A 139515-nucleotide genomic window follows, 5' to 3' on the forward strand; every position below is an offset into this window, starting at 1 on the left:
ACATCTCTCCTGTCTTCTCCTTAACAGAAGGCCTTGCCATCTGCTGCCACCATAGCCTGGGAAGCCCCTCAGTGCAAGGGGTGACAAATCAGCCATCTCTCTGCTCTCAGCAGGGACTCTTCCGCACCCACAGGCTCCAGGAACGATTTTGTGCTGTTTCCTGCCCAGGAGGCTAGAGGTCCACGATCATTTCCCTGTCTCCCACACACACATACCGCAGGGCCAGAACAGGCACCACCAGGCTGGTGGTCACTATGCTGCCACACACAGCTCTCTGTCCTCTCTTTCCCCAGGGTCAAAGCCTTCCTTTCCCAACTGGCTTACCCTCCTCACCTCTCTGCTCTGCATGTGGCATCAGCCGCCCCTCCCCCAGCACAAGGGGAGAGCTTTTTTCTCGGCAGCTCTGCCTGGTACAGCCCTGTGCATCTTTCCACCTCATCAACTTTTCATCTCTTTGCAAACGGAATCAAGAAGTCTCTCCCTCCTCCCTGCCTCTCTCTCCTTCTCCTTTGTTATTAGCTTCATGAGTGGGGATGTTAATGTATTCACTAGAGAATGTCTTCACACCGCTGTTTCCTGTAATTACAGTCCCTTCCCTCCCACTGTCCCAGCCCATCTGACTGTAAAGTGCTTGGAGGAGGGACAGAGTGGAGAAAAGACGCAACACAGGCTGAGGCTGAGTAGTGTCATGTTAACATTCAACAAAGTAAAACCAACAATTACCTCTGCAGTAGCTCATTAACAGCTGGTAACACATGGAGGTCAATGCACCAGAGATTAAAAAAAAAATGTGATTGATACAATTGGGGACCCCTCCACTAGAGGATGGGGAACTGTACCCATATTACCAACAACAGTCACCCCAAGAAATGCAAGCAGCCACATCCGTCTTCCTTCAGTGGGTAGACCCACTATACTTGTCATGTAGATCGGCGACGTTGTCACTGGAGACCCGGATCCAGCCATCCTCCCTGACATGGTAGAGGCTGACGGAACCTCCTGAGTAGGCATCTCTGTAGGTGGCTTGGTAGATGGCTCGACGGGCCAGATCATAGGCCTCCTCCACCTCCAGATCATAGGAGTAACCCCGATCCATGACCCCATAAGCATATACAGAGCCAGAGCCTACAGAGAAGGTGGCCCCCGAGATCCGGTTTCCTTCGCTGTCCACGTAGTAGAGGCCTGGAAAGAGAGATGAGGTTAGTAAGAAAACAATGAGCACCTCTTCGGACATCTAATTTATCTTTAAAGGCAACAGTTCTCCTTTCCTCTTAAGACCCAGGGAGACCAACAGAAATTCAAGAAAACAGCACTTCTATGAAATTACTAAAAAAAAAGTGAAGAAATAAAATTAAATATGAAGACTTCAGGATTCTACACATTCCACTCCATCTCACCTCACATTACAGTTACTGCCTTGTCTGTCTTTCTCTGTACAACCAAAAACCTAGTATAATTCAAATGACTTCTGTTTCAAGCACAGAACTTCAGGCACTGTGGGAGATAATGTTTGAGACAATCCTAACCCTCCAGAGTTCAGACTATCTGGGAATATTATCTGGACAAGTATGCTATCTCTTCTATCACACAGTAAGAGAATAAAGCCTAGAATTCTAAGTCATATTGTAAAGAACCTACACTGTCCAACATGGTAGCCACTAGCCGCATGTGATTCAACACTTGAAATGAAGCTAGTACCTACCACATGCTGGAGTGATAGTCTTTTGGATATACCAGGTTAAATGAAATATATTATTAAAATTACTTTTCCTTTTCAATTTAAAAAACATGGCTACAACATTTAAGATTACATGTATGGCTCACATTATATTTCTATTGGACAGTGCTGGTATAGACTAAACAGTTGGCCAGGCCAACCGCCTTTTTTTTTTTATTAAAAAAAATTTATTTTCTTTTTTCTGACCATATCGTGCAGCTTGTGAGATCTTAGCTCCCCAAACCCAGGCCCTCTCGGCAGTGAAAGTGCACAATCCTAACCACTGGACCATGAAGGAATTTCCCCAACTGCCTATTTTTATAGTTTTTTTTGGAACACACCCACAACCATTTGTGTATATAGTGTCTAGGGCTGCTTTTATGCTAAAACCAAGCTATGTAGTTGAGACAAAGATTACAGGCCTAGAAACCTAGAATATTTACTTACATTTGATCCTTTATGAAAAAGTTAGCCAACCTCTGGTATAACAAAAAGTTAGACACAGACTTAATAAAATTTTTATCACTTTGATCTGCCCCCTGGACCTCTCCAGCTGGATGCCTTTGTCACCAAATTCATATTTAAATTTCCTGTCCTCAAATACTTCCAGTGGTTCTCCCTTACAGACCGAACTCACCAATCCACTTCCTTCTGTATTTTCAAATTCTGTCAATGCATCACTAATATTTTTCCTATTCAGTGGGTCTCAACAATAACTATGCATCAGCATCATCTAAGGAAGTCTTTTTTTTTATTTTGCCAGGGCATGCAGCTCCCAGGACCTTAGTTCTCCAACCAGGGACTGAACCTGGGCCCCTGGCAGTGAAAGTGCCAAGTTCTAACCACTGGACCGCCAGGGAACTCCAGGTATTTTTTAAAAGATGCCAAGGACTTAACCCAGGTATTCTGTTTAAATTAGTCTAGGTGGGGGACAAGCACAGAGCTAGATTCTTAAGTTCTTTAGGTGATCACGATATAAGCCAGAAAAGTACGGCCCTTATCAGTTTCCAGGTTCCGATGGTTGTAACGTGGAGCCCCTCCGCAGGCCCACTGTCACTACCTTGCCAAGCCGGTGCACCATCTAGTTCCAATTTCCCTTTCTGGCTCTCTGGCTAACAACTCTGCTTCACACATCTTCACCTCCAATTACACTAGACTTCCAGTTACTCCCCACAAGACCTCATGCTTCTTCCCTCTCTTTTGTTCATTTCTTCACATCCAGGAAAATGAGACCTACCTAAGAAGCCCTCCCCCAGCTTCTCCCATCAGAAGCAATTCTTCCCACCTCCTTAAATTCTTTCAGCATTTTACTGGTTCTCTTTAAAGTGGTATTCATCTCATTCAGCCTCACATGAAGTAATCTGGGATCCTTTCTGAGTGTGCTTGAGGCCAGGGGCTGACTCATCCTGAATGGGACAACTTGTCAGGAAGGCGTCTCTGAGACAGGACAATTTAGGTTAAGCTCTGGCTTCCTGGGTTTTCCTTGCTGGCCAGCTTTTGTACTCTTTTACACTGTTTTCCACCACCTGGGACCAATCCAATAGCTAATGGTTCAAAACAACATTTCCAAAATGTCTCCCTAGACCACACAAGAGGTATGGAGCTGTTCTTTCACACTTTTCAAAGAGAAATGTCTCAATTTCCAAAGTAACAAACTGAGCTCCTCTCTCACAGGCACTTTTAAGTCTCTCCTCATCCATCCTCTACTGAGGGGTGAACTAATATTCTCCAAAGCAAATGAAAAAGTGGTGGGTATTCTACAGTTGATCAATAGAGAAAAACTAGGCATTTAGAAAGGTAAATGAGGGAATTCCCTGGCAGTCCAATGGTTAGGCCTCCACACTTTCACTGCAGAGGGCACAGGTTCAATCCCTGGTCAGGAAACTAAGATCCCACAAGCCACAAGGTTAGGGGGAAAAAAAAAAGCAAGCAGGTAAATGAATGAAGCAAAAACAAGAGGAGGAAAGAGTAACTATTTTCAAGCCCAAAGGGGAAAATTACACAGAATGTGACCCGCTGCATACCAGCTTGACTAAAGAGACATTCAAAACTGGCTGAGGAGGAACTGCTATCAGATACAAGTCTGAATTTCCTGGCAAGGATTTTATATACCAGGAAGAAAAGTAGGTTAAGGAATTCTTTTCAGAGACAACGGGACCGAGGTGATTATATCAAGCAAGGAAAAGAGATGGGCCTAAAGGGCCCCTTCTAGGCCAAAGACTCTCTACAGGAAAAAAAGGAAGAGAAATGACTAACTTTTGAGTAATTACTTGGTTTTGTTGTCCAATATGGTAGCCACCAGCCATATGTGGCTGCTGAGCCCTTGAAATAAGGATGACACGTCCCTAAATATTTTAGTTATTATGGATTAAAACAATTGTTAAAATTAATTTCACCCATTTCTTTTCATTTTTAAAATATATCTATTAGAAAAAAGTAAAATCACATGTTACATGTGTAGCTCACATTTAATTTTTTAATTTTTTTTCTTTATATCTAGCTCACATTACTTCTATTAAATTGCACTGATTAGAGTTTTTATGTCTATTACCCAATTCTTAAATACAACTCTTTGCACGTCTTATCATTTTACAGGAGAGACTAGAAGGAAAAACAGTTTATGTGCCAGACACTGCATATTTGACATGTATTGCCTCATGGAACCTATATAAGATGATGAAACAGGCTGAGAAAATAAACAACCTGCCCTAAATCACATGGATAATCAATGACACAGCTAATCTACCTCTGTGCCCTTTCCGACACTACATCGCTTCCTTGAACAAAGAGAAGGACTGAGAACTAATCAACACACCCTTAGCATTGACATATGCTCTTTCATCCATCTGTTCATGCAACCTCTCTGTAATGGCAGCCCAAGAGTCACATGGTTGCAGCTTAACTTACCAGGGCCTCTCTTATCCCAGCCACAGATCATGGTGCCCATGGACAGCCCCATGCCTTTATACTGATACACCATGTTGGCAAGCAGCTTGGAGGCAGCTGCTACGGAGATGCGCTCCTTGTTTCGAAGCTCATAGATTCGACATTGCCGAGCCAATAGCCGCTCCCAGAAGCTGCAGTCCGCTGCACCCCCAGCCATGGTGCCCAGCAGGTAGGGGTTGATCTCTATCACCTTCTTTACTGTCTGGGAGGCAATGTAGGCACCAGCTGTGGCCCGGGAATCTGCTGCAACAATGACTCCGTGGCGAAACTGTTACGATTAGAGAAAACACAAGCCAGGGGCCACATCAGACCACAAAAACATCACCCTGACATTTCCTTGTGCATCGATACAACCCCAGAACATCTCTGTCGCTGCTGTTTTATACTTCACAACGTATTTTCCCACTTATATGTCACTGGAGCTTCACATCAATAGCTTCAGGTGAGATTACCTTCACTTGCTGGCTGAGGAAACAGGCTCAATGAGATCGAATGACTTACTCAAGATCACAGAGCCAGTTATTACAAAGGTAGGCCAGGAATCTCAATTGTCTGGCTCCTATTAGAGTGCTTCCTCCCACCAACTTTCCTCCTCAAGCCATAACGTTTCAGTTACCCTGACCTATCCGGGCCACTGTTTCCAAAACCTTTGGTGGTCACAACAGCCTTCCCTCTGCCAGAGTTCACTGTCGTTGCGGCGCCTCTTTCCCGGACAGGAGCAGCCTGGGGTCGCCTGGGAATCAATCCAAATAGCCTCGAAATCCTTCTCCCACTTACCCTCATTATTCCCCAGCCCCACCGCCACCCCGCTCCCGCCAGAGCAAGAACCGAGGCCTCCCGGGACAATGAGACAGCGAAACTGCCGGGGTCGGGGCGAGAGGCCCGAGCCTCCGCCTGGGCTTCGCGGCCGCGGCAGCGGCCACGGCGGGTTCTGGACCCGCTGGGAAGCGTGGAAGGGCGCAGGCGGGCAGGAGTCAGCCGGGCGCGGCGGCTGTGTCTGCACCTTGAAGGCCAGGGTGGTGGTTCCATGAAGCATTTCAATTCTCGGCTCCTCTGGGACACCCCAGCTGGGCGCGGCCAGGCTCAGCCCATCGCTGGGACTGCCTGGACCCAGGTCCAGCAGATCCGCACGACCCCCGAGTCCAAAAAACCCGCGCCGGTTCACCGGTAGCGGCCTCTCCAACACGCTGACCAGCGCCATGTCTAGTAAGGGCAAGGGAACTGCTTGCCAGAACGCCTAGCAAAGAGCGACCGGGCAACGCCTCGCCGTCACAGCTTCACTCCCTATTAAATCTATCCCAGGGAGGAGCCATTTCAAGTCCTGGCAACCACGCCTCCAAACACAAGAGCCAGACGCGAGTAATTATTTTCACCAAGGAGGAAAAAAATAAATGGCTTCACTCCCCTTAAATTATAAAGGGGTGTGGCTGACATCTTGACTTTGGCCACGTAACCAACACAGGATTAGATTAACCTCAAATTCATAGGAAGAAAACGCAAACGTCAGGTTAAGGGAGGGAAGTGGGGCCGGCCATCTTTGAGAAGGGCGTGACTGGATGAAAATCTGTTCTAAACCGGTAGCAGTAAATCGGCCCCGCCCCGCCCGGTGTCCAAGCAACATTTAACATCTATACCTTTTCAGCAGTCTGTTAATGAGACTGAAGTTGCCATTTTTTTTAAGGGCACTCTCTAATACTGGGTAAAATATGATCTACTCTGAGGCTATTTTCCTATGAAGTTTCTAAAACCACGGTAGTTTGAGCTAGAAAGCGCAACAAACATGAGTGCTATGCCTCTTGTTTTTTGATAGCATCAATCGCCACAATAGCCAGGTTCTCTAACAGCAACCAATTTTTAAGATTCAGTATTGTCTTTACTCCCACCCCCTGGTGGAAATTCTAATAAGTAATGAATTGCCCAAAAGGCAGATAGAAGAATAAAGAAGGAAAAGCAAAGGGCCCAGTTAATTCACAGACTGGATTCGCAATTCAGCTCCTGAATAACTGAGTCAATAGTAATTTACCATTTCAGAGCCTGGAGGAGAGTTGAGGCTCCAGAAAGATGTACCAAGAGGTTTCCTGACTTAATCTTGCTAAGACAAGCCCTTATTCAAGAACGTGCTGTATTTCATTGTCTCTCCCTCTCTCCACCCACCTTCATTTTTCAGCCCTTTTGGGAACTATAACAAGCAAAGAAGTGGGCAAATGTATGAAATGTTGCCTCCTGCTTTACGTTTCTATGAAGTCAATGTCTAGTCTTCCTTGTTGGATTCCAGCAGCAACATCCCTCAATATCTAAATCCCTCACTCCTCTGATGCCCAACTCAGCCCTCCTCTTCCCAGCAGACTCTGCATGTGCTGTATTTTTAATGCTGAAATTTGGCAACTCTTTCCAAACGCAACCATCGGAATAAAGAATGTAATGAAGCAGAAGATCTTTACGTGGGTCTCACACTTGGATGGTGTGGAAAGTGCAGAGTGCCTCTGTTTATTGAGCGTATAATATTTTGTAGTCACTCCTGCAAAGCAACTAATCCTCCTTCTGACTTCTCTCAGTGGTTCTTTTCCTCTGCTACTAGTGGTGTCTGTACTTTTCTTAAGGCATTTTTATATCTTAACCTGGTTATAAATATACATTTATCTCCCACTGGATTGTGAGTGTTTAAAGACAGGTATTTCTCTGGAATTCCCTGGTGGTCCAGTGGTTAGGTCTTGGTGCATTCACTGTCAGGGCCCTGGGTTTGATCCCTGGTCAGAGAGCTAAGATCCCACAAGCCAAGCTGTGTGGCAAGGGGAAAAAAAAAAAATCTGTAAAGACAGGTATTTCTCTGTGCCCACTATATGCTTAATACATGTTTTTCAAATGAACACATGAAAGGATGACAATATTGTTCTAGGCACAGAGGCTTGAAGCCCTGGCTCATATTTGACAGCTCCTGTTCCTGTCTTCCACATCCAATAGATGCCAAATCCTGTTCATTCCCCCTTCATAGTGCTGCTCACATCCTTCTTCATTGCAATTGATCTTGCCTTTGGCTTCTTATCTTCTCAATCCTGAATTACTGAAATATTCTCCTAATTTTTCTGGGCCCAAACTATGTTTCTAATTAATTCTACACAGTACCAGGTTGATTTTCTTAAAACATCATCTTGATCTTATCATTTACTTGCTTAATAATGGTCTGTAAGGTTCAGCTCCTCAGTATGACATTCAAAGCCTTCCAGAATCTGTTCCCATTTTACCTTATATTAGTTCTCTGCTCCAAGGTCCCATTCAGAGAGACCTCAAAGAAGAGAGGTACAAATGATCAGTGCTGCAATGGGTGGAAATATAAACTGATACATACCATGGAGAATAGTATGGAGTTCCCCCCACACACACACAAATTAAAAATAGACCTACCTACCACATGATCTAGTAATCTCATGTCTGGGTACTTATCCAAAGGAAATGAAATCACTATCTCATAGAGATAGCTGCAATCCCATGTTCACATTATTCACAATTACCAGTATATGAAAACAATATCCATCATCAATGTATGAATGCATAAAGTGTTATATAAGTGGTAGAGTATTATTCAGCCATAAAAAACAATGAGATCCTGCCATTTGTGATGAGATGGATGAAACTTGAAGGCATTATGCTAAGTGAAAGAAGTCAGGCAGAGAAAGACAAATAATGTATGAGCTTACTTAAATGTAGGATCTAACAAAGCCAAAAGTTATGACCAACCTAGATAGCATATTCAAAAGCAGAGACATTACTTTGCCGACTAAGGTCCGTCTAGTCAAGGCTATGGTTTTTCCAGTAGTCATGTATGGATGTGAGAGTTGGACTGTGAAGAAGGCTGAACGCCAAAGAATTGATGCTTTTGAACTGTGGTGTTGGAGAAGACTCTTGAGAGTCCCTTGGACTGCAAGGAGATCCAACCAGTCCATTCTGAAGGAGATCAGCCCTGGGATTTCTTTGGAAGGAATGATGCTAAAGCTGAAACTTCAGTACTTTGGCCACCTCATGCGAAGAGTTGATTCAGTGGAAAAGACTCCGATGCCTGGAGGGATTGGGGGCAGGAGGAGAGGGGCCGACAGAGGATGAGATGGCTGGATGGCATCACTGACTCAATGGACATGAGTCTGAGTGAACTCCGGAAGTTGGTGATGGACAGGGAGGCCTGGCATGCTGCAATTCATGGGGTCGCAAAGAGTCGGACATGACTGAGCAACTGAACTGACCTGAACAAAGCCAAACTCTTAGAAACAGTAGATTGGTGGTTGTCAGAGGCTCAGAGTTGATGAAAATGGGGAGATGTTGGTCAAAAGTGGACGAACTTCCAGTTATAAGAGGAATAAGTTCTGGAAATCAAATTCACAGCACAGTAACTCTAGTTAACTATATTCTTTTGTATACTTGAAAGTTGCTGAGAGTAGACCTTAAATGTTCTTACCATAACAACGAAAATGATAATTAGGTGAGGTGAAGGATTTGTTAACTATCCATATTGCAGTAAATGTTTTGCGATACACACATACACAGACACATACACAGAAGTATCAAATCATCATATTGTACACACTAAACTTAAATAATGTTATATGTCAATTATATCTCAATAGGGTTTCCCTGATGGTCCAGTGGTTGTCTGCCTGCCAAAGCAGGGGACAAAGGTTCGAGTCCTGGTCTGGGAGGATCCCATATGCTGTGGGGCAGCTACTGAGTGCCACACTCTGGAGCCCAAGAGCTGCACCTACTGAGCCCACATGGTACAGCTACTAAAGTCTGTGTGCCCTAGAGTCCATGCTCTGCAACAAAGAGAAGCCACCACTGGCCACAACTAGAGAAAGCCCATGTGCAGCAATGAAGACCCAGTGCAAACAAAAATAAATTAATTATATCTCAGTAAAGCAGGTGTTGGAGAAGAAAACAATGATAAGTGCTATAGTTCACAGGTGAGAAAGGTGGTCAGTATAGATTGGGGTGAGTTTGGGGGTCAAGGAAGGCTCTATCAAGGAGGTCTGGATTCATTTCCTTAAATACCACTTAGATCCCATTGCTTCTCAAATTCAGAGCCTCTTTTCTCTCGGCCCGTACCTGGGTAGAGTTTTCAGAATGGGTGATATGTAAGCCAGACTTGGGAGGATAAAATTCAAAAAGATGAAGGGGAGGTGGGGTGGGAGATGTGCTGGCAATAACATGAAAAGAGGTTGTGGTGGATGGATTAGGATTGGGTCACAGGGGGCCTTAAATGCCAACCTGGGGTGGATTTGATCTTACAGCCCTTTAAGTTTTCTTAGTAGAGGAGACACGGGATTTGAGTGATACCTTAGGAAATCACGTCAGCTTGGAGGATGAGGTTAGAGGGGGAGCTGTAATATTTAGAAAAATATACTCCGTATGGTTCTAGAAGTAGATGTAGCTTGTCACTCCGCCCCAATCTAGTTTCTCTTTCTGAAGGGCCAGACTCAGTATGATGGTATCAAAGTCCGTTGTTTCTCCTGCCTTGAAACTGCAAACCAATCTCTTGCCATTGTGAACTGTGGGGCAGAAAGGGGACCAACAGATCCTTTCAGCTGCCTGCTCAGAATTTCAGCACCAGTCAGAGAAGCTGTACTGCCAGAGAGCTGTCCGGTGTGCCACGACTGTCTGCAGATGGAAGGTCATGCTCACACCAAAGCAGAGAAGAAAAAGACCTCCAGGTTTCAGTCCCCCTTTCCTGGCCCCACGGAGCTCTGTCATTCTGAAGGTATCTGGGCGCCCCGTACAAGGCTCTCTTGCTCTCCTTTCTATTGTTTTTGTCCCGGTCCATTTCGTTTTCCCCACGTTGCTCATGAGGTGAACCAGTAAGCTCAGTGTCATTGCTCCCTGACCCCATGCCCCTGAAGAGTGAACCCCGCATCAGGGACTCCTGCCCCAGGGGGTCCATGGCAGTCTATTCTGTTTTGTTTTGGTTTGGGGCCATGTCCTGTGACCTGTGGGATCTCAGCTCTGTGACCAGGGATCGAACCCAGGCCATAGCAGTGAAAGCCTGGCATCCCAGGGAACCCTGTCTGACTGTGCCATTACACTGACTAGTCTGTACCTTTCCCTAGGCTGGGGGCCCTTTCAGGACAGGGACAGGGCTTCATTTATCTCTGTGCCCAGTGCCCCCCACAGGAAAAACAAGAGGAACCCAGCTCTGCTCCTTTCACTGGTGCCCCCTTTCCTTTGCAGTTACCCAGCCCCCACCCAACTCCAGGTGCTTGGAGGATGACAGACAGGTGACTCCTCCGGTGACGCTCAGGTGTGTCATGGGCAGCGTCTCCCCAGCGCTGAAGACTCCACTGGCCTCATCCTGTCCCCGCCTCAGCAGTCCTCCGAGGGGGAGGGCGCTGCTCTGTCAGCCAGTCCCAAAGCCTGGTTTGGGTTTTGGGAGAAGCCACACACCTTCCTGTATGGTTCTGGCTGCAGCCCAGCTTCTCCTTACCATCTCTTTTCCTCCACCCAACCCAGCTCACAGATCCCTACCTTGCTCCTTCCAACCTTCGCCGGACCCCAGGGATGGCTCTGGAAGATGTGTGCAAGTGGCAGGCCCCTGACACCCAGGAAACCTCCCCTCACCTGCCTCAGGCTGGCAGCTGGGCTGTGCCCCGAGGCTGGGACCCTCAAGCCTTCCTGCAGACGCACGGCCCCAGGCTGGCCCATGGTACCACCACCCTGGCCTTCCGCTTCCGTCATGGAGTCATCGCTGCGGCTGACACCCGGTCCTCCTGTGGCAACTACGTGGCGTGTCCAGCCTCACGCAAGGTCATCCCTGTGCACCAGCATCTCCTGGGCACCACCTCTGGCACCTCTGCTGACTGTGTCACGTGGTACCGGGTGCTGCAGCGGGAGCTGCGACTGTGGGCACTGAGGGAGGGTCAGCTGCCCAGCGTGGCCGGTGCTGCCAAACTTTTATCAGTCATGATGTCGCGCTACCGGGGGCTGGATCTGTGTGTGGCCACGGCCCTGTGTGGCTGGGACCGCTCTGGCCCTGCCCTCTTCTATGTCTACAGCGATGGCACCTTCTTGCAGGGGGATATCTTTTCAGTGGGCTCTGGGTCTCCCTACGCCTATGGTGTGCTAGATCGCAGCTACCGCTACGACATGAGCACCCAGGAAGCCTATGCCCTGGCCCGCCGCGCCGTGGCCCATGCCACCCGCCGTGATGCCTACTCTGGGGGTTCCGTGGACCTCTTCCACGTGCGAGAGAGTGGATGGGAGTATGTGTCCTGCCATGATGCCTGGGTGCTGTACTCGGAACTGCAGAAGCTTCCAGAGCCAGAGAAGGAACGGGAGGAGGAGGCCACCCCCGACAGAGCTGACGAAGGCAGAGAACCGTCTGTGGGGCTGGCACCTGGGGACTTGAAGGTGCCCACAGACAGGCTGTGAGCAGCAGCAGGATCTGGGGGGCCCAGCCCAGGGTGAGAGATGGGGCCGCAGGGGAAGCATCGGGGTCCTACTCTCCTGGGTTGCTGGCTTCATTTGTTCCAAGTTTCTATCCCTTTCTCTTCTCAGAGCTATTGACCTCTCTGTCCGACTTGTTCCTGTTGGCACCCAATAGATTGATCTAGCCTCCTTCTCAGCACCGAGTCCATCTTTCAGCAAATACTGTGTACCGGCTGCACGCCAGATGCTGTGCTAAGAGCTAGACCCTCTTTTCTTGCCATCTTCCTTTCTGCTTTCCACCATCCTATCCCCAGTCTCTCTTCTTCCTCTCGTTTTAGTCCTCAGCTCAGCTTCAGAGTCTTTGCCACTTTCTCACCTGGATGGGGGGGACGGTGGGAGGGGAATGAGGGGGGATAGTAGCCCCGGAGACCCAGGCTGGAAGGGGCGGGGACAGTGCAGCATGAACATCTGGGGGTAAGTGATGGGCTCCCACCACTGCTTTCCTCCTCTGCCGCCATCCCCCACTTGACCCTAATGAGTGTGATGATGACTCCTTTACTGAACACAGTTTTCATGACTAACTGTTTAAGGTTAATGTGATCCTCACTTGACAGAAGAGGAAACAGGTTCAGAGATGTGTGACTTGCCCGAGGTGACGCAGTCAGTGCAGAGATGAGCCTGGGATCCAGGCCATCCACTCCAGGGCTGTGCTCCTTCCGAACAGCTTCTCTCCCAGGGCCTCTTCCTGCACCCGGGGAGTGATGCGGGGGAGAGAGCAGCTGGGCCGGGCCCCTTCCTGCTGGCCAGGGAAGAAGGAACCTGGAGGAGCCCGAGGGTCTGGAGGGCTGAGCCCAAGAAGCATCCCCTGTTGAGCCCTCTCTGTCCTTTCTTGCCAAGGCCTGAGTCATCGGCACCCCGCAACCCCAACCAGTGCGCTCTGGCTTCTGAGCCTGTCGTGGCTGCTGCCAGACTTCTCCTGCCATCCCTTTGCCTTCTCCCGCCATCCCTTTGCCTTCTCCCCAGCCTCTCCTTCCAGTAGCTCCCTCTGGGCATGAAGAAAAGAGGGAGATGGCTGTGCCAAGGGGAACTGCTGGGTTAGCACGTCCTCTCCCGTCCCTCCTGTCTGCTTGCTGCGCCCCTGTGAGCCCTGACTTGGTGATCAGGCTGACAACTCCAGGAGGGATGCCACCCTGCCCCCTTCCCCAGGCCAAGTGGAGGGGAAGGCATGGTCAACCTAGGAGGTGGGACCCGAAGGAAGGTTCCTGAACCTTCTTTCTTTGTCCTACTCCCACTGCTTCCAGTCCCAAGATGAACAGCATCTCTTCTTCCTCTTGGACCCCCTCCTCCCAGCCTCTGGCCCAGTCCTGAGCCCGGACCCTGCACTTAAGGCTAAGAATTCCACCAGGCAGGAGCTGGGCCAGACAGAGGAGCCCTAGTAAGCTCTGGCTTTCAGGAGATGATGGGGGAGAAGGGAGGAAAGCTGAGGGAGCCCCAGGAAGGAAAGCAGTAGAAGAAGGAAGGAAATAAGGGGGGGTTGCTGCAGAAAGATGCCCAGTACAGGAGAACAAGCCTTTGAGTGGGGGTCTGGGAATCTGGCTGGTGGCCTCTATGCAATCTTTCATCCTTCACCCTCCCCTCAGCCTCAGGTGAGGAGGTGCAGGACTCTGGGAATGATAACTATAGGTCAAGGATCCTTAGGCTAGTTTTCTCCTGGAGGAACACAGGAGGAAGGGCAGTTTTTGCCCAGGGTTCGAGTGTTTGATTGACTCAGATATAAGAAGGTGCACCTCCACGTGTGGAGATGAGTGTGGGTCTGTGACATCGTAAGTGAGTGATCCTGGATAAGTGGTGGTTCCCATGTGCAGAGACAGGAAACGGGCTACAAGAGAAAGAGCCCCGTCTGAGTAAGGAGAATGGCCAATTATCAGGGAGAAAGGCCTTATTATTTTTGGGGGGAGAAAAAGTCCAGAGTAGAGAGGAGGTGGGGCAGGGCTCACCCCAGGGGTTCACTACTTCTGCAGCCTCACTGCCCTCCCCGGCCCCCGTAAACACCCCCCCCGGGGCGCCCACCCAAGGAGTGAGAAAAGGCCGGAATGGAGGGCAGGCTAGCCTGCCGTTGCCACCTGAACCAACCCCCAGGCTAGCTGGGAACCACATGCAGCTCCCCACCGCCCCCCTTCCCACACTCTGACCCCCTCCCCTTCCCATTAATCAGGGAAGGAGGACTGAACCCAGATAGGGAGGGCTCTCTTCTTGCATCTCCTCCCGTCAGCTTTCCGTTCTCTCTCTTCTCTTTTCCTTCCCTGGTCCTGCCCTCTTCACTTCCTTTGACAAATTCTCTTTCCAATGGTGAGATATTTAAGACCAGAGATAAACCTAAGGGTCTAGCTGAAAAGTCTGTTTCCCTACATTGTTTTCCTGGCAGCTGAATGAGTTGGGAAGGACCTCAGAAGGGTGTTAGGGAGGGCTGGCAGAGCCTCCACCCTGCTTCAAGGCCCGTACCCCACTTCAATGCACCACTCACTAGCCAGGGGCAGCCCATGCATCACTCCCTCCTCTTCTCCCCTTATTCCTAAAGGTTTGATTCAGACATCAGGGGAGACCATGGGAGTCAGTCTAGCCCTGAACCGGCAGACCTGTCCTGACGCCCTGCTTGCGGTGCTGCCCTCCTAAGCATCTCCCTCTGGGGCAGACAGACTGCTCTCATACAGGCCTTCAGGCAGGCAGGGCCCAGTTTCCAGCCTTCAGCAGAGTCAATGACGATGCCATGCTTGCACCATAGGCCTAGTTTGGAGGAACCCATCGACATCACAGCTTCCTGGGAGAAGATACTATAACTGTTTCACTGAACGAATCTGTTCTCAGAAACAGTGTCCAAGAAATGGAGGCCTATACTAACCTATTTGATCCCTCCCTCCCTCCATCCTTCCCTTCATTGTTTGTTTTCAGGCTGAAGCCAAAGGCCTCTTCAAGCAGAGCTGCTGTACAAAGGATCTGACAGGATGGAGGTGGCCCGTCGGAGCGAGGTCTTTGTCCTCCCTGGTGGCCTTAACCACATAGCATGTAAGGCACAAGAAGGCATCTTCCCATTGGAGCAGACTCCCCTGACTACCCGCACCTCGCATTTGGAAGGGAAGGTCACAAGGACCTGTCCTGACCTATCTACTCCCCAGGAGCTCTTGCTGGACTTACGAGACCTGGGCCAGGTCTAATGTTTGTTCCTGGGTGGACCCCTTCTCTACTCAAGGAGCTCACAGTGAGAGACGCTGGCCACCCGCTGGGCTCCCGTCCCAGCTGACTTTGGTTCAACCCCTAAAACAGCCTGCCTTCCTGGGGTCCCTCTCTCCCCTCCTCTGTGCCCATGAAGAACAAGACCACAGACCGGGAAGAATGAAGAGTGGAGGCAGCAGGTCCACTGTGACTGTACCACCTTACCCCGACCCAGCATTTTCCAGCTGGGACCACAGGCCCCAGCAGGCACTGGCTTGCTCCCCTCTGCTGTCCCCCGCCCACTGTCCTAGTCTAGAACCCCTCTTCCTCTCTCCTTAGTCTCGTTATAGCTCTTCCTTCTCTCCACAGTCTCCCTCCTGCTCTCCCCTCTGGCCAAGCCCCATGTCTTAATTTCCTTGGACACTTTGAGACCAACAGAGAACCCAGAGGTGGTGGGAGCAGGGGAACGAGTCATTATCTCCTTAGTCCCAGAATGGAATCAACCCAAACTCTCCTCTGTGAAAGGGACTTGAAGCAGACTGTCCCCCAAAGGAGAAAGGAGAATGAGCCGAGGGGGTGGGCTTAGGCCTCTCTTCCAACCCTTCAGCACAGTGACACGCTCGGAGACACCTGAGTGTGGAAAGGAAAGCAGGGCTCCAGCTTTACAAAATAAAGTGTTTGTTTATTATGAAATTAGAGATGGAGGCCCCTCCCCTTCCGCCCTTTTTCCCCTTCCCCAGCAACCTCCCTCTTTCCTTCCCCTCCCCCAGGGGCTGGGAAGCATACAAGACAATGCCCAGAGCCAGGATGCCCAAGGCCGGTTGACAGCTGGGCAGAGCTCCAGGGAGGCGGCCACAGTGGGGGGCTGGAGCTCTCGCCCTGGGAGGTGGACTGGCTCCCTCTCTCTGCTGGAGGCCAGTGGAGCCAGGATGAGGCCATGAGTGATGGATGGAACCATGCGGGCAGGTCTGTAAAGACAGGAGAGCCAGAGTGAGAGGCGGTGAGTGGGGGAGGGCTTTGGGCCAGCCTGGTGCTCCACGAGGTCTAGGGACACTGACCTGGGGCAGAACATCCCCTGCAGGAGGGTGGGCAGCAGTGGCTGGACGTTTCTCTTGCTTTTGGGATGGACAACAGAAAAAACCAAAAAGCCCATCACAGGGACCCACAGAGAATGTGGGCAGATGTGGGCAGGAGACAGACAGAGAGCGTGTGTGCACAAGGGAGACACATAGAGCCCTGGGTGACAGAGTCAGAATGGAGCAGACCAAACAGAGCCACGAGAGAGTGAAATCACAGTGAGAGAGGCGGGAGGTTCAGAGTCGGAGCCGCACAACCCAGACCCAGACAGGGAGCGTGTCGGAGACAGACAGATCCCTGGAGAGAGACGAACAGACGACTGGGCAGGAGGGACGTAAGGAGGCAGTAGCCTCGGGGAGGTGGGGAGGAGGGACACGCAGACTGGGGAAGCCTGGGGCCCCCTGGGCTGCTGCCGCCTGCCTGGACCCGGGGGGCTCACGCAGAGGGCCTACGCTGCCGCCCCGCTTCGGTGGGGGAAGCGGGGGCAGGGCCAGGCCTGTCTCAGGGGGCTGGGGGCTCCTTGGCCCCGTAGAGCTCGGCCAGGGTGCGAAAGAGCGGCCCCCAGTCGTCCAGCGGCTCAGCCGGGCCCGGGGCGCCGCCGATCTCGCTGCCGGAGCCCAGGGAGCTGAGGGAGCCGCAGGAAGAGCCGCGGCCCTCGTAGCCGTACACCTGCACGGAGTCGTAGGGCGGCACGCTGGGGTCCTCGTCCGCCTCGCGCAGCCGCAGCGCCAGCAGCTGCGCCACGTCGGCGGGGCCGGGGGGCCGGGGCTGGCGCGGTGCCCGCGCCCAGGGCAGCACATCGCGGCGCGCGGGTGGGCCAGGCGCCGGTGGGGCCGCCCCGTCAGGGTTCTGCAGGGCGCTGATGTCGAAGGCCTCCGTGTCCTCCTCACCGCCGCCCTCGTCGTCGTAGGTGATGATGTTCTCGCGCACGTCCTCCTCCTCGAGCACCATCAGGGCTTCTTGCTTCTGGCGCCGCAGAGCCACGAAGAGCACCACCAGGGCTGGGGGAGAGGCGCACAAGTTCCATTTGGAACGGCCCAGGGGTGGCAAGCCCTAGCTTTGACCTTTGGCAAAACGCTTTTGAATCCTGACTTCAACCCTTTACTTGCTGTATGACCGCGGAGAGTTGCTTAACTTCTCTGAACCTCTTTGGCCCTTGGATTGCTTGTGTGGAAAAGAGGGGAAACATATTTACCCCTTAAGATTGTTGAAAGGATGAAATACCAAGTGATGTGCCCAGCACCACATATGGCCCAGAGTTGGGGCTCAGTAAATAGTTTTTATGGCTCATGACTGTCGTTAGCTTGGCAGGTCAGGGATATGAGGCCAGAGTGTTTCTCTTGGGTGTATCAGGAAGTGGGAAAACCCAGACATGAGGGTTCCTTCATGACCTAGGGTGCACTTCCCTATGTCCAAGGTCCTGCTTCTCTCCACACCCCCTGCAGGCCTGGACCTCACATCTAGGACCCCATCTATGGCTTCACTCACCCAGCAGCGTGCCCACGCAGGTGACGATGGCAAGCAGAGCCCCGGTGCTGAGCCCAGCAGGTGAGAGCTGAGCCTCGGGCCTGCAGGACGCCACGGAGCCATCAGGCCGGCAGCGGCACACACTGACAGTTACTGTGGCTGTACTGCTCAGTACTGGCTGCCCCCAGTCCCACAGTTCTATGGGAACCAAGTAGGGGGCCTGGCGAGGTGGAGCGGGGCGAGAGGGCAGCAGCAGGCTAGCGGAGCCATCTGTAGGAGAGACAGGTCTTTGGGCACCTCCTGGGATACCTTCCCACTAAGGTCAGTGCAGCCCATGGAGACAGAGCTGTCTGTGGGGAAGGTTTGCAAAGAGCAAAAGCACAGCCACCTTCTTTATTTATTTTGGCCACACTGCGTGGCTGGCAGGATCTCAGTTCCCCAGCCAGGGACTGAACCCAGGCCCCTGCAGTGAAAGCCCTGAATCCCAGAATCCTTTGGCATCAATGGTAAAGAACCTGTCTGCCAATGCAGGAGACACAAGAGATGTGGGTTTGCTCCCTGAGTCGGGAAGAGCCCCTGGAGTGGGAAATGGCAGCCCACTCCAGTATTCTTGCCTGGAGAATCCCATGGACAGAGGAGCCTGGCAGGCTACAGTCCATGGGGTCACAGAGTCAGATACAACTGAACACATACACACACACCCCGCCCCCCGCTCCACAGGCCATCAAGGAACTCCCCACACTGCATGTACGTTCTGTAGGGTGGAGCCCCAGGTAGGTGGGTAGAGTTAGGGATGGTGGAGGAGGGGAGGGAAGCAGCTAAGGGCACAGCTGTAGGAGGCTACCCACCTCGGTTGTCCCGGACAGTGAAGTTGGCATCCGGGCCCAGAGGGCCATGAAAGGAGACATGGCTATTGTTGCCAACTTCATCTCTGTCCAGGGCTCGGATGACCTGAATCAGCTGAGAGGAAGAAGAGAAACCTTGTATGGAGTGGGCAACAGGAGGTCTCGAGGTCCCGACCTGCCTGCCTCAGTGGCTTACCTGGCCGGGGGCTGCAGAATCGCACACAAACGTGTCATATGGCTCAGCCAGCTGGGGAGCGTTGTCATTCTCATCCAGGGTCTGGATGGCCACTTGCACCCGGGAGGCCTGTGCAGAGCTGTCTGAAGCCAGAACACGAACACGTGCACCCCATGCAAGCACACACATCACAGTTACACACAGTACATATGGTGTGTGAATGTCACATCCAGAACATGGCACACATGTGGGACACATGAGCTATGCCTGCGATATGCAGGTAGCATCAGTGTTGTGAGGTGAATGGAACAAGTGCATGTAACATCCATGTGGCACCCAAGAATATGCGGAATACACACCCCATATCATTCAACAGGAGCGTAGCACTCGTGACGTATATGAACAAGCACCCACACGCAGGGCACTCGCACCGTCAAGGAAGGGTAGACAGATGACGCATAGCAGACACGAAAGATGCCACACACTCATACCATGCAGTCGATGTACTTGCTGTTTAAAGCGAACACAACACACACAGAGGGAATGTTCCATATGCACAGTGAATGTCGCATCACCACCCCCAGGATGCAGAGAACGCATTTTCATGCACGAAAACAGTGGGACAGACATACACACTCATGCACACACACACACACACACACACACACACACACACACACACACACACGGCCCATCAGAGGTCTGGGAGGCTGTGGCATAGCAATGAGTATCACTTAGGATTGACCTTGGGGAGGGAGGAGCTACCTGATTCTCAGGCACAGAGCCAGGCCAGCCTGGGTACCGCAGCCATAGACAGGCCCCCTCATCATTGGGTGGCCCCCATCATTACCCTGCCTTGCTCCTCACTGCCAATGGCATCCAAGAGAAAATGCAAAGTATGTATCCCTGCCCTCCCCAGCGCTCATCTCCCCTAGGCCAAATCTCTCCCCTAGGCTAAAGTTCCTTTAGTCTTTCCCCCACGTTGAGGGAGAGCTGGTTGGCTCTTGGGAAGGGGATGAGGTCACAGCCTAGGCAGAGGAGTGGACTGCCTGGCTAAAGGGTCTGGGAGATGGGACAGGGCTGGGGTCCATCTTTCACTGCAGTAAGGGCTCAGGGTCTGCTAGTCAGTATTGGGATTTGTGGGCGTGGGGAGCAGGATTTGGCAGGAGGTAAGAAGACAGTGGGGCTGCCGTCTATGGGGTCGCACAGAGTCAGACACGACTGAAGCGACTTAGCCGCAGCAGCAGCAGCGAGAAAACAGTGAAGGAAATACACACACACACACACACACACAGGGCTATGTAAACAGATGGCCAAAGCACACACAGGGATGTTCACATGGACAGACATGCACGCACTGTCACACAGCTGCACAGTCATAAACATAAACCTATCCACATATAGTTCAACACATATGGTGGAGGAGATAACAGCTGAGACTGCAACCTGACTGAGGCCCCACCACTTAATGTCTGCGTGACCTCAGGAAGTTACTTAACTTCTCTTTGTCTGAGTTTCCTCCTTTTAAAATGGGGGGAAAAAATCATACATCCCTCATAAAGTTGTGGTGATGATGAAGTGAATGCATCTACATTCGGTACTTAGAACAGTGTCTGATACACAGTAAGTAGTAAATTATTACTACCTGTCCACAAACACTCACATACACAAAACAATGTATACAAACAGCTACTTGTGTCTATCACTGTGCTGTGCTTAGTTGCTCAGTCGTGTCTGACTCTTTGTGACCCCATGGACTGTAGCTCACCAGGCTCCTCTGTCCAGGGGTTTTCTCAAGGCTAGAATACTGGAGTGGGTTGCCATGCCCTCCTCCAGGGGATCTTCCCAACCCAGGAATGGAACCGGGGTCTGCTGCATTGCAGGCAGACTCTTTACTAGCTGAGCTACCAAGTTTCACTACACATATCCAATTACATATATGCACAAATAATATAACTCTATACACTCAACTACATACACATATATATGCAACTACAGACATATACTCACAAGCATATGTGTAGGTATGTACATGTATTTTTCACACACATGGAAGTGTGCACCCACATGTACACACACACATAGCACTTTAGCTCTTCATTGATGTGGTGTAAGTATGTATGCACACAGGGACAACTCCCATAGACAGGATGTGGACAGCAAACGTGGGAGATGCTGAAGCATGAGCAGGCACAGCAAGGACAGGTTCACAGAAGGAGGGGAGGCCTCCCTGTCCCCGCGGGCCATGGCTGCCCAGAGGCAGCTGAACCATGCTGCTGATGACTGGTGACCGACACGGACGGTGCAGGGAGCTGGCCCCTCTCCCCTCCCGTGGGGGCTTCCCACAAAGCTTCCCAGGGAGAGGCTGCTGGCACTCCCTGGTCAGCTCCCAGAGGAGGGCCCAGCTCCTCCCTGTTCCCACTTCAGCCTGAAGCAGAGACTGGGCAAGGCAGGGTCTCCCAGGGTACATGCTGGGGTTCTTAGAGATTGAGAGCTATTTGAGGTTAGATTTATTTTGACTTGGGGAAAGTCAGGTATGGGAACAAATTAAAGGTGAGGGGAATGCTTAAGCCAACCCACCGTGCCCAGTCCAGCCCAGGAGATCAGGAAGCCTGCCTGGTGGTAAGGGTCCAGGCTGGGCACCTAGTCGTTATACCCTGGGTGAGGGTGTGTGGCACTAACACCCCCCTCACCCCATCCCCAGGGCTGGCCCCTCTGCCAGGAGGCTACCGCCTCCTCCCGGCCCTCTTGGAGGCCCAGGACTCCTCACCAAGCTCTGTGGCCAGCACTGTGAGGTTGTGCCAGACACGAGCCTCTCGGTCCAGGGGCACTGCTGTGCGGATGGTGCCGTCTTCAGGCTCGATGGAGAAGCAGCGCTCCAGGTCCGAGTGCGGGAGGATGGAGTATCTGGGGAGATGGAGCCAGGTGCGGGGCTGAGCTGGGGCAGGGCCGAGCCAGCGGTCACCCCTCCCTCCCACCTGTTCACCTTGCTGGGCCTCCTGGCTCATCTGGGCAAAGGGCCTGCATGAGCTGACCAGGCAGCACCTGCCCTGTGCACCTGGAGCCATAATTCATGTTAGGGTCCGCTCAAAAGACAAATGTCTCTGGGCAGTCACCAATATTAAACACCTATCCTATGACATGGGGTGCTGAGTTTCATGGGCGTGTGGAAAGAGAGACAGAGGTGACATGGGACAAACACTGCCTGTCTTTCTGACTCCTGGGCTCTGTTCTGAGGACCAAGGACCTGAGTTCTAGCTCTGCTCTGTCTCAGACTAGCTGTGTGGCCTTGGGCAAATCTTTTAACCCGTTCCCTTAACTATCAAAGGAGAATGACACTGGCCCCTCCCTCAGTGCTGTGACAGGGATGCTGGGCAGCAGGCTGGGCAGGTGGAAAGAGCGGGTCTTCTTAAGGCTGACAAGTTCGGATTGGAATTCCCGCGTTGCTGCTTACTGAAAGTGTGACCTGGGGCATTTGAACGCAACCTCTCAGGGCTGAGCCTCTAAAGCAGCTGGAGCCGAGAAGACTCCTACCCTTATCTTCAATCCTCCTCTCACAGGTTGTTGTGAAAATGAAATGTTATCAAGTGAGTAAAATGTGAGGTGCTGAGGGAGTGATCAATAGCCACAGCCACAGCCATCAGCTGATCTGGTGCACTCATCAGATGAAATGCCATATCTGCTCTCACGGCCACTGGGAGGCGCCACTGCCATCCACGCAGGCCTGCAGTGGGGAAGACTTCTGCCAGGAGGGGAGTGTGATGGGCAGGAAAGGCGGGGGTGGGGGGGGTCCTTGGGTGGGAATAGCCTGCGGCTGGGCCCTTTCCCTGAGGCCCGGCACTGCCCCTGCCGGCTCACCTGATGGGGCTGGCTGGGGAGTCCAGGTCCGCGGCTGACACTTGGCCCACCAGGGTCCCAGGAGCCTTGTTCTCAGGCACTGCCAGGTGGTAGGCAGCCTGGGAGAAGGCAGGTGGCTCCGGAGCGTCCTGCACAGCCACGCGCACTGAGGCCACATCCTTGAAGGGTCCTCGCCGCAGATAGGCTGGGTCAATGAGCGTATTGGTGGCCTCCACGCGGAAAGAGTAGGCGCGACGGGTCTCAAAGTCTAGGGGCTATGGTGAGGGAGATGGAGTTGCTGAGGCAGGTGCAGGCCTCAGGGAGGTGGGCACAAGAGGGGTAGTGGCCTCGGTGGTCAGGGTGGTGGGGGGCAGATTACTTGGTCAGAACTCCAGGTCTGCCCCTAGTTCCATCAAAGACTTGCCCTGTGCGAAGTCCTGAGCCAGTCACTCCCCCATTCTGAGCCCCAGACTCTCATCTGAAGGATGAGGAGAGGACCACAATCTCTGAGCTCCAACACAGAGATTCCCAGTCTGCTCTAGCCTGGTGAGGAGCCTGTCCTGTGGGGCAGGAGGTGGGTGTGAGTGGGTCTGAAGCACTCACCTTGCGGACAGTGAGGAGCCCATCTCGACCCTGGGAGTCTGTGCTGATGCTGAAGGCCTCCGACCCCTCCCCGTCAAGGATGCTGTATGCCATGAGGGCGTTGTCCCCCAGGTCTGGGTCCTGGGCCCGTAACCGACCCACCAGGGTGCCCGGCCCAGCGGTCTCCACCACAGAGAACTGGTACAGGCCTTGGGGTGGATGGAGGGAGATGCTCTTAGAGAGGCCCCCAGCCCTCCTCCCTCCCCCAGCACGTCCTTCTCCCAGGCCTGGCTGGGGGAAGGGGTAGGGGGAGGCTTCTCCAGGGGCAACAGGGGTGGAGTGGGGTAGGGTGGTCAAAGGATGGCTCAGGCGGAGTGGGGTAGGGTGGTCAAAGGATGGCTCAGGCGGCGGCACTGGCCCCTTACTCTGAGGGAACTTGGGGGGGTTGTCGTTGACATCGCTGAGGGTGACCGTCACCGTGGTGCTGCCCGACAGCCCCCCCATGTGGCCGCCCATGTCCTTGGCTTGAATCACCACTAAGAACTCCTCCTGCGTCTCCCGGTCCATGTTGGGGATGGCAGTCCGCACCACTCCTAGGGAGAGATGATGGGTCAGGGTTGCCTGATCCCACAGCTGCCTCACCCAGCTCCCGAGCTCTAGCCTCACCAGTCTGGGGGTCCACAGAGAAGAAGGGCAGTCCATCCAACACAGTGTACACCAACTTGGCGCTGTTCCCATAGCTGGGGTCATCGGCATCGTGAGCAGTCACTTGGATCACTGATGTCCCTGCAGGGGTTTCCGGCACCCCACTCAGCCAGGACAGAGCCAAGTGGGGAAGAAGAGCAGATGAGTGGGACCCAGACACGAGCAGGGCTGAATTGAAGGAGATGGGTTCTGGGGCAGAAAGCAGTGGGAAAAGGGGAGGGCACTCCAGGATGTCCAGACCTAGGGTACTCACCCACATTGGACATCTCGGGCACTGTGGCATGGTAGGGCCCGAGGGGAAAGATGGGTGGGTTGTCGTTGATGTCTTGCACCTTGATAATGAACTCTGATGGGGGCTCCAGGGGTCGGTTGGAGGCTCGGTCCACGGCTTGGGCCAGTAGCACGTACTGTGCCTTCTCCTCCCGGTCCAGGCTCTTGGTGACGTGGATATTGCCTGTGGCCTCATCAATCACAAATACGGTGCCTGCGCCCTCTCCGCTCAGCAGGTACTTGGTGCGGCCCTCGCCCCTGTCCACATCTGAGTGCAGCTGCAGGGGTCAGGGAAAGACAGCAGCAGGTTCCAAGAATGGTGACAGAAAGTTAAAGAGTCTACATCTAGGACTGGGGACAGTGTTGGGAATCCTCAGGGACCAAGGTCATTGCAGAAGTGATGAAGTTGCAGAGGAGAGCCTTGAGAGTCAGGGGAGATGCGGGAGGGGCTGAGCCTTACCTTGCCAATAAGGACAGGCTCTGGTCCAGCGTACTCCTCAATGACAAAAAATTGGTTCCACACCCAGCTCCTTCGGGTCCGAAGCAGTGATGGTTCTGGGCCCCCCCGGGACCCTGCCCAAGCCCGGGCTGGGGCTGCCAGGCGCCCCATGCAGCCCCAGCCACCCAGCCAAGCCAGCAGGAGCCTCACCAGGCCCCACATGTTTGGGCTCCAGCCAAGGCTCTGTTCACTACTCCTGGGTACTGAGGCATGAGCTGGCTGGGGCAGAGGGGCAGAGGCGTTGGGGCTACCCCATGGATCCACACCTGTAGGATAGGCAGCTGTTCAGGGTCGAGGAAACCCTTACCATCTCCTCCCAAAGTTAGACGCTCCAAATATCAGACCTCCAAGGAACCAGACACCCCACTGCCCAGAACCCAGAATGAGAACGAGAGCAGTCTGATCTTTCCCTCCAGCCAGGCTCTCTGCCTGTATTCACCTCCAGCCCTCCAAGCTGATAAATCTTTGGCCAGTCAACTCTGAATAGGGAAGCTTGGGAAGAAAATAGGAGAGGGACGCTGGGAGGGCTTAGAACTGCAAATCTGGCCCCTGAACTCCCAGGGTGAGTGTGCAGCTAGGTGCTGGAGGAGATGGGGGCTACCATGGAAAGGGCTTAAAAATCCAGGAACTGGGATTCATGGAGGTGTGGTCTCAGGGTGCCGAGGGTCAGGCTGAAATGATAAGGAGGGCTGCCTCAGACAGGGTTGAGAACCTGTGAAAGTCTGTCCTCCACAGGAACCCCTCCTCTCCAGAATCTGCTCCCTGGCACACTGCTAGCTGAAGTCCTTGAAGGGGGACCGGGCTCACAGACAGAGTGAGAGGGGGGAGCTGAAAAAAGGCGAGCGGTAGAAGCCAGGAGACTGGGGAGGCAGACCCAGAGGCTAGAGACACAGCGAGGTGCAGGGTGAGAACAAGACTCAGGGACTGTCCGCAGAGACATAAAGAATGGCAGCAAGAAACAGGAGGAAAGAGATCAAAGGAGGTAGTCTGGGTGTCTGAAAGGCAGAGAGGAGTCCTGGGTACCAGGCTCCAGAATGGGTGGCAGGGCGGCCAGCACTGTGATAAGCAGGAAGGGGCGGCTTCAACTGCGGGGGTCAGACCAGGCCGCCCCAGCTCAGAACTTCATTCTGGGAGAGGGGGCAGCTGGGAGGGGATGCGGGAAGGAAGGTAGAGAGAGGACCCTTCCCACCGCTGTCTCCCCCTTCTCCTCCTAGGGGGGACCCCTCAAGTGGCTGTGGCTGCGCCCCTCCTCCCCCAGAGCAGACACACACCTGACAGTCCTTTCCTTCCCGAGGGAAGAGGGAAGCCGGGGACCTGGGAAGGAGGCGGGACGAAGAGAAGGTAGGGGACAGAGGAGTGGGAAACAGGATAGCGGGGAGGGAAGAGGAGAGGAGGGGAGAGGGAAGGATCGGGGAGAGGAAGGAAAGCGGGAAAAGGAAGACAGGAAAGGAGAGAAAGGTGAAGGAAGAAAAAGGCAAAGAGGAAGAGGAGATGGAGCAAGACAGGCAAGAGGGAGAGAGAAGGGTTGGGGAGATAGGGAAGGGGCAGAAAAAGCAAACAGGCAGAAGAGGAGGCAGGATGAAGAGAAATCGAGGGAGAGGAAAATGGGAAAAAGAGGAAAAGAGGTGCGAGGGAAGAAGGGAAAGCGGTAGAGCGCGGGAGAAGGGAGCCGGCAGTGGCTCCCAGCCGCGGAGCGCACCGCTCACCGCTCTGAAGACACCCGCAGGCTGCGGGCCCCCTGCTGCCCCTTCGCGGATTCCCGACCGTGGGCTCCAGGACAGGCGCCCTTACCTGGTAGTGCCTAGGGGCCCAGCTTGGCGGGGAGCGCTCCCGCCCGCCCCCGTCGCCGGGTCCCGGGGGCGCAGCCCCGAGCCGATCGGAGCGGGCGCCGCGGCTCCGCTGCAGGTCTGAGCGGCCCCGGCGAGAACAAGGGAGCGAGACGGAGGGGGCGGGGGAAGGAGGCTCCGCCTGAGGAGGAGCGAGGCGGCTCCGCGCCGCGCGGGAGAGGAGAGCCCAGCCTCCGACCCTCCCCGGCCAGCCCGGGCCGCGCGGCGAGGGTGGGGGCGGCGCCTGGTGCCCGCCCCCTCGGCGCTGCTGGCCGCCGGGCGCATACAGATGCGGCGCCCCTCCCGGGCCGGGCCCGCAGCGCCCTGAGGGGCACTCGGGTGGGAGTGCGTCCAGGCCGTTTCCGAAGAGCTAGCGGGGAGGGCGCATCGGGGGGCGCGAAGAGGCCCGCAGCCGGACGAAGGGTGAGCGCACGGTGAGCCCGGGAACCTGGAACCCACTGCGGAGGCCCGGCTCGCCGCTCCCGGACCGGCCTTGGGAACTGCGGGGACCTCGGCCGTGAGGCGGCGGCATTTTGGGAACCTATGCAGGGCAGGGTAGCGGGACGGCTGGGGGCCTTAAGCACGGCTGACGGGTCCAGGGAGTCCGCGGGCTGGGCCCAGGGAACAAACAGGTCAGGGACCGAGGCAAGACATCCGCGGGAGGGCACGGAGCCTTTTTGGGAAGCTCGTTTACAGAAGCCTACTGAGCGAGCTGCCGCCGCCCCCTGGTGGCAGTTATGGGAAGACCTTGAAGGTGGTGAGCAGGTGACCAACGGCCTCTAGCAACAGGACAGGACCGTCATCTTCCCAGGGGGTCTTCCTCACTGTGGGGAGGGGGTAAGCCGCACAGCTGTGGTGTGGTCAGAGCCGAGGCAGGGATGGAGGCGGGGTGGGGAGTCCCCTCTACGGGAAGGAGCAGCCTAACTGTATGGAATGCAAGTGATGCTGGCTGCACTTAACAGGAGACAGCCTCCACTTCAATTTGGCTCTCACCCAGGCCCTGGCCAAGGAAAGCCACTCAATCACACACTAGTTAAAACTAAGTCAGATTTTTTATTATTTTCCATAGACCACATCATTTAATAATAAAAAAAATAAAAATAAAAATTGAACAAAAGGAAAAGGTGGATATAAAGTGGAACCGATGGGCAGGAGCCAAGGGCTGCAGGACAGAAGAGACTGGGAACTGCAGGGGCCCTGGGACTCAGGAGGAGATGCTGATTCAGCTCATAGGTGACCCAGTCCTGGCCCCGGCTGTTCCCAAAAGGGGGGTTCGAGTACCAGTGGTGGTGAGTGGGATGGAGGAAAAAACAAGGGAGATTTGGGGCTCCTGGCTGTTCCCCACTTCTCAGCCAATACCTCCCTCCCTAACTTAGCTCTTCCCTCTCACAGACTTCACTGGAAATGACAGGAGAGGGCTGAGTCCCAAGAGATAGATTATGGAGGTGGGGTAGGGGTGGGAAGGTGGCCACTGCTCCATTTGGTATTTGGGGACAGGTGGCAGCCAGACTTCAGCACTGGGCAAATGGTGTCAACGACCCTGGTTCCAGGGTGGTGGAGATTGTACCTATCCCTCTGTGGCCTTGAACCCACCCTGGGGCAGGGCGGCCCATGCCTGCAGCTCTCCCTAGTGCCTTCCCGGCTAGCGGCGCCCGCCCCGGTCCCGCACAGGTGTGCTCCTGCTCCGGCTTCTGCTGTGGCGCTTGGCGTCTCTGCGGTCCCGCTCCCTGCCTCGCTCCCGCTCCCTGTCCCGCTCCCGGTCTCGATCCCCCCGGTCCCGCTCCCGGTCCCTCTCTCTCTCCCTGTCCCTCTCTCGGCTGTGTTCTCGCCGCTTCTCTCGCTCTAGCTGCCGGGTCCGTTCCCGCTCGGCCTCCTTCTCCCTCTCCTTCTGCTCTTCTTCTTCTTGCTCCTTTCGCCGCTTCTCCCGCTCCTTGGCCCGTTCAGCCCGCTCTGCCTCCTTCTGAACAATCTGTAGCAGGCAGGGAAGGCAGAGAACAGGCATCTCAACTCCGTTCACACCAGTCCCACCTGGTCCCCCTGGCTCCTGGACCCTGCACTCCTAGCTCAGGATCACCGTCTGCCTTGCTGTTATGCAGGAAGGGGGAGGGCCCAGCAGTCACACCTGTCCTTGTCTCAGAGCCCCAAGCCCTCCCAGTTTTCACCTGTTGCAGCCATGACAGGTAGCAGCACCACCCATGCCTGGCCTCTAGTATTTCCCAGCTACTTAAGAGGTGAAAAAATTCTCTATTTTCTTCAGTGGAGTAGCATAAGCCTAAAATTCCCAAAAGGCCTATCAAGAAAAAAGCCCCATTAAAAAAGCTAAAATCCCTAGAAAGGAAAAAGCAGAAAAATGGCCGAGTTTATAAAACACAAATTTTTCAGCCAACTAAAATCAACTTCCAAGAAGTGTGGCTGGCACACTCAGTTTGGATACACAGACAAAGTTCCAATCTCCATGTTTACCTTCTACCTTTTTGGGTCTGGCTTCTCTAGGGCACAATCAACTGGGTCTTGAAACTACCTCTTTCCATGATGCTTAGCCTCTGCCTTATTATCCTAAGCCAATAGGATACCTAGGCCTACTCTCTCCCGCCGTCACATGACTCTGCCCTCCGTGCCCCCTAGCCTGATGCATCTCTGAGCAAGGCGGGAAGGCAGGCACTCACCTGGCTGTCAGTCAGTGGGAGCCAATAGATGCAGGGAGCTGCCTTGGTCTTGCGGAAAAGGTCGTCCAGCAGCTTGGCAGGTGGTTCCTCCTGAGCTTTCTCTGAGGTGGAAGAAGTGGTTCAGACTTGACGCACTTGAGCCTGTGGCCCATCCCATTTGGGTCCCTTTCCCACTTACAGGTGGGTACTGTGCCCCTGCAGCTAAGTACCTTTCTTCTCACTCTTCTTTTCTTTAGACTTTGCGCGTTCCTTCCGGCGGCGATCACGGGACCGGGACCGGGAACGGGGCCCTTCTCGAACTTTGTCCCGATCCCACTCGCGCTCGGATCGAGTCCGCTCCCGCCGCTCCATTTCCCGTTCCCGTTCTGCCCACTGCTCCCGTACCGCCCGCTCCTGCTCCCGCTGCTCTGCCCTGGGGTGCTGTGGTGGCTGGGTTGGGGGTGGGGGCGGGGGGTGTAGTGGCCGTGGCATCCCCGGCTCCTCTGTCTTAGTTTCAGAGGGACGGTCCACCAAGAGGCCTCGGTGATAGTCCAGCTGCGGGCAGAGGAGGAAAAAGGGTGGAGACAACATCACACAGCTGAAGGAGCCCAGGTGTTGGCGAACAGACTCACGGCTCAACTCAGGGAACCAAAGTGGAGGAAGGAGGACCCTCAGAGACCACCGGTTTAGCCAGGGTCTCAGCTGGAGTCTCGCAGATGAGGGCCTCCCTTGCCCCTCCCCTCTTTCCTCTCCCTTGGTTTCTTACCTCATCTTGCTCAGCATAGTCAGCACAAAGGAATTTGGGGTTGGACTGGGGCCATTTGACCCCATGTAGAGCTGTGCGGGTGGCAACTGCTTCCTCTACTGTCGAGTACTGACGGAGGAAGGGAGAGGCAGAAGGTCACAACGGGCCTTCCCTCCCTCCCACTTGCCATAAGGCCTCAAACCTGCCCACGTTGGTCACAAAAGGAGATACAGGGCACAACCTAGAGAACCGGCTTCTTCCCCTCACCGTTACAAAGCAGTGAGATTTGATCTTGTCAATCCAAAAAGCCTCTTCTACCAGAGTTCCTGTACGTCCCAACAACTCCTTCAGTTGGCCTAAAGTGAAGGGACGAACCTGCCAATGAGAATGAAACTTCAGGGTCTCGAAGAAGGCAAGAAATATGCTCAGGTCAGGCTCTCTACAAACTCGAGACAACCCTGCAAGGTGATACTTTTTTCTCATTTTTCATATGACACACGTTGTGAGGTTAAGTAACTCACTCAGAGTCACCGAGTGAGTAACCAGCAGATGCAGGAGCTGAACCTAAGAAACATGAGTCCACAGCTCTGACTCTACGTCAAGGTGCACCGCTGGAAACGATGACTTACCAAATTGGAGATGTGGACGATGTTACTGATCTTGCCCCGGGGTGGGGAGGGCACCTGAGCAGTCCGGACTGGGTCATCAATCGTAATGGAAACTCCTGACTTCTGCTGGCTAATGGAACGTCGAGTTAAGGTATCTCCTAAAGTCACTATCAAATAGAGCACATGAATTGTTTTCAGCAGGGAGCAATGCTGGCTTTCGCCTTCAGCAGGACTTTTAAATTCTCTACCGGTAGTCACTCTTCCATCTAAATGTGCTGAGCACCTGCACTGTGCAAGGTACAGTCCAGGGTGATCTCCTCATTATGGGGACGCAAAGATTAAACAGATTCGAACCTAGCCCTCAAGTAGCTTGGTAACAAGACAGATGTGTAAAATACTACAACACAAGGCAGAAGACATTCGAGGCTGTAAGAGATCCACATCAGGTGCTCTGGGAACTCAGGGAGCCACACGTTTCACTCAGCGCTGCACCCACCTTTCTTGACTTCATGTTCCACAGGGGGGGGGCAAGGCCACCTCTACTGAGACCTGGGGAGGTACAGGGGCTTCGGCTTCAGGCTCCTTCTCTTCTTCCTCCTCTTCCCTCTGCCCATTCTCCTGGCCCTCAGCAGGTACCACCTGTAAGGTATCAGATTAACAGAGGGATTCTTCAACACCAAACCGGCATATTATTTCCTGCCTCTGGTTTCTTGGGGAGAGATGGTGGTAGTCAGCCTCAAGTGTTCTTTCCACTGGGGGAAAGATTTCATTATTAGGGTCACCTCCACCAGGTCCTGGGACTGGTAAGACCTTAACTCATCCATGAGGAAAACTAAGGCATGAATTGGCAAATTTTTTTCTGTATAGAACAAGACAGTAAACATTATAGAATTTGTGAGCCATACAGTTCCAACTACTCAATTCTTGATATTATAGCACGGAAGCAGCCATAGAGAAAAGTATATGAACTGGTGTTAACTGTTCTAACGGAACTTCATTACAGACAACAGGTTAGATTTTGTATTCTGCTGACCCCTACAAAGGTCAATTAAGCCAACCCCCTGCACAGATTTCCCTTCTAGAGCTCCACCTTAGCAACTCACTCTGCATTCAGGCCCCCCTCCCCCAAAGTGGGGCACAGGAGCCTTACCTGAGTGACAGTCCGGCATATTTTCAGCCCCTTGTCATGGGTCCCATCATCACCATTACGCTCTGTCTCATCCTCAGAGATTCGGGAGTCGTCAGCATGAAGATCCACAATAGCCTCCTGCCCCGCCAGGGGTTTGATGTCGGGGATGAGGCTCTGGGACACAGATACCCCCCACCCCGTTACACTGGGCCCATGTCTACTCCTACCGCATGTCTCATCCTCCCTTCCCCGGCCCCTCCCACCTCACCTTGAGTGATTCGGTGGTGATACTGATGGAGGGTTTCTTCTGGGTGGCGGCTGTGCTGGCTCCCCAACGCCGCTTCCGACTAGGCTGGCCCCCCTCTGTGTCACTGTTTCCAGCTGGCACCCCCTTGGTAGCTGCTGTCCCCAAGAAACAGGACCCCACAGTTAGATGGTCCCAGGCTCTCTGCTGGTTCACACCACAACACCCACAGATAGCCTTCAACTGGAATTTTAGTGAAAGGTTAACTTAAGGATATTACTTTTGGGGACTGGCGAAATCGTATTTCAGAGTAAATAGAAAGCCTGGAGCCACTTCCTGAAAGATTAAAACTACTCATCTCTGAAGGCAAAAAGGGAGAAGTAACTAGGCTGGTGAGCATTTAAACTTTTACTGGTAGAAAAACCTAAAGCACTGGGTGGGGAAGACATACTGAGGATGACATGAGAATGAGAAGACTGTATGATAATAAAATTCAAGTTAGTTTTAGATCATGACATGACCTGGTTATGCTTTAGATAGTATTAACACTAACAGATTGATATTTAAGTCATAAAGATCTATTAAATATTACACTTTTGTCAACTTAAAAGAGTTCCTCACTGAAAAATGCTCAAGTTGTTGCTGTTTGAGGTGTGGGAATGTAAGGACTATACATAAGTAATGGTGAGACACTTCACAGTGTATCTCATTAGGGTTAAGAAAGAAATGGGGGGAAGATGACAAGAATTGTTTATGAAGTTCTGAATTATAAACTGGAGCCTTAACTATGCCATAGATTTGCTGGGTAGAGTTGCTGGGATGGGAAGGGGTAACCCAAGAATGCCATTCAGAGAGAACGGAAGTCTATTTCTCTATGAACTCTGAGTTTTACGGTACTCTGGACCTGTATCAGGGATTTGGGGCTAGACTTACAGACAACGGAGATCTTCCTCTTGAATGATTTGGGCAGCAAGCTCTGTATAGAGAAGAAAGGGGGGGGAAAAAAAAAGAGAAAGAGACACACCCCACAGAGAGGTGGAAAGGAGGTTAGATGGGGCAGTCTTAGCACAGGTTCCAAAGACACAGAGAGATAGAGACACAGAGACAGACAGACCAAAACAGAAGCGGCAAACGGCAAAAACGAAGCAGAATCAATGCAAGTTAGAGAAAAAAATAAAACCAAACATCACAGCAGGGAAAAGTCATCTAGTCCATACCACACCCATGTATTAGCTTAACCAGAAATAAGCTGGAAGAAGAATTTCAGTGGCCTCCCAGCCCCTTAAAAGCACTGGTCATGCCCTCTTCCACTGGTGTCTATGGATGGAGAGGATGCGAGACCCAACAAGCTATGCCCAAAACCGAGTTATTTAGTCTTTCTAAGGTATTCCTTGCTAACTGGATCAAAATATGAGTAAACAAGGAAAACCAACTTTGGGATGGCAACTGTGACGATATAACCCTCCTCCTTTACTCAATGCCCAGCCTGACATCCACTGACAGTGGCTCTGAGCAGCTTGGATAGCAGACTGTTAAAACTGCCTGGATCGCTGCCACACTGTGGAAAAGGGCAGCACCAGACTCACTGGAGAGGAGCCTCTGAAGCCAAGTGCTGGCAGAAAGAATTTAAAGGTGTCTTTGGTAAAGACAAGATTTTATGAAGGGCAGACAGTACCCAGCAAGAGTCTCAGACTTTCCGACCACTGTACAGAGCTCTAGCAGAGCCCTACTACGTCGTCTCCAAACAGGGCTTATGCCTTAGGGGCTCTGTCAATGACCAGAAACTTCCAAACTTGCTTTTGAGCAAGTTTCTGCCCCCAAACACTCAGTGGAAGACTGTGGACAGAGCAAAAAGAGGAAGAAAGAGCAAAAAGGGGAATAGAGCATTTTCAGATTTAGGTGCTTATTTCTGGAAAAACTAAGACCTACCACCCTTCTAAAGGGTAGGGCAGGAGCCCTCTTGATGAAATCCCTTTCCCCCATCCACCCCCCAGCCCCATTTGTGTTGTCTAACCAAGTCTCCTTGGTCTCCTTTAAGGGCCAGCCTGACCCCTAGCCAGGCCGCTCTTGATGGGTAAGTTAGTGAGAAAAAAAAAAGTCTTAATTAAAACAGGTAGAACATGAACCAAATAAATAAATCCAATAAAGAAATCAGAATAAAGATAAAGAAAAAAAATAAAAATAAAAGATTAAAAAAAGAGGAGAAAGAAGAAAATAAAGAGGAAAATAAACTAGGAATATGACAAATGTTCCAGGTACCATCTCACACCTGGGATCTTCAGTTCAGCCAATCGCACCTCACTGTGTACTGTATCTAGTCAACCGCCGGTCCAATCAGAATGAGCCCTCCCTGCTAGGCGCTCTGCATTTGGTGGGGGGTTGGGTTGGCAAAAAAGGTGGGCGCACGGCGTGGTGGTCGGCACGGCACTGCCAGAGTCCTCCCAGGGGCGCACGGGGGCGGGAGGGAAACGTGTGGGGGGACGCTGCCCAGTTTCCATGATGTCAAGACAGTTCACTGGCGGTGGCCAGGCTCAGCGAGGGGTACAGGGGGAACAGGGGCAGAGACATCAGTTCTGGCCCTGTAGGGGCATCATCCTGTAGTCCCTGATGAGATGGCCTGTGAGTAGCAGGAATGGTCCTGGCCTTTTATCGTGAGAGGCAGGCAGGACCCTATGTCCACCAGTGGCAAGCTGCAGCAACACCACCACCCAGTGCTTGGAATCCAGGTGATGACTCCAGAGTCCCTTTCTCCTCTGCCTGTAACTGGGGAGGGGGTCCTCTCACCGAGTGGGTTCATGAAGCCTCTGTTGAAGGCAGCCTGGGGGTAGTAGGTGGACAGCCCCAGGACCTGGCACACATTCAGCAGCAAGGTCAGAATACTTTTCTTCTGAGTGGTGTGTGGCATCTCCTCAGGGACTCCAGCTGAGACAGTGGTTCCAGTCAGGTGGATGGATGAGCCCCTGCCTCCAGGGATGGAGGAGAAGTTGGAGCAACCAACATGCTGCCCTTCACCATGGACAACAGGGACCAAAGGAAAGTCCATCTGATGAGCAAATGATGATACATGGCTGGGCTGTCATCAGCATTAAATCCCTGGGCTCAGACCCTAGACTTCTCTGCAGGGTTCCTAGTCGTCACAGCTTAAGCCGAGAGCCCCACTTGGTATTTTACAGCTGGCACTGTGATCACAAACATTGACTCTTTAGGAGGTCTTGGTGCCCTAGTTGGGGATCCCAACAGTCTGCAGCAAACAAGGCAACCCACAGTCCTCAAAAGGGCAAGGGCGTGTGGGCAGGCGCCCCAGCACTGACACAAGCTCTTCTTGGGGTGTCCCAAAGAGGGAGATGATGCAAGTCCACCCCTTTCCAAATGCTTTTTGCTTTCTTAATACAAGTCTCTCCAGAACAGTGCTCTTCTTGGCCCCCTGATGTAAGCAAGGCAGGGAGGCAAAAGGGGGCCCATCACAGGATCCCATACACATGCCCCCCTCTGGCCAAGACACCTGGATAGTAGACTCGGCTGACTGGGCAGCTCAGTAGCAGCGGTTGGGTCCAGAGGAAGAGGCGGCATCAGCGATTGGCCAGTTGGGCAGGGTTATATTTTACGGGCGGATTACCGTACATGAGGTACTTGGACAAAGTTTTACGGGGAAGAAGGACCTTGTAATAAATAATATTCTGCACATCAAATCACTTTCACCGGCCCCCACCCCCGCAACACACACCAAAGAAAGGCTACACACACAACAGTCCCTCCCACCCTGTTACTCTAGTCCCAAACCCAGCTAATTCTTTCTCCAATTACTTTAAGAGTCAAGAAGACTTCGCTGGCTCTGATGGGAGGAGCCCCCTGAATTGGGTGCAGGACACAAGATAACATATATGCCCAAAAAGTAAGTTGAGGCGTCACAAAAATAGCCAAGGGGCCTCTGGGATCACCCCAGGAGCTGGCTTCTAAGTAGCTTCATCTTTCAACAAGACCACTGGGGGGCAGATCAGCAACAAAAATTCCTCAGCATGGTGGTCAGCGGAGATCCACCAAAGCCCACTAGATGGCGCTGAGCTCCAACATGTTTTAAAAAGGAGGGAAAGCTAGGGGGCTACCACAGGGAGAAGCTAGAGACGGCAGCAGGGAAAGCTAAGCCTGGGTCTTAGATAAAGGGCCATTAACCGACTTTCTGGGTGGTAACAAAGTTCCCCAACTGCACTACTTCCCCAGCAAGGAAAGGGGGATGAAGGAGCCCTGTCCCATCACACGGGGTCTCCCTGGCTAAACCAGCGAATTCTCCCTTGGCCCTGTCCTGATCCAAATCTTTGCCTAGTCCCTTTTTTAAGCTATCCCACTGTGGAAGAGGGATCACTGGAATGTTCTACTCTTTCCCCTAGGTCCACTCCTGCCCACCCAGCCCAGTAGGTGGCTTGGGTATTTACCTCTTTCTTCTCCTCATCCTCAGCACTGCCCTCTGGGCGGTCATCATTGCTGACTTGGTCTGCAATAGGCATGGGGGGTTCTGGAACCTCATTTTCAGCTCTGTTTTCACTTGTGTCCATGGTCACTTCCTCCTTCTCCTCACTGTCATATGGGGATTGGTTGGGGGGCAGGAAAGAACCAAGGGGAAGAGAGAACAAGATGTTAGGTTTTGGGTCAAGGAAACCTCCATGCCTCTGTACTTGGGTGGGATTGGGAGGGCTGCTTTTCAGATCAAACTAGAGACTTTGCCCCCAAAGGAAAAGCAGACAACCTCTCTCCTAGGGGAAAGAGTACAGATCACAACAACCACATCCTCCCACTGCCCAGACAGGATAAAGCTGTGATGTGTGAGGTCAGGACTCCAATGCTCTTAGGTACTTCACAAGAGCACTCTTCTCATATGAAGAGGAGCAACATCCCTCTCTGAAAAGTCCCTCAAAAGTGACTGTTATTTGCCCACAACCCCAGGGCATCCCCAGCCCGTGGTCACGGGCACTCTTATTTAACCAAACTGCATGAGAAACTAAGGGAAGCCCAAGTCCTTAAAAAGATGAAAAAGAGCAGCCAAGGCTCTAGCAAATGACCCCAACTTTGTTGTTTAATCAACTGCTTAGGGTAAAAGCCTAATGACCCACAGATCTGGAGACACCAGGAATGGAGAAATGGTCGGGTGGGGGCTATAGGGAGAGTAGGGCTGGTGAGGGTTCAAGCTTCAAGGACTCTCTCTAATCAAAAAGGAAAAATTAACACTGCCAAACTATGAAAGCTCAGAGAAGAACCAGGCCACTTTTACCTGCTCAGAGGTGTAGGAATTGTTCTTACATTCGGCTTTCGCCCAGTTTCTCCCACTCCCTTATTCCAACTTCCAAGAGATAAAGAGAGCAGGCCTCCCAGTCAGGACACACCCTCCCCCACACCACGCATCCTTCCCCCCGGTGCCCCCCCGCAACACTGAACCCACTCCCCCACCTCTCCAAATCACACAAGTAGGGTCCCACTGCAGGCAATGAATCTCAGAGGTTCACTTCAGATAAACTAGCTTCCCAACTTCTTTTTTCTGTCTTCATCCCTAACTTGTATCTCTAATCTCACCCCCACTACCCCCCAAACACTGGGGTGGGGAGGGGAGGGCAGGGAACAAATCAAGATGAACAGGGTCCCCTCTCTAAGTCTCAAGAGAGGGGAAGCCAAGCCTCCATAGGCTGATAACCAGCACCAGAAAATTCGGCATTCTCGACAGGCTGCCTGACACTCAGAGGTCAGAACAGCCTCCCCAGAGCATGGGAGGGATGCACGGGAAGGGTGGGGGGTGGGGGGGGAGGAGAAAATCGGAACTGTGCCCCCAGCTAATAGGCTCCCACAGAAACACGAGATTCAACTGCCTGAATCTAAAGAAAAGGCTCATCCAAAAAATACCTATTTCCCACACAGAGAGGGCAAGTGAGGCCAATTAGAAATCAGGCAGGAAGGACAAAGGGGGAAAGCAGAATGACTGAAAACAAACCAAAACGAAAGACGGAATGAAAGCCATGGGGAAGAGAAGGGAGATGAGGAGGGCTAGAGCGGTAGGGAAAAAGGATACATGGAAATGTGAAGCTCTCACCCTTCTTTGCTTTCTGATAACATGATTTTTTTTCTCCCCCTGGAAGTGCTGTTTATCCCTTTCTGGAATGGAAGAAATAACAAAAACCAAACAAAAAAATCCTAAAAAATTAAAAAAAACAAAACAGAACACCTTCCTTGTCCCAAGATCCCACCACCTCCTCCCCAGCCACCCGATCCAGAGAGAGAAAATCGAGATGCAGCAACTGGGATCCAAAAAATGGTAAATGGAAGGAGAGGTGGTGGTGGTGAGGGGAGGCTAAAATAGATCTGGATTTTAAGAGATAAGCGTTAAGTCCTCACGGCAAACCCCGAATTCGGCTGGATTGATCTCTCTGGAGGAGGAGGAGGAGGAGGGCCAGGCTGCTGGTAGTGGCTGGCTCTATTGTACTGGCGGAGTGGTGGCGATCAGCCGGAGACATGCAGGGGAGCCATCTTGCCACTTACCCAGCAGCCCGTGTGTGCGGATGGGGGAGGGCCCTGCTGCAGCAGGGGAGGGGAAAGGAGAAGAGGGAGGGCGCTGAGTGAGCAAGGTTCTTATCCTCTGGCAAGCTACTCGGAGCTCACTGCTGGCTCAATAGGCCTGGCCCTTTCCCTTCTTTTCTCAGGTTACAACAGCTAACGAGGCCTAACCCCAAAGGGAAAGGGTGCTCTCTCCTTGTCTTCCTGGGGGGCGGGGGAGGGGGCTGGGTGGAGAGGACAAAGTTACAGCTGTTTGCTTGGAAGATTCCAGAGAATAGAGAGAAAGGAAACAGCAGAACTGGGAGTGAAAAAATGGTAAGAAGGAAGATAACAAGGCCAAAGTTGAATAGAGACAGAGGGGAGGGTCATGAGCAATATTTTAGGTGTCCATCTTCCTCTATCCCAGAAGCCAGGCATGGAACATTGAAAACTGATCAGCTGGCTCAAGGTGGGAAGGTGGGATAAGATCTGGCACTATCTAATCACTATATAGTAACTGGCTGCTTACGGCAGCAATGACCACGTGTTACTACTTCAGGGAGATGAAAGGAAAGGATAAGCAGAGGTGCTTTCTGAATTATCAGTAAAGGAGGGGAGAGGTATCTCTAAAGAGAAGACAGACAACTTTGTTTCACAGAGTCTTTAATAAGGTCACCCTGCCCCAGGAGCCAAAAAGAAGAAGATAAACAGGGCAAGGGGACCTTGCCTAAAGCATGAAGGCCGCTTCTTGGAGCAAGGGCTCCAAAGTGAGGGCTCTGGAGTACATAAGGGAAGTCAGAGAACTGTTACTGGGAACGGGGTGGGGTGTGTGCAGATCTGTTGGGCAAAAAGTGATTGGGAACTTAACAGAAATGATTAATCATGGGCATCTCCGAACTACTGTAACATGTGACGCTGTCTCTACCCATTCAGAAAGGCGCTCAGTAGACGCTCAGAATGCTCATCTGTTGGCTACAAAAGCGCTCCTTGTGTAGCTGAGTCGCAGTCAAGGTTACCATTAGGACAAACTTCTGGATTCCTAACCCAAAGCTTACTATTATCTCTAATTCGTGATACCAGAGCTGTTAGCTAGGAATAAAATTTCCTCCCTGCTGCTTAAAATCTTAAATGTACACACCAACTGCATGCTAGAGCACTCATGTTTATACATCACACTACAGTTCCTTTTCACTTAGTGGTCCCTGTCGGCTCTGAGAGTCTGGAGTCAAATGGCCTAGGGCTCAATCCAGGACCCAGCCCCACCTCACACAAGTAGCACACAGTGATACTGAGTTTCTGATCCTCTCTGTGTATCAAGTTTCTTTATCTGTAAAGTTGGGGTAATAACAATATCTATCTCATCTAACAGTGTGATAAGGATTTGCTCTTAGGAACCTGGTTTGGAAGACACCCCAAGTCAAGGCAAGGATATGCATAAAACGCATGTATGTTTAACAGGCCGCTATCTCATCTGAGATTACCTATGGAGCTTTTCAGAGTGTCCTCAGAGTGCAGACTGCTCTTTCTATGATGTAAAGGCAATAACTGGTTTGTTGCTTCCACTAATGCCCTCGCCACTGTCTAGTGCCCTCTGGTTACTTGCCCCTTACCCTGCAGAGTTCCTCAGGGTCAGGGACACCTAGCCTGGAGCCTAACACAAAGAAATGTTCAGTAAATATTTCCAAATTAGGTTGTCATTGTGGGTCCACATAAGATACTTTAATAAATGATTGCTGCATTAAAAGTTTCCTTAATATTTTTTAGACAGAATTCCCATAAAGACCATTACCCAACAGAGGAACATTACCTTCAAACATCCTCAAATACATGTTCCCTGTCCATCAATTGTCCTAAAATACTTTCAGCTGCCAATACGCCTTTCCAAAAGTGGTTTCCTTGGAGGAAGAATTTTAATAGCAATTCTATGTCATTTTTTTCAAGAATAAGAATTTTACGATGCTATCCTTGGCCTTCATGAGACATGAATTTGTGCCATCTATTTCCTCATGATCAAACCTATGGGATCTAAGAATTACCAAAACTTTTCTAAGAGGCAACTTTGAAACTGTCCCAAAAAAGGGGACTCAATCTACTTGCAGGACTAGTCCCAAAGTCTTCTTAGCTATGTGTCAGAGCCCCACGCAGCATTTCTTGGTAGTCCCTTTTAGACAAAAGGCATCTCCTTTTCCACTATTTAAGTTCTTACACAAATGTTTCTGATACCTTTGAAAAGAAAGTGTAACTGCATGGGGATTGGGGATGGGTGATGTTGTTGTTAGTCCATAAGGCACGTTTGACTCTTTTGCATCCCATGAACTGGAGTCCGGCAGACTCCTCTATCCATGGGATTTCTCAGGCAAGAATACTGGAGAGGGTTGCCATTTCCTTTTCCAGGGTATCTTTCCCGACCCAGAGATGGAAACTGTCTCTTGCAGTGGCAGGCGGATTCTTTACCAGTGAGCCACCAGGGTGATACCTACTCATAATTAAACAGCAAACAAAGCATTTGCAGCCCAGAAGAAAAGGACAGAACTAGTTGAGGGCTAATAACATCGTATTAGAATTTGTATCTGAACATGAATGAGATTCAAAGAAACTAATGGAAAAGGAAAATTTCTACAGACATTTATGTTTGAACTTACTGAAAATTTCTATAGACATTTATGTTTGAACTTTATTGTAGAAAATTCACAAAGAGCTGAGGACTGATATGAAATTTAAATAATAGTGGGATTTGACTACCTTTGGTAGTGAGATTTAAATACAGAATACCCTCAGGAGCATACTAGTTCCAAGATAACCAAGGAGAGTATGGTTTAAGAGGGTATGTCCTTAGATACCAACTTCTCAGTGAGTGAACTCTATTGATAACAATAAATTCTACTTTTTAAAAATTATGCATCATTAGGCATACTGGCACTGTAGGTCCCCTAGAGAGTATCAATTACACTGTCATATTGGTTTAAAGGACCATTTCCTTCCTGCTATTCAGGCAAAAGGACAACTAAACACAGTGTCAAGGGCCCAACAATTCTACTGCCTGCAAGGTTTGTATATACAGGAAGGTTTTATTTAGAAAATTGGGGTTTGAATTAACTACTACTGGATGATACAGTTGTCCACACAAAGTTTTTCCTTTCCTTTTTTCCTCTATTTTTTTTTAATGTAAAAAAGAGAGTACCCTTTTTTCCTGTATATGAGTAAATTTTTGTTCTAGCTATAGCAGGCAAGGCCGAATTTTGGAACAGGGCTCAAATGAACCAGGACTGAGGGCTCACAAATTCCTGCCCCAAGAAATGAAAAAGATACCTTACCTCATAAATCTAGAATCCCTCAGGGAACAATCAGAATCACAATGGATTTAACCAACCACAGCAAAAAAAAATTTAGGTCATCTCTTCCCAGTGGTGAGAGATCCTTGAAGTAAAGTCTAATTTTTCTTTTTAACACTTTACTGAATCAATGGGCCCTAGCTCTATTTTTTAAAAGTCATGTGACTTCTTGTTGAGACAGAGAGGAAAACCAAGGTTAAGCCACAAATGGTCTTTTTCATTTAGCACTCCCTGTTGTTTCATCTCACTTTTAAAATTGGCCAGGCTCCAGAGATCACCAGGCTAAACACTAGCACTCAAAGAGGGGTGAAAGACCAGGAGTGTTGTGAATCAATTCAGCAGGGCCTCCAGAAATGTAGCCAAACTTCTCAAAGACTCATTTACCAAATCCAATGCCAGAATATCCTATGGGTTTTGGGCATGTAATTCTGTTAGGTTGTCAAATAGGCCATCTGAAAGGCAGACGGAAGGAAAGCAAGTAACCAGGGATGTGTATGAGCCACTCTTGAGCTCAGACTGCATTTCTAATCTATGGGCTGCTCCACAGAAATCTGCCTGGGCAATAATGGGCAATCTCAGGATTTGCCCAAGGTGCCATTTGCTATCTCCTTGCCAGAATCAATATGACTAGATGACCTCAGTCTTAAAATACAGGTCAAAGCCACCTTTACCTAAGGAGAAAAACTCTGTATGAGACTCCAAGGTTCATTTGCCCTGGACCTACATGCAAAAACCCAGAAATAAGGTGCTTTAAAACAGCAGACAGTGCCACTCTGTTGCCAGGATCTCAGAGACCTACAGGATTTTATGGTAAGCAAGGAGCCTTTCATAAAATTACTTGCTTCTCATGGTGCACAGGAAACAATTCCTCAGACCCAATTAGTAAGCAGGTTTTCAACACATACTTTGAAACTGCCATTACAGAAAAGACATATTGTACTTCCATGGGAGGGAGGAGGGAAAGGCAGGTATTATCTCTGATTGATGGATAGAAAAGGGAAGGTATCACCCCATTTCCTCATCGATGGTGTAGCTGGGAAATCCTGAACACCTTCAGAATTCGCTGGGTTTTCACTTTAAGGTCCTAGAAGAAAAACCCCTTTCCAAAGAATAATGTACCCATTCCAAAAGGGAAAAAACGAAACCTTTTTTCAAAGGCAATAGAGTAAACTTTTAGCTTTCAAACCAAAAATGTAATGGCCACAAGATGGCAGCAGAGACAACAATATTAGTATAGGCAACAGCGAGGGTATATCCTAAGGCAAAAGCTATATAACAAAGATTACATAACTACTGTTAAAAGACTCAAAAAAAAATGAGATAATAAATCAATCATGTCACTGCCCGCCACCCTCCAAAATCAAAGGCAAAAGGTAGTCTGAAGTTCTAAGAAGAATTTACATTACTAGACATCTACATAAAAACGAAAATCATATTGCTAGTATTAGCGTTAAAGCAATCATGGAACAAAGTTAGGCCAACTGTCTACTCAGGACATTTTCTGACGTTGAAAAGGTAAGCAATCTTATTTCCACAATGCTTTGTCATTTCCCATGAGACTTCAAAGGCAAGAATTTTGGTTCAATGGCATCTTAATTTGTAATACATATACTCAACAAATGAATGACAATTCTCAATTACTAATTTAATTTGATATGAATATTTTCTAAAGCTAGATTTATAAGGAATACATTCACATTAATTGCATAAATGGTAAAATCAATCCAAGGGTCTCAGAAGGGATAAGTTTCTGACTTGATATGGACTTCATATTTTGCTGTACTGTATACTGTGAGAAGTAACTAGGATAGACTGTGGCTAATAAAATGGTGGCTAATAACCAGAGAAAACACAAAAACTAAAAAACAGCACCCTTCTGGGTTTTTTTTAGATCCTCAACATCCTTTATTAAACTGTGTTCCCAGGCTCACAAGCAGCTGGCAAATGTGAGTTAAAATACCTGAATCAATTCCTGCTTTCTCCTTAAAGGAATTGACTGTTTTGGTCAGATGATCCCAGAAAATGGGTTTTCTTTTACTCCCACCACTGCTTTTCAGACTACATTAAGAGTTCTGGTGGCAGCTCTCAAGACAGTATAACTGAAGTCTAGCCTTAGTCCAGATACAGCTCTGCCTTTGTGTTTTATAATGCAACGAAGATTTAGCCAAAGAACCCCAGGGAGCCAGGAACTATCCTACAAACCGGGAGAGTTATATCCCAGCTGAGAGGTATCACTTACACAGTGTGATGAATCCTTTCTGATTCTGGTAGGTGAGAGGTCGGAGTCTCTGAGGTTTGGGGCTGTGTGGCAGCCGGTGGCTCTGCCTCTTCAGCTTCACACTTCTTTGGGCTCCCCTGTCAGGACAAACACAGCAAAACAAACATAGCCAACATACTTAAGTCTGCTTGATTCCTTTTCTTTAACATGGAGCTGATAAAAGGCAGAGCACGACATATATAGTACCAGCTCCAGACACGGCCCTATTATTTATTTAATTTTAAAAAGTGGAATGGAATACTGCTTACAGAATTTCTATGCTAGCAAACATTTTATTAGAATTCTTCTTTCAGAGAACTGAGAAGAGGCTTCCTTTTGGGCAGAAAGAACTGATCCCAAGAGAGCTGAAGATGAGAACCCTTGATGCTCAGCCTCATAGAGAACTTCCATTAACCAGGAATTGGGAAATACAAGTAGAATCTAACAGGTATCCCCTTCTACATTTCTACTGAGCTTTATCCAGACTGCATTTTCAGTTTTTTAGCTAAGACAGAAGGGAAAATCATGCCTAATCCTCTGTTTTCCTTTAGAGAGGGGGCATAATACCCTACCCGATCAGGCTGTAACCTCTGGGTCACATGCTTTTCAGCTGGCTCAGGTTGGCTCACACGCCTCACTTGGACAGAGGATGGGGTGGAAGTCCTCTCCTTTGGCTCAAGGACCTGCAGTTGTGGCAATGGTGGGGCTGCAACCTCCTGACCAGAAGAGGGATCTTTGGTTTCAGTGTAGCTGGTGGTGTTGTCCCTAGAGACTCCAGGGCTCAGAGACTAAAGAAATAAAACACATTAGCCAAATTATTTTATTTGGTATGTATTCGGTAGATCACTGAGTTTTCCAGCTTAATACTTTGGATCTTTTTATCCCTAGATTTGACTTAGTGATTTCCCTATTTCCTAGATTATCCAAAAATTTATTAACTCCCAGTTAGGTGCTGGGTACTGGGATATACACATAAAAAGGTATGACCATACCCTCAAGAAGTTCATTGCCTAGTGAAAAATGGGTAGACAGATTGACCTTTCTTTACAATCAACAGGAATCAAACTGAAAAAGAACCAGTGAGTTGAAAACGAGACTGCAAAATGAAAAGTAATCACTGAACTGGGAACTAAAGGAACCTTTTTCTATTCCTGCTGGAAATTATAAGCTCTGTAGGGGCTGAAAACAGTGCAGTACAGACAGAACATCTCCCACACTTACTTTTCTGCTGTTGCTCGATGCTGACCGGGAACGAGAACGAGAACGGGAACGTGACCTGGACTCTGACGTTGACCTGGAGCCCACCTTGGATCCATCGCGAGGGTTGGCATGAACACGTGCCCCAGATGCATCTCTCTGCTTGGATCTTGGAGGTGAGTGAGACTGAGAGCCTGAACTGTCAGGAGAGCGAGATCTTGATCTAGAACTGGAGGATGAAGATGAGGAGGATCGGCTAGAGGAGGAGTCAGCTGACTGTTTCAATCTGTGGCTTGGAAGAAGGACATGAGAAGCCCTCCTGCCTTCTTTCTGTTCCAAAGATTCCTCAGTGATCCCTTTAGGCAGCGTGAATTCCTCAATTTTTAGAGGGAGTGGTTGAGTGGATTTTTCTGATTCAGTTTCAAGACCTTTCTGGGCTGAGGATTCAGCTTGTGTGCTTTTCTGAACTAGAGGCAGGACACTCTCCTCTGGCACTTTCTCAACTGGAGGTTCAACTTTGGTGTCTGCAGGATCTGACAAAGGAGACAAACTTCCCACCAACTGCACAGTATGCTGAGATAGTAATAGTTCCCTGGCCTCAGCATCTGTATTAGGAGGAGATAACTGAATGAGGACAGGAGGAGCTGGGCCTTCCATGGGCTCTATTTCTTCTTCACTCTGGAGCTGTGTATTAGGTGGTGGAGAAGATGCTTCCTTGGTAAGTAAAGGCGGGGGAGTCTCCTCCTCACTGGCAGTTAGTTCTGGTTGTAGCACAACCGGGGCCTTCGCCACATCTTCAGTCAATCGAGGAGGGGAAGGAGACTTGGATATTTCCTCCAAGCCTTTTGAAAATTTTATTTCTCTTTCTTCTTCTTCAAGAGAAGCTGTTTTCATCTCTTTCTCCTGCTGATGTCTGGCTAGATGACTTCTTCGGGCCTCTTCCTGGGACCTTGTAACTCTCCCTCCTCTCTCTAACCCCTCCTGTTCCTGGGATCTTATAGTTTGGGGTCTCTCATCTGTCACCTCCTCCACTTTTACTATGGGTATCTCTTCTCCCTCTTCCTTAAATTGTTTCAGGACTGGTGCATCTCTAGATTTTTGTCCCTCATCATCATCTTCCTCCTCTTCCTCCTCTTCTTCCTCTTCCTCCTCCTCTTCTTCTTCCTCCTCTGTTTTCAAATTTCGATCTGCTCTGACCCTCAGATTTCTAGAAGGTGTTTCTTGATCCTCTTCCTCCTCTGCAGCCTGGCTACACTCGGAGAGTTTAGCTGCTCTTGCCTGAAAGAAAAGATATTCAACAGTTCAAGGTATATTTGCTCACTATCAACAGAAGAGAAAAAGTATCTCACAAGATACACATATGATGGAGACACTCATGATATATGCTTTCAGCAACACAGAAAGCAAATGTGGCAACAGACATGTGTGACTGATATGGACTTCATGGGAATCAAAACAAGTACAATGATGAAACTGCTAGGGCTTCATTTGTTAACTTCAAGCTTCAAAATAAATGTGAAGTGAACATCTAGAAAGTGTGGGGAGGCGGGCCTGACGTATTTTCAGTAAATGTGATTATTTTGATCTTTTGGATATATTTAATTTGTCCCCATTATTTCTTTTTCCAAGGTTGTAATTAACCATACATATACTTTTGTATTCTGTTCACTTAACACCATATCATACAGCTTTAAGGTTTTAATTAGATAATGAATTGTCTGTTTTTTAATAATGTGCTGCCTTACAAATACAGATCAGCCTGCTAACTTTCACAATTAAGTTTTAATTTTTATATATTCATTCAGAAATCTGAAGGCCAAAGCAGATATAAATTAGGAAACACAAAATGAGAAAAATGTTAAGCAAAGAAGGTGACTATACAGAAAGATAGAGAAAAATCAACTCTTAAAATAAGTTGAGGAAAAAGAGGAGGAGGATATATCCAAAGCATTTCGCAAAGAAGTGAAGGATGCTTTCAGAGACAACAGGGTTACCTGTCTGACTCTGGATGATCGTCTTTCTCCTTTCCTTGGTTTCTCCTCATCAGATTCACCTTTCTCTTCAGAAATAGAGGTGCTTTTTCCTATCAAATGAAAGAAAACCAACTCAGACTTAAAAACACAAACATTCATATAATACTGCTTTCTAAAATCAATCAATCAAAGCATATGAGCTGGTCAACACACATCTATATTAATTTCCCCGATCTCTATGTGGAAGAAAAGACCACATGAAGCCCTAAAAGGTCAGGACATGTTGATAATTCCTGCTATGCATATCTGGAATGTTTTACTATCTCAAAGCCAATTCACATATTACAAGTAATTCAAACAAATGTAAAATAACTACCAGGGGCTTCAAACTGTCTATCACAAAGTACATTTATTTCTGTTAAATGTTCTGTCACTGAATCAAAGCTAAAGACTTCATTGTGCTCAGTTTGATTTTTTTGGACTGCCTATTGCCACTAGTTTTGCCCAAAACCTCATGATTAATACACTGGTTTGTACAACAATAATCTCATGATTACTTAAGAGAAATGATTTTCAGGGCACTAAGGTTCCTAAAAACTTCTTCAAGCCAACTGGACAGGGCTCTGGAAATAGGCCTTCTCTCAATTATGTTTTATATATGGAACTCAAGGTAAGATTATTTTAAAGAAAAACAAGTTCTACTATTAAAAGAAAGCTTGCAAATCACCAATGTAGGTCATTCCAATTAACAGCTTCAAGTAAAACTGGAAAAAATGTTCACTTACAATCCATGTAAATCACTTAAATAATTTGAGTCTCAGTGTCTTGATAGAAAATGGAAGGGAGGGGCTGGAAGATCTCTACGTTTCCTACCAGTATTAAAATATTACATGGAGTAGAAATGCAAATATTGATGAGAACCAGTTTAGAAAATAGCCTAAAGATAATTACATTCCAGATAGGTACAATGCAGTACAAAAGGTTTAAATGATGCACAAACACCTGTTCTACACTAACAGTATTTAAACTAGTGCAAATAATGGCAGATGGTGTGAGAGAAGAGAAGTTTTCTCTTATTTCTATATTTCAGCAATCTAAAGTGAACTACTCTTGGCTTCTGTAACTAAAAGAAACTTACAAAATGAACTAGAAGACTGCATATACTTTATAAAACTTTATTCTATGATCACTTGATTAATAGGATCTCTGAATATATACCATTTCATATCTAGATTAGAGAATAAAGACTTTTTTGCATACATAGGAAAAAGAAGCTGATTTATTGTAGTTTAACAAGAAATTTTTAAAAAGGCAGAAGGTAGAGGGAGGGATAAACAGGTGGAGCACAGAAGTTTTAAGGCAGTGAAAATACCCTGGTATGACACTCTAATGATGGATACATGTCATTATACATTTGTCCAAACCCACAGAAAGTACATCAAAAGTGAACCCTAAAGCGAGTTACAGACTTCAGTTGATTATTATGTGTCACTGAATATTCACACACTGTAAGAAGTATACCACTCTGGTGTGCAATGTTGATAATGGGCTATACATACGTGGGAGGAGTAGAGGGCACATGAGAAATTTCTGTACCCAGCAATTTTGCTGTGAACCTAAAACTACTCAAAAAAAAAAAAAATTTTTTTTAAAAAAAACAACAAAAACACTATCCAGATACTCAAGAATTAAAAAAAAATTGGAGGGAAGATAAAAATTTTAATATTGCAGATCTCTTAAACTATCTAAAGACAAAGAAAAGAAAATTCTACACCAAAATATCAGTTGCTGCTATTTTAGTTTGTGGGACTTATGGTGATTTAACAATCTGTTTAATGGACTTCTACGAGAAAAGAATCTAAGAAAGAGTGTATATATGTATAACCAACTCATTCTACTGTACACCTAAAATGTAACACAGCATTGTTATTCAACTATACTCCAATTAAAAAAAAAAAAAAAAAAACCCTAGGGAATTCCCTGGTGGTCCAGTGGTTAAGACTCAGCATTTTCACTGCTGGGGCCCAGGTTTGATCCCTGGTCAGGGAACTAATATCCCACAAGCCATGCAGCAGAGCCAAACAAATAAATAAAAGCAGTTGTTTTCTTCTTGTTTTTAAAAAATTTTTCTAAAGAATACATGCTACTTTTTGTAATAAAACAATCATTTTTAAAATTATAAAATCCTATACTCTGGAGGAAAAACCTACAGAAGAGATTCTCCAATATACCTCAAATACTATAAACAGGAAAAATTCACAGGTCTAGCTATCCCAAGTACTTGCTTTTATCATTTCAAATTCTATATAAGAAGCATTCTCTGCTGTTTTATTTCAACTTAAAAAGTGAGCGTTATAAACACATATATGCTGTGAATAAATAAATGTGATTTTTAGGGAGGGGAAGAAAGGTATGCATACAGTTAGCCATAAATGTGCTAAACAGGTCAAATAAAATAGTTTTTTAGAGTTATGATTTTAAAACTAAGTATGTACAAGCAAATAGCCTTTATCTCCATCAATTATAAACTACATACTATTCTATTAGACCATAATGCTATTTTAATATTGTAAAACTGCAGTGAGAGGATTCTAGACTATCCCTTCTCCAGAAGCACTTGCCTAGTAAGTCATCAAAGAGATGTGGGAAAACTGAGAAAAGTTGTTCAGAAAGTTCTGGACATCATTGTTTTGCAAAAAAAAAAAAAAAAAAGAAAAGAAATGACAGCTGGAAGGGACCTTCAGACATGAAAACAAGAACCTAGTAAGCAATACAAACTGTAAGAAAGAGATGAGGCATTTTTTTGAGCTCCTTGTAAGGAACTGATGTGAGGCAAACAAGATTCTGCAAAAGGTGCCATCTATGACGTGCACATGGCCACAAGAGTGTCTCCAGCCTGATGTTACTGATATGTGAAGGAGATGAGCACCTGTAGCAGAGGGTGGAAAATAAGCCAGGGTGAACGTAAGATTTCTAAGATTCCAAGCCAGAAGTCTTCAGGAGAGCAAAGATAATAGAGAATGTATTAAAGTGAACAAAGTTAAAGGGCCAGATAGAAGGGAAGTTTCTTCATCCTGGAAAACAAATCCCTCGGTAGGATCTGCAGGACCCAAGTTAGGTAGCTATAGAGATCATAGCAAAGCCTGTGGCCAAATGGTATCCTTGGGTATGAATAAGAAGCAGAAATTAAGAAAAGGATGCCAAACCTAAATCTGACTCATGTTTGTTGTATAAGTAACTTATCTAACATTTCTGTGGAATCTCAGCATCCAGATTTAACACAAGAAATAGGGATAAGGGCTAAATGCTTTGTAAGCCAAAGGCTGCTTAAAACCCCTTGGGGTCGTTCATACCTTTGCTAATCAATCCATATTCCGACTGCCCATTTTTTAACATTTTAGTATTTTTCCTAATCTTCCAAGTGTGGTCTCTTTTTTAAAAAAATTGACTGACGATAATAAGGACTTCCATAAAACCAGTTATGACCTAGAAGAGAATCCAGGCAACCTCTGATTATAGAGGGCAGAAAATTCTGAAGAACCTGGTGGAGAGGTAAGAAGTCAAGAAGGGGAGCCAGGGAGGAGTTTATAAATCAATCCTTTCTTCCTATTTGGGACTGTGTCTACAGGACATTAATGGGAGGCTGCTGGAGTATAAGACAAGGATCTTGATTAACTGTAACACCGAAAAGCTATTCTTTCACTTAGTCATTTGTCGGGAGCCGAGTTAGGCATTACTGACAAAATGGAGGCACGGTCCCCAGACCCCTCTCCTCATTCCACAGGCACGGTTCCCGGGATGAAGGAGTTAGGCCTTGTAATTCTGCCTTGTCTTTTCCTCTCCTCGGCTGAGTTGACTAAAAAGGAATATTAAGGTGCTTATTGTTCTTGAGAGGACCATGAGAAGGCATCAAGCCTTCTGCAGCATTGCTCTGAAAATAATTCATAAAGTTAATCATTGACATTTGTTCAAGGACTTTTACAAAAAAGTGTTCCAGGATGAGCACATAGGCCGCAGCTTGAGGCCATGGGAGGGATTGATATCTGAAGCCTATTTGCAAGGAGAATGTTTATGGCAAAAGAGTTTACTGAATGTAGGGCTTAGAAATAATTAAAACAGTTAGAGGTTAAAGATTTAAGGAATGTTGTAAAGTTAGCATATTTTATTATAGCTTATAGAAGTTAGGAATTTTTAGAGACACTATAGCTAGAAGCCTTTTTAAGAGATAGTGAGCTCAGGATGTTAGGGGCAAACAGGACTTAGGAAGATAAGTAGTAAACTGAGGAATGTAGCATGACTTACAATGTAATCACAAGTTAACTACAGGACACATAAGAGAAGATAGACAACAGATGATAAGGCTGATTCCCAGAGAATCACTGAAGCAGGAACTCTGAAGAGCAACAATGATTTATGGAGATAATAAATCTGGGAGAGGGGGAACTGAAAATGTCAAACCTCTGGTCTAATGGTTGTGTAAAAGTATAAAAGAGAACCTTAAACTTGGAATAAACAGGGAGTCCATAGAAAATTGAGAGGCTGTCTCATCGCCAACACCGTTCATCTCTTCAGGTTGAATCCCTGCCTGCTGGAGTTGGACTCTGGCAAGTGGTGCCCAGAACAGGGGACACTGAAGAGTAAGTAATTTGAAATTGTAATGCGGGACGGTTAGGACTGTACCTGTGGGTGGCCAGCACACCTCTGCAGTTTAGGCAGGGTGAGGAGGGTACAGAATCAGCAAGAATATTCTCTAGAAGAATGGGTTTCTCTGCATCTAAGAATACACAAATGTTTATTGAAATATTACTTCCTATGTTAGCCCAGAGAGGCGTTAAAGTAAGCACAGCAAGACTGTCTAAATTTCTGTTTCTTTTATACTCTGCATGGGCCAGAAAAGGTTCCTGTAGTTGCTTTTGCTCTGTGGAATATGATTAGAAATGTCCTAGAACCTGTCATGAGGCTGTTAGAAAGCCTACGGGGGAGGCTATAATGGTGGATGGTGGTGGGTCTCCACCTTCTGTGCAGATCATATTTTCTGCCACTGACGAAGAAAAGGAGGGAGACTGTGCTCTACCTCCCAAGGAAGGAGAGGGCTTACAGGACGCTGTGGCTGGGCGCCCTGGCGAGCCCCCTCCCCCTCTACGCAAACCTTTAAAAATTTATCCCCCACTTTCTGATTTAAGACGACCACCGACCACCGCCACCTCCGCTTGTGCCTCCCAGGGCCCAGGAGTTCCCCACTTTGCCTCCAAAGCCTCCCAGAGCATTGCCTAAGGCTGAGAAAGAGGTTTGTTTTTTTGAAACAAAGGAGCTTTTAAAGCAGAGGCATGCACAATATACAGAGCTTGCTCCTTGGAGAAAACCCCCTCAGGGGGGCCTCACCGAGGCTTAAAAAAAAAAAGATTAATCCTAATGGAAAGGATTCTACAAATAAAAAATGTTTCTTGTGGCCAAATGGGGCATTTTTGCCAGCAATGTCCTGCCAAGCAGGTACAAGCCATGCCAATCAACCCCAGGTAGCGCAGGACTGGACCTCAGTTCCACCACCACCACCACCACCACCACCACAATATTAACCCCTGATGTGCTGGTTACTCAGATTCCAACAGTAGTGGCTGGCCCCCTACCTGAGGGCATTGTAGGACTTGTGCTAGGATGTAGCTCGATTTCTTTTTAAGGAGTTTAGGTGGTGCCTGGTGTAGTAGATTCTGCAAATTAATAAAGATCAAAGAATAGCACAGCTTTTGCTTTTAGCTTATTATCAGACAGGAAAAACCTTGACTTCTCAAGCTAGGGGCCCCAGAGGATTTGGATCTAGTGATCTAGCTTTTTGGGTGCAGGAAATTACAGCTTGAACTGTGAACTTCCTGATGTTCAAGCCGGTTTTAGAAAAGGCAGAGGAACCAGAGATCAAATTGCCAACATTCGCTGGATCATCGAAAACGCAAGAGAGTTCCAGAAAAACATCTATTTCTGCTTTATTGACTATGCCAAAGCCTTTGACTGTGTGGATCACAATAAACTGTGGAAAATTCTGAAAGAGATGGGAATACCAGACCACCTGACCTGCCTCTTGAGAAATCTGTATGCAGGTCAGGAAGCAACAGTTAAAACTGGACATGGAACAACAGACTGGTTCCAAATAGGAAAAGGAGTACGTCAAGGCTGTATACTGTCACCCTGCTTATTTAACTTATATGCAGAGTACATCATGAGAAACGCTGGACTGGAAGAAACACAAGCTGGAATCAAGATTGCCGGGAGAAATATCAATAACCTCAGATATGCAGATGACACCACCCTTACGGCACAAAGTGAAGAGGAACTAAAAAGCCTCTTGATGAAAGTGAAAGTGGAGAGTGAAAAAGTTGGCTTAAAGCTCAACATTCAGAAAACGAAGATCATGGCATCCGGTCCCATCACTTCATGGCAAATAGGTGGGGAAACACTGGAAACAGTGTCACACTATTTTTGGGGGCTCCAAAATCACTGCAGATGGTGACTGCAGCCATGAAATTAAAAGACGCTTACTCCTTGGAAGAAAAGTTACGACCAACCTAGACAGCATATTCAAAAGCAGAGACATTACTTTACCAACTAAGGTCCGTCTAGTCATGGCTATGGTTTTTCCTGTGGTCATGTATGGATGTGAGAGTTGGACTGTGAAGAAGGCTGAGCGCCAAAGAATTGATGCTTTTGAACTGTGGTGGTGGAGAAGACTCTTTGAGAGTCTCTTGGACTGCAAGGAGATCCAACCAGTCCATTCTGAAGGAGATCAGCCCTGGGATTTCTTTGGAAGGAATGATGCTAAAGCTGAAACTCCAGTACTTTGGCCACCTCATGCAAAGAGTTGACTCATTGGAAGAGACTCTGATGCTGGGAGGGATTTGGGGCAGGAGAAGGGGACGACAGAGGATGAGATGGCTGGATGGCATCACTGACTCGGTGGACATGAGTCTGAGTGAACTCCGGGAGTTGGTGATGGACAGGGAGGCCTGGCATGCTGCAACTCATCGGGTCACAAAGAGTTGGACATGACTGAGCGACTGAACTGAACTGAACCGAGGCCTTTAAAAGATCTTTTAATTCAAGGGAATACAATGTCAAGGCTGTTAGATACTGGAGCAGACGTCTCTTACATTGCTGGAAAAGACTGGCCCTCGTCCTGGCCAACACGCTTGACCAGTTGCCAGCCTGGTAGGAATAGGATCAGTGCCCTAGGTTGCTAAGAGCTCACAAATTTTGACATGGTCAGATGAGAAGGGGGCACAAGGCACTTTATGTCCATATGTGGTTCCTTCACTACCTTTTTCCTTATGGGGGAGAGATATATTATCTCAGATGGGATGTTTATAGCCCAGATGAAAAGGTTACAAATCAAATGCTGCAAATGAAGTATAATCCTGATAAGGGGCTTGGTAAAGATCAGCAGAAAATTGTTTCACCATTAGAGGTGGTTCCTAACAAGAATAGAGAAGGTCCGGGATATTCAAATTTATCCTAGAGGCTGTTGCCTTACTGCCGACCCTATTACCTGGAAATATGATGATCTGGTATGGGTGGAGCAATGGCCTTCAACAGCTGAAAAGTTACAGGCAGCTGAGGATTTAGTTATGGAACAATTGACAGCTGGCCATATACAGCCTTCTAATAGCCCCTGGAATACTCCTATTTTCGTTATTAAAATCAGGAAAATGGAGACTGTTACAAGATTTGAGAGCTATAAATACAACTATGGAAGACATGGGGGCCCTCCAGCCGGGCCTCCCTTCCCCAGTGGCTGTGCCTTTTCAGTATAATGTGATAGTTAAAGATCTACAGGATTGTTTCTTTACCACTCCCCTAGCTGTCCAACATGGTAAGCAGTTTGCCTTCAGTCTCCCTTCAGCTAATTTTAAACAGCCCTATAGAAGGTTTCAATGGAAGGTTTTGCCTCAGGGAATGAAAAACAGCCCCATGTTGTGTCAGAAATTTGTAGACCAAGTGGTGCAAAATGTTAGAGGAAAGTATGAAGATCTGTATTTGATATATGGATGATATTTTGGCAGCTCATAAGGACAGAACCTTGTTACAACAAATTTTATCTGAATTGATTGAGGCCTTGAATAGCTAGAGTTTAAAGATAGCTCCAAATAAGATACAAGTAAATCCTCCTTTTTCTTATTTAGGGAGGGTATTAAATACCCATACCGTGAGTCATGCCCCTTTGCAGCTGAGAGATGCTTACTAACTTTAAATGATTTCCAGAAATTATTAGGGGATATTAATTGGATATGCCCACATTTAAAACTGACTACTGCAGACTGAAAGCCTTTGATTGCTTAAAAAGTGATCCTAATCGCAGTTCTAAGAGAAAGTTGACTAGTGAGGCAGAGGCTCTTGTTAAAGTGGATGAAGCTTTAAATGATCAGTTAATTAGGATTAATATTACCAGAGGATGGGATTTAATTATTCTCACCACAGAGCATACACCTACAGGATGCTTGTGGAAAGAAGGCCCACTGGCTCCACCTACCAGTGACCCCAAGAAAAACAGTTTTATCTTATCCCAGCTTGGTGACACAATTAATTATAAAAGGTAAAAAAAGAAGTGTGAAACCTTTTGGAAGAGAAGTAACAAGTATAGTGATTCCATTCAATAAAGATCAATTACAATTTCTTTTACAAAATAGTGATGATTGGCAAGTTTCCCTGATAGATTTCGGGGGTCAAATTTTGTTTCATTTACCCTCAAGCCCCCTGTTGCATTTTTTGAAAACACATCCAGTAATTTTTCCGAAGAAATTTTCTATTCAACCTTTGGAAGGGGCAATTTTAGTTTTCACAGATGGTTCCGCTAATGGTAAAGCAGTCACAATTACTGATGGAAAATCCCATTTTCAGGTAACTGAAGAGACATCAGCCCAGAGAGCTGAGTTAAAGGCGGTTATTTGGGCTTTTCAACATTTGAGAGACCGTATCTTCAATCTTTTGACTGACTCCCGATATATTGTAGGGTTGTTTCCTCATATTGAGACTGCTAATATTCTGGAAAATAAAACTACCATCTTCTCCTTGTTATCTGATTTTACTGAAGGAGATTAAACATAGAGATAAAAAATATTTTGTGGGACATATTAGAGCCCATTCCGGCTTGCCCGGCCCTTTGCATGAGGGAAATGCTTTGGCAGATGCATTAACTAAAGTAATTGCTTTAAACTTACATGAAAAGATTGACAAGGCCAAAAATTCTCACAAAATTCATCATCAAAATGCAGCTGGTTTAAGGTATGAATTTCATATCCCTAGGGAAGCAGCTAGACAAATAGTTATGTCCAAATTGTCCAACATTTAATCCATCTCCACCATTAGGAGTAAATCCCCAAGGTCTTAGGCCTAATGCTCTCTGGCAAATGGATGTAACTCATATCCCGGCCTTTGGAAACCTGTCCTTTGTGCTTGTTACCGTAGATACCTTTTCTCATGTTATTACAGCCTCTGCTAGATCAGGTGAAGCAACAAGAGATGTAATTCAGCACTTGTTTCAGTGCTTTTCCCAAATAGGACTCCCTGAACAGATAAAAACAGATAATGCCCCAGCTTATACTTCTGCTTCTTTTAAGAGATGTTGTCAACAATTTTCCATAGTACATTCAACAGGAATACCTTATAATTCCCAAGGCCAAGCCATAGTGGAGAGGGCACACCAGACTTTAAAAAGTCAGACAGCTAAATTAAGACAGAGAAAATTTAAATATTCCTCTCCACATCATGTTTTACACCATGCTTTGTTTGTAACTAATCATTTAAATGTGGACACACAGGGACAGACTGCAATGACGAGACACTGGACTCCTGAAGGGGCTACAACTCGACCTCTGGTTAAGTGAAAAGACCTCCTTACAGGAGAGTGGAAAGGGCCAGATATACTGTTAACTTGTGGGAGAGGGTATGCTTGTGTGTTTCCACAGGATTCTACTTCTCCTGTTTGGATCCCTGAGGTTACTAAAATCTCTGAAGTCCTGGAGTCCGGGACCAAGGAAAGATGGGGAGACCAGAAGCTCGTCGAGTCCAAACCTGAGGGAGCCAAGGAAACGCCAAAGGGAGAGTGACCCTTCACCTGAGGCTTCACTGCTAGTACATCGCTTCAGGCACCTGGCGCTTCAGGAGAGACATGTTGATCGAGTTCAACAGTATTCTGCCCCACCTCATCGCCGTCATCGTACTTAAACAACCACTTCCAGCACGGTACCAACGTAGGGCCAGCTAAAACATCTTGCTCAGTGGGCGGAAGAATTAATAGAAAGGGGGAGATATAAGGCCACTCCTATGATAATGTTTGTGGCTATGCTTGCTGTGTTGGCTTGTCAGGCCCTCCAGCAGAAAAAGTTCATTGAGCCTATTTGCCTAATCCACCTTCTTTCCAGCCTGTTGATTGGATGAATGAGCCCATTCCTGTTTTTGTTAATGATACTCTTTTGGGTGGGGCTTCCATCTATCCTAATAATGTTAAAACAGCATCAGCACTCCCTTCAATTTTTCAGGCGTGTCCATTTATCCACTTATTTGCTTTGCCATACCTTCCTCTCTACAAGTAGCAGCTCCAGTTTTGAATGGATGCGTTAGCACTTCTTTGAAAGGCATGCTCATTGATTCTCCGAGAAGTGATGGCAAGAGAGATTTTTGGTCTTTATAGCTGCTGATGCCGGGGGTGCAAGAAAGACTATTTGAAGCCTTAAAAAAGGCAGCCCCTCATTTAAAGGACTATCCGAGCTGTGCACTCCCCACTTTGGACTCTGATGAACAAGGACTACAGGCCTGGGAAACCATAAGCAGAATTTCTGGCTTTCCTCTTTGGAAAGAATGCATGTACGCCATAATATTCCCATTGCTGCCACCAGGCATTTTCTGACCAACTGGGAGTGCCCCTATCTTTCGAACCAACGATGGGGCTTGATTTATGTAGAGCCTTATAGGTCCACATGGAATAATTCATTTCTCCCTATGCCTTTAGTAATTACTAGGTGGCATGCCAATGGATGGGTTCCTCCTTTAGTGAGCTTTGATGGAACGGGTCCCATGCAGCCTGAGTTATGGAAAGCATTGGCTGCCATGGCACCTGTGATTTTACATAGACCTTTAAATGAACAAAGATATATTGTACGGGCCTGTGTACATTCTCCCTATGCCTTTTTGTGGGCCAGAAATCAGAGTGATTTGGAAGTTTCTGAAGGAAAAACTGTTTACAATGTTATATGTGTGAATTGTTTTATATCAAATTGTGTTGATGGGAATGATTATAATAATTATAAGGCTGTGATGATTGTAAAGCAACCACCATATTTGATGGTTCCTGTAAAATTAGAGGGACAATGGTTTGATGATTATGAATGGAAAGTTTTATATGAAGTTAATGGCTTAATTTCTTGACCTAAGAGATTCATTGCAGCTCTGGTTGTGGGAATAACTGCCTTGATTACCATAATTGCATCAGTTACGGTTTCTGCTGTTGCCCTGTCAAAAGAAGTGCATACGGCCTCGTTTGTCGATCAGCTGTCCAAAAATGTCTCCGTAGCTCTTACTATGCAGGAAATTATAGATAAGAAAATAGAAAATAAGGTCAATGCTTTAGAAGAAACAGTCCTGCTTATAGGGCAAGAAATTACAAATTTAAAAATTAAACTGTCTTTAAGGTGCCATGCTGACTTTAAATGGATGTGCGTTACCCCTCTACAAGTGAATGAGTCCATGCTCTCTTAGGAACGCATTAGAAATCATATTTTATGCATCTGAAATCATTCAGATTTTAGTACTGACATTTCTAAGTTACACCAGGATATTCAGAATATGAAGCAGGCGGAGTCTGACTTTTCCTTTCAATGGCTTTCTAATTCCCTCTTTGAAAATCTGGAGGGGTATCTTTCCCATGGATCCTTTTCTACAATAATGATTAATGCGGCCATGTGCTTATGCCTGTTCTGATTTGTGTAATGGCCCCGTGCCTTTTCAGAATAGTCAGCCGAAATGTCTCTGCTCTATCTACTGAGTTTCATACCTATGCTCTAAAAAATAAAAAAGGGGGAGATGTCGGGAGCCACGTTAGGCATTACTGACAAAATGGAGGCACGGTCCCCAGACCCCTCTCCTCATTCCACAGGCACGGTTCCCGGGATGAAGGAGTTAGGCCTTGTAATTCTGCCTTGTCTTTTCCTCTCCTCGGCTGAGTTGACTAAAAAGGAATATTAAGGTGCTTATTGTTCTTGAGAGGACCATGAGAAGGCATCAAGCCTTCTGCAGCATTGCTCTGAAAATAATTCATAAAGTTAATCATTGACATTTGTTCAAGGACTTTTACAAAAAAGTGTTCCAGGATGAGCACATAAGCCGCAGCTTGAGGCCATGGGAGGGATTGATATCTGAAGCCTATTTGCAAGGAAAATGTTTATGGCAAAGGAGTTTACTGAATGTAGGGCTTAGAAATAATTAAAACAGTTAGAGGTTAAAGATTTAAGGAATGTTGTAAAGTTAGCATATTTTATTATAGCTTATAGAAGTTAGGAATTTTTAGAGACACTATAGCTAGAAGCCTTTTTAAGAGATAGTGAGCTCAGGATGTGGGGGCAAACAGGACTTAGGAAGGTAAGTAGTAAACTGAGGAATGTAGCATGACTTACAATGTAATCACAAGTTAACTACAGGACACATAAGAGAAGGTAGACAACAGATGATAAGGCTGATTCCCAGAGAATCACTGAAGCAGGAACTCTGAAGAGCAACAATGATTTATGGAGATAATAAATCTGGGAGAGGGGGAACTGAAAATGTCAAACCTCTGGCCTAATGCTTTTGTAAAAGTATAAAAGAGAATCTTAAACTTGGAATAAACAGGCAGTCCACAGAAAATTGAGAGGCTGTCTCAACGCCGACACCATTCATCTCTTCAGGTTGAATCCCTGCCTGCTGGAGTTGGACTCCGGCAGTCATTCATAAACTGAGTTCATCAACAGAACTACCAGACTTTTAAAAAACGTTTAAGGTCTCAGGACTTACACTCCTTGAGATTCTTGGGGCAGGGACCAGGAATACATATTCTTAAAAAACAATATCCAAAAAAAAAAAAAAATCCTCAGGTGCCACTGTTGATTAACAACGTATGTTACCAGGAACCTTAAAATCAAAATGTTACGAAACAAGAACCCCAAACATCCAAAGCTAACAAATAAACTGGAATCCTAATAGTTTACTGGCCTATGGCAGAGTGACATTGTATACCTGAAACAAACCTAACTTTTGGGTAAATTCCAGGGATCACTACTGATCCAGCCAAGCATTGCTAGAACTCCAAAGCTACCACTCTACTCAGGACTCTGACCACATTTTATGCCCCATCTATAATGAGGTTCATATTCTAGCCAACATGAGAGGTAGAAAGGTTTATGGACAGGGTACACTGAGGAAGACACAGAGCAACTGTTAGTTGTACCCTACAATTTTAACCCACTCCAGTATTCCTGCCTGGAAAATCCCATAGACGGAGGAGCTTGGCGGACTACCAGTCCATGGGATCACAAGAGGCAAACAAGACTTAGCAACTAAATCACCAAACCACTCTACAACTTACTACATTCATTTCGAATTTTTCACCTCTTTCCTTTCACCTACCCCCTCGTTCCCCTCATCAATTATAGCCACAGGCATAGTCCTTCTGATGACTCAAAGCACTGAATAAACTAACCACCTTCTTCACTCTAAATCTTTATTTACTTTTTAAACCTACATCTATTTCAGGACATTCCTCATTTTCACTTCAGATTACACTTAGGCCAGAGAGTGGTTCTCTCTTTTTCAAAAGAGTTTATCAGATCATTTTCCCATCAACAAGTTTCAATGGTTCCTCCATTACCTTTAAAATTAAATATCACCTTCATTCCTATCCCTGTGCCTCTGTTCCTTCCTAAAAATACCTTCTTTTCTGTGCCAACTCAAATCCTACCTATTTCTAAGGGTCAGCTCAAATACTACACCTCCTTAATAAAGCTCTCTATCATCTTTCTGGTCCTCAGTGAATTTTTCGTCTTTCGAATTCTGACAGTACGTGTGTCTGTACTCCTCGTATGTTACTTAACACATACCATCTTCTATTGTTACCTTTATGTGTGATTGTCTTCTCTCTCCCTAACAGACTGTACAAGGTGCTGACCCCCCATCCCATACTCCAGCATGGAGACATGTATACAGCAGAACTCAATACATAATTTTTTGGCTGATTTTTATTTGAGAAGGAACACTGACAACTAACATGCATTCTAAAAACATTAAAAATATGGAATGATCACTGTCCCCATGACCACTAACATTAATAATTATTCAAAATACTTGTTAGTTTACACATCTGGCTTCCTTTATCTACCTACTATCCACATGTCTTATATACACGTTCTCCTAAAGGTATACTTAGGTAGTTTCTGGAAGACAAAGGCTGAATTTACAGATTTTTGTTTGAGATACTATACAAAAGTGGGTGCTAAATGCTTTCTAAAATGTGAAAAAATTAACCCTGCCTGAACCAATTCCACACATCAGGTTTGAATTCCTTGTAATATGCTCATATAATACTCTGCATTGCCTCTCAGCACACAGCATGACTCTAATTATGTAATAATTTGTTTAATGTCCATCTGCTCACGAGACTGTATGCTTCATTATAGCAGAGACTTGTCTTTTTACTGTATTTCTGTGCCTAGCACATGCCTAGCATATAATAGACACTCAGTAAAAACTTGCTGAATGAATTAATAAACTGCAGATGTCCATTTGGGAGTATGACTGGATGTGGGAAACAGAATATATACAACTGGTGAAAAGATGAAAACGACTTGTGACTCCTGCTAAATTCAGAGGTACAGTAGAGGAAGTTAGAGAGGTATACAGGTGAGAAGAAAAATCAGACTGCCTTATAAAATACTCTAAGAGGTTAACACAACATTGAGGTGAAAGCAGAATTCAAAAAGGACATAATTTCCATGAAAAACAGATGTCAAATAACACTGTCACAAAACTGCCCTGAGACTTTAATGGAAGCTTAGCATGAAAGGAGGTCTACCTACCTCCCCCCACCAACTACACAAGATTGTTAAAACAGCGCAGTGGGGAGGGAGATACGTACTGGGTGAATGTCTGCTGAGCTCCAGCTCTGGTCTCTCCAGGCTGCTCTGAAAGTCAGGAGGCAGCAGGGAAGCCACTCCCTCGGGATGGATCATCTCATCCTCCGACTCAGCTGAAGCTTCTGCAAAGTACAGATTGGGTCGGGGCAGGGAGGGAGTGTAGGGCTCAGCATGTGGGAATATGTAGAGGAGTGAAGGAGGTCAGGCAAAGTCATGGATACAGAGTATATACTAAAGAGAGCACTGTACATAAGAGAAAAACTCCCTGGTTTTTCTAGTCTGTCAAAGGATAGCTTAATTTACGTATAACTCTTCCTGTTGGCAGGAATCCTCTTCTAACAAGATTAAGTCAAATTAAGTGTCTTCTTCCCTGACACAACGTAAAGAGTAACTCACTTGGATCCATAAACTACCAAAGCAAGCAAGTGGCAGTTTCATCCTGACTTATATTCCTGAAACTGCATAGTGAAATAGGCCCATCTACTGGGTGACAGGAGTAAGAAGGAAAGACTCTATATGAGAAGCAACACTCTGGACTTACCTTCAAGTTCTGCAGCTTCTCGAGCTTCACGTTCCAAACGCTGCCTAAGCAGCTCCTGCTGCTTTTCCAGATACTGCTTTATAAAACTGTTCTGGCTCATTTCCTCGCCAATCTGCACAGAAGAAATGGAAAAAGATAGTCTAGAAAAGCAAACCAGGAAAAGGCTAGGAAGAAAATTCCATGAAGCAAAGGATTATATCTGGACCCAAGAAAGATAATACTGGAGGGCCCTTTTCTAAGCTACTCCTAAGCTGAGGACCAAAATATATAGCCCTATGATTCACAAAAGATGGCAAAAAGAGGAACTGCACACATAATCTTTTATTTTAAATATTCAGTTCCCAACCAACCAGTGATGCACAAATAATTTAAAAAGAAATAAATTCCTATAAAACTATGTCTTTTAAACTGAATTTTTAGACAATCTAAACCATATATCTAATTTTTCCTTTTAATAATATAAAAAACTGAAGGGAAAAAAACACTAGTTCATACTAATTCATCTTTAGTTGACACGAAAGATCAATCTCCACTTATTCAGGAAACAGTTAAACATCTCCAAAATTCAATATCAGACTTAAAAAGCCGGAAAGCAAGAGACTAAGAAAAGCGGTGTCAAAAAAAAAAAAAAAGAAAAGCGGTGTCCATTCAGCATATAGACAGAGTTCTAACTCCATCTTCTTTGGGTGAGAAGAAATCTTTGGTGACAATATTTAAAATCCAAGACTCCCACGTCACTCTTTAGCCCTTCAGCTTTTTCTTCACAAGTCCTCCTCTCAAGAACCTTCTTGCTTAGCAAGTCCTAGTATAACTCCAGAAAAGGAAAAATACCTGAATGCTTTTTATGTCATTAGTCTTCTTTCCTAAGGATGGTAAAAGTTTATTTTCATCTAAAATAGAGATAAGTCTCTTGATAGTCATTGGACACTAATCAAGTGTGGGTTGCAAGTATTAGAGAATGTAAGTATTTGTTGCAAAAATCCTATGTAAATAAAAGCACACTTCAAAGACAAAAATGTAATGGGCAAAAGGAATAGAATGGTAAACTGATTAACATGCAGTTTCTTACGTTTGCTAAAATACTTAACTAAACCTCTGTAAGCTAGTTAGATTATGATACTTTCAGCTTAATACCCTAATAACAAGGGAGTAGGAAAGCTCTCTTGTTTTTCCACAGTATCTTGGGATTTCATCTAGTACTGAAGCTGCACACCGTTACACTAACAAAGACCTGGATTTTTCCTTTAAGTGCGTGGCACACTATAATGAGGAAATGGTAAAGCTGAAAAGAATCTTAAGAGACTACATAGTCTAACATTAAAAAAAAAAACTGGGAATGGTTTCTTTCAAAGAAATCTTATGCAGAAACTCAATGCTATTCTAGCTTAGTGGGGAAATGTGAACTGCTGCTCACTTGGAAAGAAATTTCCTATAGGAAGCCTCCAAAAGCATCTCCACAAAATCTCAGCAGTTATAAAACTATCGATCTAGTTCAACCTTTTCTCATCTCGGATACAGGAAAACTGAGGAAATCAAAGTCTCCGAAGGTTAAGTTTCTTGCTGCAAGTAACAATGCTTAGGAATGACTCCATAGTTAATATTAACACTGATAATGGTGGATGATCCCCAAAGGACTGATTTCTTGGAAAATTTATGTCAACACAAGAATTCTTCTTGGATCAGGAGGTATTTTCCTATACTGCCGTGGTGATTGCCTACTTCATATCTACAAGGACATCAACTACTTCTCTCAAATCAATGTCAAATAAATGACTTCAGACCCTTGCACTCCACTTAATCAACTGGAACCACATCTTTCTGCACACACCATTTCAAGAATCAAAAATTGACTTAGAGCTCTTCTGATTCTTGACTTCTCTATTAGAATTCAATTGTCCCAGTAGGAAAACATTTTCAACCCAAGGAACTTAGGAAAATACTGGTGAGAAACCAAGCGCCAAACATACATGTCCTTCCCTGTCTCTGTGCATTCAGAGTCCACCCCGGTAATGAACCTTCTTTCTTACCTGGGAATTTGGCTGGAATGCAGCATGCGGGGTTGAGTGTTTTTGTAAATTTTCTAGCATTAGAGCCTGGTATAGAGAAGGGCAAAAGTCAGAAACCAGGAAAAACAAAAGCAAAAAATACCCCTCCCCCAATCTCTTCATCAAATGCAATGACTAACCATACACACTTAAACTGTACTTTTCCAAGGACCTAAATGCCCTTTACTAATACTGTTCTCATTCATCTTCAGAAGACCCTTAAAGGTAGCCATGGTTACTGCTACCAAACGTACAGATGTAAAATGCAGGCATATTGAGGAAATCTGGCTATGCAATAAAATCTGACAGTACTACAATCGCTACTGTCTTCTGCACTTCTGACTAGTGTTCCTTCTAAATCTGGCCCTTCACTTCAAATACTCAAACCAGGTTCAAACACATGAAACCATTATTTTGTCCTCAGTGAATTATTTGATCAGTTACCCAGGATTAGATCTACTCAAATGAACTTGTATTGTTTCCAAAAGAGTGGCAACTAGATTTACCAAATTTATAAACACACACACACGAAATTGTCAGCTTCAGTATAAGCAACGGTCTGCCAACTTAGCCTTTGAGCCAACCCAGCCCAAAACCGTACTGAGTGAGTGAGTGAGTGAGTGAGTGAAGTCGCTCAGTCGTGTCCGACTCTTTTCGACCCTGTGGACTTTAGCCTACCAGGCTCCTCTGTCTATGGGATTCTCCAGGCAAGAATACTGGAGTGGGTTACCATTTCCTTCTCCAGGGGATGTTCCCGACCCAGGGATCGAACCCCGGGTCTCCCGCATTGGAGGCAGACGCTTTAACCTCTGAGCCACCAGGGAAGCCCCCAAAACCGTACTACTGGTCACGTATCCTAACTAACCCAAATCAAAATCAAGAGATCCTCACCTTCCCTCCATTTACACCAAATAAACACACCACTTCATCCGTCTACCTCTTGGCAATCCCACCCTAATCTACTTAAGCAGATTCAAAATCCCCAATACATACCAGCCCACCTCACCTCTCTCATCAATATTCACCAAACTCTTATCCACCCAAATTGCTTCTGGATGCCCTATAAAATATACACTTCTGCCTAACCAAGTCCCTTCAAATCAAGGCTTCTCTTCATCTCACCTCCTAACCTAGTCAAGCAGACATTTTTGCCCTACCCCAATTCTATTCATTCGGATACCGATAACCAACCCCATCAACCCCTCCGGCCAACTATACCCCTAACTCCAACCCAGCCCAACTCGCCCCCCTCAGGCCAGCAACGCCGGTGGTTGTAGTGGGATTTAACTCCTTCTGCAGCGCATGCGCCGAAACCACAGACACAAACAAGGAGGGGGTGGGGGAACGAGGAAGGAGCTTAAGACACTCCAGGAGAGTAGCGCGCACCCTCCCATTTTGGGCTCGCGCCGCTACCGTTAAGGCGGGAACCGGCGCTATTTCTACTCCAGCGCGAGCCTCGCCAACCACCGTGCGCGCGGATCCGGAGGCTCGCGCTGGCGGCCTGAGCTCGCTCGCGCCGAGCCCGGACACTGCGCCTGCGCCGCGGCAGAGACTCGGCTCTACCGGGTCCGCTTCCCTCCGACACCCCGGCAACGCCGTCTCCTCACCCCTTTGAGCCGCTTGACCAGGGCACTCTTCTGCCCGCTCTTGGCTAGGCCTCGCTGCTCCAGTGCGGCCTTCAGGTCGGTCACCCGCAGCGCCTGAAGAGGCTTCCCGTCCAGAGTCACCTCCTCCAGCTCCGCCATCTTGCGTGAGGTACTCGGGTCCGTCCCGACGGCTTCGGGCATCTTCGGTAATTTCCGCCAACGCCCTTCGAACGTACAGAGTTGGCCCCGCCCACTGCCATAGTCAACCCCTCGATTACCACTCAGAACTCCCCGGGTTCCTCCGGAAGTGCTCGGGTGTTTCCGTCTGCACATCGGCACCAATTGGTTCTTTCCAGCCTCCCAGCCTCTCCCCCCCTCCCGCATCCTGCTTTCAGAGCTCGGTTCTCTTCGTCTTACCGAGGTTTTGAATCGAATCCGTTCGGAAGCTGTCGACTCTGGCCTAGCCATAATCGGAATTATTCGGCTATCTCCGGCCCTAAGGCTGAGGCGCTGTGGAGCTTGGGTGTTTGGGGCGGGTCCGGGACCGGAAGTGCGTGGGCTGCCGGGTTGGCCCTCCTTAGGGTTTTCAGGAAACATGGAAGCGGCCGCGATAGTTGGAGTCTAAACCCTGTTGTGGCGGTCTCCGGGTGCCCTGTGAGAGAAAAGGGGAGGTAAGCGGGGTAGAAGTATCTCCCTTCTCGGGCCGGGCCAGACTCAGTGTTTGCGTGCTACCCTTAGTGTGGCAAGCCTCCAACTCTTCTACGGATACAGCTACCGCCTCCCATCTTCCGAATCTCCGCCACTCCCATCTAGGGCTGTGTTGCTCTTTGGGACCTCGGAATGCCAGATTCCGTGGCCTCCAAAGTGGAAGGTGGCAGCATTGTGTCTTTGGACCTGGCCTACGAACCAGTTCTTGATCATTGAACTTGAACTTGCCATCGAAGCTATGTCGCAAGACTCGGGAAAAGTTCTCCCTTTCTCTGAATAAGAGAATAATATTCCTTTAGGAAGAATTGCTTCTTGTAGGGCCACTGTGAAAAAGCAACCTCCTTGAGCTGTTTTGGTAGTGAACTGATGGTATTTGCTTCTGGGTTCCTTTGTCAGTAGAAACGCTCCAGCTTAGAACAGAAGAAACACAGTAAAATATGTCGTAAACAAGTAGTTTGTTTTCATTGAGATTCAAACTGTGGGATTTGAGAACTATTCAAGCTGGTTGACCTCCCAGTTGCATTAGTGATGCTAAGGCCGGTCATCAACAGGTATTCTATTAAACACGAAGGAAAAGTGTTCATACATGAATTATCACAGCAGTATAACACTTGTTAGGTCCCTAAGCCAGCAAACCAACTAGACCGTTTTCTCAGTCCTTAAAAAACAATTGGCTGCTTTCCCTGTTTTTCTTACTCTGTTATCCATTTTGGACAAGGCACCCTCACTAACTCTGCTCTTCAATTTTTCCTGATGCTTTACAGGAAATAATAAGAAAATAATACAGTTATAAAGTTCTTATTTCAGAGGCTACATGCACATTGCAGAGAAGGCTCTTTCACTGTATGAGATTTTTCTCTCTCTTTTTTTTTTAACCTACTGTTGATAGCTCAGAAAGGATTAATATCTAGGTCCTGACCAGCTGCTTGGTAAATTTTAAAATGTATACCTTTTTTTTCATTTTAGGGAGGATATATTGAACCAGTATTAATCATTGATTTTTTCTTTACTCAACCTAGAACATAGAATTAGGTGGGACAGAATGAACAAGGGATGCTTTGGTTATTTTTAGGTTCTTTGTAGGAATAATGGAGGGAGGCAGTGGTTGGGGGGGGTAATGGGTTTGAAAAAGAGGAAAGTTGGCAGATATGAAATGAAGTTATTCTTGGGTGGTTTCTGTAAGGTAGTTGGATAATAAACAAAGGACCCTGTTGTTTTTCTGTAAACCAAATTGGTGAAAAGTAATAGACACTGGTTGAGTGTGGTAAGTTTCCATGTTGTTGGGAAGCTTTGTTTTCGTTGCTCTACCCAGAGAGTACATAACAGTGCTTTTATGTTTCAGGATGCCACTGGGATCGTCTTCCTCTTCAATGCCGCTTTCCATCCCTTCTCCCTTACCCCCAGTACCAGACAGTATTTCTAACTCTTCTCCTCCCCCAATGTCTTACATCACTTCCCAGGAGATGAAGTGTATTCTTCACTGGTTTGCCAGCTGGTCAGGTCCTCAGCGTGAACGTTTCCTTCAGGACCTGGTAGCTAAGGCAGTACCAGGAAAATTACAGCCATTGCTGGAAAGTCTTGAGCAGCTTAGTGTGTCTGGAGCAAACCGACCACCTTGTATCTTTGAGTGCCAGTTACGTCTTTGGGATCAGTGGTTTCGAGGTTGGGCTGAGCAGGAACGCAATGAATTTGTCAGGCAGCTGGAGGTCAGTGAGCCAGACTTTGTGGCAAAGTTTTACCAAGCAGTGGCTGCTACAGCTGGTAAAGAATGATATTAAAAATCAAAGAAAGAAAAAAGAAGATAGGCAGGGCTAATGCAGCCATGGCCACAGCTTTACTGTGAGAACTTGAAATGTATCACTCAAAGACCTGGAGATGGTGTCCTGATCAGCTGACAGAAACTACCTGACAAGTACAGGCCTGGTGATTCCAACAGCCTGTCAACTGGACTCCTGCTGGAAGTGTTTCCATCTGAGCAAATCCAGATCAGCAGCCTGCTTCCTAGCTTACTTCAAGAATTTAAAGACTTCCTTTGCAACTGTAACTGAAAGGAATCTATACATTATAACTCAAATCCATTACCAGCCCGGCTTGTAGGGTATCAAGTAGAGCATTTGTACAAGGTCATGACCTAGCTGGATTTGCGTGGCCGGTTCACTATCATTACCAAATTCTGGCATAATTTTGTAACATCCCCACTACTAGCTTTCCTCTTGATGATTTAGTAAAATTATGGAAAAATCAGGAGACAGAGATGTTTGTTCCCTTCACCCTGATGTTTGTTTGAATCCAAATAGCAGTGACTTTTTTCCTAAAGTACATGTGGCATCTTTTGAACTGGTAGCAGATGTTCCTATCTTATAAGTTTGCTTTACAACAATATGAAAACAAGTAACATTCTTTATAGGCTGAAGGATTTATTTTTTTATGTCAAAATAAAGAACGAATTTTCAGAACCGTAAGTCTCTACTTTTTTTTTTTTCATTCCAAGGCTAGTGTAATGTTGATATACAGAGAACGAGGCATTCTGAGAAAAGTAGAACGTAAGTATAGACATTAGATCAACTGTCGATCCAGTGTCTCTTACGAAACCATCTCTGCTGTAACCCTTGTCATGCTCCAGGTAGCATCACACCTTGTGATCCCTCCACTGGGCCCCCTGTTGTGCACTGGAGCTCTGGTGAATGATAAAAGGGCAGGAGGTCCCACCTGAAGAGTAGCTTCTTTCTGATAGGCCATGGTTCCCAGTGCATCCACAGGAAAAACAACATTGGGCAGAATCCCATGGACAGACCTTGATGGGTCATGAAAAAATTATGGTCCAAAGTAACCAAAAACTTAGGAACATAGAGGTGATAATGTGGCCTGGAATAATGCCTAGGTGGTGGAGGGTCTTTGTTTTATTTTTATTTCTATTTTTTGAAGTTACTCCTATTTGTGTTTCTTTTCTTTTGCTCCCTCGACACTCTTTCAGACCTTCCCTCACTCAGAACTCCCTCAGACCCTCTCTCAGCTATTTTATTTTTTCCTACCTTTATTTTAATATCTAGATTTCCTTCTAAATGATAAGCGGAACAGGAAATCAATAAAAGGGTTTACACAACCTGAAATGAATGAGACCAAGATCCAAGACTGCCAGGAACTTATATTGTTGGAAGGAGAACTTGGCAGCAAGGGAAATGACTTAGGGGAAGAGCTAGACAATGGTGTCTGGGCAAGGTGCATTGGTCATGCTTAAGGTGATGACAACCTGGTGCTCCAGTTATGAGGACTCTGTTTTCACTGCAGGGGACCCACGTTTGATCCCTGGTCAGGGAACTAAGATCCCACAAGCTAGGCAGCACAGGCAAAAAAGAAAAGGAGACTAGGAGCCATATGTCCTAGAGATGGGTAAACCATTACTGTGGAGGGGAGAGGTGTCCCACAGTAATAGGCCCCATGTTAGGGATCCTTGTTTTCAGAAATACAACTTTGTATAATCACTGGTGGCTCAACAGGAAAGCATCTGCCTGAAAATGCAGGAAATGTGGGTTTGACTCCTAGGCTGGGATGCTCCTGTGGAGGAGGGCATGAGGACCCGCTCCTGTATTGCCTGAAGAATCCCATGGACAGAGGAGCCTGGTGGGCTACAGTTCATGGGATTGCAGAGGGGGCCACGACTGACGCGACAGCACAGCAGCACACAGGTCAGTGTATGAATGAGTGTTTAAGCAACACAATTTCAAATACCTAGATTCTGGAATTTGAAGACTTCTTGGAATGTTACCTTACTTGCTGTTACTTGCTGTATTTTATGGTAAGGGTGGCTCCTTCATAATGGTACTTCTAGAGGTTCCTTCTGGAGAGTCAAGGTCAGAGCCTAGGCAGCATACCAACTGAAGGCCCTTGGCAGCCAGGAGATTTCCACATAGGTGCAGTGAACACCAGACTAGTGGTAAGGGGCTATGGATATAGCACCTAAAAGGACTGATCTTTTTTTTTCTTTCTTCTGGACACTTGGATCTCTTAATGGAAGTATAGTCCCTGAAAGAGTATATGTCATGAAACAGGTGTGCGATGAATGAACGGGAAGGTCTTCAGAGGAGGGTTAGGAAGTGAAGGACTTCAGCATTCTCCTTGGCCCCCTGTATAAATCCTTAGCCGGAAGCATCTCCTTACCTGCCAGTGCCTTCTCTGCTCACTAGAGCCTGTTGTACTGCTTGTCAGTGTTTCTCACTCTTCCTTCCCCAGGGAGTCTCCTGGAGGCCCAACTAATCCTCAAGATAGCTGGAATAACAGGTCTTGGATTGAAAGACTTAGAGTTTGTAAGTAATAGCATTGATAACTGGAGAAGGCAATGGCACCCCACTCCAGTACTCCTGCCTGGAAAATCCCATGGACGAAGGAGCCTGGAAGGCTGCAGTCTATGGGGTCGCTGAAGGTCGGACACGACTGAGCAACTTCACTTTCACTTTTCACTTTCATGCATTGGAGAAGGACATGGCAACCCACTCCAGTGTTCTTGCCTGGAGAATCCCAAGGACGGGGGAGCCTGGTGGGCTGCTGTCTGTGGGCTCACACAGAGTCGGACACGACTGAAGTGACTTAGCAGCAGCAGCAGCAGCAGCATTGGTAACTTCATTAGTCTAACACAACCAGCACGAGCGACAGAAGATCATAGTAGCCAGGTATCTGCAAGGAAATATGTAGCGGGGCATGGTTATAGCCTCAGTTACCTACTCAAGCCCTCCTTCTAAGGAAAATGTTCATTCTAAATCAGAGTCATGGACTCAGTAGGGTACTTAGTAAAAAATGAATGAACATCAATACATAAGCTACAGTGATTTATTGTACAGCGCAATGTATAGAGCCAAAATTGTATAGTAACTTTAAATGGAGTATAATCTATAAAAATATTGAAACATGTTTTCAATGTTGCTCTATGTACACCTGAAACTAAAATAGTATTGTAAAACAACTGTACTCCAATGATTAAAAAAAAAAGATGTACATAAAAACACGTTGTGTGGTACTACCACAAGAACACTTCCAAACTTTTTTGCCAGTGTACTACAGCCAGTCCACTTCTGATACTCATCTGAATAGCCTTTCCTTGAAGGCATGGGGCCCAGGATGATCCCTCCACCTGCACTTTGTACACTGCCCTCTCTATGCATTGATGTAAACAGCAGCAGCCAGTGAGCTCTGCTTCCTTGACGTGGCATCTGAGAGGGATGCCTGGTCTTGTCCCCAGGGAGCAGCTGTGAAGTGAGGTTGGCAAGGAAGCACCAACTCTAAGGATGGTAGATCTCCCCATGGGGATTCGCTGCCCCAGGTGGGAATCCATTTCCCTTCTTTGAGCATTCACTCTGAAGGGCAGGGCAGAGGGTAGAATAGTGTTTGTCCAGATGCCTCAGAAGGAGACTTCTGTCTGGGCCAACTCTGTTTCATTCCGCTTTCTCTAGTCCAGCCACCCCACTGACCAAGGGCTTGAACCTGCAGGGGCCTCCCAGCATGGGGTCTGGGGAGCAGCTTCATTTATCTGGGTGCAGGTAGTGGCAGCCCCGTCTGCTGTGTGTGGGGGATTATAGAGTGACACGAGGATGACGGCCAGTTGTGCAGCCCCTCAGCCCCGCAGCACATGCACATCGGCCAGCACAGGAGAAGCCTGAAGCGCCATTCCCACAGGTGGTCACAGGGCCAGATTCCGGGCCAGGCCCTGAGAGACAGGAAGACAAAGAGGCCTCAGAACAAATGAACCCCCCAAATCCCTCAAGGACAGCCATGCTTACAGTTTCCATTCCACTTTAGCAGCGGATAACCCCCTCCAACCTCTCCACTTCCCCCAAGCTGACTTGAGTCATAAATGCCCTCTGCAATTCTCCCTTATCTCTCACCCAGCCCCACAACAGCACCTCTGCAGTGCTGTGGTTGACCTGGTCCCAGCCCCAGTTTTTTTTTTTCCAAAAATTTCCTGATCTAACCTTTTGGCTGTAGTAGGTCTTCGCTGCTACACAGCTTTCTCTAGTTGCAGCAAGTGAGAGCTACTCTCTAGTTGCTGTGCTCAGGCTTCTCACTGTGGTGGCTTCTCTTCTTTCGAAGCGCAGCCTCTAGGCGCACTGGCCTCAGTAGCTGTGCCTCGCAGGCACTACAGAGCTTTGGCTCAGTAGTTGTGGGGCACTGGCTTAGTTGCTCTGTGCCATGTGGGATCTTCCTGTCCTAGGGTTCAAACCAGTCTCCCTTGCATTGGAAGGTGGATTCTTAACCACTGGACCACCCGGGAAGCCTCAGCCTGAGAGTCTCTGAAGGCAGCAAGTGATTGGGTCAAGCCTAGGACATTGGGCACTGTCATAGGTAGCAGTCATTATCAGTCCTGGAGTAGTCAGACCTCCCAGTGTAAAGACAAAGGGCCCCATGGGAGGAGGTAGCACTTGACTGCTCCCTCTTCCTTCCATGACCCTAAGCTGTTCTCATTCTCACCGCTTCTTCCAAGGAAGCACCCAGTGAGCCTCCTACAGTTCCAAGTGCTTGGTCAGGCTGTGGTGGAAAGCAGCAGTCCCCACTCATCTCACCTTGTCACTTGCTTTGTAGAACAGTTCTCTCTAAGACTGAAAGGAGAGATGGTACATGAGAGGGAAACTTCAGAAGGGTGAGGGAGAGTTGGAAGGAACGGGTTGGTGAGATATCAATGATTCCTTCTGGCTGATGTGTGGGGAGACCTTGCTCTCATTCAGACAGTCCCCCCTTCCATGTCTCAAGGAGCCATCCAGAGAAACCCAGGGCATGGAGCAGTTCATGGAGTGTGGCCTGAGGACACATGACTGCAAAGTGAAGGGGACCGCAGCAGGGTGGACCCACACTCTCACCCCTCTGCCCAACTGGCTCTTCCTAGAACTTGAGGCACCTTCTGTTCCACCCTGAGGAGGTCCTTCCACTTCGTGGGAAGCTGAGTGACCTGCGCCCCCTGCCTCAGCCTGTCTGCTTCTTCCTATTCATCATGCAGCAGTCACCATGACCACGACACTGTGGCTGAGGCTGGAAAATGCAGGGTGCAGTAGACAGTGGTATCAGCAAGGGGCCTGTCTTCTTAGTCTGGCTGGCAGCAGGCAGTGGGGGCTACGATAGATGACTATTCATGGGCCAGGTCAGGTGGGGGCAGAAAGGAGAGGACTAGGGTAATGCAGAGCTCTCCCTGAAAATGGAGGCCTAGGAAACTTGGCAGAGGTGGTACCAAGGGATGGTGTGGGGGGTTTTCAGTGCACATTCAAACTTCATCAGCATGCCCCCAAGTTACCCCAAATAAGCATGATTTTATTTTATTTTTTTTTTTGGCTCTACCATACAACTTGTAGGATTTTAGTTCTCCCACCAGGGATTGAACCCAGGCCCTCAGCAGTGAAAGCCTAGAGGTCTAACCACTGAACCACCGGGGAATTCCTCCAAATAAGCACAATTTAATGAAAACGACTTGTATGCTCCAGTTTCTTTCCCATGACGTCTAAGATTGAGATGCAGAGCCAAGAAAAGGGATTTGATTTGATCCTCCCCTCTTGGTGGCTCTTGGAAGTGTGGGCAACCCACACATACAGGAGAAATCAGTGTTTTGGATCCCTGGCCACCCTTTCTGGATAGGTCAGCAGTGGGGTTCCTGCCCTGACCACAAGGCATAACCATGTAGATGGGTGTCAGGGGTATGGTAGGGAGTGAAATGTCTCATCTAGCTTAGCGGTTGGGCTGGGGAGAGGATGACAGGAAGCTGGGTACCAGGATAGGAGCCAGCTAGTCTGATGAACTGAACGTCGTCTAAGCAGATGGTTAGAACAGGGAGTCTTTCCCCCACTCCCTACCAGTCTCTGATTTAATAAACTGCCAAAGGAGAGGGGTTCAGGAATCTGCCCTGGTAGGAAGCACATTAAGTAATTCTGATGCTGGTGGTGGTGGAGAGGTCTAGAGGTCTTCAGTTCCCCAAATCCAAGAAATCATTCTCACCTTCACCGCCAAGCAAGTCTCTCCTTCATAGCCTGGTTTCAGGAGGCTGTACCTGACAGGAATGAAGCTGTAGGTGAGCTGGAGACGTTTCTGGGTATTCCTGAAGCAGTACTGTATACATGCTCAATCACATGAACTCGACTGTGGTAGTTTGGGGTGTGTGGCTCTCCCCAGACAGCATGGCAGTATTGTGCAGGGTTTGGATTCAGAAGCAGGGGTCCTTGCCTTAGAGGGACTTAGCAAGATGGGCGGTTTTACCTCCACATCCTAGACATCCCATTTCTTTTCTGTGTGGTCTCCCTGCCATAGCCTTCTCTGTCCCTTCAGTCTTCCTGTGCTCTTCAGCGCTCTCTCTCCAGCCTCTGCCCTTGCTATCAGGGCTCAGGATTCCCCTCTCACCTCATCTCCTTCAGTATTCCAAGCTCCCTCTGATACAAGATCTCCACCACGGCAGGTTTGGGTTTGGAGGGGTTGAGGATCCTGGGGACCAGGGAGGGTGAGGGAGGATGAACAGAAGTTTGGGGGAAGTGGGGAGAAAGGAGGCCAGAGAAGGCTCAGACGTCTGTGTCTCATCATGTAGACACCTGTCTGAGGCAGCCCCTCAGGAGGGGTAGACTCCCAGGAGGAGCAGGCCCCAGGAGGAGTAGCCCCCAGGAGGAGTAGCTCCCCCAGAAGGAGAAGATCCCCAGGAGGAGCAGCCCCCAGGAGGAGGAGTCCCCAGGAAGAGCAGTCCCCAGGAGGAGCAGTGGCAGCAGCCACATCTTATAAACGTCTCTCCATAGCCTGCTCTGGATCTAGCCTTCTGTTCCCGTCTTCCCTGCCTCACTTACATCTGGCTTTCTGCTCTTACCATCTCTCTTGAAATCCCCTCCACCAAGCTTGAGTTATTTTTTTTCAAGATTTGAGTGTTGTTGACTAAATCTGTAATTCCTGCTAGGAGATCCAATGTGAACTACAAGGGCCAAGCAGCAGCCCCCACCCTTCCCCCCTGGGGTGCCAGAAGCAGAGCTGGAGAGGGGCAGTGTTAATTCCTGAGGCCTCAACTGACCTTTCCAAAGAGGAGCCTACTTCCTAACTCTCTCCTAACCCTCTTTTATCTCAGCCTAAGTTCCTGTCATTCTGAGTGGACAACTTTGAAACCTCAGAAACAAAAAATCAGGATTACTTCCTTCTTTGTTTCATAGATGCTTGCCTGTTTCACTGGAGTTGGACAAACAAGACTCCTGCACTCCACTAGCTCCCAGGTCAGTACAGGGTGAACTCTAAGCTGTAAGACTTAGGTATCTCCTCCATCTGTGTAGAGCACATGGTGATTGCCATTTAAACACATGTAGGTTGACTAACATCACCTATGAGAGGCTGCTCTGTTAGCTTTGTGAGGCTTCATAGAAGCTGCTTAGAGGCCTGCCCAGAGGAAAAGTATACTCTCAAAAAACATTAATAGAAGATGTTCAAAGATATTCAACATGTGTTAGAGGGCATATTTAGAGGACTTCAGTTCCTCTTCTGAGACACACCTAGTTTTTTTTCTCCAAGTGTCAGAAATCTTGTTTTTATTTTTTTCCCCTGCTCCTGTCCTGGCTGGCCCAGTCTGGGGGAAATCCTCAGGGTCAGGGCTTGTGGGAGGGTTCAAGGTCTCTGCAGCTGTGGAGGTTTTCTGGGCTCCGGCTGCCACAGCTCCTAAAGCTTTGCTGCCCCCTTCTGGCCTTACTGGGATAGGGCGTGCCCTCTCCAGGGAAGGGGTTCATCCTAACTTCTCATAAGCTTGCACAACTTCAGACCTTCTAACACAAGCAGAACAGGAAACTCGTCATGTTCCTTTGGCTGGAATACTTCGTCCTGCCTTTGCCTGGCAAATCCTTCCTCATCTTTCAAGATCCAGCTGAGAAGTTTATTTGCCTGTTGAGACTTTTCTTTAGTTCCCCAGGCAGTGTTCGTTTGCATATCCTCTATTCTCCAAGGGCATTTCCTTCGCATCTTTGAAGTAGTGCTTATTATATTTTCCTGACATTTCTTTTTGTGCTTGTTTCCCTGTCAGACTGTGGGTAAGGGCTGAGGCTGATTCATCTCTGCATCTCAGAAGAAATATGCAGTAGGTACGGAGGGATAATGGAGGTGAGAGAGTGGAGGGTGTGTGCGTGCTTGGTTATTCAGTCATGTCCGAATCTTTGTGTCCCCATGGCCATAGCCTGCCAGGCACCTCTGGCCATGGGATTTTGTTTCAGGCAACAACTGGAGTGGGTTGCCACTTCCTTTTCCAGGGGATCTTTGACCCAGGAATCGAGCCCATGTCTCCTGTTGTCTCCTGCACTGCAAGTGGATTCTTTACCTGCTGAGCCATTGGGTTGAGCCCCTGGGGAAGCCCAAGATGGAGGAAGGAAAGTGTAACGAGGCAAGGAGAGGAGGAGGGCAACAATTCTGTGATTGACCCTTCCTTTGTGCCCAGACATTGTTCCAAGCACTTTAGACTCAGGTAATCCTTTTGACGACCTTATGAGGTAGCTGTTATTATTACCCCATTTTTATAACCGAGGCAACATGGGTAGGTGGTATCCATGGGATTTGAATCCATGTATTTAGGCTCCTGGGCACAGGCTTTAATCCACCATGCAGTAGCTTTTCAGGTGCCCAGTGTGGAGGAGAAATAAAGTGCTGAAAGGCAGAGGATGAGAAAGATAAGGGTGCAGAGAGAGAAAGGGGTAAGGAGAGGATGAAGGTGTTGAGACAGGATGGAGTTGGAGAGGATGAGGATGGAGGTGAGAAAGAGGGCATGGAGGTGGGAAACTAGATGGGAAGGGGACATTGATGGAGGGTGGAGGTGAATGATAGGTTGTGGGGTGTGGGTCATGGGTTGTGCAGAGAAAGTGAGGTTGAGCACAGAAGTCATCCTAGGTAGAGTCATCCATCTGGGTGCTCCGTCCAGTGTGGTCACCTCTCAGTTCCTGCATCCTCTCATCTTAACATGCCTCTCCATCCACCTTAGCAAGCCCTCCCCACTCCCACTCAGGGTCAGACCCAGGCCTTATCACTAGAAACTGCAGTACCTATGAAATAACTGAATCAAACATCCCACTCTCTGATATGATCTCCTTTCCTTATGGTTTGTTTGCTCAAGCTGGCTTACTGCCGCTGTTCTAAAGCTCACTGAAGAACCATGGCCCTTCTTGTCTCTTCACCCTTTCTTATTCGCCTTAGGTTCCAGATTCAAAACAAAATCCCTCCCCTTCCCTGTCTGTCCCATCCACCCTGCCTCCCTGGGTGACCCCCATGACCAGATAAACCCAACATCTGTCTTGTCCACACTTGCTCCCAAGTAGGTAAGGACCCCGAAGGAAGTCCCTCCAGAGGACAGACTGTTGTCACCTAAAATTGTCATCCTTGACTTCAACTGGCCACTCCCAAGATCAGAGATCTCAGCTCCCACTTCCACTGTCAGCAACTGGGATTTCATACCTTCAAGCCTCTTTCTTGAAGCTTCCTACTAAGTCACTTGCAATCACCTCTTTTTTCGTAGTGAAAACAGAAGCACTGAGAGGGGAACAACCTCAGCGGACTCCAGACCTGTTTGGGTCCGTGTCTGCTGCTGTGTTTCTCTTCTTTCACCTTAGAAGAGAGGAAATGTCTTCTTCCTTTGGAAGGTGGTTCCTCCCCGGGATGTTCTGCATCCCCTCAGAGCGTGATCTGGTCTCAGCTCTTCTCTGACCTCACCTCTCCCCGTGAGTCTAGTCTGTTTCCAACCCCAGCCTCTGTCAATGAGTGGGAAGATCCTGCTTGGGGAACTCCTGCCTCTGCTGGGAGCCCTCAGTTTTTGCCGCAGTGATTCCTACTCACCTTTGAGGTGTCTGCTTACATGTTGCTTCCTCAAAAGCCTTTTCTGACCCTCACTTTTAAATCAGATTCTCTTATAAGCATCTGTCACAATCATACTTTATTTCTGTCCCATAGCACTGCCTGCAATTTAGAACCATCTATTTATTGGGGGGAGGGTATGTTTGTCTGTCCCCTTTGTGAATCTGTAAACCCCACAAGAGCAGGGACAGTCCTTGCTTATCCAGTAGCTCCTAAAACAAGCAAAATGCCCAGAGGGTTGTAAGTATTGTTTGAGCAAATGAATGAATGAGAGTGATGAGAGAGAAGGGAGGTAGGAAGGTAGATGGAGAGTGAGGGGAAAGGATGGTGATGAGGACAGGGTGCAAAAGGGCTGGGGGTGAAGGGGAGAAGAGGAGGGAGAGGACAGGCAGAAGGGGTCCTCATACTGGGTCTGGTTAAGGCTTCCAGACCCTGAGTAGGCTTCCCTGGAGCTCTGTCTCTTGGCCCTGCTGCCCGTAAGGTTTGAAGGCAGAGCCAGTGGGCGGGACTAGACTTTATCTTGGGGTGCAGCCCTAACCTCAGATGGTGACAGAGCTGGAGCCGGCAGGGGTTTTGCAAACCGTCCCGATTGCAGCAGGCCAGCAGTCTCACTCGGGACGGCGGGTGGGGCCTGAGCTTATCTCCCGAGCGCAGTCCTAACCTCAGATGGTGACCAAGCGGGAGCTACAGGCGTTTTGCAAACCGTCCCGATTGCAGCAGGGCTGGATGGTCTGGCCAGGGGTGACAGTGCTAGGTGTGGGGAGCAATCGGGTTTTGGACAGTTTGGGGCTTCAGGGTGAAGCTTGGCTTGTGGGGTGTGGGGGATCCATGCTATGTAGAGCTTGCCTCTACCTAACTCAGATCTGGGTTTCTGAAAGAGAAGGGGAGGTTCCAGCTCTGCATGGGGGGGTCTCTCCCTAGTAGGAAGCCTTCCTTCTCCCAAGTCCTAGAACTCTTCTGTTGCTCCATGAAGTCAGAACTTATGGCCGGGTACAGCCATTTTCCTCTGAAAATACCCATCATTTCTCCATGGGGTAGCCTCAGGGAGTTTCTGATGGGCCTCCTCAGTGAACTTCTCATTGGTGCTTTTCTGGGGCCAAGCCAGGTCTGCTCATGGGGGCAGCTGACAGGCCAGCTTGGAGTCCTGTCCAGGTTGGATCCTTCCCACTGGGGACCAGCCCCAGCTGAGTCCTGTAAGGAAAGATCTACCCACTGGTAGTGACAGGAAGTGACCGTCCCGGAGGAGTGCACAGGCCCTGGCTACTGTTGCCTCAGCATCTCCCATATGGCCCCCTCCATCCCATGGTCCCCTCACTGGCTTGGGGCAGGGTAGGGTAGGGGGTGGAGGTGAAGAGGCCCCTTTCCACCCCTACAACCCCAACCGGGATCTTGCAACACTGGGATGGGGGCCCTGGGGGCCCCGGCATGTGGCAATCTGTGGGGGGTGGGGTGAGGAGGTGTGCACCAAGCAGGGGGAGCAGCTTTCACAAGCAGCTGCCACCGCCACCTCGGACTGACCTTGGTAGGCTCACCTTGGACAACTTCCTGCCTCTTGGTGGTATGTCCAACATCCTCCCTTCTCCCCCTTCCCTGGGGCCTAAGATCTGGGCTGTCAGCTCAGGACTCTTACAGTGGTCCCAGTTTTGTTCATGAAGGAAAAGTGGGCCAAACTGTGGACTGTAAAGCCAAGGGAACACAAGTGTGTGTGCTGTGGACCTTGATTTGCTGGTTTTCAAAGTTCCCATGCCCTTGTCCCAGGACCTTGTACCTTCCCCAGGCAAGGGGGAGACTAACCACCCTTCCCGGGGGTGCCTTCTTTCTGCCACCTCTGGAGGCAGGCACCTCTGTGGTGGGGTGGTGGGGGAAGAGGGGCTCGGGGTGCAGGGAGCCTGCTGCTTTGGAGGGGATGAAGACTGTCCTGGAGGGAGGGTGGTGCAGTTCTGGCTTACTCTTCTTCCACGCTTCTATTCAGTCAGCCTCACCAGCTCTCCTTGCTTCTTCCGGATCAGGACACCTCACAGCCTTGGCATTTGCTCTCCCCCTGTTCCCCTCCCACCCTGTTTACCACAATTGCCTCCTCTAGGACATTTTTAAGGTTTCAATTTCAGTGTTACCTCCTCCTGCTGTGATGCTTGCTGTAGGAGTTGTAAGTTCCAGCAGCAGCAGAGAGCCATCACTCTCCCAGGCTGTGAGGCAGCTGCAGAGAGTCCTTGTCCTGTTCCCAGGCGTTAGGGGCTAAGTACCTGATTTCACTCTCCTGCGGCCCACAATCTCCTACACTGCCTGAACACAACAGGTGGAGGGATTATTCAGCTAAGAGTTGGACTTATCTTGGTCACTACAGTGTCCTCAGAAACTTGCAAGGGCCTGGTATGAGAAAGATGCTCAACAAATACTTGTGGACTAATTTACCAAACCAGTTGAAAAACCTCATTCCGAAAGTGTGACTTCTGGCTACCTGTCTTCTCCCCAGGATACGATCTGTCACAGAGGATTGCAGTGTGCCCATCACTCTGCGTCAGGCAGGGCCAAGGTATGTGCTTCTCTCACCTGGGGCTGTGGTTCTCCTCCAGACCCCGTGGCGGGCACCCGCGCCAGGGAGCCCCGGGTGCTGGGGGCTGGGAGGAGACATGATTCAGAACTGTGGGAAAGAAATTGGACAGATACTGAAGCAACCCATGTCCCATCACCCAGAACCTTGAACATCAGTCCAGGGGCAGTGGTCTTGAGCTGAGAGGAGGAAATCCGGAGGTTGAGTCACTTACCATGCTCTGTACAAACCCCCCTTATGCAACCCATCCCCCTGGGCTGAAAGGAAGGTGTGGGATTCTCCCAGGCATCCATTGAGATGGGTGCCTCCTTCTTCCCAACTCAGGTAGAATAAACCATCTAGTGAGGTTCACATCTGTCTGTCCAAATCGGACCTGGGGCTAGGGGATCCAGGGCACAGATGTAGGGGAGATGGTGCCTGAGAGGCATGGAGGCAAAGGCAGGAAAGAGGCTGAGTCCTGGGTGAGGTAGGCACGGTGCACGCAGATGTCTGCAATGTGGAGGCTCTGACCCGGGGATGTGGAGGTAGGGGGGAAGAGAGAGGACTGGGAGGATCTACACCCCAGACTCTCTCCTTCTCAGAAGGTTATTCCTTGATGTCTAGCACTGCATGTCTGATCTCAGCAGTGGCCTGTAAGTCATTGGTGACCTAGGAGAGATTGTAACCAGCCTGTATAATCTCTCATGTCTCTGATTCTATCCGACAATCCTTGATCACTGACTGAACGGGACCTGTGTGCCCTGCACTGTTCCATATGCCTCCAAGGGGAGGGTGTGAGTGCAAAGTAGAGAGACAGGTGCATGTATGGAGCCAGCAAAGGGCCTAGGTGAGCTTCCGGAGAATGCCTCCTATCCCTCCGGCCCTCAACTATCTATCAAATGTGGCTCACACTATCTTCTTGTCTGAGGGCAAAGCCTACCAGATGATCTCTTGAGGTTGCTTCCAGCCCCTTTGAGATCTGTGATTTATGGAGCTAATTTTGGCTCTGCCTCTAACCTATCTCATGACTCTATGAGTGAGTCCCTTCCCTCTCTGAAGCCTCGGTTTCCTCACCTGCAGAATGAGAAGTTTAGATGAGATCTCTGAGGTCCTTTCAGTTGTAGCAAAAGGAAACAATAACAACTATTCGTGCTCACCGTGTGTTAGGCACTGTCTATGAACATACAGCATTACTACTCCCATTTTGCAGATGTGGAAACTGAGGTACAGAAGGAAGTAACTGGCATGAGGTCACACAACTAGCAAGTAGCAGAGGGAAATTCAAACTGAGGCTGTCAAGCACTGTCATATTATGCCTCTCAGGCTAGAGTTCTATGGAAAAACTGCTTTCTACATGGGGTTCATTGCACAGGGAGGTTGTCATCCTCCTCATTATCAATTTTATTGTATACGAACAGGTCTTGAGGCCTTTCCCAACTGATTCGTCCCCCAAACACTCAGATTCTTTAAGGAACCTACACCCCGAGAAATGGAGGACAAAGGTGGGCACGGGTGGGTTGGAAGCATGGGGGTCTGTCAGTCTGGTAGACTGAAGTTTGGGAACTGGGGAGAAGGGATTGAGTCTCAGATCAATTGTTGCTGTGCTGATGTGCTCAGTTGTGGCCGACTCTCTGCGACCCCATGGACTGTAGCCTGCCAGGTTCCTCTGTCCATGGAATTTTCCAGGCAAGAATACTGGAGTGGGTTTCCATTTCCTTCTCCTCAGATCAATTGCTGAGTGACCATAAATACATCAGAGCCATCTGGAATTTTCCCTTGGTCTCCTGGGGCAGGAAGTCCCAGAGCTACACCTCAAGGTGAGAGAGAATAGGCTAGGGTCGGCAGGCCTGGGCAGGAGGGCCTGGAGATATGGAGATCTCCCTGCAAACCACAGAGCTCTGCTAAGGGAATGTCCAGAGGTCACTCCAGGTCCTTTAGGGTGGGAGTAGAGTGGGCCGGATCCAGGGAGAGAAGAGCAGAGGGACAGATACCAGGCCTGGCTGTGTGGTATGCTGGGGGACAGCTATGGGCAGCTTGTCTGCTGAATTTCCCAAGTGTTTATTTGGGCCTGGAATCGAGAGGTATACAGACCTAGCCTCGTGCATTCCCTGCCCTCAGAGCCTCCATCACACACACCCCCACACACCCACACACCCACACCGGCCCAGGCCCAGTGCACAGCCCCAGGACCAAGTCATATGCAGTTTTATTCAGCCACAGAATCGTCATGCCGGGCCTGCCCTCCTCCTTGCCCCCTGCTGCCACTTGTCCATAGTCTCTCTCTGGCTGGGCCTGAGAGGGGCTCTGGGGCCCCAACGAGGGCGGGTGTCCGAAAGGTCAGGCTGAGCTTGGGAGCTGGGGCCCACAGTCTGCCAGGTGGGCTCAGCTGCAGCCGCCCACGCCCTTGATGAGGTTAGCGGCCTCAGGGATCTGGCGGAAGAGGCCGCGCAGCGTGTCCAGCTCCTGGGTCAGCTGCTCCACGCGGCTGCGCAGGCGCTCGTTCTCGGCCATGTACTCCAGCACCTTCTGCTGTGTCTCCAGGATGCGCCGCTTGGCCTTGTCCCGGCTCTTGCGCACCGCGATGTTGTTCCGCTCCCGCCGCAGCCGGTACTCCAGGCTGTCTTTGTTCACCGCCTTCTTGCCCTTGTGTGAGGGGCCCGCTGGGGAGGGCGCCTTGAGGAGCGGGCTGCAGGGGGGCGCGGCAGCGGCCAAAGGGGCCTGGAGGGGGAGGCACGGAGGGAAAGGAGTGAGGGTGTGGGGCAGGAATCCCACCAGCCGGAACACGCGAGGGGCGTCCGAGGGACGTGGGATTCAGGGCTAGCTCCTGGCCCCGTCAGGACGACCACTGCCCTGCCAGGACCCGCTGCTTGGACCCATACTGCCTTTCATGTCCCTCACACGCTCTGAGGCCATTTTCCTTCCATCTGTCTTGAGTCTCCAGTTCTACCCTCAGCAGGCATTTCCTCTTCTAGAAGCAGGAGGCAGCACAGAAATGAGAGGAGGGGGCTGGTGGGCAGCAGAGAAGCTGGAGGGGGATGCCCTTAGATCAAGGCAGGCCAGCTGGTCACAGAGACTGCAGGACACATGGGTTCCAGCCAAACAGTGGGGCTTCAGGTGGGAGTGAATTCACAGAGAGGCCAAGAGAGGTCATGGCTAGGTGTAGAGCACAGAGGGCTTGGGTGGGTAGATTTCACACAGCAACACCACACATGGACCCCGAGCACACGGCCTCCCTCCAGCCCCTGGGTGGCAGGGAGGAAAACTGAGCTGTTCTTACCTTGAGGACGCGCAATGGCTGGCTGGGTGATGCCAGGCCTGGGGGCAGGTGCATGGCTGTCTGTCCACAGTGTGCCACTTGGTACTGCAGAGGGTTGTAGCCGCTGCGGCTGGCCCCCCGGCTGCCCTCAGGCCCCCTAGGCTCCTCCTTCACGGCCACGGCCCTGGGGTCGTAGCTCCCTGGGCTGCTGTAGATGCCAGGCCCCAAGGCCTTCCTGTCGGGGCCGAAGGTATGTGGGGGATAGGTGAAGGGCCGTGGGTCAGCCGGCAGGTAGTGGGGGAAGGCAGGGGTCCCGGGGCCCTTAAGGCCTCGGGCCTCAGGGGCCGGCTTCACGGCGAAGAGGTCGGAGAGGAGCTGTTCTTCCCCAGACTCGATGTAGGCAGACAGGTCGATGGAGGCCTCATGCTCACACATGTCCCCCAGCTCCCCAGGCCCCGCGCGGGCCCCTGAGAACTCCAGTGGCTGCTGGCCAGCGCGGGGCTCGCACTCGTAGTAGGTCCCGTGGGACATGGCCGGCCCGCCCCCTCGGCTCCCCGCCCCTGGCCGCCCCGCTCCTGGGGCACCCTCCGGGATGCTCGGCTGTCTGTCTCCCCCTGCCCTAGATCTGCCCTCTGCGATCTCCGCCGTCACCCACTCCCGTGTGGTCTCTCTCCTCCCTCCTCTGCTGTTTCCTTTTCCTTCCTCTGTAGTCAATGCCTCTTTTCTCTTCCCTTTTTTCCCCTCTCTCCCTGGGGTGACTCAGGGAGGGGCAGGGCGCACCCCAGAGGGAGGGATGTAAGCCTTAGAGAATCGGAGCCTCTGGCCTATTTAGCAGATGGGGGCTACTCTGGTCAGGCCCCAAGCCAGGGTTCTAAGATGCCCGGGAGCCAATGCTTCTGGGAATGTCTCCCCCTCCCAGTCAAGTCCGGGGGGTGGTTCCAGAATTCTCGTTGAGGGCAACACCTCACTCTGAGTGTCCTTCTTCCTCTGACTTCCAAATGTCCTGTGCAGAATGAGTGCCCAATCAGAAGGAAGAGAGGAACCCTCTTCCAGTGCCGACCCCCAGCCTGATCCGAGCTCCTCCCTGGACACACCTCCTACTCAGCCCCCCCGCCGGCCCGCCCCCGCCCCCGCAACAGTGTTGGGCTCCACCTACCCCCAGAGCCACCCTGTTCCTTTTGTAGTCCCACCTCTCCAAACCACTCTCCTGGGTGCAGGCCAGGGGTGTTGTCTGAGGGGTTTAGGAAGCAGTGATGGGCTTCCCAGATGGCTCAGCGATAAAGAATCTGCCTGCAGTGCTACAGATGCAGGAGATGCAGGTTCGATCCCTGGATTGGGAAGAACCCTTGGAGGAGGAAATGGCAACCCACACCAGTATTCTTGTCTGGAGAATCCCATGGACAGAGGAGCCTGGTGGGCTACAATCCATAGGGTCACAGAATCAGATATGGCTGAAGCGACTGAGCACAGCACACACACAGGAAGTAGTGATAAGTCTGGGACCAAGCCATACACTAGGATCTGCTTCTGGAGCAGAGCAGGCTCTTCTGCTAAGTTTTGCACGGGGTCTGTGCAATAGCCCAAGCCTTCACATGTTTCCAGCCCGGGCTACCTCTAGCAACCTGGCGCTGTCCCTGACTGCCCTGTCTTGGCAGGGCTGGTCAGGGCTTGGGCTTCATGCCCCAGACCCTGGCGGCCTCAGCAACAGCTGCGCTCCTCTGGTGGCTCCAGCGCCTGGCCTGTGCTGCCAGAGCCTCGGGCTGGCGCTCTGCCCTGTACAGGTCCTGAGGGCTCTGCCCGTTTCCTGTGGCCGGGCCGCAGGGCTCAGGAGCTCGCTGCAGCTTGGTTTGCTCTTTTTCCTTCTGCATGGCCGTTCTCTGACCTCGATGCGTGTCTCTTGGGTACACTTCCTCTTGTGAGGCTTGACAAAAGCCTTCTCTTTTGTCATCACCTCTTCCTGGGGCTCTGTTTCAGGGTCTCAGGGAGAAGCCCACGGCTGGCTGTCTGCACTTTTGGTCTCAGACCGGGCCCCCTCTCCCTTCCCTTTTCTCTTTTCTCTGGGAACTCCCTACTCCCTCCTGTCAGAGACACTGGCTTTTACCTGTCACATTTCATCTGCAAAAGGGACTATGCTGTTGTTTAGTTGCTAAGTTGTGTCTGACTCTTGCGATCCCATGGACTGTAGCCCACCAGGTTACTCTCTCCATGGGATTTCCCAGGCAAGAATACTGGAGTGGGTTGCCATTCCCTTCTCCAGGGGATCTTCCTGACCAAGGGGTTGAACCTGAGTATTGGCAGTTCAATACGGCAGGCAAATTCTTTACCATTGATCCACCTAGGTACAGTGAAAAGGAAAGGACACATAGAAATGTGTCACTGATTCTTTTGTTACCAGCAAGTGCTGTGAGTGCCCTGTGGAGGCCAAAGTTTTTTTAAATTGGGCACAAGGGCCAGACCTCAGTGGTGCAAATATAGAGGGCCTGTGTACCATATTGGTGTTCAGGTGTGTCTGATTCTTTGTGACCCCATGGACTGCAGCACACCAGGCTCCCCTGTCCTTCACTACCTCCTGGAGTTTGCTCAAATTCATGTCCAGTGAGTCAGTGATGCTATCTAACCATCTCATCCTCTGCTACTCCCTTCTCCTTTTGCCTTCAATCTTTCCCAGCATTAGGCTCTTTTCAAATGAGTCAGCTCTTCACGTCAGGTGGCCAAAGTATTGGAGCTTCAGCATTAGTCCTTCCAATGAATATTCAGAGTTGATTTCTTTTAGAATTGACTGGTTTGATCTCCTTGCAGTCCAAGGAGCTCTCAAGAGTCTTCTCCAGCACCACAATTTGAAAGCATCAATTCTTTGGCTCTCAGCCTTCTTTATGTTCCAACTCTCGCATCTGTACATGACTACTGAAAAAACCATAGCTTTGATTATACAGATCTTTGACAGCAAAGTGATATCTCTGCTTTTTAATATGCTGTTTAGGTTTGTCATAGCTTTCTTTCCAAGGAACATCTTTTAATTACATGGCTGCAGTCACTGTCCCCAGTGATTTTGGAGCCCAGGAAAATAAAATCTGTCACTGGAATCTTAAAAAATGATACAAATCAATTTATTTACAAAACAGACTCCCAGACATAGAAAACTTACAGTTACCAAAGGGGAAGGTTGGGGGACAACTTGGGAGTTTGGGATTAACATATATACACTGCTGCTGCTAAGTTGCTTCAGTTGTGTCCGACTCCATGCCACCCCATAGACGGCAGCCCACCAGGCTCCTCCGTCCATGCGATTTTCCAGGCAAGAACACTGGAGTGGGCTGCCATTTCCTTCTCCAATGCATGAAAGTGAAAAGTGAAAGTGAAGTTGCTCAGTTGTGTCCAACTTAGCGACCCCATGGACTGCAGCCCACCAGGCTCCTCTGTCCATGGGATTTTCCAGGCAAGAGTACTGGAGTGGGGTGCCATTGCCTTCTCCGATATACACACTACTATATATAAATGAAGGCCATTTGAGCAGGTGAGATTTTCACAAGACTATTATCAGAAGGCTAAAGGTTTTTGAAAGGTTCTGGTTAGAAGATCTATCTTTTCATTTTAAAGTTCCCAGTGGTAGAAAACCTCTGAGATTAAAAAACAAAAAAAAGTTGAGAGATTCAGTTTGAGTCAGAGTTACCAGCCTAGGCATCTGCTTTTATATATATTCTTTTTTCAGATTCTTTTCCATTATAGGTTATAAGATACTGAGTATAGTTCCCTGTGCTATACAGTAGGCCTTTGTTTTTCTATTTTATATATAGTAGTAGTGTGTATAGGAGGAGAAGGCAATGGCACCCCACTCCAGTACTCTTGCCTGGAAAATCCCATGGATGGAGGAGCCTGGTGGGCTATAGTCCATGGGGTCACTGAGAGTCGGACAGAACTGAGCGGCTTCACTTTCACTTTTCACTCTCATGCATTGGAGAAGGAAATGGCAACCCACTCCAGTGTTCTTGCCTTGAGAATCCCAGGGACGGGGGAGCCTGGTGGGCTGCCGTCTGTGGGGTCGCAGAGTCGGACACGACTGAAGCAACTTAGCAGCAGCAGCAGTGTGTATATATATAAAACAGAAAAACAAAAGCCTACTGTATAGCACAGGGAACTATACTCAGTATCTTATAACCTATAATGGAAAAGAATCTGAAGAAAGAATATATATAAAAGCAGATGCCTAGGCTGTTAACTCTGACTCAAACAGAATCTCTCAACTTTGTTTTTTTTGTTTTTTAATCTCAGTGGTTTCCTACCACTGGGAACTTTAAAATGAAAAGATAGATCTTCTAACTAAAACCTTTCAAAAACCTTTAGGCTTCTGATAATAGTCTTGTGAAAATCTCACCTGCTCAAATGGCCTTCATTTGAAGACACTGGAGCTGTAAGTAAATCTCACTTTCAGGAACTTGTTTTTAGGTTAACGATAAAGGAATTCACACTCATTAAAGTACCTTTGTCCCAGCATCAAAAAGCTGCATGTAACAGAATCGCTGAGTCTGTCATCTTTCCCTCAGTCCAGCTGCCTGCCTAGAGCACCAGTGCCTGCTACTGACGGATGGACAGCCACCATCCACCTCCACAGCAGCTGGAACGAGACAAGAGCCCGGACTTCATGGGGCAGCCTAAGCCCGGGGCCCCTTTCCAGGGCACCACACTGGTGGCAACGTGAGGGCTCAGCCCTCCTCTGCTAGCAATTGTTGGTACATTGCTAATTTCCTGGTCTGACTCATCCTAGGAGGCAAATACTGGCCCATGTTCATTGAAGGAAGAGCTTGGCTGGCTGTGTGAGGCTCAGCGTCTCCAGTAAGCACACATCTGTCTTGTAGGGTGTCGCTTCTTCACCTGTGTCTCTAAAGAGAAGACACGTCCTCTGTGAGACTAGTTTTCACGCTCAGAAGCGTTTAGATTCCCTGACAGTCCGGCATGGATCTAAACTCTGGTCAGGGTAGAAACCCACAGGTTCTTCCACAGGGCCTCTGATGGCCATGCCGCATCTCCCTCCTCCTTCATCAAGATGAAACAGTCCCCACCAGACCCTTCAGAGTCATGGGACTTGAGCTTTTCTGAGTCCTGGATTCAGGAGGCGGGTCACAGATGCAAAATCAGCAAAGTTTTTCTGGTTTTGAGAAACCAAACACAGACATCTAGGGATGTTCATCAGCGTGGGACAGTGCTTGAAAGAGAAGGCAGAAATGAAGTAAGAACCTGGAGGAGAGAAGCAAGACATCATCCTGAGGGGAATGACTAAAGGTCTGAAGAAAAGAACTTCTCCCAGGCACTGCGTGGCATGGCATTCGGGCAGAATCTCCTTTCTCACACTGATTTAGTGATAAAATATGGAGTGGACCCATAGGGAGAGCAGACGCCTCAAGAAATAGATGGATAATTGGCTCTGTTTGCATGCTTGCTGCTGTAAAAAAAATAATAAAATCTGTCACTGTTTCCACTTTTTCCCCTTCTATTTGCCATGAAATGATGGGACCAGTTGCCATAATCTGTTTTTTTAATGTTTTAAGCCATCTTTTTCACTCTCTTTCACCCTTATCAACTATGTACCACATTGAATGCTAAAATAAGATGTGAAGATGTAGGGCTCCCTGCAAGTCAGGCAATTACCCCTCTAGTTAGAGTGCCCCCCGTTTCTGTGCATAGCTTGAGGCATTTCTCCAAAAGCTCTGACCTAGCATGAGGAATCTGCTAGTATCCAGGAGACAGATCTCCAGTCCCTGAAGGGGAGATTTCTACTTTCTCTTCATTTCAGAGGATCCTGTGGCAAACACTATCAGCCGGGAACTGCTTCAGTTTTGCAGCAGTGCCTCAGTTAACCACCAGGTGGTAATATTGATCCAAAATTCAGGACTTGAGTGGCTTCTGTGCTCAGGAATCAGGTGAACAGTAGAGGGCAGGCTCCCACAGCCCTGGCAAGGGCAAGACGCCCTAAATGAGGAAAAGGAAACATGGCCGAGATGGGGGTTTGGCAGGGCAGTTGCAGGGAGAGTGGGCAGAGAGAGAGGACTAGGGCCAGGCCCTTGTCTCAGTGAGGAGGAATTCTACCCCTTCACCCCCACGATGAAATAGTCACGATGGTTAGGGCGTTGCATTTTCTGGTGGTACGCTTTTTCAATCATTGAAACACGTTTCCTTGCAGACCATTTCCATGCAGACCTGTGAATTAAATAGGCAAGTAAGCAAGACAGATGGTATTTTTATCTCTGCTTTGTAAAAGGAAAAGGAGGCTGAGAGGCTGAGCTGCCCAAGGTCATGCGAGGATGCAGCTTTGACCTGGGTAGGAGGGCGGGAAAGGCAATGGTCTAGTTCTAGAACCCGCCCCGCCCCCGGGAAGAAGGGATAGGGAAAGGCCAAGCTCAGTGATTCAGAAAGCTTCTTTGCCCTCATCCGGGCACCCTGGGGGAGAGGGAGACTGCGTCTGGCGGGCGAGCCGGCCCTAGAGGAAGCGGGGAGGTGTGCTAGAGGAAGCGGGGAGGTGTGCAAATAGGCCGGCCGGAAATAAGAAAGCTCGGGAGCTCAGCCTGGGGGGTAGATAAGCAGTCTCGGCCCCTCACCTCCCGGACTGACGCCACCGTGTTTCCCAGTAACCGGGGCGCTCTGGACGTCTCTCGCCTGGGAAGGGGAGGCGCTGGACGGGAAGCGGGTGGGGAGGGCAGTGCCAGCCAAGGGCAGGGGGTTTCTTGGGTTCGGCGGAGTTGAGCAGGAACGGATAGAAGCCCTCCGTGGCCACCTGGAATCCTTTTCTCCCTGCGGCTGCAGTTGCTACCTGGGTGCCTCAACTGAAATAATGCATCCGTAGTATCTTAATGACTTTGTATCAGGCCTCAGTTCAAACACCACCTCCCTCACCAAGTCTCAAAGCTCCTTCCGTCACCTACCGCTAGGTGACCTTGGGCGAGTTGCTTAATCGCACTTGTAATGCCTACTTTGTCGGCTGTTTAAACTTAGAATAAGATAATGTGTAGAAAGCAACTGGGCTTAGCCGGTCAGCCTCCTTCCGGCCCTCCTATGACTGCGCTCTGTGGGGGTTTATCTGTGTCTCCTTGTGTGTTAATTGGCTCCAGTTAACTGTGTGACCCCATGGACTGAAACCCGCCAGGCTCCTCTGTCCATGGAATTCTCCAGACAAGAATACTGGAGTGAGGTGCCATACTCTTCTCCAGAGACATGCTTCTGCAGCCTTGTCTGAAGCTTCAGTTGGACAGATTTATTTTTTTCTGATTTTATTTATTTAAATTTAGACTTTTTAACTTTCCATTGGGGTATAGCCCGTTATCGATATTGTGATAGTTTCAGTTGAACAGTGAAAGAATTCAGCCATACATATATGAACAAGCATTTCTGACCTTGTAGGTCCCAGGCACTGCACAAACTTCAGGAAACTGGCAGTCCAGTCCTGCCTGCAGAAGCTCAGAGCCCAGCAGTGTGGGCAGTGATGCTGTGATGGGCACACACATGTACCATGTGCATTCTTGTCTTTTCCCCCCAAAGACTACTTGCTCCTTAAAGGAAGGTCGGATACCTCTTCAGCTAGGGTAAACAAGCTGCCTGAACTAAAATTAAGGAGAGGTGGGTTAACATATGTGACTGTTCTTATGGAGACAATGAAACAAAATATTTGAAGTCTGTGCTGACTTGGAAAATTCAAGAGTAAGTTTGCTATTCCCACGGCGCATAGCAAAATCTTGGATACTGTGGTTAGAGAAATATTTATTGACCACATTAATAAACAAATGCATAAATAGCTGTGATTTCAGTGCTTGCCAAAGGCTCCCAAGTTCCCTAAGGTCAGAGCATCTGAAATTCCCCACATTAAAGTGACTGACACAGTTAAGACAGCATAAAGGCCCAGGTTAAAAATAAATGCATGTTGCCTAGGAGGAGACCCACATTTGCCCTTTTGAGCAGGTTGAAAGATCAGCAAGTGTCACCTTACAAAAGAGAGGGGGCTCCCAGGGACAGGTGTCTCCAGGGACTGAGAGAGTTGGACTTGGGATGGAGAGGGGTGACACGAGGAAGCCTTGGGCAGCCTCGGAAAAGAACAAGCGTGTGTTGGGGAACTGGGGGCTCCCCAAGGCTGGATATGAGGCTTGGAGAAGGGTCTCTTGCACAAGACTGGCCTCTGCCCAGTTTGCCCTCACTCTTTCGGGACAGCGGTGGGCTGGGAGATTCAGGAAGCCTTTGAGATTAGGTTCAATCTTCTTTTTTCATCCCTCTGAAAGTGCTAAATAAGCTAAGCGACGTGCCCAAGGACACACAGCTGTTTGGTGGCTGAGCTGGGCCTCGGAGCCAAGTGTCTGTGCCGCTGTGAGTGGCAAGCCTCCAGCCTCAGTCTAGAATGCCAGCCACGAAACAGTTATGTTGGGGCCAGGCCGGGGCTGGGAGTGGAAGCATCTTGCCCACCAGTGTCCTCAGTGTCCCAGATGGTGAACAGTGATGTCCTAACACCGCCCCACCCCCCCGCCCCCGCTCCGCTCCCGCCGCCTCCGCGCGTCTGTCATCAGAGCCAGCTCTGGAATGATGGTCTCAGGACAGGCTGCGGGAGGGCTGCCCGCAGAGGAGGGACCGGATCTAATCCTGTCAGCTTCCTCCAGAGATTAACCCGGAGCACCAGGAGGTTCTTGTCCTTACCTCGACTGCTTCCTCCTCTTTCCTGGTCCCCCAGTCCTCCTCTTCTACCTGAGTGGCTGAGTGGACTCCACCTCACCTCCCAGTCCCTCCCATCAGACCTCTGGCATCCAGCTGGGTGCTTCCCTAAGCCCCTTCCACTGGGGGTGTTTCTCCACAGGCTGAGCCTGTTCCTTTCTGATGCCTTTCCCTTTGCTGACTGGGCCTTAGGGGACCACCCCTGCCTCCACCTCCCTCCACTCAGCTTGGCGCTGTCTGTCCCTCGCCCACGTTTCCACGTTGGGTAGGGATGAGGTTCTTCTTCCCAGATAGTTTGCTGGCTGTCAGCACAATACGGGCTTCTCGGGTGGTGCTAGTGGTAAAGAACCTGCCTGCCAGTGCAAGAGATGTAACAGACGTGGTTTCCATCTCTGGGTCAGGAAGATCCCCTGCAGGAGGGCATGGCAACCCATTCCAGTATTCTTGCCTGGAGGACCCCATGGACAGAGGAGCCTCAAAGGCGACAGTTCATGGGGTTGCAAAGAGTCAGAGATGACTGAAGTGACTTGGCACGCATAACAGCACAATACATCAGTAGGAACAATAATACTCAGACTTCACGCAAGTAAGGAGTTTTTGGTTCAAAATGAGAGGGAGTTGTTTGAATGTGCCAGCACTGGGCCCCAGGACACATCAAAGCTATGGAATGCAAGGGCCTTTAGGAATGCCATCCTGGGAGGAACCTGGTAAACAAAGACCTCCCTCCTGACAGAGACAGGAGGTGCCTGGCCACTGTCTTGGAAGGTCATTGAATTATCCACACCACCAACTTCATTTCCATTTAAAATTTTATTACATCAACAAAAAAGAAAACAAAAAACCCTCACAAAACAAAATTCTAAAACCTAAACAAACTCAAAGACAGAAGACTATTATCCAGGTATAACTAAAACCCTCCCTGAAGGGGAGAAAAAACCCAAAAAAACTTAAAAATCCCAAAGAAATAGAAATGCTAGCTTCAAAAATATTTATCCAAAAAGTAAGGCATCCACTTTACAAAAAAAAAAAAACAAACAATAATTGGAGGAGGTTGGAGGAATGACAAGAGGGAACAAGAGGATGGTCCCCTGACCCTCCAGGGGCCAGCCACAGTCCACCTGGAGTCCACTCAGAAGGGACCACAACTTGGAGCAAACCTGCCTCTCACTGATGCAGGCTCAGGCAGGCCGGGTGAGGAGCCAGAGGCCAATTCGGCCAGAAGGGTTCCCCAGGTATTCCAGTTGCAGCAAACAGTATGAGGAGTTGGGGGGAGGGGGACTTCTGCCTGGGATAAAAGAATCCCACTCCTTAGCACAACAGATGAGGGAGGGAGGCTCCAAGGTCCCTGGCCGGGCAAACAAACAGTACCTTCTCTGGAGCATGGGGAATGGCAGCCCTGCCTGCAGGACAGGATAGCTCCAAGTCCGCAAACCACAGAGAAAGGGCTTTTCCAAGCCCTCCACAGTGACATTTTGCAATGGCCCTCTCATCCTGACCTGGAGGTTGTCCAGACAGGACCTTGATGGCAGCAGGAGGAGGGACAGATGATCTGAGGTGGGGGAGGAACTGGCCTTCAGAATACTTTCTCCCCAGTTTTCTACATGATGGGCTAGGCACCTCTGGGAAGATGGGGAAAGCTCTCTCCCTGGGAAGGCTTGTCATACCAGGTCTGACTGGAGGGCTAGAAGCAGGGGTATTTTTAGGTTCCAGTTCTTGGATGGGAGGTGACTTAAGGCTGATTTGGCTCAACTTTCAGGCATGAAGGGCTTCGGGAGCCTTCACACCATCAGTGCTGAAACTAAGGTCCAGAGAAGAGGAAAAGGGCAGGATCAGGGTGCCAAAGGGCAGGATGGGGGTGCTGGCATTGCTGGCTGCCTGGGGCTGTGTGGGGGCATTGCCGCGGGCGGTCACAGGGTGGTGGGCTTCTTCCCATGGAGGTGGGAGGGAAGAGGAGTGGAGCTGCTTTGTGATTAGGAGAGAAATGTCCACTACATTGATAATAAGCAACTTTCTGGCTTCAGGAAGCTTTGGCACCAAGTTGGAGGGAGGATACAGGGGCAGAGGCAGGGCTGGGTTTCTGCAATCTGAGCCTTTTCCAATCTGTTCCACAAGCCTGGCTGGGGGAGGGGGAGAAGGCAGTTCTCCAGCCCATTGGTCCTCAGCTCAGTGGGGATGTGCTGTCCCGAGGAGCCTCACTTTGCACAGGGGGCCCAGACCAGGGTGGCCGGGAGCGGTGGGGCAGAGGGAAGCATCACCTCTGGTTTCTTGGGTCCCTGGTGAAGGGAAGGGGCCTTGGGTCTCTCCAGTTGACCTTTCATGGTGACAGATTTGGTTGAGTCTGTCCCTCCCAAGTGACTCACAGTTGCTGCCACTTCTCTTGGAGCTGAGGCCTCCCTTGGGCCTAGGAATGGAGAGGGAAGGCAGTACTGAACTCAGGTTCCTGAGGAAGCGACTGAGGGTGTGGACCCCAGAGGGAGGGCTGTGGAGGGCACCCCTGGCAGCTCCTCTAACAGCTGGAACTTGGGCAGCTCAGGGGAGGGGGGCAGTCCAGGGAGGGAGAGGTGGCTTTAGACACAGGCCTTGGGGCTAAGAGGAGGCTAGATCTTTGGGTACAAATGTCAGTATCTTTGTTTATAGTCTCTCACCACCCATACCCAGGTCTTGTGCCTGCTTGACAGAGGCAGAGGTGTATGTGAGTTTGTGAGCAAGTGTGTGTGTTTGGGGGACCTGGGCAGAGGGCAGAAAGGGAGAGGAGGAAGGAGGCAGCTGAGAGGGGAGGGTGGTCCTCACGGCCGCACTGCGTCCTTGTCCTTGGAGGCAGGGGGCTGGCAGATGGGCTGCTGCTGCTCCATGCCCTGGTTCCTCTCCTTCATCTTCAGGTCCTCGGCCTCCTTGGGGTACACAACTACACACATCTTCTGACTCACCAGGGTCAGCAACTCTGCAGGAGGAGGCCACACAGAAGCCAAGTCAGTGCTGAGCATCCCACCAAGCCAACCAACCAGGCCAAGGCCCTTCCCGCTCTCCTGCCTCAGCATCTGGCCTCAGCTAGGCTCCTCTAGGAGACTCTCTCCAGGAGATGGCCGCCTTGACTGCCTCCTCCCTTTCTGGGACACCAATTTGCTGGCTGCTCCTCCTCATCAAGGCCCCAGGCCCACTGACCACTAATTCTGGGGTCTCCACCCAGCCCATGGCAGCTTCTCCAGGATGGCCACACTCTGGCAGGTCTAAGGTCTGCGTGGAAATGCCCAGAGTTCTCCTCTCCTCAGAAGTCTCTGAGCAGAGACCTTTCCTGTGGTGACCTTTTCTCCAGTGCTCTGTAGACAGCCTCCTGATCCTGGTGGGGCTCTCTAGCCAGACCAGTGACCACTCTACTCCAGACCAGGGGCCCTCTGGCTGCCCATAATGTTCAGCAACTCACCAATGAACTTATCGAAACACCTGGGCTTGTGCTGCCAGTAAATACCCAGGAAGTAGACCGGCACCCCTGTCACCATGATGGCCAGGCCGATGCCACACACCACGGGCTCTGACCACAGGCTGAAGACGAGCAGGAAAGCCCAGAACAGCAAGTAGATGATGGGGAACAGCAGGCTGACCTGTGGATCAGAGTTGCTGTTACCTGTGTGGACCCTGTGGCCCCCAAGATCAGAACATCTTCCCTCTTCTTCCCAAAGGGAAGCATTTGGAGGGCAAAACTGGGCTTCACTCAGCTCTGTGCCTCCCCCACCCTGAGCCTTGACAGGCAAGTGCTACGTCGAGAGATGTTGGTGAACATGGGCAGTGGGACAGTAAGAGGAGTGTGGGGGCCTCGGGAGGGGACAGTCCTCACTGTCATCCCAGGAGGGATCAAACAAGGCTTCATCATGCAGCTGCATGCCTGCGGCAGTCAGAGAAGCCCGTGGGGGTTGACGAGCTTGCTGGTATATTGCTATATGTCTGCTGAGGGCTGAAGGTGAAGGAGAGCAGAAGAAATGGATGAGGGCAAGAAGGAAACTTCCTGTCAACCAGACCCCTACCCTCTCCCAGCTGGCAGGGTGTGGGAAGTGTCCCTCCTCTCACCAGAGTCAGTTCCAATTTCTTTTAAGCCATTTGAGCGGATAAACCTAAGAGCCAAGAAATCAAGAAAGCTAGTGTGGTATGAGGCAGCCCGGGGCCTTGTTTACTTCAGGAAGGAGCAAACTTTACAGGCCCAACATCCTCTTGTTGACCACAGGTGGGAAGTCCCCCATAGTCTTCCTCAAGGTTCTAGACTTACTGCCTTTCTCCTCCTTGTCCTCTCCTCTAGGAGGGTATGCAAGTGGTAAGGAGACGGCATAATTCTGCTTCCTCTTCCCTCTAGCACACTTTCTAAGCATGGCAGGAGAGTGGCAATGGAAAACAGAAATGTGAAGAGCATCTAGTCTCCCTGTGTTTCCAGAACATGTGTTAGTCGCTCAGTTGTGTCTGACTGTGACCCCATGGACTATGGGGTAGCCCGCCAGGCTCCTCAGTCCATGGGATTCTCCAGGGAAGAATACTGGAGTGAGTTGATGTGCACTCCTCCAAGGGATCCTCTTGACCCAGGGATTGAACCTGGATCTCCCGCATTATGGGGAGATTTTTTACTGCCTGACCACCAGGAAAGTTCATTTCCAGAACAGGATTGTTCAAATCGCTCAGGGATATACCCTCTTCTTCTAATTTGCAGGAGAACCTATAGCACTCTAGCATATATTGCTCTGAGCAATCCCATTTATTCCTATCACAAAATTATTTCTTGTAAATCAAGAGATTTACCAGGCATCCTACAGCTATAGTAGTTTAAAAAGGGAGGATCATGGAGTGTTGAAGTGGACTGGGAAACTTCAAGAAAGAGAGGTTCTTGAGGATGGAAAATGGTTAAAATTTGGAGAGGCAGATGGGAGAAGGAAATTCATTCTGGGATGAGATGGAAAGACTGAATGAGTAAAGCCAGTTACGTGGAGGGACAAGGCGGAGACTAGTCAGATTAGAAGGTCCAGGAAAAGTCAGCTGACTTTTTAAAGACTTAGAGCCATAGGAAACAAAGGAATGACAGGATGGAAATAGTGACATGATGGAAGTTATCAGGTCATGGAACCTATTCCTCTAGCTGCAGTTTGCTCTGGTCCCATGGAGAATGGAAATGGCTGCCCCCTTCACACATGGCCTTTGCTTCCCAAAGGGTCTCCCACCATCGTGGAGATGATGAGGCTTGGTCAGCAGTGAGAACAAGGTGATTTAAAAGAATCTGAGCTCAGCTAGAAGCAGTGGAGGAGGGGGAGGGGGCCCCACAGGGAGGTTCTAGCACCTTAATGGGGCGATTGATATCCGGCTTCTTCCAGCGAAGAACTATCTGTCCGGCAACTGTGACGCCATAGAAGAGGTAGTTGATGAAGCCCACGTAGTTGATGAGCGTGTATATGTCGCTGGTGACAAGCATCAGCAGGGTGGAGATGCACTGGGGGGCGTGGAAGAAGCTCATCAGTAATCAGAAAGGCACTGGGAGACCACAGATAAGCTGTTTACTGGTGGCAGGCTGCTCCCCTGCCTCTAGGCAGACAATGCCATTCCACAGTGGATCTCTCAAAATGGAGACTTTATAGCTTCTCCTAGAAACCCAGGTTATTGCTAACAGCTTTATCACCAGGAAGTTCTTTCTTACTGCAGGAGTGATAATCAAAACATTTAACCACAGGTACAACATGGGCACTAACCACTCAGAGCAGATGCTGGCTGTATACACCTGGACTGGCAATGCTGGTGGCACCCAGCTCTATGCCACTCTGGTCTCATTTATATTTCTTCCTTAGTTGAAGCTCAAGCTAATTTTGTCTTTTATCCCTTAGGGAAGACTGTTAACTGCAGATTAAGGTTTATTCTTGCCCTCATTCTCTTTTCCTGGTTGAGTCATCTAATTTATTTTTCTTCCTTCCTTTAAAAAAAAAAAAAAATGTCATAAACAGTTATATAGCACTTCCTAAGTGTCAGGCTCTAGTTTTAACATTCTACAAATATTAACTCATGTAACCCTCATAACATCCTTCTGAAGTCTTCTTGACAGAGTTCACTTCCCAATTTCAAAATCATCTCAGTGGATCTCTCAGAAGCATATTCTTTCCCTCTGCTAATTTGTTAAGGCCAATAGAAGGCTCAGTTCTCCTGTAAGATCTGATGGTGAAAATAAGAAGAATTTAAGGGATGAAAAAGCCAGATTCTTACTGTAGTTGCCTTGTAGTCATAAAGAAAAGAAAGAAAGTGAAGTCGCTCAGTCGTGTCCGACTCTTTGCGACTCCATGGACTGTAACCTACCAGGTTCCTCTGTCCGTGGAATTTTCCAGGCAAGAATACTGGAGTGGGTTGCCATCATAAGCCTGCACCAATGGCACAAACTAAAAAAAAGCTTATGGCTCACTGGGAGCACTGAGCCTTCTCCAGCTGCCCTTCACCACTGACCAATCAAGACGACCTTCTTCCTGTATCGGAACGTTCTGAAATTTCCCCTAATGTACAGTGAATGCCCTTGACTCTTGAGAGCTCTGCTCTCTGGTCTAACTGCTTCTCTGTTAGACCAAAGTCATTTTTGATGTTTTAGTTGGGATCCAGAAGGAAAAACAAAAAACCAAAGACTCACTGGGGATAAGTCTTCCTCCTTCTGTATGCTCTATATAAATGATTCTACTCTGGTGTAATTCTGCCTCCATTTACCAGATAACCCCCTTGTTTCCTTTTCTCCACTTTCAGTTTACCAGTCTTCCCTTCTGATTTTTCTTATTTGGTGTGACACCAGATTTGGTGAACACCAGATTTATTTCAGTGGTGTTTCCCCAGAGACTGGCAGAGCCTCCTCGGGCAAGAAGGTTGATGGGGAAGGGTGGGAGTGTGCTGTGATCAGCCAGGAGCAGAGGCCCAAAGCTGCAACCCTGCAGGTAACAGGGGCAGGAGGAGCCAAGGAAAAAAGCTTCTTTGTGAGTTTGTAGAATCTGGAAGCAGCTACTTCAGTCTGACTCAAAAGGATGGAAGAATGAGATGAGCCAGCCTGCGAGCCTTAAGGCATTTCAGGACTTAGGCTCCTTCCTTGTTATCTCTTGATATTAATCAGCCCCATGTATACCATTTGCTAGATTATCAGAGGCCCCAAGAAACCTAGGAGGACAAGGGTAATAGCGGCATGTGTGGGAAATATGAACTCCCAGTTCAAAATAGCACAAAGGGGGAGGGTGTGTATAGGGCTGGCAGGGGGAGGGACCCTTACTGTGAAGAGCAAGGCTGGAATGGGGGTGCAGCGCTTCACGTGGATCATGGCCAACACGCTGGGAAGGTGGCCCTCCCTGGCTCCAGCAAAGAACAGCCTGGCAGAGAGAAAAGTAGGTCAGCCTGGACCATCCAAGGCGCCCTCCCTAGCCCAGCTCCCTCTTCCATGTCCACCTCTGCCCATACAGGAGCATCTCCACTCCAGCCAGGTACTTCTCGTGCACACCTTCCAGCCCACTAGTCAAAGGACCCATGTTCACAAATGCAGGTGCAGGCAAACCAGAGGCAGTCAGTGGATATGTGGATGGATTCAGGGGTGTGGGGACCTTGAGTGTGGTCTGGGGTTCCTGATGATGTGCTGTTACTCTGAGAGTCTCTCACAAAGCTTGGAGGGCTGTAGGAGTAGCCCCTCTCCTTTGCTTAATGCCTTAATCCCTTAAAAAATGTACCTCCCCCCTCAGAGGATATAGGTTCTTTGGGGCATGGGGAATAAACTGTGCATGAAAACATATATCCCGGTCAAGAAGTAGTTGCCCTTGTGGGGGTTGGGGAATGGATGTGGATGAGGAAGGGACACATGAGAACTTGGAGGGGGGGATATGTGGAAATGTTCTATATCATCGTGTTTTGGGTGGTAGTTACATGGTTGTCTATAATCATCCAAATTCACCAGTCTGAACACTTATGATCTGGGTATTTTGTGGTATGTAAATTATACCTGAAAATTTATATCCTTAAGCTACTTATTCTAATTCCAAAAAACCATCCTAAAGAAATGCATACAGTTATTAAAAGGAGTACATACAAAGATATTGTAAGATAAAAAAGATTGAAAAAAAATAGACAAGAAACTCAAACTTTTTTTTTTCCCTGCACTGTGCCATAGCTTATAGGCTCTTGGTTCCTTGATTGAGATTGAACATTGGGCCCTTGGCAATGAAAGCATGGAGTCCTAACCACTTAACTTCCAAGAAACTCGCCCAAAATTATTTTTTAAGTTTAAAATAATGATAATTTTTCTGTCTGAGATACTTGTAGACTCATATGCAGTTGTAAGAAATAATGTGACCTTCCGTAGACTTCACCCAAAACTCTCCCGTTGGTAATATACTACAAAACTATACTGTAGTATCACGACTTGGATATTGATGTTTACAAATTATTTTTTAAAAGAGAGATTTTAGGGAGTTCCTTGGTGGTCCAGTGGTTAAGAATCTGCCTTCCAATGCAGGGAACACAGATTTGATCCCTGGTTGGGGAACTAAGATCCCACATGCTGTGGGGCAACCAAGCCCACACACAGCTAGAGAAGCCTGTTCGATGCAGCAAGACCCAGCACAGCCAGGATAAAAAAAAGAGAGAAATTTTAACATAAAGAGCAGCCCTTCTTCCTCTTTCCTCTCCCAAGAAAAAAGAGAATACTGTAAGCTGTTAGGAGTTATTTACATATTAGTAGAAATTAGACCACTTTTTCTTTTTTTCTATGATTTTGGAGGGAAAGGATCAGCTAAGGGGTGAGAGGAAGGGGATGTGATGGGGGGGACAGAATGGCACAGAGTCAGCACGCTGGGTGGTCTGGAGAGAACTGTCACTTTGTCATTTGGGTATGGGGGAGAGTGGGGCTATCAGCAGCAGCTCCTGAGGAGTGTGAGGGTTGATTATGGCCCCAAGTACCCATATGCACACCATCGTTGCCACCATCAGCAACCTCGCCCATTTCATAGTTTCATGCAGCTACATGGCATCGCCTCTGCAGGGCAGCCTCATGCACCCAGCGGGGCCCCAGGTGCTCTGTGGGCCTCACCATGCACATAACCAGGGTCCCACGTTCATATCTCTCCTCCACATGCAGCCGGGACCAAGGGAGTTGACGGGTCCAACAGCACTGGCAAGTCAAGTTCACAAGAGACAACCGTTGCCCGGCGAGCCAACCACGGAGCAGACAGGACATTAAGCATGACACACGCATACACACGCCCACTCCTCAGGAAGAATCGTCCTCTCCCTTCCCCCAAACACAAAGGAATAAGAGAGAGAAGGAGGGAGGGGAGGAAGGAACTGGAAGGATGAGCTGAGGAGGCCTGCTGGGTGAGCTGTGCTTCTGACTCCAAGGCTGAGCGCACCAGGCCGCCTCCGCATGCACACACAGCCGGACTACATGCACGCAGACCGCTGCTCAGCCTGCCCGAGGGACAAACCCCACTCTAAAGCAACTGGAGCCAGTCACTCTGCTCCAGTAGATCCCAGAGAGCCTCATGGGTCACTGATCTTCCACCGCTCGCCCTCGGCTGGGGCCTCCAGGTGGCCACTGCTCCTGTGTAACACGCATACGAGGTTGCCGTGGGTGAGTGCTGGAGGGTCCTGGGGTGCAGGGAACACCCACACTCCCTCTTCCCTGCTCTGCCCTCTTCCCTTCCCTGTCCTGAAAACATGACACTTGTCTGTCATTTCATGGGAACTCTGCCCTGTTGTGACTGGTGGCTTGGGAAGCAGTTGAACTCAGGGGCTCACTGCTTGTGAGGACTATGTCCTTGGGGGAGGAGGGGTTCCTAAGAACCCTGGGAGGACCCTCTGAGCCACAGCAATGGAAATCATCCATTATCTGCTGGGCTCAACCACCCATTCTGGAGACAACAAGATGGGACATCAAAGAGGGGGCCAGATGTCTGGGTGTGCGGAGGCGGGGGCTGGGGACTCCTGGGTCCACTCACACCTTGGGCTTCCCTGAGAGTTTGGGGTGAGAGATATGGCTTTGGACAAATGTTTCCCTTTCGTTCTTCCCCAGTTGTCTCACTTCACACCCCTATCTGAGTCTCATGGTGGCCACAAAAGGGCCTCCCACAATTGCCTGTCTGTTCAACAGGGAGGAGCCTGCACCCTCAGGGCACTCAGAGATGAGCCAGTTTCACCTGCAGTCTGGACCCAGGACTTTCACGGGAGGTCAGCCCAGAGGCCCTGGCCATGGGTCCCTCCTGGTCCCTTTCAGAGTGGGGTTCCTTTCCAGCCAGCATGGCCTCTTTCTCGGCAAGTGGAAAAGGGACTCCGAGGCTGCAGGCAAGACGCTGTCCTGCTGCCAAGCACACAGCCCGGGCTCCTCAGCCCTCTGCTGCTCTGGACATGAGGTGGGAAGGCTGGTGCTTCTTGCCACCACATGTAAAGCCACACACGTCGTGCGTCACCACATGAGCAGCACAGGCTCCTCCGCCAGGCGCCCACACAGAGCCCCGTTGATGGAGACAAGCCCCCAACAAATATAGAGCGATATGCACAGCAGAGGGGTCCCGGGCCCTGGAAGGGCCTGGAAGGCACTCACCGAGAGGAGGTGAAGAGGGACCCATTGACTCCTCCAAATGTAGACAGGGCGACAGAAATGGGCATGATCCAGGCCATGACCCCCAAGAGTTTCTCTCCAAAAGTCTGAGAGGGAAAACAAGAGGGTGAGTAGCACTCACAGCCTTCCACATACGTGTCACTGCTGAGAAGGCTCCCTCCCAAACCTACCCCTGCTGAGTCTCTCGGGGTTAAAGTCCTGGGAAGGAGGGATGACGGAGTCCGTATCCTGGCCCCTCGTGCACCCCCAGTTCCCTTGGTGATGACTACAAAGTGGGGAGTCAGTAATGTTTGGGACTGAATAACGAACAAGACTGTGTGTGGTGGTGATTGTTATCCTTGCTGTATGGATAAGGAAACTGAGGCACAAAGCAATTAAGTAGTTTGCCTAAGATCACACACCCAGAAAGTGGAGGGTGAGGACCGGAAGCCAGCTGTGTGAGTCCAGGCCTCATGTACAAGGTACACTAGTGAGTCAGGCGGGCTGGGGTTCAAATCATAGCCTAGCATTTAGGAGCTATGAGATCTTGAGCAAAGTTCTTAATTTTTGAGCCTCAGCTTTTCCATCTGTAAAATAGAAATAAATCTTAATTCATAGAAACAGAAGATATTGGTGGGGGGTGGTATGATAAGAACAAACCACTATGTAGGCTAAGAAAGAAAAGGTGGTGAAGCTATACACTAGTCTTCATGTACTGAAAGGATATAAAATGTTGGGGAGCAGCTTTTTCCACCATCTCTGAGCCAGGGACATACCTGAGTTACAGCATTTGCATTTATATATAACTTATAGCGCTTTTGGGGGAGGAGTTGTTTAGAAGAGCTGTCTTGTTGGGGAGGGTTGGATGCCTGTGAACAGACAGTGCAGGGCCTCTTTCTTTATGGTCTTCAGAGATGAGACATGTGATAACAGTGGCGGGGTGGGGCTGTGGTCTAGGTGAAGCCACATGAGGGAACTACGTGGTTCCCAGGTCTTTCCCAGGTAACAAGGACCACAATGCCTTGGACCTGCGAGATCTCTTTCCCCAAAGAACACAAGCTGCACACGCTTTTTCCCTGATGAGGGAAGGAGTCAGGTTGTCCAGGTGTGGTTATAGAGGTAGAGGGAAATGGCATGTGTTGTGCAAGATAGTGACTTTCTGAGGAGGAACCCATCTCCTTTATACAATCATCACATATACAGTTTAAAGTGCCCTCGGTCAGGAGTTAGCTCTTCCCAGGTGGCTCAGTGGTAAAGAATCGGCTTGCCAAGGAGACTCAGGAGATGCTGGTTCAATCAACTCATTCCTGTATTCTTATCTAGGAAGTCCCGTGGACAGGGGAGCCTGGTGGGCTGCTGTCCATAGGATTGAAAGGGTCAGACACAACTTGGGACTAAACTACCACCACAGATGAGGGGTTGGCAAACTTGTCTGTCAAGGGGCAGATAGTAAATATTTTGATTGCTCCTGGACACCTGAAGATGTGGCTTCTGCCCTGAGGACTTGAGACTTCCAAACCCACAACGTCATGGATCAGGGGAAAGTGAGTGGGACTAAACCAGTGAAGCTATGTCACTGTTCCTGATTTGAGGACATATGAGAGTTTTTGCTTTTAAATTTTTATTGGAGTATAGTTGATTTACAATGTGGTGTTAGTTTTGAGGGCATGTAAGTTTGATTTCTATCCTTTTCTAAGTTGAAGTATAGTTGACTTACTGTTTCAGGCAAAGCAACTCAGTGATATATATATATATATATATTATATATATATATATATGTATCTTCCTTTTAAAATTCTTTTCCATTATAGGTTAGTACATGATATTGAATATATTTCCCTGTGCTATACAGTAGGTCCTTATTCTTTAACTATTTTATATATATAGTAGTGCATCTCTGTTAGTCCCTATTCCTAATTTATCCCTCCTCGAGTTTAATTTCTTACCACAGCGACTGCATTTGATGCCAGCAGCTCCTGGGGGGACATTGCAGTGACGTAAGCCACATTGGCAAAGACATACACAAATGTAACCAGTGGGATGGAGATGAAGATGGCTCTGGGAAGGTTCCTGTAGAGGGAGAAGGGATCAGAGGGGGCAGGTCTGGCACCTGGGACCACCTGCCTAGTCAGGGGGTCCGGGGAGTGCCTTCTGTCTCTCTGCAAGAAGCTGAACTTGCAGACTTTTGTGATGTTCCCTCTACTTGGGGAGTGGATTTTGTCTCTATGTGGGGAGGACAGTTGAAAGGAAATAAGACAGCTTAGGCTGGAAATACACTCCACACTGTTTATCTCTTCCTGACCAGAGTCTCCACAATGCACTCCCCCCACCCCCCATAATTCCTACACCTCAAGACAAAGACCTGTCTGTTGCAAGACAGGTGAGTAAGATGCCTGGAATTCTCTCAGGGCATATTTCATTCTCTAAGGCAGTGGGGTTATCTCAGCATCACTTTCAGCTTGTAATGTGCTCCAGGGTAGTCACTGGGTTGTTTTTCTCCTGCAGGGTGACTGACAAATGGTCTAAATTCCTGGAAAATGAACCATTTCTTCAGGCTGAACCATTTTGAATGGTTCAAAATGAACCATTTCTCCAGGTCATGGTCAGAAGGGGGCTATCGGGAGAAGTGGGCACTAGGCATCTGGCTCCCTCTTTCCAGTGGCAGGTGCCTTGGATATTGCAGGGGGAGGGGGAGAGCTGCTGTAACTCACTTGTAGGGATCGACAAGCTCCTCAGTCACGTAATTTAGAAAGTTCCAGCCTCCATAGGCAAAGGAGCCCTGAAGGAAAGCCAGTGCGACGAGGCCGATGTCAGGTTCTTGGAAATTATCAAATGCGTTCTTTGGCTCCAGCCAGAAGTACTGTCCTGGGGACACACGGACAGGAGGCTGCTCAGAGAGACACATGTCAGAGCCCGGCAGCCCCAGGCCCCTGGTCTCCAATGAACCCCACATATTGGTGAAGAGGGGCCAAAGATGGGCCGAGAAGTTCAGGACCCCCCAGAACATGATAATGATGAGTCCAAATAGGGACTCAGGTCCAAAGCACAGCTCTGAATGTTCCTTTTTCAAAAGGCAAAGTTCCTTGGAAGGAAAGACTGGGAGAGGTTACTGGGCAGGGCAGGGTAAATGGAGTTGGCTCACTAGGACTCAGAGATGCAGGAGTGGAGTCACTGGCAGTCTTCTGACTACCCTCTCTCATATTCAAGTTTGTACATTTTCATGGAGAAAGCAGCAAGAACAACAGACACTCAAACATAAGCTTCTGTGATGCTATTAGCTCAAAGTTGCTGTGCTTTCTTTGTCAATATCCTCCTGTCTCTTCCTAGGGTGTGTGTTTGGTCTATCTTTTCATGGAATAGATCTCCTGAAGATGGGGAATCTTCAGTGGACAGCTTTCCAATTGCCTTCTTAGCCCTCAGCACAGTATCCTGTACACAGGGGGTCCTCAGGAAAGGCTGCTGACTAAGACTGGAGTGAGATACAGAGTAGCTGACCATACTTTATATCTTTATCCATAATCGAGCATTTAGACAGGAAATAATGAGATGAGAGTGATCGGGAGAAGGCATTGAGACCAGATTAGGAGAGCCTAATATCTTTGAAAAGACAGCCCAGCGATTTCTTTAAGTCTCTACTCTTGAAAATAATACCACCTCCTAAAGAAATGAATCCAAAGGATGAAAATAATTAGGCCCATTATAGAGCTGAATCTTAACTCTGTTTTCCTGGAATCAAAATCCAGACACACCATACCACCTCCAGGGCTTGTGGGCAGGTGGGAGGTCCCCGTTTGTCATCTGACTTTCTCTAGGAGGTAGTGACACTAGGCAAAGTCTAGTGCTGCCCTGGGAACCATGGAAACCAAATACAGACGCGGGCTTGGAAAGGGCCAATCCAATCGGGAATGTTGGCAGGGGCCCCAGGAATGTAGAGCTCTCTCGTGTGGAGCTGAGTAATTTCTGAAATGTGTAAAAATCTCCTCTGTCTCCCATTTTAAGATACAGACAAGATAAAATATAAGATACAAAGAGCCTTCCTGGAGCTGGGACAAACAGCAATGTTTAGAAATCTTCATCTACCTGTGCTAGAACCATGAGGTCAGCAAGGGAGGAGAGAATTTGGCACCCCAGGGGGTGCTCAGCTCCCAACCATCCTGGGGAAATTGGTTTCTTGTCCCCTTTGTCAAGCAAATAAATAAGAAAAGTCATTCAAGGACTTCCCTAGTTGCATTGGGAGTTCAATCCCTGCTCTGGGAAAACTAAATCCCGCATGCCACAACTAAGACTTGGCACAGCCAAATGAATAAATAGTAATAATACATAAGAAAAGGATAGAATTGGAACATCTTAGGTTGTGCACACATGCAAAGACAGTGCGAGGGTGTGTGTACATGCAAGGGTTGGCACGTTCTGATACCCACCTTTGCAGATCTGTACAACTCCCATGATGATGATCAGGCCCAGGGCCAGGAGCTTGCCAGCTGTGAAGATGTCTTGAACCCGGGTGGCCCACCGCACACTGGAGCAGTTGACCCATGTGAGGAGCACTGCAATGACAGACCCCCAAACATATCCTCAGGGTCATGAGGAGACTACCGGATCCGTCTGGACAGAAGCAGCAACTTTCCTCAGTCCTGATGATGAGACTGTAATAGGTGAGCCAAAAATGCCACAGGCTCATCACCAGCATCTGAAACTTTGGTGGGGTTAGTAGGTGGGGTTCCAAATGCAGATTGTGTGCCACAAATTAGAGCTTGGTCAGAACACATCCTGCTCAGGCTTAGAAGTCAGAAGTGAGCATGGAAGTGTGGGTACTGACTTTGGGGAAAAAATCAGCCTCTCATCAGGTAATGAATGTGGGCTCAAGATATTGTGTGCTCAAGAGGAGCCCTAAGCAGCTGGTAGAATCCTGGATGTCGTCTTCCTGAACCTGATTTTAAGGTAACAAGGTATAGAGGAATCTTTTGTTACTCAGCTTTTTCAAGTTCTAGTTTACATTTAGTAAAGTTCATTTTTGTAAGTGTACAGTTTGATGAGATTTGACAAATGTATTCAGTTGTTTAGTCACTTCGACATCCTCTGTATAAGAACATTTCCAACACCCCTAAAAGTCCTTTTTTATATTGTGCTCCTTTGAGGTCAGCCCCTTTCCCTTACCTCTGGAAACCACCAATTTAATTTCTGTCCCGAAAGTTTTGCCTTTTCCAGAATGTCACATAAATGGAATCATACAATATGCAGCCTTTTGTGTCTGGCTTATTTCACTTAAAATGGTGGTTCTGAGGTCCATTCATATTGCTGTATATATTAATAGTCCCTTTCCATTGTCAAGCAACATTCCATTACATGAATGTATTCGTGTTCTATTCAATAGGCAACGGACATTTGGGTGCCTCCCAGTTTGGGGCTATTATAAATAAAGCTGCTATAAGCACCTGCATAGAAGTTTTTGAGTGGATCATAGAGGTCTTTGAGGGGAGTTTTCATTTCTTTTAAGTAAATTTCCAGGGATGGGATTTTGGGTCATATGGTGAATGTAATTTGACTTTATATGAAATAACCAAACTGTTTTCCAAAGTGGTTATATCATTTTGATACATCCTTGGCAGCATTTGGTATTATCAGCTTCAAAAGTCTGACCATTTCTAAAGAGTGTGTAGTGACATTTCATTGAGGTTTTGATTTGCATTCCCCTAGAGACTAATGCTATTGAGCATGTTTTCATGTTTATTTGCCACCATCCCCATATCTTCTTTGGTGGCATGGGGGGCTAGGAGTCACAAGGATCCCATAGAAACACTAACAACATGGACCCTCCAAGGGCTGGCCGAGAGCTCAAAAGCTAAGTGATAGGATGGTTTTACTGCAACACTCCCTAGGCAACTTAGGGGAGCACAGGGGCTGTGTAACCCAGCTTCCTGATGGTTATGAAGTACTTGAGAATATGGGAAAAAAATTAAAATCCCCTTGTTTCCCCTTCCCCTGAAACAGATACCAGGATGTGCCCTCAACCTTCCAGGACACAAGCCATACATGTAGTGAGACTGTCTCCTCAAGCCTCTAATCAGGCCTCTGATTTTACTTGAAGCTGACCAAGTTCTATCAACACCTTCTCCTGAAACTGTCCTTTTACTTTCCAAGTATTTTCCCACCTTGCTTGATTCTGAGAACATCTCCTCAGGGTAAGGACCTGACATTATTATCCATCTGTAAACTTCCTCCCTGTGCTGTTTCTACCTAGGAACCTCCTCATCTTTCAGGATCCAGCTCAAATGTCACCCGCACCGTGAGTCTTTATTATTTTATTTATTCCTAACAAGGTGCCTGCCAGGTAAGATGTATCAGCTGCATTTTGTAGACAAGGAACAAAGTTCATTCCTCCTTTCTACTCCCAGACCACTTTGTTAATAAGGCTGGCATTTATTTCTTTGTATTACAATTGTCTCTTTCTTTTTCTGTGTCTCCTTGTAGAAGGGCAGGACTATGACTTTTTCATGTTTTTAACCCCAGGGCATATCATTTGTCATTGTTGTTTAATCGCTAAGTCGTGTCCGACTCTTTTTCGGCCCCATAGATTGTAGCCTGCCAGGCTCCTCTGTCTGTGGGATTCTCCAGGCAAGAATACTGGAGTGGGTTGCCATTTCCTTCTCCAAGGGATCTTCCCAACCCAGGGATCAAACCCAAGTCTCCTCCGTTAACAGGCAGATTCTTTACCACTGAGACACCAGGGAAGCCAGGGCATATCATTGGTGCCTGCATATAGTAGGTGCTCAACAAATACTTAATACTTGAATAAAGAAAATGCCACACTTCATCAATCCTCCAGTCTCATCTCAGTCTACACATTCTACAGTGGGCACCAATCTCCCCAGCTCTCCAGGAACCTTCTCAGTTGGTTTCACAGTATCAAAACAGCAGCAGGAAGCATAACTTCAAGGGCAGGAACTCTTGATTCCTAGTGGAGGAGCTTTTATCCAAGATGGTGTCATATAATGAGAATCAAAACATGTTTTCAGAGGAAGGATTTCATGTGCCCAAACTAGGAGAACATTTTGTAAATGTTCCAGATGGGCTGAGATGTCCTGATACATACACATTAGCTTGCTCAATTCAGTAAGGATTTCAGGGTCACATGCCTGGTAACAAGTAATTAGGCCTGTAATCTCAACTCCTCCCCAGGCTGCTAGGTACAAGGCTGGGCCCCTGGGCCCCTGGAGTTCAAGCAGATACAAACAATAATGACTAAAGGATAAAGGAGACTGATGAAAGGAAGATTAGGAAACAAAACCCTTGTGACTCCAGGAGAGGTAAGGATTACAGAATGAGGAACCAGATCATGATGTCATCATGCAGAGATCATCCTCGCCAAGGGGAGGGAGAGGGCAAAATGTGGTCACCTCCCCACGTGCCGGCTTAACTGGGCAGCCAGAAAGGCTTCTTCACAGTGTTCCTGGGGACATCGAGAAGTTTGAAGGAAAGGACAATTTGTCAAGTTAACTTACTGTGCGTGTCTTCTGTCCTTCCTAAGCCTACCCCCACAAGAACCCAGCCTTTAACTAATCTGTAACCTCTAGCCTTTTCAGGGATCTTTCAGACATAATAGGGACTTCCCTGGTGGCTCAGATGGTAAAGCGTCTGCCTGCAATGCGGGAGACCTGGGTTCGATCCCTGGGTCGGGAAGATCCCCTGGAGAAGGAAATGGCAACCCACTCCAGTACTCTTGCCTGGAAAATTCCATGGACAGAGGACCCTTGTAAACTACAGTCCATGGGGTTGCAAAGAGTCGGGTACAACTGAGCGACGTCACTTCCCTGGTGGCTCAGACGGTAAAACCTGGGTTTGATCCCTGGGTTGGGAAGATCCCCTGGAGAAGGAAATGGCAACCCACTCCAGTACTCTTGCCTAGAAAATTCCATGGACAGAGTAGCCTTGTAAACTACAGTCCACGGGGTTGCAAAGAGTCGGGCACGACTGAGAGACGTCACTTCCCTGGTGGCTCAGACGGTAAAGCGTCTGCCTGCAATGCGGGAGACCCAGGTTTGATCCCTGGGTCTGGAAGATCCCCTGGAGAAGGAAATGGCAACCCACTCCAGTACTCTTGCCTGGAAAATTCCATGGACAGAGGAGCCTTGTAGACTACAGTCCATGGGGTCGCAAAGGGTCAGACACAACTGAGCGACTTCACTCACTCACTCAGACATAATAGAGAAATCTTGAGAATAGGGTGGGGGAGATAGGCTGCCTGTGACACTAATTTCCTTGGACAATGGCTGCACACCCCCTCTACCCCGTCTGACCCTTGGCCCTACAGCTGATCACAGCATGTGACTGAGGGGAGAGAAGGTACTTTCAGTCTCCTGGTACCCCAGGTTAGCCTCCCTCACAGCAGGCTGAAACCTGAGCTTCCATCCCAAGAGGAAAGGTCAGTGAGGAAAGGCAACACTTGGCAAGACCCTGCCTTCCTCAGGCATCCTGTCTCTGTCTATACCCAGAGCCCTTTCTGTTGCTGAGGGCTATGTCCCCACTCTCTTCCCAGCCAGATCTTGAGTTCTGCATGCTTGAGATACAGTGACCTCAGGGAGGCCACATGTAGATGGGGACGAGGGGAAATTGCAGCTTGAGATGTGAGAGTCTCCATCCATCCATCCATCTACCCAACCATCATCTACAAAGAACCTTACTAGATACCCTGGTGGGGGGAATTATAAATAAGATACAAGTCCCTTCCTCTCTTTAGGAAGTTCACACTGTAAGAGGGGAGATGGCTGAGCTAAAAGATCACAAATCAACATGACGACAATAGAGCTCTTCACAGAAGCTTGGCAGGCATCTACATGGAGCCCCTAGGTCAGCCCAAGGAAATCAGAGATGCTTCCTTTTTCTTTTGGCCAAGCCCCACAGCTTGTGGGATTTTAGTTTCCCCCAATCAGGAATCAAACCCAGACCCTCGGAAATGAGAACTCAGAGTCCTAACCACTGGACTGCCAAGGAATTCCCCAGAGATGCTTCTTATAAGTGAGGAAGATCCTAGCATTAGAGAGAATTTGTATAATGTGGGGCTAGCTGGACAAAATAAACAGGAAGACATAAGATGGGCTCTTGTGCATTGTAATCTGACTGTGTGGAGGGTTGCTGCTTCTCTAGAGGGCCCCATGGAATCCCAGATTTCTCTGTATTTCTTGGGTATCTTCTCCTCTTTTTCTTTTGTTTCCTGACTTATATAAAAAAAGACATGGTGAAAGGTTATCAAGAAGATGAGACTTCAAGAAGATGCTGAAGTCGGGGGTTGGTTACTTAATCTGCCCCGTTTGAAATCCTTAATGTCAAGGTAATGGGAGAGAGACAAAAAAATGAGGCAGGCAGGAGGAGAGGACTCAGAACCCAGTAATCTCTTACCCTGCCCAGAACCCAGGGCCTGGTAACTGCCATGTAGGTGGGAAAGCGGGGCTCAATGCTTTCTGCCCTGGGAAAGCTACAGGATCAGCAGAGAGGCAGAAGCCTTGTCAGACCCACGACAGTGCCTGGGCCAATCTGGAACGTCCACTGCGAAGAGGGTAGGTAAGCTCCTGCTCCCTAAGAGAAGGTATCCCTCACCCCAGGCCAGTCCTGATCTTCACACTCTGATCCCCTCACCCCAGGCCAGCCCTGATGCTCACACCCTGATTCCTGGGGAGTCATGAAGCCTCTGCTTCACTTCTCCCCATGACAAGACACCAGAACTCATTGGGCCTGTGGTGGGCAGACACACCACCTCAAAGGTATCAATTTTCTAATCTTGTGAATGTTGCCTTACAAAAGGAATTTCACAAATGTGATTAAGTATCTGCAGGTGGGGAGATGATCCTGGATTATCTGAGGGGGCCCCGCCTACTTATAACAGGGAGGCAGGAAGTTCAGAGTTACAAAAAGAGATGTGATAACGGAAAACAGAAGTCAGAGACAGAGAAAGGCTTGAGTGCTCACTTTGGCAGCAAACACACTAAAATTGGAATGGCCAGAGAAGATGAGCATGGTTCCTGTGCAAGGATGACAAGCAATTCTATATTTTTATAGAAAACAAATTTATGATTATCACAGGGGAAAGTGGAGAGAGGGATAAACTTGGGAGTTTGGGATTAGCAGATACACAGTACTATATGTAAAATAAACAAGTTCCTATTGTATAGTCCAAGGAACTGCATTCCATATCTTTTAATAAGCTATAATGGAAAAGAATCTGAAGAAAATCTGTAACTAAATCACTTTGCTGTATACCAGAAACACAATACTGTAAATTAACTATATATATGTCAGTTAAGAAAAAAAGAGAGAGAAGGAGAGATTTAAAAATGATATGCTTCTGGCTTTGAAGATGCAAAAGGGGCCACGAGCCAAAGAATACAGAAGCTGGGAAGGTGTGGAAATAGTTCTCCCCAGAGCCTTCAGTGGGGCCTCAGCCTTGGACACCTTGAGTTTAGGACTTCTGACCTCTAGAACTGCAAGACGACTCATCTGTGTGGTTTTAAGCCACTAAGCTTATGGTAATTTGTTACAGCAGTAATAGGAAATGAATGCAGGGCCAGACACCACAGAGACAGACAAGGACGCAGGGGCAGAGCCGTTGTGAGGCAGCACACGCCAGGGCCCCAAAGGAGTGCCCGTCACAGGCCTCGTAGGACACCAGCTGGAGGGAGGGGGGAGCACCGGGAACAGGCAGCAAAAGTGAGGTCACCAATGGGCTGACCTGGTTGGCGAGCTTCCCCGTCACATGCACCACCTGATGGCATCTCAGCTCTTCCACAGGCCCAGATGCTATAGCTGGAGGGTCACCACCTTCTCTTTCTCCTCTGGGTAACTCAATACAGTAGTAAACAGGCTCGCCCTAGGGTAACTCTAGCTGCGCATTTCCTCTCAGAAAGATTCAGGGCAAAAGACTCCTCAGAGTCCTCCTTCATCAATCCTGGCTTCTTCCCCAGCCTCCTCCATAGTCCATACAGCAACAGGCCCATGTGCACAACCCAGACGCACAGACACACAGCCCCAAGAGTTACAAACCTCTTTCGAGGCCAGTGGAGTGCTGAGATGTTCACAGACACGTGTCCTTTGTTCTCTGTCCCCAGAGTTTGGTTGGTCTCCAAACTTTACGGACCAGAGGCTACAATCAAAGGCCATAAAAGATGTCACAATGGAGAGCCAAGAGATGCTCAGGAGTCGAGAGTCTAAGTTCATTCTTCCCGGCAGAAGGGAAAGGGTGGCCCCACTGTGTGCTATCTTGCTGTGGACAACGCCTCCGCTCTGCGGCTTCCCCAGGCAGAGTCCACCCCAACTGACTCAGGGAGTTGAGGTGCACAAGATCCAAGGGTTACAAAAGTTGGAAGGAAAGAATAGGAACAACATTTGGGAGACAATTTTACCTTAAATTAATACATTATAGACTACCGGTAAAAGAAGCAATTTAAAATCAATCTCTCTAGTGCATTTTGAAATAGAACATCAGTGAATCTTTAACATAAATAAATAAATCTTCCTTCAGAAAATCCTCTAAGGATGAATTAGGGGATTGTGGGGCTGGTCTTAAGTCCCTAAGACCATCACAGAGCCAGGGCTGTAACTTTATCCCTCTTCCCCTCAGCTCGATCCAGCAACACCTTGCAGGTAAAAGACCACACGGGTTTCTGGTGTCTCTGTCAAGTACAGATCAAGCCAGTAGAGCTCAGAGCAGCTTGTGTAAGGAGTGAAATGGTAGCAGTGGGGGTGGGGTTGAGCAGGTCTGAGGAACAGAGGCAGAGATGGCTCCCTCAGAGGGACATGGCAGCCTGGGCAAACTAAGAATCAGACAATGTAGAACTTGAAGAACCCAATGGCCATGATGCCCAACGTGGTCACTTACTCTCTGGATAAGCCAGTCAAGCTCTTTGAGCCTCCTTTCCCTATCTGTAAAATGGAAAGACGTGTGGGTCCATTTTAATGCCATGGGGATGGTCTATAACCTGTGTATGACTGAACAAAAGGTTACATGGTTATCCTTATTGTTCATAAGCTAAGAAATGAACTCAAAAAGAGGGCGTGCTTTGCTCAGGGAGATGCTGACAACTGGCAGCAAAGCAGAGAAGATGGAAAGGGGATGGTTTGGAGGGTTCTGGAGCAGGACCTACCCGGCAAAGCTGCATTGCTTCTCCCTTCTTGCTTCCTCCTGCATCCCTGATCCTTTGCCTCAATTTCTCATGTTTCAACCTTTTTCTCAGCAGGATGCTCACCCACAAATCACCTGGGGTCCCTTCAACCCAAGCTGTCTGGAAGAGTGGGCACAAAGGTGGATTAGGGGGCTATGGGAGTGGTAAACATAAGGTCAAGGAACTGCACAAGGACCCCAGATGTTCAAGCTTGTCCATATACCTTGGTTGCACCACCCATTCTGTACAGGAAGGAGTGTCCTACAGAAAGCAAGGAATGCTGCTGCTGCTGCAGCTGCTCTGCCCATCAGGCCCAGAAAAGAAGGAAACTTTCCTGTTCTTCTGCAGCCAGCAGTGCACACGCAGCCATTAACAACACTCTGCTGGCTAGGGTGATCCTGAGATCCTGTAACAGTCTGACGCACAGAGGTGTTAAATAGGTACTGAACAGATGATGGCTAGATGGACAAATCTATTCAGAAAATACTGAAGGTGCACAGCGCCACTGTGCTTCTCTAGAGAGTAAACATCAGGGTTTTTACATCAGGGGACAACCCCATGAAGCAGGGTGGGCAAGTACTGCTGATGCTAGACAGAGATGGGGGAGGGTACATAACACGGCTGTTTCTCCTGCCCCCCAAAAGCTCACAAAGCACAAGCTATCTCCACCATGACCACTGGATGACTGTCTTTAGGACCTCCTTTGCTTTTGGACACAGGATTCTGGCTTCTTGCTCAGCTGGGCAGCAAAGGGTCATTTCATATCTTTAGCAGAGGGCTAATGAGCACTTTCTCACATGGATCCCCAAACCACTCTTGTTCCTTTAGTCAAGCCAGCTTCTGCTCTATGAACCACACTGCTCTGGTCTGATGGGTGAAAGTCAGGAAGAAGCCATTTGGCTAGGGGTTGGCCTGGCTGTTATAAAAGCAGTGCTGAGAATGACACAGTTGGGGCTCACTTATAGACAGGTCTTGGTCCTGAAGGGACAGGCCTGTACCCTACTACCCAGAGGCATGGTTTCAACCTCAGGGGCAGTCAGAGAGACCCAGAACCTCATCTTATATGTGAGTGAAGTAATATTCTAGCTAATTAGTGCCAAAGACAGGACTACCCCCTGGGGTCCCCGTCCCTCCAATTCCCAGTTGCTTATTCTGCCACTACACTGGCCTTTCTTGAATCACAGGCACATCATTCTTCTCCTCCCATGCCTACATTCTCTCTCCCTTGCTCCTGTCAGTGGTACCCATGGCCACTAGGGGCTCTGGGTCTGTCACGTGAAGATGCTGGCCAAGCTGCTTTCTGGGCAGCAGGAAGTAAGATGCCAGTGTGAAAAAGGGAGAGACTAGGATGGCTGTTCCTCAGAAACCAGCGGTTTTGTGTTTGCCGGTCACCCAGGGCTTCGGAAAATTACTTCCCACAAGCAGACTTTCTTTTCTGCCTTGTGTTCCCTCCTCTGGTCCCTTATCAACGTCACATGACATTTCTCTCCAACTCTGGGAACTTCACTTGGATTTCTTGGTATTGCTGGCTCATTCTTTCCTCAAGAGTGAGCTAGAGGCAGCTTAGCAAGGTTTGTTTTCCTTTAGCATTTCCAGAACCTGGGCTCCCTTTGTCTTTTCAGATAAGAGAAAGCAGGCAGTAAAAACGCCCAGCGTGGCCAAAGTCCATAAAGACAGGTGGTGAAGGAGAGAGGGAAAGATCATGAGAGACACAGCGGGGATGAAGAAGGAGGAGGAACAAAACACATCATTACTAGTGAGAGAGAGACCATGCGTGGGTGAGCGAGACTGAGAGGAGCAGAATACAGAAAGAAGGTCAGGACAGAAAAAAGAAAGATGGAATGTACTAAAGCAGGCAGCTGCAGAAAGGGAAGCTAGTGACGCCACTTGGTAGAAATCAGAACGCCCTGTTCCCCTCCAGAGCTTCAAAATAAGCACCTTTCTGGGATGGAGCTCCCTAGCCCTCTGATGCAGCCGTAAATTTCACCTGGGTCATGGGCCTGCCAGAAGCGCTGATTTCTTTTTTTTTTTTTTTTCAGAAGCGCTGATTTCTTAGCCTCACCTTTTGCTGGGGCATGCAGCCTCCTGCCATGTCCTGGCCTGCTCCCCACCTCCCTCCCTCTGGACCAGGAGCAAAAGGGGTAAGGTGATGCCCCTCCGACAGGTCCTCAGGGTGGTGCCCCCAGCCAGTGAGTTCAATGCCTGCCGCAGGGGGTGTGGCTCCGCTCCGCTCTGTGATAGGCTGGACCCCTTAGATGGGATTGGGCACGTGTTTCTAATCGTGGAAAAGCTGCTTCGTTTGGCCTGCCTGCCTTCAGCCGTTTCCAGATCCAAGGAGGTAACCAAGGCCGGCTGCCGGAAGGCACTGACAGGCGAAGAAAACACCGCAGCCCTGTTTGAGCTCTAAGGCACCCGACCCCGAGACTCCGATAAGATTCCAGCTCAGCCCACACAGGCCTGCCTATCTTTCCTTCTCACGGACCTCAGAGAGGAAATTGAGGTAGGAGTACGGAGACACAGAGCCAGCTCTCTGAAATCCTGGGCTCACCCAGAGTCAAGACATTTTTCATACGGGCTCAGGAGCTATTATAAAATCTCACGTCTCTGCCTACTTACCACAAAGGTTGGTATTATCACAGGAGTGAAGGGCTGGTGAAAGACAAAAACGTGAAAAGGAAGCAATAACAACATCAAATGCAGTTCTTTCCTATCAACAAAGCTTTGATTCCAGCTCTGGTAAGGTGCATACTGGGGCTTTGAAATAGATCTTGCCTACCACACTACAGCACGTTTTCCCTTCTCCAGCTCTTTTCACCTTGAAGCACTGGCATCGTTTTGGAAATCTCAAAAGCCCCTCTAAGGACAGATGTGCTGAGCCTGTGTCAGGGCTTCTCACCTCCAAGGACAAACAAGCAGCGGAGGAGGGGTGCACCCCTGTGCTGGAGCTTGTGGACGTCCTGATTCACACAGCTCTTCCTGGACACTTCTAGCTGAGCTCCTGCCCATGCTGCCCCACCCCCATCCCTTCCTTTCCTGGCTCCCTCTTACCCTTCCCTCTTATTCTTATCCCTCCCTGACAGTTGTTGGACCTGAAGTTTCTGCTGAATCACCATCTAGTACTTAGTTGAGCCAAGAAACCCAAACACCCAGCTCAGCAGTTTAGAAGAGCTGAGTAATTCTTCAGCGTTAGCTAACCATGGCTTCTGAACTGGGGTGGGGGAGAAGAGAAAAACAGAAGACACAGGGAAAGCAGGGGAGACAGAACACACTGTGCTATGCTACCTGGAGGAGCCCCGTTTAAGTCCTACCCATTAAAGAATACACAGAAGAACCATGAGAAAAAGGTCTTCATGATGCAGATAACCACGATGGTGTAGTTACTCAACTAGAGCCAGACATACTGGAGTGTGAAGTCAAGTGGGCCTTAGGAAGAATCATATGAACAAAGATAGTGGAGGTGATGGAATTCCAGCTGTGCTACTTAAAATCCTAAAAGTTGCTGCACTCAGTATGTCAGCAAATTTGGAAAACTCAGCAGTGGCCTCAGGATTGGAAAAGGTCAGTTTTCATTCCAATCCCAAAGAAGGGCAATGCCAGAAAAGGTGAAACTACTATACAATTGCGCTGATTTCACATGCTAGCAAGGTAATTCTCAAAATCCTTCAAGCTAGGCTTCAGCTGTACCTGAACTGAAAACTTACAAATGTACAAACTGGGTTTAGAAAAGGCAGAGGAACATCTACTTCTGCTTCATTGACTACATCAAACCTTTTCATTGTGTGGATCACAACAAATTGTGGAAAATTCTTAAAGGGATAGGAATACCAGACCACCTTACCTGTCTCCTGAGAAACCTGTATGTAGGTCAGGAAGCAACAGTTAGAACCAGACATGGAAGAACTGACTGGTTCAAAATTGGGAAAGGAGTACATCAAGGCTGTATATTGTCACCCTGTTTATTTAACTTATATGCAGGTGTGTGTATGCATGCGTGCTAAGTCACCTCAGTCGTGTACAACACTTTGTGACCCTATGAACTATAGCCCACCAGGCTCCTCTGTTCACGGGATTCTCTAGGCAAAAATACTGGAGTGGGTTGCCATGGCCTCCTGCAGGAGATCTTCCCAACCCAGGGATGGAACCTGAGTCTCCTGCTGCTTCTCCATTGCAGGTGGATTCTTTACTATTGAGCCACAGAGGAAGCCCTTATATGCACGTACATCATGCAAAATGCCAGACTGAATGAATCACAAGCTGGAATCAAGATTGCCAGGAGAAATATCAACAGCCTCAGATATGCAGATGATACCACTAATGGCAGAAGTGAAGAGGAACTAAAGAGCCTCTTAATGAGGGTGAAAAAGGGGAGTGAAAAAGCTGCCTTAAAACTCAACATTAAAAAAACAAAGATCATGGCATCTGGTCCCATGACTTCATGGCAAATAGAAGGGGAAAAAGTGGAAGCTGTGACAGATTTTCTTTTTTTGGGCTCCAAAATCAATGCGGATGGGCACTGCAGCAACGAGATTAAAAGACCCTTGCTCCTTGGAAGGAAAGCTATGACAAACTTAGATAGCATATTAAAAAGCAAAAATATCACTTTGCTGACAAAGGTCCATATAGTAAAAGCTATGGTTTTTCTAGTAGTTATATATGAACGTGACAGTTGGTTGGTAAAGAAGGCTGAGCACTTCGAACTGTGGTGCTGGAGAAGACTCTTGGGAGTCCCTTGGACTGCAAGATCAAGCCAGTCAATCCTAAAGGAAATCAGTCCTGAATATTCATTGGAAGGACTGATGCTGAAGCTGAAGCTTTGGCCACCTGATGTGAAGTGCTGACTCATTGGGAAAGACCCTGATGCCGGGAAAGATTGAAGGCAAAAGGAGAAAGGGAAGGCAGAGGATGAGATAGTTATCTAGCACCATTGACTCATTGGACAAGAATTTGGGCAAACTCCAGGAAATAGTGAAGGACAGGGGATTCTGGTGTGCTGCGGTCCACGTGGTCAAAAAGAGCTGGACATGACTTAGCAACTGAATAACAACAACATTACAAGACATCCCTCCTGGCCACTGGATAAGAATCTGCCCTCCAGTACAAGGGACAGGTTCGATTCCTGGTCGAGGAACTAAGGTCTCACATTGTGGGGCTACTGAGCCTGAGAGCTCTGGAGCAAGTACACCGCAACTACTCATGCCTGTGTGCTCTACAGCCCATACTCTGCAACAAGAGAAGTTGCAACAAGAGAAGTTTGCGTACTACAATGAGAAGCTCTGGTGCGCCACAACTAGAGAAAGCCTTCAGGCCACAATGAAGAGTTCGTGTGCCACAACCAAGACCCAGAGCAGCCAAACTGAAAACAAATAAATAAAATGAGTTCTAAAAACTCATTACTTTTCCAGCCCAGGCCTGAAAGATTCAAGCTATCTCATACCCCAATTCTCAGGGCCAAGAACAGTATCAGGCACATCATGGCCCTTGATAAATGTTTGCTAAATGAACAAAGGATTGTGATTCTCATTTATATAATGCTTCCCCAAGGTCTCAATCCCCTTTGGTTCCAGAGTAGGTTTTTGAGCAACATCCTGGGTGGATTAACACCCCGAAGGAAAACTTGCAACCAAAGACCCATTCAACATCTCAGGGATTTGGCGAGGATGTGGAAGGCAGAAATACAACACACTGTATAAACTTCTCATCACAAATGCTGGAGACAGTTAAGTAGAAACATATTTCATTTGAAACATTTTTAATTTTTATTTGTAGATAAGCTATATTTCTCCCGCTTAGCAGTCAGTCAGTCACATGGCCAGCTGACTCTGCTTCTACCTCTTCCTTGTTTTTGTCACTTTGTAACTTTGTTTTCATTTTGGGCCACCACCTATTTGGCCTGGAAAAGTGCTCAGCCTGCTGACTTGTCTCCCTGCCTCAAGTGTCATGCTCTTTTCTTCAGGCAAATGTGAATCTAATCATGTTACTCCTCTGCACAAAATCCTTCAGTGGTTCCTTGGATGTAGTCTGCTCTTCTCTGCACGATACCTAAGGTCCTTTAAGATCTGGGTCATGCACATGAAAATCTGGTTCATCCTCTTCTGCCTTATCTCCTGTCTCTCCTAGGCTCTACCCATACAAAAGTCCTCTCTTTTCTCCAAGGAGTCATTTGTTTCTCGACCCCAAGTCTTGACTATGTTCTTCCCTCTACTCACTGTTCTATCATATACCCAGATGGAGACAGTCCGTTTACCCTCTTAGACTTAGCTCAACCTGGAAGCCTTCCCCGGCACCCCTCTACCAGCTTTGAAGCAGCTTTCTCTGTGTGGTACACACTTTTGTCATCATACTATATTGTAATTATTTGTAATTCCATCTTTTCGCTAACCTTTAATATATTCCAAGATTCTGTATAAACAATGTCACTCAGGATAGGAGCTCAATATGATGATTAACTGATGGATTTGCAGTTTCTTTTTTTCTTGGAAATCCATCTGCCAGAAATCCAATTAGGTGGGTTTTGTATTATACCCAATTCATGGCTGAAATTTTAGATTGGGACTATGAGGTCTCTGTGTCTATTTGTCTATGTCTATATGGGGCTTCCTCAGTGGCTCAGTGGTAAAGAATCTGTAAAGAATCTCAGGGGTTCGATCCCTGGGTCAGGAAGATCGCCTGCAGGAGGGTATGGCAACCCATTCCAGTGTTCTTGCCTGGAGAATCTCATGGACAGAGGAACCTGGCAGGCCACAGTCCATAGCGTCTCAAAGAATCAGATATGACTGATGCGACTCAGCACACACGCAGGCACATATGTCTATACACATATGTTATAGATATGTGGTATTTTCTACCTCCAAATGGTATTGCCAAAATTAGTTTGCAAAAGAGCTCTATTTAACTGACTTAAAGAAAATCAGGTGCTTATTTAAGTTCTCAGAAATGTAATAGAAACTAGCCCAAATGAATTTCAGCTTCACGCGACCTGAGAAAATACTCAGTATTAAAGCTAGTTGATGTTTGTCAGTTTAATTAATACAGACATGTCTTTAGAGTTATCAAAATTAAGAATAATCTTTTGCTGTACCTAAGATACTATGGTCAGCAAGAGAAATAATTTGAGATGATGACTGACTTTGTCTAATGTCTCATCAAGTTTTTATGAGTAATTTAAACATTAATTGTTGGAAACAGCGAAATTAAATAAATGTAAATAGGACAAGAGTTTTTAGATAAACTCTTCAATGATCGTTATGTTTTATGGTATGCCTACTTAAAAACAGTTTCTCTAGTGCTTGCTTTGGCAGCACATATACTAAAACTGGAATAATACAGAGAAAATTAGCATGGCCCTTGTGCTAGGATGACAAAAAAAAAGTTTCCAAATCTTTTAGTAATTTAAAACTTTGGAGTTTTGCTAAGTTAAATGATGGGGCTTCCTTGAATGTCTTTACCACTTCCAAGTAAGATAAAATACTAAAACATTAACTGCTAAACAAGTCTAAATCTTCTGTCTTATTACAGAAAAACTAAAGAGGTTTATATTTATTAAAAACATGTCTTGTACCACATTGAAAAAAAGCATTATATTAAGAGGAAATGTATGTTTTCAGAAATTATGGTATGCTTTCATGAGTTTGCCAGTCCCAAAACAAAACAAAACAAAACACTGTTATAACAGTTTACAATTGCTTAACAAAGATGAAACAGTTATCTTTTTTTTTTTCTCCCTCTCTGATGTCTCCAGTATGTGGAAAGTCAATGAGTATTCTTATTTTCATGGCAATATAGCTAATTGTATAAATTCAATAAGAATCTGTTCTCCCTATAACATGATACAATTAGAAACATTGGTGACATTACCAGGGCTTTGACTGGATTGTCAGATTTGAGAGAGACAGGCATAGAATTAGATATGACCAGACAGCTTTAAAGAACTAAGACTGACTTCATGGAGCCATAAAGCTCTTTGGAAAGACAAGCTGGTACCGTGACTTCAGGGTTCCCATCAGCTTTACCTGGTGAGTAAGAAAGATTCCTTCTTGGCAGGTGCAAGAACCTCAGGATAATTTTAGGAACCTCAAGGAGAGAAAAATTCACCCAAATTCATAGGTATTACAGGTGAATGAGAGTTGGACTGTGAAGAAAGCTGAGCGCTGAAGAATTGATTGATGCTTTTGAAGTGTGGTGTTGGAGAAGACTCTTGAGAGTCCCTTGGACTGCAAGGAGATCCAACCACTCCATTCTGAAGGAGACCAGCCCTGGGATTTCTTTGGAAGCAATGATGCTGAAGCTGAAACTCCAGTACTTTGGCCACCTCATGCGAAGAGTTGACTCATTGGAAAAGACTCTGATGCTGGGAGGGATTGGGGGCAGGAGGAGAAGGGGACGACAGAGGATGAGATGGCTGGATGGCATCAGTGACTCGATGGACGTGAGTCTGAGTGAGCTCCGGGAGGTGGTGATGGACAGGGAGGCCTGGCGTGCTGCGGTTCACGGGGTCGCAGAGAGTCGGACACGACTGAGCGACTGAGCTGAACTGAACTGAGCTGATGTCATGTTCAGTGTGGCTCCCTGGTCCTCAGAGGCAATTAAAAGTTCAATCTGGTGATTCCTTATGAAAAGTTCCAGCAAAGCATGTTTTTAAAAGCCTGGACTTATGTAAATAATCAGGCAAAGTTTAATAAAACTAAATTTATTTTACAAACAACTTAGTCTTAATTTGGCTATCTTTGAAGAAGATGAAGGTGATTTTAGAGAGAAAAAAACTTACGTTCAATAGAAACTATTAATACATACTTATGGACATTAGAGTCTAATTCTGTTAATCACTTTTGAGGTTTTGTTTTTCTACCTGTAAACTGGGCTAGATCCTGAATTCTTCTAGTTTCCTCAAATATTTGGCTACAACTCCCCAAGTAAGGTTTTCAATTTTTCTGTCATTTCTGACTTGAAATCACTGAGAACTAAAGCTGTCGTTTTCTTGAAGATAATGAACTGGAACTGAACAGCCTGATATACACTTGAGAGAGCTTACATTTAGATAGTCTTTGTACCTGTTGCTTGGCAAGTCATTCAGGAAGTTTACTTGAATACCAGATGACATCACCAGAGACATTTCAACCTGCAAAAGATGCTTAGAGCCTAACCTCTAGAAGTCTCAGCTGGTGACTCTCAGGATTCAGACACTGTGTTTATAATTTGCTCCAGCCATCAATCTCTTTTCTTCTTTGTCTCCATAGAAATGCCTCTTATTAAATACCTGGTTGCTTATACTCTGTAGGCCTAACTTTCAGTGCCCACCTATATCTCTGCCTCCTGACATTAGTAACTAAACTGACCTATCGTTAGGATTAAGAGATTGGTTCAATGAGATATAAAGCAGTCTATCAACTCTGGATTGTGAAAAACTCTGGATTCTAGAGAAAGTTTCAAAGGCAAGACTGTAGGGGACACCAGGATGTGCCACCCTAAAATGTCTCTGGCATGCAGATTAGTTCAAGCTGCAAAGTGATCAAGGCCCACAAGACCCAGGAAGAAATTCTGCCCTTCCCCTCAACTGCTTAAAAATAATTTAGATAGAGGACTGTTCCTGGAACAGTATCCTGTAAAATACAGGCTGGGTGAGGGGGAAATTAGAGATTAGAGTCCACTTTCTGTTCCATTGTCTCCACAACCCCCAGCAAACGTTTACTTTTCATTTTCATGTCAATTACCTTCATCCCTTAGAAGTCCTAAACTTCTGTACCAACATTCTCTTTTGTCTTTAGCTGAAGATGGTATTTAAGGTGAGGGTTTTGGCCATTTGGGCGTATACTCAATTTTTCTGGGTCTCTTCTAAGTATACGTTAGTAGACTTTTGTTTGATTTTTTTTCCTTTATAATCTGTCTCATGTCAATTTGGGCCTCAGAGAAGGCGATGGCACCCCACTCCAGTACTCTTGCCTGGAAAATCCCATGGACGGAGGAGCCTAGTAGGCTGCAGTCCATGAGGTCGTGAAGAGTCGGACATGATTGAGAGACTTCCCTTTCACTTTTCACTTTCATGCACTGGAGAAGGAAATGGCAACCCACTCCAGTGTTCTTGCCTGGAGAATCCCAGGAACAGGGGAGCCTGATGGGCTGCCGTCTATGGGGTCACACAGAGTCGGACACGACTGAAGTGACTTAGCAGCAGCAGCAGCAGCAGGTGACACTAGTGGTAAAGAACCCGCCTGCTAATCCAGGAGATGTAAGAGACATGGGTTTAGTCCCTGGATCAGGAAGATCCCCTGGAGGAGGGCATGGCAATCCACTCCACTATTCTTGCTTGAAGAATCCCACAGACAGAGGAGCCTGGAGGGCTACAGTCCTTGGAGTAGCAAAGAGTCGGACACGACTGAAGTGAATTAGCATGCAGCACGCATGTCAATTTAATTCTTAGACTAGCCAGAAGAACCTGGAAGGGTAGAGGAAAATTTCTTCCTTCCCAGCACTCCTAAGGCTGATGAGACACTCATAACCTTTGGGGACCAGAGAAGGGCAAGAAGGCAACCCTGTCCAGTTAACAGAGGTGATGTATAGTGCATGGGGATAAGACGTTTTGGGCTGGAGAATATGAACCCTCAAAGGAAAACGAACTGAGAATAAGGGATTTAGAAGTTAGGAAGGGCTGTTGAGTCTTCTCATGTCAAGGGATTAATTTGCAAGAGATTTTCAAAACAACACACACAAGTATCTATCAAAACATCTGGAAACTTTCTGAAGAGGAATTGCAAAGCAACTCAGAGTTAAAAGTAATACCTACAGTGAAAAGGCCTTAACCTTTCAAATCACTCAAGAAAGAAAGACGATAAATCTGAAGCCCTGGAAAACTAGCTTCTTAGGAATCACAGTAGACAGACAGAAAACAAGATAAGAAGTTTTTTTTTTTTTTTGCTTGTGAAATGCATGCAAGGTACACTTTTCTCCTCAGGGGGAAAAAGGAGAAGGAGCTTCTTTTGTACAAGGCATTCAGGAAGAGGGGGACTTGAATGAGAAGAAAAGATTCCAATTCAGATGCTGCATGTAACCCCAGCCCCAAAAGAGAGGAAGGAGGTCAGGAGCTGCCTGAGTGAAAGGTGGCCCAGTCCCCAAGAGAGAGGGGACAAACAAATCCTGAAGGAAAAACCACAGTTAGGGAGGAGGATGTACAAATGGGGTACCTTAGAACACATTCCTTCTGTGTCACTGGGACCACTTTGTTTACAACTAGGGACTCAGGTAGTAGCCACCGAATGTGGCTAAATGAAGAAAAACACAAGCTGCAGAAGTAACCTGTCAAAATGTATGTTTGTACACTCACATGTGAGTGCTAAGAGATGCATTTTACTTAGAATTATAAGGATACCTGTCCACTGTTACCAGGGCTTTTGGGCAGAGGAGAGGGGTAAAGACAAGAGGAGGCTTTCCTGGTCAACTCTCTTTACATACTGACTCTTTTACTTAGAGAATATGGTCATTTACTTATAAAATAAGAAACGAAGAAAAGAGGGAAGGAAGGAAGGCACGAGAGAAAAACAACCAAGGAAATCACAAAAGGAAGGTACCAAAATCAAGTTTTAATCCCTCCCATTCCCCTAACTCCCTCCTCCTACTGATATGCTTACTCTGGAGAAGGGAGAAAGGCTTTTCATTTAATTAAAATATAAAAGATTTTCTTTTTTTACTGCCTGGTGGCTAGGGATATTCTGCTGACTTAGCAGTGAATAATCAGCTTTGACCTAAATAATAGAGTAACTCAAAGTGGCAGTTGCAGTTGCATAAGCTTGAGCCAAATCTGCAGTTTCGTCTCTCTCCCTCTCCTCCCCGCATCACTCCCTCCAGGCTCTGAGCAGGCAAGCCAGTTACAGCAGATTCTTTCCACCTTTCCACCTCTGGTCATTCCTTCCATCATTTCTCACCCGATCTTTTCCAAAACTCTAGAGTGTCTTTGTGCAAGGAGTCACCCACCTAGCCTTAGTGTGTCTGGGGAATGCAAAGAAAGCAGTGGGGTCTGGCTGCCTGAGGAACTCTGCTCTGCGGCCCAGGTTCTCTCCGAGGGAACAGACTGAACAGTCTCAGGGTTCTTGACTTCTAGATGAAGGGTAAGGGTGGCCTCTAGTCTGAGACACTTAAGCAGTATCAGCAGGAAAAAGGAAGCCATGTCTGTGTGTACAAGACGCTGACACAGCAGTGGCCAGCACTCTGTGGCCCCCTCCCACCCCTACTAACCTGTCTGATAGCAGAAACAGCCGCTGTTCCCACATTCCCACACCCCCTTCCCCCTCCTCTTACCTCCCGCAGCTCCAGATCCAGCCAGCAAGCAAGGATCAAATGACTATGCTTGTGACTACCCTCAGTGACTAGACAGGACCACCAGGCGCCCCACACTGTGGTAAGAACACTCTTGTCTCAGGCAGTCCTGGTCACAGCAACCTACAGCACATGTGCGATTGCACCCCCATCTCACAGGAGGCAGCTGGTGACCTGGTCAAGCACTGGCTGCAGTTAGAAAGTGGTGTGCAGATGCAGGCTCAGGCAGCATGGTTTTGGATCCCACATCCCTCTGCCTCCAAATTCACAAGCACAAGGAATATGCTCCAAACAAGTATGCTGACCTCACAATAACACTCTCCTAGATGTGGAGTCTATTCCAGGGCTGAACACCACTGCCAAAGTGGGCACACCCACCAAGAAGATCACCACTCAGGTCCCACCGCAGCCCCAGGGTGGTGAGTGACCCCTCCTTCCCCTTCCCACCAGCAGGACAGAGGAAGTGTCAAGAGCTGGGAAAGAGTGTGACCAGGATGGTCAATGCCCTGAGCTAAGTGATATGTGTTGGAAGGTATGGGAAGGCAGGGACAAAGCTGACTCTAGAAAAGGAACCTCTGAAATAGTCCAAATATTTACTTTAGAAATAAGGTATTTTTGGTTAAAAGATATAACATATCCCAATCCACTGAGATCCCTGATGATCAGAGATTAAGTGTTGAGACTTCTAGAAATACAGATTCCCAAGCTTCTCTATAAAACCTATCTAAGAAACTTCCCTGGTGGTCCAGTGGTTAAGACTCTGCATTTCCAATGGAGGGGTCATGGGTTCAATCCCTGATTGGGAAAGTTCTGCATACTGCGTAGCACAGCCAAAAAAAAGCCTCTCTAACCTACTGTAGCTCATAGCGACCTTTTCCCCTTCTCAGATTTTTTGCTGCAATTGAATTCCAACCATGGAATCTGCCTATGACTTTTCTACCTAGTTAGAAAATTCATGAAAAGTGGAGACCATGGATGTGGCATTTGTTTTCTCCCAACTCACACCTTTACACTCTCCTCACAGAGAGGTTTAAGATGTGAGCTGGCAGGTGGAGGCAGAGGTGGAGAGGCCAGAAAAGTCTTCCCACGAGTGGCAGTGGGCCTCCAGCATGGTGCATGTGCTGGAAAGAGAAGGAACGATCTTGGGTAATCCAGTTGCCTGGCTCCACTTCCTTTTCTGCTCAAGGAAAATGTAACACTAGCCCAGCTTACCTTATGGATTTGTTGTGAGGCTTGGATCAGATAACACATATGAAAGTGCTTCATATAGAAGTAAACCCTGCCAGTGTAAATTACAGTTCTTCTGAACAGCTACTTAAGTTTCTTCTTTTTTTAAAAACCAAATAATCATATATGGAGGGCTTCCCAGGTGGTGCCAGTGGTGAAGAACCCACCTGCCAATGCAGGAGACATAAGAAACACGGGCTTGACCCTTGGGTTGGGAAGATGCCCTGGAGGAGAGCATGGCCATCCACTCCAGTATTCTTGCCTGGAGAGTCTCATGGACAGAGGAGCCTGGCGGGACTTGTAAAAAGTTGGACACGACTGAAGCAACTTAGCATAACACAATTATGTGTGGAATCCATTTGTCTACAGCAGGCATGTTGGAAATTGAAAAGTAACAAGGCATAAAAATAAAAGGAGCAGAGGAAAATAAATAAATAAATAAAAGGAGGAGAGGAAAAAAAATAACTAACTAAAAGGAGAGGAAAGAAAGAGGGAGAGAATGGAGAACCAGATCATGAGGAAGACACTGTCCTGAGTGAGGCCCAGATGGTACTTACGTAAGCAGAGGGCAGCGAGGAGGCGAAGGCCAGGCTCTGGGGGGAAGCAGGTGGGGAAGAGCGGCTGAAGCACGTAGTTGGAAAAGGTGAGGGCGATGACAGCCTGGTTGGTGGGGTAGATCACCAGCACTGCGATCCACAGCCTCAGGAACCTGCGGGGGAACCAGATGGAACTTGAGCCAGGATAGGAATTAAGATCCCTGGCCCCACCACCAGGCATGGCAGGGATTCAGAAGCCATCAGGGGAAGTCTGGGCAAGTCATCGAGCAGTGCTGAGAGAGGCAGGTGGGCTAAAGGGATGCATTTCCTTGTTTTCTGGGATGCTGAGGAGCCCAGCCCCCACCTGAAGGAGACACCTAGCTCTCTGTACTGACAGTAAATTGGTCTAACAATGAAGCACTATTTCAACTAGTTCTAACCCACGTCTTAGTGTTCCTTCCCTCCTCCTGCTCCTTTCATTGTTTCATCATCTCTTCTCTACCACTCTGGCCCCCAGAAGCCACTGGTGGAAAAGAAACTCTGCAACCCCAGAATCTTCACAGTCAGGGCACGCTAAGGGTGTGGCCAGGTAAATGAGTGTTAAGGGGGTGCACTGAGTGGAGTTTGAAAGAGAAGTGTCCTCCATACCCTTGGGCTCCTTGGTTAGAATTGAGCTCTTCAGTATCTGGGCTGTGGGGGCTGAGAAAATCAGGGACACCACTCACTTATTTTTCAGGATAAAAGGGCTTTGTTTCTGTGATGTGCTTTCTCTGGGCATCTCCAATCAGAGGTGTCATTTAGTTCTACTTGTTCTCACTCAGAATCTTGCTCTCTAAGGTCAACAGAGATTAAGGGAATTCCCTGGTGGTTCAGTGGTTAGGACTCTACACTTTCATTGCCAAGGGCCCAGGTTCGATCCCTGGTCTGGGAACTGAGATCACACAAGCCACAAGGTGCAGCAAAACAGAACAAACAAAAACCTTAAACAGAGATTAAAACTACAGCCTGGTTCCTCTGCCACTCTGAGGGGGATCAAGGGAACACAGGCTGAACTGGCAACCATGATGTGGAGGAACCACAAGCTCGCACCCTCCTTAGCACACTGGACAGCCCTGGCCTTGTCTTCCCAGACCACTTAGTCCCCCCACTATTCTCTTACCCAGCCAGGCCTCCAAAGATGTCCTTGACATAGGAGTAGTCACCTCCAGATTTGGGGATGGTGACCCCGAGCTCAGCATAGCACAGGGCTCCCACAGCTGTGATAAGGCCTGTCACGATCCAGATGATGAGAGCCAGGCCCACAGAGCCGGCATTCTCTAGCACACCTTTGGGCGAGACAAAGATTCCAGAGCCGATGATGTTCCCTGTGAAAGGCATTGAGAAGTGGTGAGACAAGGGAGTCAGACCCCAGCATGGCGGAGGCGCTCTCACCTTTGATCTGAGGCAAAATGCCTTTGGGATGCACAAATCCCCTCCGGGCAGATATATCTAGCAATAACTCTCCTTAGCAGGGGAAAGAGCACCAGGCAATGGACATGGAGATCAGGAACTGGTCGGGTATTTTACATGCATCACGTAAGCATCAGGACAAGCCGATGGAGTCAGATATCATTTCTCCCATTTTATAGAGGAAAGTGAATTGCCTAAGTCTACACAGTAATAAATAGTAGTGCGAATTGAACTTCCAGGGCACTCCGACTGGGCCAAACGTAGTCTAACCAGGGTGGTGACAAATGCCCTACTTAAGGCTGGCTGGAAAAGGAAGAGCTGTAAAATGGGCAGTTAGAAAGCTTTAAAAATGAGCTGAAGGGTAATATCTTTGGACAGACTGTGGTTATACCCTGTGTCTGGGGGTTTCCAAGACCCACAAGTATGGACAGCACTCCTGGAGGCTGGCCTCTACCCCAGACACAATAGCCCCACCCTTGGTGAGGAGCATGAAACCCTAAAAAAACAACTCTTGTAGTTTAGAAGTGGTTTGTTGGGACGCAATATGTGCAAAGCTCTATATTCTTCCAAAGGTCATTCCCCTCCATTGTTTCACGTGCCTCTCACAACAACTTCACAGAATTCAGGAGGAGAAAGGGCAGATGTTTCTATTTCACAAACCAAGAGACTAAGACACAGAGGGGTTAAGTGGCTTTCTCCAAATTCCACAGCTACTGATGGGTAAAATTGGATCTAGAAGTCAGTCTCCTGATGCTTAATCCAAGGGTTCTTTCCACTAATCCACATCGGTTCTGTGTATAAAGGGCTGGCCCACTCGCGGCAGGTGAGGCTGGCCCCAGGGACTGAATGTTGGCTGCTGGGATGTGTGTGTGGGCAGGGGAGGAACAGGAGTGTGGGGGCAGCTCCTGGGACGTTTCTTTCCAAGCTCTCCTTTGTCCATATCTTAAGATTCCAGGGGTCAGGGTCCAAGGGTCAGGTGCTTCGAAAGCTCCCTCTTCCTCTTCGTGCCCCACCCCGCTGCACCAATGAGGGCCTGAGGGAAGAAGCAGACACTAAATGGATCCAAGTCAAAATGCAGAGCTGGAGTACTGGAGGCCAGTTGGATTTGACTGTTCTGAATTCCTACCATCTCTCTTTAGTGGTCTGGAACCAGTTCTGGACTGATCGAGATGCAGACTATGGGATTTTATGCTCAAATTTTAAAAACTGACTTTTAGATCTCAATCACAGCTCAGCCTCAATCCAGTCCTGAAAGCTTTCACTTCTAAACCAAAATTCAATTTTTAATTCCAGACTGTGCATCCAGGTTATTTTAGTCAAAGAGGAAGAGAATATTCCCATCCTGAAAGCAGTAATATTTCATTCTTTTGGGATGTAGAATATGCTGCCCCTTTTCAAACTAAAGAACTGCTCCTTGAGATGAGTAACGAGACAGGGGAGGGGCCAGGAGGAGCCTAGGAGCAGCTATAAGCCGGGAGACTGAAATACCAAACTGGAGAGCCTAGGGCCACAGCTAGATTGAAACGCAAAGATGGCACATTTCTGACTCAAACAGGCCTCTTTTCTCCTAGTGTTAAGCCATCCCAACAGAACAGGGCTACATAGAGAAATGAAGCTAAAAGAAGAAACAATCCCTCATGTTTAAATTTGTGATCTAAACATCAGGCAAAGAGATAGAGAAAAATGAAACCCTGGGTGCCCCCAGTTCTTAAAGGCTTTTCCTTTTTTTTTTTTTTTTTTAAAGTCTGAGGCTTGGAATGAGAAGCTGCTTCTCAACCCCCTTCTCAACTCATCTCCCATGTGTGCTGTGCATGAATGCTGGGTCAGCAGAGACTAAAGGGCCTCCTGGTAGCATCCTAGGACGGTCAGCGTCAAACAACCCTTCACCTGCCACAGTGAACGTGAGATGGGGTTGCTGATAGTGCTGAAAAGTAACAGTAAACTCCTTGCCTGGCAGGAATTTATCAGAAGAGTCATCTGTAGGGCGTTTTAAAGCCAGCCAAGAAGAGAGCAATAGAAGGTTATAAAACTAGCTCAAGGGCTTGAAAAAATAATCAGTATGGGAGAAAAACAGGGTCTGACTTTGGTTTTTAAGATGCCGAAAGGGGTCGTGGGGTGACAGCCAGGAATTTCTCAGGACCAGTAAAAGGCTGTGGATATTACTGAAAAGATCTCATTTTCTCAGTAATGAAGAGTGTTCAAGTTTTACTTCAGAGTTCTTAGAAAACACCCCAGTGGAGATGAGTGAGCACTTCAGTTCTCCTGCTTTTGCCTTGACATTTCCAGAGCACGAGCCTCACCCCGTCATCCCAGGTGGAGGGTGGGCGGTCCAAGACGAACAGCCCTTTTTGGGGGTCTGACCACTTCCTGTCTCCACTGGTTCCTGGATAATGTGTCCTTCCATGGAGCTGCTATAGCAGATGGTGAGGCTTGGCACTGGGACAAGAGTTCTCCCTATCAACCATCTTGATTTTCACCAAATTAAAATGACAAAAATAAAAGTGGGGGAAAAAAAATAGACTTTCTTGGCTGTCCAGTGGTTAAGACTCGTGCTTCCACAGCAGGGGGTATGGGTTTGATCCCTGGTTGCTGCTGCTAAGTCATGTCAGTTGTATCCGACTCTGTGTGACCCCAGAGACGGCAGCCCACCAGGCTCCCATCCCTGGGATTCGCCAGGCAAGAATACCGGAGTGGGTTGCCATTTCCTTCTCCAGTGAGTGAAAGTGAATAGTGAAAGTGAAGCCGCTCAGCGTGTCTGACTCTTCGCCACCCCATGGACTGCAGCCTACCAGGCTCCTCCGTCCATGGGATTTCCCAGGCAAGAGTACTGGAGTGGGCCGCCAGTGCCTTCTCTGTGATCCCTGGTTGGGGAACTAAAATCCCAAATGTCTCACAGCATGGCCAAAAAATTTGGGGGGGAGCTTCCCTGGTGGCTCAGTGGTAAAACAATACACTTGCCAATGAAGGAGACACGGGTTTGATCTCTGATCCAGGAAGATCCCACATGCCTCTAAGCCTGTGCTCCAGAGCCCGGGAGCCGCAACTACTGAGTCCACATGCCAGAACTACTGAAGCCCATGTACCCTAGAGCCCATGCCTCGCCAGAGAAAAGCCCAGGCGGCAACGAAAACCCAGAGCAGTGAAAAGTATAATTTTAAAAAATAAAAAGTGAAAAAAAAAATTGAATGATGTTGACCAAAACTGAGAACTGGGGGATGGGAAGGAGAGGAACGTCTCGCCCTGATTCTAGAAGCCACTGCCTAGAAAATCAGAATCAGATGTCTCCTCTTCCTTAGCAGCCTCTGGAACGACTACAGGAAGAGGAATGTCACTAAGAGCACAGCTATGTACTGGAGCCGAAAGAATACTGACACTGCATTTACTTAAAAGTCATGCCTTTTATATACAATCTTTAGTGTAATTTTTTGATTAGTATATATCTCCCTCACTAGACTGTAAGCTCCATGAGAGCAGAAACTGTATTGTTTACCTGTGAAATGTCACAAAGTATTAATAAACACTCTATAAGTATTTATCGAATAAATAATGTTTGATGTCAATCTACAACTTACCTCCATGGAGCAGTTTAATACACCTGTTTATCTGGAACCTCAAAAACCTGTGAAATATGTCAAGTGTGTATTGTAGGCAAATGAGTAAAGCAACCCACTTATTCCACTGCTGAGGGTAGACTGGCTAGTATTACCATCTCTACTTTAGAAGGAAAGAAACTAGGGCAACCATTATTCTCATTTTTCCAAATGGAGAAGGAGGTATTATTTTCCCTATTTTACAGATGAAGAACCTAAGATGCAGAGGTGGTTATTTGCCTAAATCACAGGGTAAATTAGTAGTCACCGTCATAGCCTCAAGCTTTTCCCTGAAAATTGTCGGTTTTACATGCTCCACCCTATAGACAATGAGAAAGGTTCACAAAAGTTGCTTGTTAAAGAACTGGAACACAGATCCGATTCTTTCCTTCTATTGCAATACCAGCTTCAGCGATGAGTTACAAAAGATTCATGCCCATTACCTTACTTGATTCTCACAATTACTTTCTTGGGTGCACAGGTCAGGCACTCTCATCCCTATTTACCTTTGTGAAGACTGAGGCTCAGAGAGGCGAAGAGCCATGATCAAAGTCACATACTGCATTAGGTAGCAAGGCCTGGATGAGAGGCCATGTTCTTGGACTCCTGGCCCAGAGGTTCCTCCTACTCTGAGCTGCCTCTCCCTGAGAAATTACACAACACATACCTTAACTTTTACACTGTCCAAGAGAGGCTTTTATGGAATGGCTTTGAAAAAGGAGAACTGGGGAAGGGCTTTTCTGCCTTTGACTATGAACCTTTCTTGATGAGAGGTTGGAAGAAAGTTGATTACAGCAGGAATATTTTTTCTCCATTGTTTTACTCTTAGACTCATCATCTACAAAGCCACTCAAGAATAAGATGCCCAACTGTCTGGTAGAGCCAAGGTACTGGAGGTTGGCTGGGTTTTCAATCCTCTCTTTCATCGACCCCAATTAGGGAAATAACCATCTTATCACATAGATCTTCTCTAGTAAAAAATGGGCTCTAGGATGCCTGGACAATGAAGTCCAGCTTGGCTTGTTCTGTCAAAGAAAAGCCAAGTGAACCACTCCATTAAGAAGGGGCCAAGTTGTATCAGTGGGCAAGTCATCACTAGAAAAACTGCTGAAATTCAGAAAATCCACACTGGCCACGAACAATCGCTAACTTCCACCTGTGGGCCAATACCCACGTGATTCCTATTAAGGCCTTACTCACTTCCAGGCCTGTCCACACTAGAATGCTGCAGCCATTACAGAATGTCCTAGGGCATGGAATTACAGATTTCTACTGCTCAACAGACCCTCAGATCTGAAAGGCTTTGGCCTTCCCTACTGACCCATGCTAGTCTTGGAATCTAGCCAGGGCTTCTCCTGGGCCTTGGAGGTTCTGTCCATTTCCGTGATGTCCAGACAAAGCCAGGGTGAACCTTCTTTGTACTTCTCACACAAAATGGTTGGAAGGGTCTCAGGATTTTCAGGATTGCGAGAACAGCATGGAAGTGGAGTCGGCACACTGAGGCCAGGCTTTGATCCTCACAGCAGGCCTGAAAGCTCACCATGCCCCTCATCCTGTCTCCACTTTGCATCAGGACTGTACAAACAGACACCTCAGGGTGATGGCAGGTCAGGGCTCCAAAACACGCCCTGTGGGATTGCTGTCTCTTGTGGAACAGAGATGTGGAAGGAGCTTTAGAACTCTGCTGGTTTAGATTCCTTGCTGAAGAATGAAATGGGTGCTAGACTTAAGAGTCAGAGGCGCCACTGAGTCCTTGCTTTGCCACTCACAAGCTGAGTGGCCTGAACTGTTCTTAGTGTCCCTACACCTGCTGAATAGGAATACTTGCTCCTGCCTTGCCTACCTCACAAGTTTGTGGTAGGGATCAAAGGCGAACATACATGCATGGAAACACTTTACAATCTGCTTAATGATCACAAATATAAGGAGTTGCTAGGATTTGCAATAGTAGGGGTAGAGACAGTCTCTGATGCTGTTGCTGCTGCTGCTAAGTCATGTCTGATTCTGTGCAACCCCATAGACGGCAGCCCACCAGGCTCCCCCATCCCTGGGATTCTCTAGGCAAGAATACTGGAGTGGGTTGCCATTTCCTTCTCCAATGCATGAAAGTGAAAAGTCAAAGTGAAGTTGCTCAGTTGTGTCCGGAGACAGTCTCTAGAAGATAACAATAATGGTCTCGTCTTGGAAGTCTGGCTCTGAAATAGCACTGCAGGGCCAGGGCCATGAAGAACATTCTCTGAGCATCTGTTTACTTGTCTAGGTATAATTTTTAGATGCTTCAGGTGGGCGGCCCACAGGTAATTGCATCTCAAAAAGTATTTATTGAGCACCCACTCTGTACATTCTTGCTTTAAAACGTAATTGGGAAGCACTAGTTAACACATGGATTTTTAATATAATAGATGGAGCCAACCACCACCCACCAGTCACTGAAAGACAGGCATCCTGGCCTGAGGGGCTAAGTCTGCTGAACCCTCAAAAATGCCCATTAAGGATTCACAGCAGGTGTCCAGGGTCTCCCTGTCAGATTAGAAGACCAGGCACCAACAGTGAGAGGCTTTGTCTACCTCAGTGGTTCTCATCCAGGGACAATTTTGCACCATCTCCCACCTTCAAGGGACAACTGACAGTGTCTGGAGACATTTTTGGTTGTCACAGCTGGTGAGGGGGTGCTACTGGCATCTAATGGATAGAGGCCAGTGATACTGCATGGGACAGCCCCTCAAAACAACAAAATATCTGGCCCAAAATGTAATAGTGCTGAGGCTGAGGTAAGCCTCAATGTTAATTTCTAAAGTCTTTTTCAAATTTGAACTTAGATGAGATTTAGCATGCTTTGTGTTTTGCTTGTTTTTTGCTAAACGCAAAAATGTATTGTTTATGGGAATAACTCATTTTTAAGCTAAGGCTTTTTTTTCATATGCAACACTAAATTTACCACCTTAACCATTTTTAAGTGTACAGTTCAGTAAGTTCAATTTGTTAAGCATATTCAGGGTGGTCCAGTGGTTAAGACTCTGTTTCCACTGCAGAGGGCACAAGTTCGATCCCTAGCTGGAGAGCTAACATCCCACAGGCGGCTAAGAGAAAGCATATTCACATTGTTGGGAGACAGATCTCTAATGGACGGTTTGGCTTAGACTGGCTGCTACTATTCAAAAAATACTTTCTATGCATTTACTCATGCCAGGCTGAATACATGAGGATATGAAAATGAGAGACTCAGTCCCTGTCCTCAGCAAATTGTGGGGAGAAGTGATGACATGATACATGTGGACTCAGAACTGACACCACCAGGGAGAGGAGAAGTTGCATGAAAGCAATCGCAATACATGACAAGATATTAGGGATGGACAACGTCACTTGTGGGGGCTGCTCAGAAAAAGCTTCCTAGAAGAGGGGAAGCACAAGAAGCTGATGAGTAAGTAGACTCGAGTCAACAGAGAAAAGGAAAAACACTGTCTACTTGATAAACAGGTCAGACTTGGGCTGAATTGGCCAGTTCTTCCCATCACCCGATCAATCTAATCTGTTTTTGAACCAAAATGAATGAGTGTGTTGGGGGGGTGGATAAGGGAAGTGGGGGTGGTGGAGGATGAGCTTAGGAGAGAAAGAAACTAATATTTATTGAATATAAACTGCTGGATACTGGCCAGTTTAATATTTCACAAAAAATTTCTATTTTATTGCCAATGAACTTGTTCCAGGTTACAAAGCTTGTAAATAGGAAAGCAGTTTACAAACCCAAGACTATCTCCAAAGCCCTTCCTTTTCTGATATCAAAAATGGTTCCTCCCTGTCCAAAACATGATACAAATCATGGGAAAATTCATCATATGTTTTCTACTCCCAGCATCAGGACCCACTTAGCAAATGTCTCCTTATCCCTAGACAGCCTGACCTGCCTGTATCAGCTGCTGATTAAACACGCTATGCAGAATTGTACTCTAAAGAGGCTGCTAAAGCATTTACGAATCTCACAGACGTACAGGCACCTTGAAACTCTATACATAGTGAGAAAAGTACACTAACAATTCTGCAGCAATGAAACACCCCCTGGGTAATTGGCCTTCACAATATGCTGCTCAGTGAGAGGTTGCCCAGAACATCTCAAGGCATATTATGAAACCCTCTCCCCAGGAGTGACGTCACTGGTAATGCTGAAGATATAACCGCAGGGAGC

The 139515-nt window shown here is 48.1% G+C and overlaps 8 protein-coding genes, 2 non-coding genes and 2 pseudogenes across 13 annotated transcripts in view; 6 read left to right on the forward strand and 6 right to left on the reverse strand.

Annotated features, from left to right (window-relative positions):
* Window positions 1–671: 671 nt before the first annotated feature.
* On the reverse strand, window positions 672–6114 carry PSMB5 (proteasome 20S subunit beta 5). The gene is made up of 3 exons (XM_040227237.1): window positions 5667–6114; window positions 4625–4931; window positions 672–1182 (listed from the first exon to the last, which is right to left on the reverse strand). Exons 1-3 carry the CDS (start codon window positions 5862–5864, stop codon window positions 896–898), a joined length of 792 nt encoding a protein of 263 aa, XP_040083171.1. The 5' UTR covers window positions 5865–6114; the 3' UTR covers window positions 672–895.
* A 5086-nt stretch (window positions 6115–11200) lies between these two features.
* PSMB11 (proteasome subunit beta 11) lies at window positions 11201–12203 on the forward strand. The gene has a single exon (XM_040227242.1). It carries the CDS (start codon window positions 11201–11203, stop codon window positions 12068–12070), a length of 870 nt encoding a protein of 289 aa, XP_040083176.1. The 3' UTR covers window positions 12071–12203.
* Window positions 12204–15938: 3735 nt separating this feature from the next.
* On the reverse strand, window positions 15939–26588 carry CDH24 (cadherin 24). 2 transcript variants are annotated; one of them, XM_040227239.1, is made up of 13 exons: window positions 26526–26588; window positions 24696–25000; window positions 24219–24513; window positions 23927–24046; window positions 23686–23853; window positions 23282–23469; window positions 22700–22953; window positions 21612–21748; window positions 18863–18984; window positions 18670–18781; window positions 17843–18091; window positions 16336–17355; window positions 15939–16245 (listed from the first exon to the last, which is right to left on the reverse strand). In XM_040227239.1, exons 2-12 carry the CDS (start codon window positions 24894–24896, stop codon window positions 16856–16858), a joined length of 2346 nt encoding a protein of 781 aa, XP_040083173.1. In that variant the 5' UTR covers window positions 24897–25000; window positions 26526–26588; the 3' UTR covers window positions 15939–16245; window positions 16336–16855. The 2 variants fall into 2 exon arrangements, with proteins under 2 accessions (XP_040083173.1, XP_040083174.1); XM_040227240.1 differs by lacking the exon at window positions 17843–18091.
* A 999-nt stretch (window positions 26589–27587) lies between these two features.
* On the reverse strand, window positions 27588–66866 carry ACIN1 (apoptotic chromatin condensation inducer 1). Its single transcript, XM_040227238.1, is given in 20 exon segments — window positions 27588–28529; window positions 29227–29327; window positions 29436–29760; window positions 29972–30079; window positions 30218–30325; window positions 30580–30725; window positions 31055–31085; window positions 31087–31197; window positions 31709–31861; window positions 31956–32089; window positions 32865–32907; window positions 36362–36503; window positions 44016–44131; window positions 44606–44821; window positions 45255–46508; window positions 47225–47313; window positions 62349–62468; window positions 62888–62999; window positions 64915–64980; window positions 66540–66866. Coding segments are annotated over 20 exon segments (4014 nt in total). The 5' UTR covers window positions 66852–66866; the 3' UTR covers window positions 27588–28202.
* TRNAE-UUC lies at window positions 49181–49252 on the forward strand. Its single transcript has one exon. It is a non-coding gene; the product is annotated as a tRNA-Glu (tRNA).
* Window positions 66867–66886: 20 nt separating the features above from the next.
* CUNH14orf119 (chromosome unknown C14orf119 homolog) lies at window positions 66887–69669 on the forward strand. 2 transcript variants are annotated; one of them, XM_040227244.1, is made up of 2 exons: window positions 66887–67189; window positions 68569–69669. In XM_040227244.1, the coding sequence occupies exon 2, from the start codon at window positions 68570–68572 to the stop codon at window positions 68996–68998; it is 429 nt and encodes a 142-aa protein (XP_040083178.1). In that variant the 5' UTR covers window positions 66887–67189; window position 68569; the 3' UTR covers window positions 68999–69669. The 2 variants fall into 2 exon arrangements, with proteins under 2 accessions (XP_040083178.1, XP_040083177.1); XM_040227243.1 differs by lacking the exon at window positions 66887–67189 and adding an exon at window positions 67203–67777.
* Window positions 69670–69838: 169 nt separating this feature from the next.
* LMLN2 (leishmanolysin like peptidase 2) lies at window positions 69839–80470 on the reverse strand. The gene is given in 24 exon segments (XM_040227654.1): window positions 69839–69919; window positions 69921–70020; window positions 70326–70330; window positions 71050–71087; window positions 71090–71164; window positions 71167–71183; window positions 71385–71429; window positions 71431–71506; window positions 72300–72427; window positions 72429–72574; window positions 72680–72776; window positions 73283–73337; window positions 73498–73581; window positions 73584–73836; window positions 73950–74012; window positions 74216–74244; window positions 74247–74334; window positions 74702–74796; window positions 74799–74922; window positions 75195–75249; window positions 75339–75429; window positions 75533–75750; window positions 75752–75794; window positions 80359–80470. Coding segments are annotated over 24 exon segments (2118 nt in total).
* Window positions 80471–83761: 3291 nt separating this feature from the next.
* On the reverse strand, window positions 83762–85389 carry CEBPE (CCAAT enhancer binding protein epsilon). Its single transcript, XM_040227245.1, has 2 exons — window positions 84851–85389; window positions 83762–84291 (listed from the first exon to the last, which is right to left on the reverse strand). The coding sequence occupies exons 1-2, from the start codon at window positions 85358–85360 to the stop codon at window positions 83956–83958; spliced, it is 846 nt and encodes a 281-aa protein (XP_040083179.1). The 5' UTR covers window positions 85361–85389; the 3' UTR covers window positions 83762–83955.
* Window positions 85390–96150: 10761 nt separating this feature from the next.
* SLC7A8 (solute carrier family 7 member 8) overlaps window positions 96151–139515 on the reverse strand; it is a 50862-nt gene continuing 7497 nt past the window's right edge. Inside the window, exons 3-12 of one of the 2 annotated variants that reach the window (XM_040227246.1) lie at window positions 131453–131657; window positions 130315–130466; window positions 108497–108622; window positions 106787–106940; window positions 106022–106145; window positions 104079–104182; window positions 100767–100863; window positions 98823–98972; window positions 96933–97110; window positions 96151–96452 (exon numbers count right to left, since the gene is read on the reverse strand). In XM_040227246.1, coding sequence (XP_040083180.1) covers window positions 96298–96452; window positions 96933–97110; window positions 98823–98972; window positions 100767–100863; window positions 104079–104182; window positions 106022–106145; window positions 106787–106940; window positions 108497–108622; window positions 130315–130466; window positions 131453–131657 — 1445 coding nt within the window. In that variant the 3' untranslated portion in view covers window positions 96151–96297. Of the gene's footprint in view, window positions 96453–96932; window positions 97111–98822; window positions 98973–100766; window positions 100864–104078; window positions 104183–106021; window positions 106146–106786; window positions 106941–108496; window positions 108623–130314; window positions 130467–131452; window positions 131658–139515 lie in introns of those variants that run through there. The other variant, XM_040227247.1, reaches the window with a different exon arrangement.
* Window positions 114031–114124, forward strand: LOC120853766 (annotated as a pseudogene).
* LOC120853834 lies at window positions 123510–123610 on the forward strand (annotated as a pseudogene).
* On the forward strand, window positions 131152–131224 carry TRNAE-UUC. The gene has a single exon. It is a non-coding gene; the product is annotated as a tRNA-Glu (tRNA).

This window comes from Oryx dammah, unplaced genomic scaffold (genome assembly GCF_014754425.2).
Source record: "Oryx dammah isolate SB20612 unplaced genomic scaffold, SCBI_Odam_1.1 HiC_scaffold_26, whole genome shotgun sequence".
Lineage (NCBI taxonomy): Eukaryota > Metazoa > Chordata > Mammalia > Artiodactyla > Bovidae > Oryx > Oryx dammah.

Excerpts from the sequence above, each read along its gene's own strand:
- PSMB5 (XM_040227237.1), bottom strand. The coding sequence starts at position 5,864 with ATGGCGCTGGTCAGCGTGTTGGAGAGGCCGCTACCGGTGAACCGGCGC. Across the intron at positions 4,932-5,666 it reads CCACCACCCTGGCCTTCAAG|TTTCGCCACGGAGTCATTGT; the intron begins GTGCAGACACAG and ends TAATCGTAACAG. Across the intron at positions 1,183-4,624 it reads CTGGGATAAGAGAGGCCCTG|GCCTCTACTACGTGGACAGC; the intron begins GTAAGTTAAGCT and ends CTCTCTTTCCAG.
- CDH24 (XM_040227239.1), bottom strand. The coding sequence starts at position 24,896 with ATGTGGGGCCTGGTGAGGCTCCTGCTGGCTTGGCTGGGTGGCTGGGGC. Across the intron at positions 23,470-23,685 it reads CCCCCCCAAGTTCCCTCAGA|GCCTGTACCAGTTCTCTGTG; the intron begins GTAAGGGGCCAG and ends ATCCACCCCAAG. Across the intron at positions 21,749-22,699 it reads TCCCCAGCCAGCCCCATCAG|ATACTCCATCCTCCCGCACT; the intron begins GTGAGCCGGCAG and ends CCATCTCCCCAG.
- CEBPE (XM_040227245.1), bottom strand. The coding sequence starts at position 85,360 with ATGTCCCACGGGACCTACTACGAGTGCGAGCCCCGCGCTGGCCAGCAG. Across the intron at positions 84,292-84,850 it reads AGCCATTGCGCGTCCTCAAG|GCCCCTTTGGCCGCTGCCGC; the intron begins GTAAGAACAGCT and ends CTCCCCCTCCAG.
- CUNH14orf119 (XM_040227243.1), top strand. The coding sequence starts at position 67,755 with ATGCTAAGGCCGGTCATCAACAG. Across the intron at positions 67,778-68,568 it reads CTAAGGCCGGTCATCAACAG|GATGCCACTGGGATCGTCTT; the intron begins GTATTCTATTAA and ends TTTATGTTTCAG.
- PSMB11 (XM_040227242.1), top strand. The coding sequence starts at position 11,201 with ATGGCTCTGGAAGATGTGTGCAAGTGGCAGGCCCCTGACACCCAGGAA.